This window comes from Hyperolius riggenbachi, chromosome 11 (genome assembly GCF_040937935.1).
Source record: "Hyperolius riggenbachi isolate aHypRig1 chromosome 11, aHypRig1.pri, whole genome shotgun sequence".
NCBI classification, from domain to species: domain Eukaryota; kingdom Metazoa; phylum Chordata; class Amphibia; order Anura; family Hyperoliidae; genus Hyperolius; species Hyperolius riggenbachi.
Genome location: NC_090656.1, coordinates 176,206,785 through 176,350,963, shown reverse-complemented (window position 1 = coordinate 176,350,963; position 144,179 = coordinate 176,206,785). Strand labels below are relative to the sequence as shown.

The 144,179-nt window shown below is 44.5% G+C and overlaps 1 protein-coding gene across 1 annotated transcript; it reads left to right on the top strand.

The window, feature by feature from the left end:
- Positions 1–58,319: 58,319 nt before the first annotated feature.
- Positions 58,320–136,393, top strand: HSD11B2 (hydroxysteroid 11-beta dehydrogenase 2). Its single transcript, XM_068260027.1, has 5 exons — positions 58,320–58,704; positions 102,724–102,936; positions 112,598–112,783; positions 118,709–118,846; positions 131,529–136,393. Exons 1-5 carry the CDS (start codon positions 58,428–58,430, stop codon positions 131,882–131,884), a joined length of 1,170 nt encoding a protein of 389 aa, XP_068116128.1. The 5' UTR covers positions 58,320–58,427; the 3' UTR covers positions 131,885–136,393.
- The last annotated feature ends 7,786 nt before the right edge of the window (positions 136,394–144,179 follow it).

The window sequence follows — 144,179 nt, the reverse complement described above, 5'->3', positions numbered from 1 at the left end:
TAGATCTATATATATATATAGATCTATATATATATATATATATAGATCTATATATATATAGATCTATATATATATAGATCTATATATATAGATCTATATATATAGATCTATATATATATAGATCTATATATATATAGATCTATATATATATATATATAGATCTATATATATATAGATCTATATATATATATAGATCTATATATATATAGATCTATATATATATATATATAGATCTATATATATAAATAGATCTATATATATATATAGATCTATATATATATAGATCTATATATATATAGATCTATATATATATAGATCTATATATATATAGATCTATATATATCGATCTATATATATATAGATCTATATATATATAGATCTATATATATATAGATCTATATATATATATATAGATCTATATATATATAGATCTATATATATATATAGATCTATATATATATAGATCTATATATATATATATAGATCTATATATATAAATCTATATATATATATATATAGATCTATATATATAAATAGATCTATATATATATATAGATCTATATATATATAGATCTATATATATATAGATCTATATATATATATATAGATATATATATATATATATATTACTGGATTGTGATTTTAACCACTTGTCGGCCGCCCCTACCTAGGGGCGGCGGCAAAGTGGAGCCCGCAACGACCGCGCAATACGCCGATCGGCGGCGGCTCGTTGCGGACTAGCTGCCGGGGATCGCACGCTGGATGTGCACACCCGCGACGTCAACCCGCCAGCCAATTAGCAGCGGCGGCGGGTTGTTAACCCCCGATCTTCCGCATGTAAAGCGGATAATACGCTTTGTAATGTATACAAAGCGTATTATACAGGCTGCCTCCTGCCCTGGTGGTCCCAGTGATTGAGGGACCACCAGGGCAGGTTGCAGCCCTCCTAGTAAGTACCCAAGCACACTGATCCTGCCCCCTGATCGCCCACTGCACCCATCAGACCCCCCCTGCCCACCCCTGGGACACCTGTTTGCACCCAATCACCCCCCTAATCACCCATTAATCACTCCCTGTCACTATCTCAACGCTATTTTTTAGATTAGGTCCTAAACTGCCCCCTGGGGGCTCCTGAACACACACCCCCCCCACACCCTTAGATCCTCCCTAGACCCTCCCCCCTGTGTACTGTATACATCTATTCTTCCCTATAATCACCCACTGATCACCTGTCAATCACCCATCAATCACCCCCTGTCACCACCTGTCACTGCCACCCATCAGATCAGACCCTATCCTGCCTTTTGTGGGCACCTGATCACCCACCCACACCCTCAGATTGCGTGCAGACCCACCCTCAAATCACCTCTGAAAGTGCATTGTTTACATCTGTTCTCCCCTCTAATCATCCACTGATCACCCATCAATCACCCCGTCACCACCTGTCACTGCTACCCATCAGATCAGACACTAATCTGCCCCTTGCGGGCACCCAATCACCTGCCCACACCCTAAATTAGCCCCCCAGACCCCCTCTGATCAACTCGCCAGTGCATTGCTTGCATATATTCTCCTCTGTAATCGCCTACTGATCACCTATCAACCACCCCGTCACCCCCTGTCAACACCTGTCACTGCTACCCATCAGATCAGGCCCTAATATGCCCCCTGCGGGCTTCTGATCACCCGGCCAAACCCTCACCCGCCCCACCGCAGTGACAGAAATTTTTTTTCTGATCACTGCTGGTACGACTTAATTGCCATGTCCAGGTCATGATTTGAGAACATTCCTGCACTTCAGTGCCAATACAACCTGTCATCTAAGAAGCCACCCTGCTTATGACCGGTTCCACAAAATTCGGCCCCTCATAGACCACCTGTCATCAAAATTTGCAGATGCTTATACCCCTGAACAGTCATTTTGAGGCATTTGGTTTCCAGACTACTCCTCGTGGTTTTGGGCCCCTAAAATGCCAGGGCAGTATAGGAACCCCACAAGTGACCCCATTTTAGAAAGAAGACACCCCAAGGTATTCCGTTAGGTGTATGACGAGTTCATAGAAGATTTTATTTTTTGTCAAAAGTTAGCGGAAATTGATTTGTATTGTTTTTTTTCACAAAGTGTCATTTTCCACTAACTTGTGACAAAAAATAAAATCTTCTATGAACTCACCATACACCTAACGGAATACCTTGGGGTGTCTTCTTTCTAAAATGGGGTCACTTGTGGGGTTTCTATACTGCCCTGGCATTTTAGGGGCCCTAAACCGTGAGGAGTAGTCTAGAAACCAAATGCCTCAAAATTACCTGTAAATAGGACGTTGGGCCCCATAGCGCACCTAGGCTGCAAAAAAGTGTCACACATGTGATATCGCCGTACTCAGGAGAAGTAGTATAATGTGTTTTGGGGTGTATTTTTACACATACCCATGCTGGGTGGGAGAAATCTCTCTGTAAAGGGACAATTGTGTGTAAAAAAAAATCAAAACATTTTAATTTACAGAGATATTTCTCCCACCCAGCATGGGTATGTGTAAAAATACACCCCAAAACACATTATACTACTTCTCCTGAGTACGGCGATACCACATGTGTGACACTTTTTTGCAACCTAGGTGCGCTAAGAGGCCCAACGTCCTATGAGTACCTTTAGAATTTCACAGGTCATTTTGAGGCATTTGGTTTCTAGACTACTCCTCACGGTTTAGGGCCCCTAAAATGCCAGGGCATTATAGGAACCCCACAAGTGACCCCATTTTAGAAAAAAGACACCCCAAGGTATTCAATTAGGTGTATGGGGAATTCATAGAAGATTTTATTTTTTGTCACAAGTTAGTGGAAAATGACACTTTGTGAAAAAAACAATAAAAATCAATTTCCGCTAACTTGTGAAAAAAAAATGAAATCTTCTATGAACTCCCCATACTACTAACGGAATACCTTGGGGTGTCTTCTTTCTAAAATGGGGTCACTTGTAGGGTTCCTATACTGTCCTGGCATTTTAGGGGCCCTAAACCGTGAGGAGTAGTCTAGAAAATAAATGCCTCAAAATGACCTGTAAAATCCTAAAGGTACTCATAGGACTTTGGGCCCCTTAGCGCAGTTAGGGTGCAAAAAAGTGTCACACATGTGGTATCGCCGTACTCAGGAGAAGTAGTATAATGTGTTTTGGGGTGTATTTTTACACATACCCATGCTGGGTGGGAGAAATATCTCTGTAAATGGACAATTGTGTGTAAAAAAATCAAAAGAAATCTCATTTACAGAGATATTTCTCCAACCCATCATGGGTATGTGTAAAAATACACCCCAAAACACATTATACTATTTCTCCTGAGTAAGGCGATACCACATGTGTGACATTTCTTTTGCAGCCTAGGTGCGCTAAGGGGCCCAAAGTCCTATGAGCACCTTTAGGCTTTACAGGGGTGCTTACAATTTAGCACCCCCCAAAATGCCAGGACAATAAACACACCCCACAAATGACCCCATTTTGGAAACTAGACACTTCAAGGTATTCAGAGAGGGGCATGGTGAGTCCGTGGCAGATTTCATTTTTTTTTGTCACCAGATAGCAGAAATGGAAACTTTTTTTTATTTTTTTTGTCACAAAGTGTCATTTTCCGCTAACTTGTGACAAAAGATAAAATCTTCTATGAACTCACCATGCCTCTTAGTGAATACTTTGGGGTGTCTTCTTTCCAAAATGGGGTCATTTGGGGGGTATTTATACTATCCTGGAATTCTAGCACCTCATGAAACCTGACAGGTGCTCAGAAATGAGAGAGATGCTTCAAAATGGGAAAATTCAATTTTTGCACCATAGTTTGTAAACGCTATAACTTTTACCCAAACCAATAAATATACACTGAATGGGTTTTTTTTAATCAAAAACATGTTTGTCCACATTTTTCGCGCTGCATGTATACAGAAATTTTACTTTATTTGAAAAATGTCAGCACAGAAAGTTAAAAAAAAATCATTTTTTTGCCAAAATTCATGTCTTTTTTGATGAATAGAATAAAAAGTAAAAATCGCAGCACCAATCAAATAGCACCAAAAGAAAGCTGTATTAGTGACAAGAAAAGGAGGTAAAATTCATTTAGATGGTAGCTTGTATGACTGAGCAATAAACCATTTAAGCTGCAGTGGTCTGAATGGAAAAAAGGCTCTGGTCCTTAAGGGTGAAAAGACTGCGGTCCTTAAGTGGTTAAATGGCGATGCATTTCTTTTAGATAATCCTCTTCACGCCATAGGACACAGGTGGTCAGATGGCTAAAGTACAGAAGGTTGAGACAGAGACAAAAACTTTAAACAGGCTGAGGTCATACACTTTGATCAGATGGCTGAGGTACAGACAAGGAGGACACAGAATCAGAGTCAGGGTTTAGCCGGGTCATACACAGAATAACAATCAGAATAATATACAATACTATATATACAGTGGGTTGCAAAAGTATTCAGCCCCCTTGAAGTTTTCCACATTTTGTCACATTACTACCACAAACATGCATCATTTTTCTTGGAATTCCACGTGAAATACCAATACAAAGTGGTGTACATGTGAGAAGTGGATCGAAAATCATACATCACATTCCAAACATTTTTTTTTTTACAAATAAATAACTGCAAAGTGGGGTGTGCGTAATTATTCGTCCCCCTGAGTCAATACTTTGTGGAACCACCTTTTGCTGCAATTACAGCTGCCAGTCTTTTAGGGTATGTGTCTACCAGCTTTGCACATCTAGAGACTGAAATCCTTGCCCATTCTTCTTTGCAAAACAGCTCCAGCTCAGTCAGATTAGATGGACAGCATTTGTGAACTGCAGTTTTCAGAACTTGCCACAGATTCTCGATTGGATTTAGATCTGGACTTTGACTGGGCCATTCTAACACATGGATATGTTTTGTTTTAAACCATTCCATTGTTGCCCTGGCTTTATGTTTAGGGTCATTGTCCTGCTGGAAGGTGAACCTCCGCCCCAGTCTCAAGTCTTTTGCAGTCTCCAAGAGGTTTTCTTCCAAGTTTTCCCTGTATTTGGCTCCATCCATCTTCCCATCAACTCTGACCAGCTTCCCTGTCCCTGCTGAAGAGATTCACCCCTCGAGCATGATGCTGCCACCACCATATTTGACAGTGGGGATGGTGTGTTCAGAGTGATGTGCAGTGTTAGTTTTTCACCACACATAGCGTTTTGCATTTTGGCCAAAAAAAGTTCAATTTTGGTCTCATCTGACCAGAGCACCTTCTTCCACATGGTTGCTGTGTCCCCCACATGGCTTGTGGCAAACTGCAAATGGGACTTCTTATGCTTTCTGTTAACAATGCCTTTCTTCTTGCCACTCTTCCATAAAGGCCAACTTTGTACAGTGCATGACTAATAGTTGTCCTATGGACAGAGTCTCCCACCTGAGCTGTAGATCTCTGCAGCTCGTCCAGAGTCACCATGGGCCTCTTGATTGCATTTCTGATCAGCGCTCTCCCTATTCGGCCTGTGAGTTTAGGTGGATGGCCTTGTCTTGGTAGGTTTACAGTTGTGCCATACTCCTTCCATTTCTGAATGATCGCTTGAAAAGTGCTCCGTGGGATGTTCAAGGCATTGGAAATCTTTTTGTAGCCTAAGCCTGCTTTACATTTCTCAATAACTTGATCCCTGACCTGTCTTGTGTGTTCTTTGGACTTCACGGTGTTGTTACTCCCAATATTCTCTTAGACAACCTCTGAGGCCCACAGGTGCACTCTATTTAGTCATTAGCACTCATCAGGCAATGTCTATAGGCAACTGACTCCACTCAGATCAAAGGGGCCGAATAATTATGCACACACCACTTTGCAGTTATTTATTTGTAAAAAAAAATGTTTGGAATCATGTATGATTTTCGATCCACTTCTCATGTGTACACCACTTTGTGTTGGTCTTTCATGTGGAATTCCAATACAATTGATTCATGTTTGTGGCAGTAATATGACAAAATGTGGAAAACTTCAAAGGGGCCGAATACTTGCAACCCACTGTGTGTGTATATATATATATATATATATATATACACACACACATATATATATATATATTATCTGGTCTAACTAGAGTGCATATATATCGGCAGTGTCTGCATATATATAGCTCTGAAAACTAGCTGACTAGGCACAGTAGCAAGACAAGGTTCAGCACTCAGCGAATATATAGCTATAACGGACAGCGAGTAACTGAATGCCCAGGGCTTATATAGCAGGAATAGAGCACAGACCAAGCCTTCCTTGAAAATCAGACCAATCAGCAACATCCCTGCAGCAAGTGTCAGCTGACCGCAGGAATCAGCTAACATACCTCAGACACGCCTCCTTAACCTATAAAGGCAGCTCTGAGCTGCGTGCGTCCTCCTAGGGAGACTGCCAGAAACAACATGCTGACCCACATCTACAGGGAAGCCAGGGATGCAAACATGCTTCTCACGGCTACAGGGGAGCCGGGGATGCGACTGACCAAAGAGGAAGAGGAAGCTTCACCCAGCTGCTCAACACTATCAGAAGAGCCTCCATAGACAAGACCAGTTAAGTTTGTTACACCCTGTCAGGAATAAACAGCCACAAAGAGGGTGTAGATTTCAATTACCGCGGTCTGGAAGTGTTAACAGATCATGTGACACTTAAGGTGGCCACACACCATACAATAAAATGATCCGATTTTCCAGCAATTCGATAAAAACAATCGTATCTCCCGAAAATATCGAAAGCTTTTTTTTCATTCGACTGAAAAATGCGATCGGATTTCCCATTTTTTTCGATTTAAATCGGTCCGGAATGCCAGATATTTCTCTTCAATTTTTTTAAAGATTGTATGGTGTGTGTTAGATTGTCAATTTATTAATATACACATCCTAGCAATTTTGTCAGAGTTTCCAATCAGTTTTATCATAATTGGGGAAAGATTGAACATACGTGTGTGGTACATCAGTCATATTTTTGAAATGTTACAATCAGTCAGAAAAAATGATTGCAATTCTTAAATTGAACAGATATTTAAAAAAATGTATGGTGTGTGGCCACCTTTAGACTGCACACAGGTGGATTTTATTTCACTATGTTCCTTTTGAAGGTAATTGTTTGCACCAGGATTTTAGTGGTTTATAAAAAAAGGGGGTAAATACATTGGCACAGGCCAATTTTCAGTTTATTATTTTCAGCTAATTATCTCAGTTTATTACATATATTTTTATTGTGTAGATTCATCCCATAAAATAAGATTAGGAGACATTAAAATTACAGGATATAAAGTAACAAATTAGGTACAAAGCCAAGGCTGTGGGGAGGGGGAGGGTGTTTGAATACTTTTGCAAGGCACTGTATCTCCAAAACTATGAACACATTGTACATATCGGTTTCCCAAAGCAATCTTACTGGCGTACAACTGTACAGTGATCTGTGCACAGACGTGCTTCTTTGGCAGCAGCTGTGTCTGTTCTATGGAGAGGAGACGGGAGAATAAGCAGGATGGATCACACTGCTGGGAACCTCAATGGCAATCAGCCAAACAAGATCAGCTTAAAACATTGCTGATGAGGCAGCAGTAGATGTCAGGGGAAATGCCTCTATAGTCAAAGACAATTATTTCAGAAGATGATCTGCTGTCTGTACTTAGTCTATGCATTAAAGCAAACCTGGGCAAACAAAAACAAAAAAATTAGATACTTGCCTAAGAAGTGGGAAGCTTCTGGATCTTTCACTCATGAATAAGTGCAGTAGGGCTGTGCTGCTCGTACACAGTGGGGAGCATGGCCACCCGAACATAGCACACAAGCTCTTTTTGGAAATGTTCAGAGGGTCCAGGCGTGGAAACAGTGGGGGTGAGGACAAGGGGAAACCTCTGAAGGGTCCAGAATCTGCCCTCTTCATAGGTAAGTAGGTAACTTTTCATTCTAGGTACACTTTAAACTGTACCCAATATGAACCTCGGGTCAAAAGTCAAACACTTACCTAAGAAGAGGGAAGTCTCTGAATCCTGTAGAAATTTCCCACACCTTCCTCTGGACCTCCGTTGCTGCTCCCAGACTCCACAAAAAAATCCCACAAGAGCTTATTGGATTGAAGATCCAAGCCGTGGTCTTCTTCACGCACGACCATGCCCATACTGCGCCTACGTGAGTACAGCCATGCCTGCACAGTGAGTCGGGGTTGCTCGTTCTGATGTGCAGGCGCAGAACCTGCCTGCGTGGGTGCTGCTTGGCAGCGCTCATACGTAAAGAGGAGTGTGTCCTCGATCTTCCAGAGAGTCCCGCTGAATGGGGGCACGGGAAAGAAGGGCACAGGGAGCCTACAGGTTCCAGAGGCTTTCATATTCCTAGGTATGGTTTTTTTTTACCCGAGGTTTGCCTCGGGCTCATTTTAAGTTGACCATACGCTATTAGATTTGGGGTAAAGCACATACACTGTTAGATTTGTGGTAAAAGCACAAATCTAATAGTGTACGGTCACCTACAGTAAGTAAACCTGAGGTGAAACCTTGGCAGGTAAAGCATGAAAAGAACCAGCATGTCCAATCTATAAATGATTGATATTTCAATCCAATCTTAATATGAATAAAACATATCTTGTATCAGTAGGATTTCATTCGATTCAATATTTATATTGATTCTAGTGTCTATTCTATTGTAAGATTCTAATAGATTATGGTCACTTTTAGTGAGTCCTTTTTAAAAATAAATAAATTATGAAATAAATGTTTTAATGCTTGTGTGGTTTGGAGGGTTTCCTTGTGCTGACAGTAATCCCATGTGACTTGCAGTACTCCTTGCCATCCACCAGATGTCACACAAAAGTTCTGTATATCAGCATGAGAGACAAAGCTGCACATCACATTTGCCAAAAAAGCTGTATTTTGTCAAAAGCCTAACACACAGACCAATAATAAAATCAGCACTGCAGCTGGATTGGAAACCTCAAGACACTGTTTGTTGGCTCAGTGCAGTATAAAGATATAAATTGTAAGCAGTTAAAATTGCCATTAAGCTTCCAGTAAAAAAAAATATAAATACTCTTAACACAGGTGTAACTAGAAATCACTGGGCCCCCTTGTGAAACTTTAGAAGACCCCCCCTCAAAAAAAAATGAAGGGCAGGCAGGATAATTAAAAAAAAAAACATACAGCATAGGTAGCCAGGTATAGGTGCTCCCAGTATCAGTATAGGTTAGCCAGCTATAGGTGCCTCCAGTATAAGTTAGCCAGGTATAGGTGCCCTAGTATAAGTAGCTTGAAGGGGTGAACAGTGGGCAAACACAGCGGTGGAGAGGGGGGCCTGACTTCCCCCCTAACCTAGGGCCCCAGCCTTCAGTGCTTCCCCATCCAAAAATTGTGGGCAGGGACAGGACTCATGTTCCAGGTTCCATGTGACACAGCTCTGTGTGCCCCTGATCTTCTCAGTCTGCAACACCAACAACAACAAATAACATTTGTAAAGCAGTTTTCTCCTGTAGGACTCAAAGCGCATAAGTATGGCTCAGACCAATAATTGGTTGATTGGTAAATTGTGGCACAGTGTAAGAACTGTAGTCTGGAAATGCCAGGCTAAATAGGTGGCTTTTCAGTCTGGATTTGAATAACTTAAAGGGACACTGTAGGGGGGTCGACGGGAAAATGAGTTGAAGTTACCCAGGGCTTCTAATGGTCCCCCGCAGGCATCCTGTGCCCGTGCAGCCGCTCACCGATGCTCCGGCCCCGCCTCCGGTTCACTTCTGGAATTTCAGACTACCGGCAGGGAACACACCTGACTGTTTTCGTGCGCGTTTTCTGCACAGAAAAACTGAGAACTCATGTTAATCAATGGGCTAGTCCATACTTAATATGTTGGTTCGCGCGCAGAAAAAAAACTGACATTCTGCATCCTGATTCTGCACATTTTGTCAGTTTTCTCTATCAATTACATCAGCTGCTGTGAAAAAACGCGCGCGTTTTCCTGCATAGAAACACACTTGGTATGCAGAAAAAGTATGCAGGAAAACGCGTGCAGAAAACTGAAAGACAAGTGTGTTCCCTGCCTTAAAGTTTGAAAACCACTGCGCCTGCGTTGCCGTGTCCTCGCTTCCCCTGATGTCACCAGGAGCGCACGGCGCAGGCACAGACCATACCGGGCCTGCACAGTATGCTCCTGGTGCCATCAGCGGGAGTGAGGACACGGCAACGCAGGCGCAATGGTTTTCAGACTTTAAAGTCTGAAATTCCAGATGTGAACCAGAGACGGGGCCGGAGCATTGAGGAGTGGCAGCGCGGGCACAAGATGTCTGTGGGGAACCATTAGAAGCCCTGGGTAACTTCAACCCATTTTCCCCTGACCCCCCTACAGTGTCCATTTAAGGGAAGTGGCTGTCTTTACTGGGTGTGGTAGTGAATTCCAAAGGATACGGGCAGCATGACAGAAAGCTATCTCCAAAGGTTTTGAGGTGCACTCTGGAAGTGACCAGGTTTATGGATCCTGCTGATCTGAGGTTGTGAGACTTGTGATGCAGTTTAAACAAGTCCTTGATGTATCCAGGGACCATTGTGTGTAGGGATTTGAATGTCAACAGTCCAATCTTGAAGAGTATTCTCTATTTTACAGGTAGTCAGTGCAGTGAGCAAAGAATCTGTGTAATATGACAGTGGCGAGGCTGGTTTGTTAGCAATCTGGCAGCAGCATTCTATACTACTTGCAGGCGGTACAGGTCCTTGTTTGGGAGGCCTGCATAGAGGGAATTGCAGAAGTTCAGCCGTGATGTGATGAAGGCATGAACTAGGGTTAGGAGATCCTCTGGGGGATTGAGAATTTTAATATTTGCAATGTACCTCAGATGACAGTAGGACGTTTTTACTACACCCGAGATTTGGTTTCTGAAGCTCAATTCATCTATTAGCACACCAAGGCTGCGCACAAGGTCAGAGTTGTTTATGTCTGAATTCCCCATCCTGATTGGTGTTGATTTAAAATAGAGCTGTTTTGATGCCAGACGCTGGCGCCTTGGACAACAAGTGGACAACAGTTTTGTCAGCATTTAGTTTCAACCAGTTGTCATTCAACCACTCTTGTAGCTCAGCTAAGCAAGAATTTATTTTTGGAGTAGGATCAGGGGTATAACAATAGACCCTGCAAGGGGTGCAGCAACAGTGGGGCCCAGAGACAACAGGGGGCCCCATCCTGAGAGACTGACAACTAAGGGAAAGGACAGAAAAAACGTTATGCTCTCTGCACAATTGTCCTAGTGACTGCATCTGCTCAGCCACTGATAATGAATCATACAAAGTTTTGTAGACAAAAATTTGTAGACAGTCTCTATTCAGTGTGCAGGGGGAGGGGGCCCCATCCAAAGTTTTTCGGGGGGGGGGGGCTGTGATTTCTAGTTACGCCCCAAAGTAGGATCTGTTCCACCAGGATTAAAGGACAAGTATAGCTGTGTGTCATCGGCATAGCAGTGGTACATCACGCCATGTTATTGGATACAGTAATGGTGCCAAGTGGTAGCATGTAGATTGCAAACAGCAAAGGAGATAGGATTGAGCCTTGTGGCTATTCAATCTATTGAGCAAGATTTCATGATCAACTGTATTAAAAGCTGCTGAGAGATCCAACAGGATTAGGATGGAGCATTCTCCTCTGTCCCTTGCCATGAGCAGATTGTTGCAGATTTGAATGAGGGCTTTTGCACAGCTGCGATGTTTCTTAAAGCCAGATTGTAGAGGGTCCTGGATGTTGTTTGCTGATAGCTTGGCTTCAAGTTGCGGATAGATAGCCTTTTCAATAACTTTTCCTAAAAAGGTGAAGGTTGGAGACAGGTCTGTAGCTGCTTATTGCGTCTGGATCCATTGAAGGTTTTTTGAAATAGGACTTGATGATTCCTTCTTTTAGAGAGGCAGGAAACCTCCCTGCTTGCAGAGAGCAATTGACTATTTTGTGAAATGCTGGACCAAACAGGTCAGGGCATTTCAGCATGTGCTTAGTTGGTCCAGGGTCCAGGTCTAGACATTGTCTGGCGAAAATGACAGAGGTCTGAGATCTCTTCTTCACTAATGCCTTTAAAATTAGCCCAGGGTGTTAAGTTGTTCTTACAGCTATTAACAAGCATTGAATAAGTCTTAGGTGCTGTAGATGGAATAAGAGAAGGTATAGAGGACACTTTGTCAGAAAAATAGCAGGCAAGTTTCTCACATAGGTCCTTTAAGGGTTTTATACTCAGATTTTGACAGGATGGGTTGCAGAAGCTATCAACTGTGCGGAATAACTGGGATGGCCTGTTGGTGGCCTTTGCTATGTCCTGTAATAGGTGGGAAGATTTATTCTTGGTGATCGCTTTTTGGTAGCTTTCCAGGTAAGAGACCTGGGTGGGTTTATCTTTTAGGGACTGAGATTTTCACCATTGTTTTTCTAATCTGTAATATTTTTTTTTAGTTCCTTTAATGAGCTATCAAACCACCGTGTATGGTGAAGTGGTGTAGAGCGTTTAATGCGTACTGGTGCAATGACGTCAAAGGCAGATAACACAGTGTGGTTATACTTCAGGACCATGGAGTCTAGGTCTGAGCAATGATTTGTCAGACCGCCAAAGTTGAAGATATTCTGAATGTGCTAGGGTGAAACATCTTTCAGAGAACGGTATTTAATGAGTTCTTTCCCTCTGTGTTTTATCGCTGGTATTGTCAGAGAAAAGTGGATGGTGTGGTGGTCTGACCATACAACTGGGTTGATGTCCATGTGTGATATTAAAAGTCCTGAATGGAATAAAAGATCTAGAGTGTGACCTTTCTTGTGGGTGGGGAGTAGTGTTGGGCGAACATCCAGATGTTCGGGTTCGGGGTGGTTCGGCCGAACATGCCCCCGATATTCGGCATGTTCGGGCCGAACCCAATGCAAGTCTATGGGGACCCCGAATATGCCCCTTTGGGGCCCCCTATAGGGTCCCAGCATAAAGGGAGAGCATGCCCTGAGCGCGGGGGGGGGGGGGTCGTAAATGCCTCCCCGCTAAGCTCTCCCTTCTGCTGGTCCCTATAAAATTAAATATAAGTCCCCCGAAAGTACCTGGCAGGCTGGCAGGAGGAAAGGGCAGGAAGAGGGCAGCCGGAGATCATAGGCGCTAGTACCATCTGATACTTCCGCCCTCTCTCTGACGCACTTCCTGTTTACATTTGTAGTCGCGTCAAGAGAGAGCAGAAGTGCCACGATGATGCGTACGAGGGTACGCGCCATCTACATGATGACACGTACCCTCGTACGCGTCATCGCGGTACTTTTGCTCTCTCTTGACGCGACTACAAATGTAAACAGGAAGTGCGTCAGAGAGAGGGCGGAAGTACCAGATGGTACTAGCGCCTATGATCTCCGGTTGCCCTCTTCCTGCCCTCCTCCTGCCAGCCTGCCAGGTACTTTCGGGGGACTTATATTTAAATTTATAGGGTCCAGGAAGGGAGAGCTTAGCGGGGAGGGGGGCATTTCCGACCCCCCCCCCCCCCCCCCCGCGCTCGGGGCATGCTCTCCCTTTATGCTGGGACCCTATAGGGGACTTTGTTCGGCCGGACACAGCTGTGTTCGGCCGAACACAGAAGGCCTGTTTGGGTTCGGGCAGCGTGGCCGAGCACCCTCCCGAACACCATGAGGTGTTCGGGGGGTGCCGAACCGAACCCGAACAGGCCAAAATCCGGGCGAACCCGAACAGTGGCGAACACTGTTCGCCCAACACTAGTGGGGAGGTTGACAGCCTGAGAGAAACCTACAGTAGTTCATTTATGGTTAATAGTAGTTCTCTTCCTAGGTGTAAGGCGTCATCATCTGCCCATGCAATGAAATCTCCCAGGATGCTCCATCAGAATCAGAATCAGAATCATATTTATTTCGCCAAGTGCGGTGGTTGCCGCACCCGGAATTGTTTGTGGTACACATCGGCATGTAGTATAGTACAAGTGCATAGTGCAGGGAGAAAATAAAGAGAGAAGAAATTTACAAAGAGAAAGTCATTGACCATAGTAGTGCAAAAAACAAAACAAAAACAGCAAACATGCAATGAGCAAACATAAAATAAGACTATACAAGCTATTTTGGCCTAGGTGACAGTCATCCTAGGGGGCTACGCTGTGTGCTGTGCACGAGTACAGTTGGAGTTCAGAAGGAGCACTGCTTGAGGGTAGAAGGAGTTTCTGTGCCTGGAAGTTTTGGCGGGAATAGATCTGTAGCGACGGCCTGAGCGCATGCGGTTGAAGAAGTGACTGCCGGGGTGGCGAGGATCATTCGTGATCCTGTTTGCCCTGGTTCTCATCCTGGATTCGTAGAGGAGGTCCAGTGGTGGTAAGGGAGTACCAATAATCTTTTCCGCGGCATTTATGACCCTTTGTAGCTTGTACTTGTCACTAGACGTGGCTCCACCGTACCAAACGATGATGGAGGAGCAAAGGATAGACTCGATGGTTGCCGTGTAGAAACTTGACAACAGCTCCTGCGGCATACCAAACTTCCTTAGTTGTCTTAGGAAGAACAGCCGTTGCTGAGCCTTCTTTTGGCATTTAGTGGTGTTTTCGCTCCATCTCAAGTCATTGGTGATGGTGGTGCCCAGAAAGCGGACACTTGATACTCTTGTGACTTCCGTGCCTTCGATGTAGACCGGATTTAGAGGGGGGAGGCGCTTTCTGAAGTCCACAACCAGTTCGACAGTCTTTGCTGCGTTTAGGACGAGATTGTTGTCCTTACACCAGTTGCAGATACGCTCGACCTCGCTGCGGTAGGCCCGTTCGTCATCACTGTCGATGAGGCCAAGGATGGTAGTGTCATCTGCGAATTTGATGACCTTAACACGGTCGGCAGTAGGGGTACAGCTGTTTGTATACAGGGAGAAAAGGATCGGAGACAGTACGCATCCTTGGGGGGCACCAATATTTGTGGTCCTCACTCGGGAGAGGCAGCTGCCGAGTTTGACTTGTTGCGTCCTGTTAGTGAGGAAGTCCTTGACCCAAGCACACAGCGTAAGATCAATCCCTAGTCGCGCTAGGTTGTCGTGCAGGATGTTCGGGCAGATTGTATTAAAAGCAGAGCTGAAGTCTAGGAAGAGGAGCCTGGCGTAGGTGTTTGGTCTGTCCAGATGTTCCATGATGAATGCCAGGCTGGTGTTGATGGCATCCTCTATGGACCTGTTTGCTCTGTATGCGAATTGAAGTGGATCTAGGAGAGCATCAGTAGAGTCTTTCAGGTGCTTGAGGATTAGTTTTTCGAAAATCTTCATAACAGTTGGAGTAAGGGCCACGGGTCTGTAGTTGTTGAGATCCATTACTCCTGGTTTTTTGGGCACCGGAATGATGGTGGACCTTTTGAGGCAGGAGGGTACTATGCCTACCGACAGGGATTTCTGGAATATAGAGGTCAGTACAGGGGCCAGCTGGCTAGCACAGGTTTTCAGGCACATAGAAGACACTCCATCCGGGCCGGAGGCTTTCCTGGGGTTCAGCTTCCGGAGGTGCTTGTGTACATCAGACACCTGGATTGCGATTGGTGCTGGGAAGACACAGTCTGTTCTGGGAGTGGATGCAAGGGCCTGGGGTACTCCGGGGGTGGTCGCCTGGTTTCCTGAAGGGATGGGTTGGAGTTCAAACCTACAGTAGAATTCGTTGAGTCTTTCGGCTAGATCGAGGCTTGGAGGCGCTTGTTGAGGGGGAGGTTTGAGGTTAGTGGCAGCTCTAAGGCCTCGCCAAACTTCCCGTGTGTTGTTTGACCGGAGGCTGTGGCCCAGCTTGTTCGAGTATTCCTTCTTTGCAGCACTAAGTTCGCGCTTGAGGGTGTATCTGGCTACTTTGAACTCGTCTGGCGTTCCAGACTTGTGTGCTGCCTCTTTGATTTTCCGGAGCCGGCGCAGCTTGCCATTGAACCATGGCTTGTTGTTAGGGTAGTCCCTGAAGGACTTTGTGGGGATGCACAGCTCCTCACAGAAGCTGATGTAGGAGGTGACATTCTCTGTCCATTTCTCCACGCAGGGTGACGCGAGGGCATCCCAGTCAGTGCACTCAAAACAGGCCGTCAGCTGCAGCTTGGCTTCCTCCGTCCACTTTCTGACAGTCCTGAGGACCGGCTTGGATGACTCAAGGTGCCTTCTGTAGGTAGGTATTAGGTGGATTAGGCAGTGGTCAGAGTTACCAAGGGGGGCCTTTCGAATGGGTTTGTACGCGTCCTTGAGGACTGTGTAGCAGTGGTCCAGGGTGTTTCTAGGATGTTCCACTGTTAGGCAGTGGAAATATGTAGAAATTTCCTTAAAGCGGTATAAAACCCTAAAATAATATTCAATAAAAACATGTTTTCCTTCTTTTTATATGCCATACTGTTATCATATTTGCTTTTGTGCATAAGTATTATTATTCATTTAGAAATTACAAGTTCCCAAAGAATAGTTTTTTTGCTCTGAGAGCTACCTTTGCATTTTATTCATAACTGATTTATTCATCTTGAATTTTGAGCAGAAATGCTTTCTGCGTGTCTGTCTGTGTTCAGGACAGTCTGCACAGTCATATAATGTTTCACATTCCTCACTTGATACAATTAAGTAAACACAAGATAACATTATCTCCAGTTCAGATGCGTCCAACTTTCTCTGCAGGGAACTTGTAAGTCCTGTGTTTAACTAATTGAATGCTGTTCTAGTAAAAAAAAATGGTGGTAGTATAAAATATGCTGTAAATAATATTTTAGAGCAAAGAAAAAATGCTGGGTTTCATTCCGCTTTAACCCTTTGGAGACCGGCTGCCTAACCCCTCTTAAAGACCAGGCCATTTTACATGTGTGTGTGGGGGGCGCATTGTGTGTGTGTGTGTGTGGGGGGGGGGGGGTCAGGCAGCCGGATCACTAGTATGGCTAGCTGGGCATGGTGTCTGCAAGTGTGGCCAGGTGTCCCCCATATTGCCAGCAGCCTTTACTCACCTCCCACACTCCAGCAATGTGCAGCTCTAGCCCCTTCCACTCTGGCCGGCATCCTCGCTCCCACTGCCGTTAAGTTCCGGGTCGTAGCTTGATGACATCATCAAGCCAGAACCCGGCACTTAACGCAGAGCGAGCAGGGATGCCGGGCAGAGCAGAGGGGAGCGACGATCGCCGGGGGAACATCAGGAAGGTGAAACACTGCCCTCTTCTTCCCCTCAGACCGCCGCTGTCAACAGTGATCACTACGATCCACCGGCGATCATAGTGATCACATGATCAGGAGCCAATCGCGATGGCTCCTGATCACTGAGGGAGATGTCAGCTGTCATATGACAGCTTAATCTCCCCTATCCACAAAAAATTGAGCCAAAAGATAGCTAACATGGTCATGGATGATGTAATACTATAAAACTACAAAAGAATCCATGACTCTAAAAAGCATCAAAATACAAGTCAGTATTGTGAGATGATCTCAGAGGAAGTACCGGTTGTTACGATACATGTGAGATCAGCCCCCCATCCCAGCGCGGTGTCCGTCTCCCAGTTGCACAGCGGTAAGCAGGTTTATTTACTTTATACCCTTGTAGTGTGTCCTACGTTTATTAGTTACAATTGGAGATGCATACCTCTTTGGACTAGTCTGCTGTTATTGTGTTATATGCTGGAGACACACCATACTTGTTAATACTTATTAGGAACGCTCTGTTCTTGGTATATCATATTACTTATCCGCTGCTGGCTTGGTGTTGATCTTTGTTTTTATCTTTATTTTGTGGTACACTTTGTCTAAATAAATTTACGCCGCATCAGGGTTAGGCAGCCACAAGTGCGGCGTAGGATTTACTACTACGGCAGTCCCCAGTCCCCAAAAGGTTAAGAAAGTCTGAGCCATCACCTGGGGGGCGCTATATATGAGCAGTATTTTGATGTTTTCTTAGTTGAGAGTTGGGTCACCAGGCATTCAAAGGATTGGGTAGGGCCAATGGCTAGGGATCTTATGTTCAAAGAAAATCTGAAGCATAGGGCAACCCCCCCCCTCCTTTACGGTCTTGCCTTTCGTAGTGCAAAATGGAGTAGTTACCTGGCACAGCAGGGAATCATTCAGAAACAGCCTTATCAGTCTGCAGACTGTACACACGCACTACTGTCGGGAGAACGACCGCTGAGCGGGAGGGTCTGACGGACCCATTGTTCTCTTTAGTAGTGCGTGTGTACGCACCTCTACACAGATTTGGATCATAGATTTTTTTTCTTAGCAGAGCTGGCAATCTTATGCTGGTTACACACTATGAGATTTTCTAGCCGATTTACTGTCAGATCGATCATTTCCAACATGTCCGATTTGCTTTCCAATCGATTTCCGAGCATTTTCCAATCGATTTTCGTTTACTTTAATAGGAAATCGATCGGAAAGCAGTAAATCGCCCAGAAAATCTCATAGTGTGCACCCAGCATAAATTAGAAGGCAGGATTACAAAGAAGATCTGGCTGGTCCCTTGTCGCTGGTCATCCATGTTGGTGATTAGTGGTGGTCATGTCTAGGAGAACTCATAGAGAAGCATGTGATCAGTTTGGTCAGCAGATATATATGTAAGTCTTTGATTTGTTAGTCATGATCATGTGCTGAAGCAGGATGTGATCACAGCAAATCAGAGCTTCTACCAGCTGATCAAACAAATCACATGCTTCTCCATGAGTTCTCCTATATATGACCATCACTATTGGTAATGTTAGATAGGGGGAGAAATTTGAATAACTGCCAGACTGCTGTTCTGTCAGTCAAGCTGGTACAAGTTTTTAAAACACAGCTAGCCACCCTTAGCAGCTACCACTCAGCAACAAACCCTATCGAAGGCATGGGTAAGACTTTAATGCAACTTGAACCAATCAGTTGCGAACTTGCGACAACCTATACCCTGCAGCCCATGTGCAGTCACAGTAACATAGTGACCTACTGGTCACTCTATACTAATCAATTACCCTACGTCTACTAATGCCATCACTGACAGGGAATACGCCAGGCACATAGCCTCGGACATCCATCCTAGGCACCTGCCAGTGCACACATGCTCGCATGCAACGCTGGAAAGATACTGCACCATGAGATCCTGAAGAGCAATCCAGACACTCAAGCTGGCTCTCAGAAGAGCTGGCTGCATCGCTGGAGTCCAGAAGTAAGTTCCACACAGTCTCACAGCTTATTCTCTGCTAGTGATCAGTAGACATTTCACACAAAATTATTTCAGTATCAAAGTGTTCCAGTTTGTTCTCTCTCCAACTGGAAAAACAGAGATCTTAAAACCCTGGCAGAGGTCCACAGTGCCACCTGATACCTGGGCTGGAAGCCAGAATTTTCAACTCTGGCTTTCAGCCCAGACAAGTAAGAAAAATGACAAGTAAAAAAAAAATCTGCTGCAGCTGATTCTGCTTTGTATGGCATCTTGAATTAACCAGACCAGCTTGAAGTGTGTTCAGCACTAGCAGGGACAGAGTTAGGAAGCGCCACAATTAATTTAATGAGAGGCTGGAGAAATGGTTGTAATGTCACTCATACTTTCAGAATGACTAAACCCTTTAAAAGATGTAGGGACCTTTTTTAAAAAAAATTGATTACAGGCTAAATTTAAAGAGACTCCGTAACAAAAATTTCATCCGGTTTTCTTCCATCCTACAAGTTCCAAAATCTATTCTAATGTGCTCTGGCTTACTGCAGCACTTTCTACTATCACTATCTCTGTAATAAATCAACTTATCTCTCTCCTGTCAGACTTGTCGGCCTGTGTCTGGAAGGCTGCCAAGTTCTTCAGAGTTGTGGTTTTGTGATGCATCTCCCCCCTCCTGGCCCCTCTATGCACACTGCCTGTGTGTTATTTAAATTAGGGCAGCTTCTCTCTGCTCTCTTATCTTTTACAAGCTGGATAAATCTTCCTCTGAGCTGGCTGGGCTTTCACATACTGAGGAATTACATACAGGCAGAGCTGTCTGCACTCTGCAGGAAGAAACAGCCTGACACTTCAGTGGATGATAGCTGCAGAGGGAAAGAAATACACAAATGATCTCTTGAGATTCAAAAGGAAGGCTGTATACAGCCTGCTTGTGTATGGATGTATTTTCTATGTGTGGACATACTGTACATCAACCTACTTCCTGTTTTGGTGGCCATTTTGTTTGTTTATAAACAAACTTTTAAAAACTGTTTTTAACCACTTTTAGGCCTCGATTCATAAAAGTGCTGTCGGGAAGGTAACGTCGAGCGGGGAAACACCGCTGTCGGTATTTCCGCCTTCAGGGTGGTAATTCATAAAAATTTTGCTAGTTGTGACAGGCGTGCGGAGATATTCCGCTGTAGGCAGGCGTTAGGCTGTCGGGAGACATGCGGAAACAGGAGAAGCAGGCGGAATCCCTCCGTGCGGTGTTCTCTCTGCAGCTGCTTGGGAGGTCTGTCCCATTCACTGCAATGTATTCCGCACGCTTCTCGCCACATCAGAGGTAGCGGTAATACCCGTCCACATACCGCTACCTCTAATCTTTATGAATTGACTACTTGTTACTTTTGCTATGATAATCACCGCGCAAGGCGGTGATTCATCACTCTGCTCGCGAAAGTCGGCTTTTCATGCGGAAAAAGCCTTTATGAATAAAGATTCTGCTGTGTGGTCGGTAAAGTGTGCCGTTTTCAGCATTCCCGCATGCGGGAATGCTTTATGAATCGAGGCCATAATGCGGCGGGGAGCGGTGAAATTGTGACAGAGGGGAATAGGAGATGTCCCCTAACGCACTGGTATGTTTACTTTTGTGTGATTTTAACAATACAGATTCTCTTTAAAGCAGTCCTATACAGCAGGGATGTCAAACTCCAGTTCTCAAGGGCCGAGGTCCTTACACATTTTTTGGCACAGTTCAAATTAATCGGTGGGACTGAATCAGGTAAGGGGTTGTTCATCAAGTAGAACACATTTCTCCATCCATCCTAAACACTGGCATGGATAAGGCCCTCAAGGACTCAACATCAACACCCGTACTATGGAAAATCAATGAAGCCTAAACTGGTCCCAAGCTTTTGCCATACCAGTGCTGGCCTTTCCCCTTCAAGTGAACTTGTATTAAAAATGTGTCCAGCAACATAGAAGCAGAGCACAGAATCTTCCCAGAATGCTTATGTACACAGGCATAACTACGGTATGGGCAGTAATGGCATGTGTCCTGGGTGCCATACCTGCATACTACTTAAAGTTAGGACATTTAAATAAGTTAATAGGGAAGTGCTAAAGGGGGTGTGGCCAGAAAAATAGTAAAAAAAAAAAAAAAAACAGTTACCTCTTTGCACACTCACATGCAAATGTTCAAACAAATACATTCTCAGGAATCAATCATATAGGCACCAATGTTATCCCTACAGCTAAGTTAAAATAATGCATTCCCTTGCGTAGTCACCTACACTGCGCAGATGTACCCAGGTATTCATAGGTGTCCTAACTCTGGCCCTGTAACATGCATAGTGCAGACATGCAAATATTTATTGCATCAAACCTATCTAAACCCTGGTACGCACAATACAATTTCCCATCGGATAGATGGGTCGATAGATAATTGCCAACAGGAGCAACTGTTTTTTGCATGCTACTTGGGGTGGAGATCTGTCCTTATTAAATGGATGGCACAAAATATTGCCATTTACTTTAATAACTAGATAATATCTCCTGTAACGACTGGCACTGTAACAAGAAGGGTATGGAGGCCGCCATATTTATTTCCTTTTAAATAATCATGGTCACCTGGCTATCTTGCTGATCACCTACCTCTAATACTTTTAGCCATAGACCCTGAACAAGCATGCAGCAGGTGTTTTCAGACATTGTTGTCAGATCTGACAAGATTAGCTTCATGCTTGTTTCTGGTGTTATTCAGACACTACTGCAGCCAAATAGATCAGCAGGGCTGCCAGGCTACTGGTATTGCTTAAAAGTAAATAAATATAGTAGCCTCCATATTCTTCTCACTTTAGTTGTCCTTTAAGCTTAGTACACCAGAGAAATCTGCTTCCCCTAAGCTATGTACACAAGTTGGTTTAAGCTTGGCCAAGGTGGCTGCTAAGGACCATTTGAGCTGAGAATCTGGCATGCTGAATCATTAGTGACTTTCTACATTGTCCACCTATTATGCTCTTGTCCTTCTTCTCACACCGCTTGCTGGAAGATGCTACGTCGTGTCCCGCACATTGTCCCTCCTCCCGCATCCATAGAATCTAAGCTAACAACATGTCTATATAGTACTCTACCCCAAACTGTCCCTAGTGTTGGGATCAAATCCCAATCCCTGCTGGTGACAGAACTCATAGTAGGCTTAATTAGCTAATAAACCAGCACACATTTACAACAGACAGCTGCATTACAACAAGGACTATTTGTGTAAACACAACACGCCCAACCTGAGCACTAATTAACAACAATAAATCCTTGTCCACAAACTTCACAAAGAACTGGCAGCCCTATTGTCAGACTCAAAAATAAACTTCCAATACACAATCAAACACAAACCAGGTCAGGAAATATATAGTAGCAGTGGTGTAGCAATAAGGAGGATACTGAGGTTGGGACCACATCAAGGCATCTCAATCTATGGGGCCCAAATGTGGCCCTTCTCCAGTCAGTGAATGAACACTTTATTAGTGATGTAGTGGTAATGATAATCACCTTTATATCTGTTTTGAATAGTGCTAACCATAAACAAACCATTCCCTTTCTTCTTAAACCCCTCCCACACTGTGGCTGTACTTGGAAAAACCTGTGTTGGTGGGCTGTATCATGCGATTATTACACACACTGTATGTCTGATATATATTATTATTATTATTATTATTTAGTAGCTATATAACACTGACATCTTCCGCTGCTCTGTACAGAGAATATTATCTTGTCACTTAACTTTCCTTTAGAGGGCCTCACTGTCTTATCGCTACCATAGTCATATGTCTATGTGTGAGGGGAATTCCTGTTGCTGAGGTAACCAACACACCTGCTGTATTGATAGCAGCAGGCTCTGAGGAGGAATTCAGCAGGGGGGAGGAGCACATCACAAATCATGTCTAGCCTGCACTCTGCAATCATGTCTAGCCTGCAGTTCAACATCTGTAGAACTGCTATCAAGCACTTCTTAATCTGTGCAAGTTTAGGGATGAATTTGCACTTTTCTTAACTGTAGTGCAGCTCTTGAAATTCATGCTAAATTGCCACTATTACCTAGGATTTAAGAATGTTCTTATTATCATGCAGAACTGTTCTCCCTGGTGGTTAGAACGGATTAAGAAGAAAAACTGTCGGTAATGCATTGATAAATCCCCCCCCCCCCCCACCCTCTGTTCTGAAGCATATTAGTTATATGCCACAGTACTAGAATTGGGTGCTTTGAACATTTATTGCAGTTGATAGTACTGAATTTCACAGCAAGATTCAGTGTGTGTGGTGAGGAACATTCAGCTCCTAGTCATGGCAGCTCCTAGAAACTGTCCTGTGAGCTGGGGTCATGTGTGATTTTTTTTTTTTTTTTTGCAAAGATTAAATTAGCAAGTAGAACTATATGGCACGCGCTTCACCCCTCCTCTGGAATGCCCTCCCACAACACATCAGTCACTCGCCAACCTTTGTTGCCTTTAAACGCTCTCTAAAAACACACTTGTTCCGACAAGCATGTGCGCTACCTTAGGCCACTTCCCTTTGTCCTAAGACCAAGTTGCACTCCTACTAGGTGTCCTAAAACACACAGCCTCTAAATATTTGCTGCATACTACCCCTCCTCTTGTTTCCCCCCATTCCCTTTAGATTGTAAGCCCGCAAGGGCAGGGTTCTCTCCCCCTTTTGTGTTTTGGTAACCATTATACATTTTATTCATCATGTTAATTTTATCACTGTCATTACCAATTCTATAATTTGCTTTTGTATCCATCTTTGTATTTTGTCACTTATTATGTATCTTGTATTTTGGTGTATAGCATTGTCTGTATTATTATGTACCCCGTTTGTTTCCCAGTTTATACAGCGCCACGGAATATGTTGGCGCTTTATAAATCAATAATAATAATAATAGTAATAATAATAAGGCAATAAACAGAAGAAAAACAAGTTTTATTGTATGGTAATGCCGCTAAGTGTTGTGGAAAACTTAGAGTGGCCATACATCTATCGAATCCAATTTGATGATTCTATTGATTTGGATGATAATAGCTGCCGCAACATGTCTGCCCGAACGAGATTCAATTGATTTTGGGCAGAAATCAGTCACATTGATCGAGCATGCTGGAAAGCTCAGTGGAATGTGCTTGATTGGGTGCGTGGAGGTAATGGCATTCGATGCAACGACTGACACACCCCTAGCTGGGGTCCCCCCAGGTGTAAAATGTCCCCCATTCAGCGCTTGTGCTGTGTACATTCTCACCTGTCTCCTGGCTAAACTTCTTGTGTCATCTGCTGTTACCCCAGTTACTGAGTCCATGGCGCATGTATCACACATGCACCACGAGGTACAGCGCTTGAGGTAACAGGGAAGGATGCCGGGAGTTACACAAGCGGGGCAGGTGAGAATTTACACAAAACAGGCACCAGGGGGGACGTTTTACACCTGGGAGGGCGGCCAGGCTGGCAGCGGAGGTGGCATCGGCTATGCAAATTCCAGATAGATTTCATGCTAAAATCTATCAGGAATCAATCTACAGTGATTGGACAGGCAAGAGATCTTTCTCTGATCAGAGAGAGATCTGTCCCAAGGTCAATATACCAATACATCACTATATGTATGGGCACCTTTGGCCCCTCTATGTGAATACATAATGATGAACAAGAAGTCTATGCCATCTGAATACTACAGTGCATGGGAATCGAACAGCAGCATGACTGAGGCTCGGTTCTCACCTGCTGCCAGATCACGTGCAGCCAGTGGGAGCAGACAGTGTAGTGTTTACTAAGATGTTCCGTTGTGATCTGACTGGAGCCCAGGGCAGATGAGTTACCCCCATGGGCTATATGGATGGACACATCCGCTTAGCCTGGGATTATCATGAACAGCACAAAATCCATTGGAGTGTGAAGGAATTCTTTACACTGTGTTTCCCAGAAAATATGACAGTGTCTTATATAAATTTTTGCACCAAAAGATGCGCTAGGGCTTATTTTCAAGGAATTTCTTACATTTCTATGAACACATAAGTTCCTGTGCTGTGTGTCCTCCTGCCTTCCCCACTGTGTCACCTCTTCATCTGCTGGATCCACGTCTTGTGTGCCCTTGTGTTCCCCTTGTATGATAAGTGTCCTCCTGGTGTACCCCTCTCTACCCATGTCCTCCTCTATCCTCTGTCCTTCTTTGTCCCCCTGTGTCCTCCTGGTGTCCACAGTGTCCTCAGATGTCCCTCTGTATCCTCCCCTTACCCCCAGCTCCATGCCATGCTGTTCTTCGTGTCCTCCGATATCCCTCTGCATCATCTTCTTTCCCCCAGCACCATGCCACTGTGTCCCAGATCTTCAGCCTATGAGGAAGAAGTATGGCAACTTGTGTTTCTACTGCAGCCGATGGTCTCGCAGGCAGGACCATATCTCCGTTATTAGGCCAATCCCTGCACTGCCCGCAAGGCCATTGACTCCAGTAGAAACACAAGCTACCATACTTTTTCCCCTTACTGCCGCTAGGGCTTACTTTCAGGGTACGGATTTTATTTCAAACATGCTCGAAATTCCTGCTAGGGCTTACTTTCAGGGGATGTCTTAATTTCGGGGAAAGTGGGTATATAATAGGAGCCGTTCAATGTCAGTATTGCCATGAGCGGAGAACGGCCAAAAAATTCCAAACTGAATGTGCAGTGGTAACTAAAGGAGTGGGACCTTGCAATGGAAAATGGGAGGGTATGAAGTGTCTACTGTACAGCTACATGGATGGCCCACCTGTAATTACACCAGTCTCTAGCCTGTGCATTGACGGTTGGACAATTGCTGTACAGCAGCCTTTCTCAACCTTTTTACCCTGGAGGAACCCTGTAAATAACTTTTGGATCTCAAGGAACCCCTGCAAACAATTTTTTGGTCTCGAGGAACCCCTGCATTTATTTTGCAGGAGGCATGGTCTTTAAAAGTATGTGTGGCTGTTTATTTCACTCCCCCCATTACACTGCCACTCCTTATACCGTCTGACCCCTAGATCCGTCCCTGCACACACAAAACTTGACTTTGAGTCCCCATAGATATTATTATTATTAGGTGACCTTTGTACCCCCTATACATTTGTATTATGCTGGGAAAACACGATGAGTTTTTTGGCAGATTTATTTTCCGATCGTTTTTCTGATCGATTTCCATTCACTTCTATGAGTAAATCGATCATAAAAATTATCAGAATCGGATCAGACCTGTCGGAAATGATCTATTGAGCCATCTATCTGCTGAAAGAACTCAGAGTGTATTCCCAGCATTAGGCAGACTGTGCCTCCCTCTCATCTGTGTGCTCCTAAAACAAGGTGACTGGAGTGTATACTGTAGCTAATCTGTCAGCAAGATCACCTGTACTCTGAAGTGAAGCCAATTTTAAAGTTCTGCTAGCCAGGAAGTTGTTCAAACCACAGCATTTTGCCTTTTATAGGACAAGAGCCCTTGAACGTGCCACTTTTAAATGTTATTATTTGTCTAAAGTCTGAAGAAGACTTTATGTCATCACATGATCTTTTTATAGTTTGGTGTTGAGTGTTTACAATTCATGGTACTTTGCTTGATGACTTGATTTGATTTTCTCACAGTTAAAATAGTTCATGCAGTATTGTTGTGTACATAGAACATTACTTGCATACTTAAACTACAACAGTAGTCACGCATGTATCTGACTTTCCCTTAACCACTTAAGGACCGTAGGCTTACACCCCCTAGTGACCAGGCTATTTTTCCTAATTAGGCCACTGCGGCTTTAAGGCCTCGCTGTAGTGCCGTCCAACTCAGCACACAAGTGATCCCCCCCCCTTTTCTGCCCACCAACAGAGCTTTCCGTTGGTGGGCTCTAATCGCTGCTGAGGTGTTTGTTTTTTGTGTTGTAACCTTAGATCGCAGCGCTGTAAGGTGTAAATAGATGGCGGTTCCGCCATTTAAGAGTCCCTAGCAGCGATCGCCACTGGGAGACGGATGATGGAGTGGAGCTCCGTCATTGAAGCGGAGATGAGTACATTGGCACGCGCGATCTGCTGCAAAAACGAGCCCAGGACGGCACGCCGATCGGTGTTAGTCGGTCTTGGGGCTGCCACTCCGCTCACGCCCATTGGCGTGAGGTGGACGTTAAGTAGTTACTCCTTATGGGGAAATTTACTTTGATATAAGAGCGTTTTGGATAACAAGCATGTTTCCAACACAAATTATGCTCACAAACCAAGGTTCCACTGTATTTATCTTGTAGGCACTGTTGTTGTACAGACCTGATGAAGTGGGGTGAGACCTGAGAAGCGCATTGTCCATTATAGTGTTCAAAGTTTTAATCAGTTTTTCTTGCCAATTTGTTCAGGAGAGGTAAAACCAACACTGACTCTCCATTTCAAACACTGAAGTTATTATAATTCTTAGGAGCCAATTATCCAATTACTTTTGATCCCCTGAATTACGGTATTGTATTAAAAAAATACAGAGGGTGCACTGCAAGGTGCAACTCACGCATAAGCCTCAGGGCCTGTTTCCACTAGAACGAATCTCCATGCGTTTTCTGCCTGCAGATTCGCATAACCAATATAAATCAATGGGCCTGTTTCCACTTGTCAGAAATTATGTGCGGTAGACTGTGCAAAAAAAATCTGCACAGCAGAGCCATTAGAATTTGCACACCGCAAGGCTAGTGTGCGATTCACCTGTAATGTATTTAATAGGAAATTCACATGCGTTTCTGCTATGCAAATGTTTTCGCTTAAAATCAATGTAAGGCCCGGTTCACACTTGCATTTTCTGCAAATACTGACCGGTGGCACGGATCCGTTCCGGTCCGTTGTGAGAACATCCGTTTGCCATCCGGATCCGGTCAGTTCACGTTCAGTTTGCATCCGGATTTACTTCCATTCTGCATGTGGATTTGGACCAGTTTCCGTTTTCAAAGAGGGGTCTGGAAGGTCTTGAAAGGCGCTGGGGTCATTTTTGGAGAGAGTGACTGCTGTGTGGACCATGGATCCAGTGGTCTGCGTGCCCCTTGTCCCGCGGGGCTGCGCCTGGATGGTCGGGTCCTCGGAGTATTCCCTGGCCTTCTGAGGAGAGGCTGGGGGCTGTCCGGCGCTGGGCACATGCGTTTCGCTGTCCAGATGGCCGCCTGTACCATAGAAACCCCACAGGAATTGGGGTAGGACGACCGGCTTTCATCCGGAAGTGTGCTGTGCACTTCCGTTTTTCATTGGTTCCTGTTGTGCTGGGTAATTTGTCCGGATTCGTTCCGGCGGCAGTGGACGGAGATCCTGGTCAGGAAAAATGGTGCAGGTTGGAAAAATCTGGATCGCAGACCGGACCGCAATCCGCATCCGGATGCGGAGGAACGGACGAGTTCATATGGATCCATTGATAAACATTGGACCCTTTCTCCTCCGTTCTGTTTCCGCAGTATGCGGTCCGGCTGCGGTCCGCAAAATAACGCCAATGTGAACCGGGCCTAAAAGCACACAGGCACTGACATAGTTAAATTTGCATACTTACAAATACAGATGCGAAGTTTAACGCGTTTTTGCATTAAAATTCGCATTCAAACGCGTATGAATTCGCATCTGCATGCAAATTTGTTTTTGCGTTTTCTGCAACGGATTCACAACGCACTAGTGCAAATGGGCCCTCAAGAATAGAAGGGATAGATTGGACTTTGCTAAACAGTGTCTAAAACAGCCAGCGCTGTTCTGGAAAAACATTTGTTGGACAGATGAAACCAAGATCAACCTCTACCAGAATGATGGCAAGAAAAGAGTATGGAGAAGCCATGGAACAGCTCATTATTCAAAGCATGCCACATCATCTGTAAAACATAGTGGAGGCTGTGTGATGGGTTGGGCATGCATGGCTGCTAGTGACACTGAGACACGTGTTTGATGATGTGATAGGACAGAAGCAGTCAAATGAATTCTGAGGTGTTCAAAGACAGATGTACCCAAAACATACAGCCAAAGCAATTTATTAATGCAAAGCAGTGGAAATTCTTGAATAGCCTAGTCAGTCACCTGATCTTAACCCAATTGAGCACGCATTTCACTGGTTGAAGACTAAATTTCAGACAGAAAGGTCCACAAACACACAGCTGCAGTAAAGGCCTGACAGAGCGTTAAAAAGGAGGAAACCCAGCATCTTGTGATGTCCATGAGTTCAACACTTCAGGCAGTCATTGCCACCAAAGGGTTTTCAACCAAGTATTATAAATGAAGATTTTATTTCCAGTTATTTAATTTACCTAATTAATTTTGAGGCCCTGAAATGAAGAGCCTCAAAAAATACTTTAGTTTCTTCACATTTTTATGCAATCGTTTTGTTCACCACGCTGAATTAAAGCTGAAAGTTTGCACTTCAACTGCATCAGAGTTGTTTCATTTAAAATTAATTGTGGTAATGTACAGATCCAAAATTAGAAAAAAAAAATTTGTCCAAATATTTATGGACCTAACAGCACATCTAAAAAGTTGCAGTGTGTGTAATTATACCGTTACTAGATAAAATGCAATGTACCTAAATTGGCAAAAATGTGGTTCTTAAATGGCTTCAACCCTCTGACCTGTATCTCAATTGTTGAAATTAAGCAGTATATTATTGTAGCTTAAAGATGGAGTGTTTCTTTTTTTTTTTGTTTTGTTATAAGCCTCGATAGTCTTTTCTTTTTTGTAGTTAAAAAAGAAGAATTTATTTTCAATGCAAAATTTTCTTTAATTGCAAATTAATGATAAACCACTTATTAAGTGGTTGCATTGCATTCCGGACTGGGCAAATTGCAAGATACCCGTACAAACAACTACATGACTGGCACAGCATATATGCAGATGTTTGGTTCATGCTAATCAGGGCTGTACATTAATCTGAGAACAACCTGCCAGTAAAAACCTAGATTAGAGTGACGTAAGACTCATTTGTGTCCACATTCTGCACTCCACCCTTATTTGGGTGACCTCATTGCAAAAGTCAGTGAAAGGAACATACCGTTCAGTGTGTATGGTGGTATAACAGGTTTTACTACTTAATGTTGCTTAATAAGTATTGGGATGCCTGGAGTTTAATGACTTCCCATTCTTATTACTTAGGCTTTAATATGGAGTTGGCTCATCCTTTGCAGTTATAACACTTAACTCTTCTGAGAGGGCTTTCCACAAAGTTTAGGAGTGTGTTTCAGAAGAGCATTTGTGAGATCAGGCACTGATGTTGGATGAGAATTCTTGGCTCGTAGTTTCTTTATAATTCTTTCAAGGTGTTTTATTGGGTTGAGGTTAAGGCTCTGTGCAGTCCTGTCAAGTATAGAGTTGGGCCGAACGGTTCGCCTGCGAACGGTTCAATGCGAACTTCAGTGGTTCGCGTCCCGCAGGCGAAGTTTTGCGGAAGTTCGGTTCGCCCCATAATGCACCATGAGGGTCAACTTTGACCCTCTACATCACAGTCAGCAGGCCCAGTGTAGCCAATTAGGCTACACTAGCCCCTGGAGCCACTCCCCCCCCCCCCCTAATAAAAGGCAGGCAGCGGCGGCCATTAAGCTCACTCGTGTGCCTGCGTTAGTGAGAGTAAGGCGAGCTGCTGCAGACTGTCTCTCACAGGGAAAGATTAGTTAGGCTTAGCTTGTTCCCGGCTGCATACCTGTTCTGTTCAGTGAGCCCACCATACCTGTTCTGTTCAGTGAGCCCACTGGATACCTGCATACCTGTTCAGTGAACCTGCCACTGCATACCTGTACTGTATACCCACCACTGCATACCTGTTCAGTGAACCCACCACTGCATACCTGTTCAGTGAACCCACCACTGCATACCTGTTCAGTGAACCCGCCACTGCATACCTGTTCTGTGAACCCACCACTGCATACCTGTTCAGTGAACCCACCACTGCATACCTGTTCAGTGATCCCACCACTGCATACCTGTTCAGTGAACCTGCCACTGCATACCTGTACTGTTCAGTGAACCCGCCACTGCATACATGTTCTGTTCAGTGAACCCGCCACTGCATACCTGTTCTGTTCAGTGAACCTGCCACTGTATACCTGTTCTGTTCAGTGAACCCGCCACTGTATACCTGTTCAGTGAACCTGCCACTGCATACCTGTTCTGTTCAGTGAACCCGCCACTGTATACCTGTTCAGTGAACCTGCCACTGCATACCTGTTCAGTGAACCCACCACTGCATACCTGTTCAGTGAACCCACCACTGCATACCTGTTCAGTGAACCTGCCACTGCATACCTGTTCTGTTCAGTGAACCTGCCACTGTATACCTGTTCTGTTCAGTGAACCCGCCACTGCATACCTGTTCTGTTCAGTGAACCCGCCACTGTATACCTGTTCTGTTCAGTGAACCTGCCACTGTATACCTGTTCTGTTCAGTGAACCCGCCACTGTATACCTGTTCAGTGAACCTGCCACTGCATACCTGTTCTGTTCAGTGAACCCGCCACTGTATACCTGTTCAGTGAACCTGCCACTGCATACCTGTTCATTGAACCCACCACTGCATACCTGTTCAATGAACCCACCACTGCATACCTGTTCAGTGAACCTGCCACTGCATACCTGTTCTGTTCAGTGAACCTGCCACTGTATACCTGTTCTGTTCAGTGAACCCGCCACTGTATACCTGTTCTGTGAACCTGCCACTGCATACCTGTTCTGTTCAGTGAACCCGCCACTGCATACCTGTTCTGTTCAGTGAACCTGCCACTGTATACCTGTTCTGTTCAGTGAACCCGCCACTGCATACCTGTTCTGTTCAGTGAACCCGCCACTGTATACCTGTTCTGTTCAGTGAACCTGCCACTGTATACCTGTTCTGTTCAGTGAACCCGCCACTGTATACCTGTTCAGTGAACCTGCCACTGCATACCTGTTCTGTTCAGTGAACCCGCCACTGTATACCTGTTCAGTGAGCCTGCCACTGCATACCTGTTCAGTGAACCCACCACTGCATACCTGTTCAATGAACCCACCACTGCATACCTGTTCAGTGAACCTGCCACTGCATACCTGTTCTGTTCAGTGAACCTGCCACTGTATACCTGTTCTGTTCAGTGAACCCGCCACTGTATACCTGTTCTGTTCAGTGAACCCGCCACTGTATACCTGTTCTGTGAACCTGCCACTGCATACCTGTTCTGTTCAGTGAACCCGCCACTGTATACCTGTTCAGTGAACCTGCCACTGCATACCTGTTCTGTTCAGTGAACCTGCCACTGTATACCTGTTCTGTTCAGTGAACCCGCCACTGCATACCTGTTCTGTTCAGTGAACCCGCCACTGTATACCTGTTCTGTTCAGTGAACCTGCCACTGTATACCTGTTCTGTTCAGTGAACCCGCCACTGTATACCTGTTCAGTGAACCTGCCACTGCATACCTGTTCTGTTCACCCGCCACTGTATACCTGTTCAGTGAACCTGCCACTGCATACCTGTTCAGTGAACCCACCACTGCATACCTGTTCAATGAACCCACCACTGCATACCTGTTCAGTGAACCTGCCACTGCATACCTGTTCTGTTCAGTGAACCTGCCACTGTATACCTGTTCTGTTCAGTGAACCCGCCACTGTATACCTGTTCTGTTCAGTGAACCTGCCACTGTATACCTGTTCTGTTCAGTGAACCCGCCACTGTATACCTGTTCTGTTCAGTGAACCTGCCACTGCATACCTGTTCTGTTCAGTGAACCCACCACTGCATACCTGTTCTGTTCAGTGAACCTGCCACTGTATACCTGTTCTGTTCAGTGAACCCGCCACTGCATACCTGTTCTGTTCAGTGAACCCGCCACTGTATACCTGTTCTGTTCAGTGAACCTGCCACTGTATACCTGTTCTGTTCAGTGAACCCGCCACTGTATACCTGTTCAGTGAACCTGCCACTGCATACCTGTTCTGTTCAGTGAACCCGCCACTGTATACCTGTTCAGTGAGCCTGCCACTGCATACCTGTTCAGTGAACCCACCACTGCATACCTGTTCAATGAACCCACCACTGCATACCTGTTCAGTGAACCTGCCACTGCATACCTGTTCTGTTCAGTGAACCTGCCACTGTATACCTGTTCTGTTCAGTGAACCCGCCACTGTATACCTGTTCTGTTCAGTGAACCCGCCACTGTATACCTGTTCTGTGAACCTGCCACTGCATACCTGTTCTGTTCAGTGAACCCGCCACTGTATACCTGTTCAGTGAACCTGCCACTGCATACCTGTTCTGTTCAGTGAACCTGCCACTGTATACCTGTTCTGTTCAGTGAACCCGCCACTGCATACCTGTTCTGTTCAGTGAACCCGCCACTGTATACCTGTTCTGTTCAGTGAACCTGCCACTGTATACCTGTTCTGTTCAGTGAACCCGCCACTGTATACCTGTTCAGTGAACCTGCCACTGCATACCTGTTCTGTTCACCCGCCACTGTATACCTGTTCAGTGAACCTGCCACTGCATACCTGTTCAGTGAACCCACCACTGCATACCTGTTCAATGAACCCACCACTGCATACCTGTTCAGTGAACCTGCCACTGCATACCTGTTCTGTTCAGTGAACCTGCCACTGTATACCTGTTCTGTTCAGTGAACCCGCCACTGTATACCTGTTCTGTTCAGTGAACCTGCCACTGTATACCTGTTCTGTTCAGTGAACCCGCCACTGTATACCTGTTCTGTTCAGTGAACCTGCCACTGCATACCTGTTCTGTTCAGTGAACCCACCACTGCATACCTGTTCTGTTCAGTGAACCCGCTGTTTGCGGTGCGTTACACGGTGAGTTTGGTGTGTCAGTGTGAAGCAGTACCTTAATTACACTGCCTGATTGATGTATACACATACAAGATGTTTTAAAGCACTTTAGGCCTGTCATTTAGCATTCAATGTGATTTCTGCCCTTAAAACGCTGCTTTGCGTCAAATCCAGATTTTTCACGGGGACTTTTGGCATGTATCCCACTCCTCCACCTGGGGGTCCAGGTGTTAGACCCCTTGAAACATCTTTTCCATCACTTTTGTGGCCAGCATAATTTTTTTTTTTTAAAGTTCACATCCCCATTGAAGTCTATTGCGGTTCGCGAACTTTTCCGCGAACCGAACCTTACGCGGAAGTTCACGAACCTAAAATCGGAGGTTCGGCCCCACTCTAGTCAAGTACTGTACCTACTCAACCAAACTCACTCATCCATGTCTTTAAGGACCTTCCTTAGTGCACTGGTTCACAGATGTTGGAACTGGAACCGGCCATCACTAAACTGCTCCCATAATGTTGGGACTGGGAGCATTAAATTGTTTAAACTGTCTTAGGGCCCTTTTCCACTAGCAATCGCTAGCGTTCACGCTGAACGCTAGCGATTGCTGAATCGCAATTACCGGCGATTCCCCGACGTTCGCGGCCGCGATTTTGCTATGCTATGCACTGCATAGCAAAATCGCGGCAAATATCGCTCCGCCGCGCGTTCGCGTTCCCGGCAAAAATGAATCGCGGTAGTGGAAATGACCTACCGCGATTCCTATGTTAAAAAGCAAACCGTAGCGATTGTAAAATCGCTAGCGGTTTGCGTTTTTGCGATTCAGCCAGCGCAAACGCGCTGGTGGAAAAGGGCCCTCAGTGTCATGAAATATTCAGAGTTCCTTTCATTGTAATTAAGGGGCCAAGCTCAACCCCTGAAGAACAACCCTACACGGTGATCCCTCAATCAAGTACCATTCTCCAGGCATCTAAGAAACCTAGACTCGTCCATCAGATTGTCACTAGAGTTGGGCCGAACGGTTCGCCTGCGAACGGTTCCATGCGAACTTCCGTGGTTCGCGTTTGCGTCCCGCAGGCGAACTTTTGCGGAAGTTCGGTTCGCCCCATAATGCACCATGAGGGTCAACTTTGACCCTCTACATCACAGTCAGCAGGCCCAGTGTAGCCAATTAGGCTACACTAGCCCCTGGAGCGCCACCCCCCCTTATATAAGGCAGGCAGCGGCGGCCATTACGGTCACTCGTGTGCCACTGCCTGCCTGCATTAGTGAGAGTAGGGCGAGCTGCTGCACTGTCTCTCATAGGGAAAGATTAGTTAGGCTTAGCTTGTCCCTGACTGCATACCTGTTCTGTGAACCCACCACTGCATACCTGTTCTGTGAACCCACCACTGCATACCTGTACTGTGAACCCACCACTGCATACCTGTTCTGTGAACCCACCACTGCATACCTGTTCTGTGAACCCACCACTGCATACCTGTTCTGTGAACCCACCACTGCATACCTGTTCTGTGAACCCACCACTGCATACCTGTTCAGTGAACCTGCCACTGCATAACTGTACTGTTCAGTGAACCCGCCACTGCATACCTGTTCTGTTCAGTGAACCCCGCCACTGTATACCTGTTCTGTTCAGTGAACCCCACCACTGTATACCTGTTCTGTTCAGTGAACCCGCCACTGCATACCTGTTCTGTTCAGTGAACCCGCCACTGTATACCTGTTCTGTTCAGTGAACCCGCCACTGCATACCTGTTCTGTTCAGTGAACCCGCCACTGCATACCTGTTCTGTTCAGTGAACCCGCCACTGCATACCTGTTCTGTTCAGTAAACCCGCCACTGTATACCTGTTCTGTTCAGTGAACCCGCCACTGCATACCTGTTCTGTTCAGTGAACCCGCCACTGCATACCTGTTCTGTTCAGTGAACCCGCCACTGCATACCTGTTCTGTTCAGTAAACCCGCCACTGTATACCTGTTCTGTTCAGTGAACCCGCCACTGTATACCTGTTCTGTTCAGTGAACCCGCCACTGCATACCTGTTCTGTTCAGTGAACCCGCCACTGTATACCTGTTCTGTTCAGTGAACCCGCCACTGCATACCTGTTCTGTTCAGTGAACCCGCCACTGCATACCTGTTCTGTTCAGTGAACCCGCCACTGCATACCTGTTCTGTTCAGTGAACAGTTTGGTGTGTCAGTGTGAAGCAGTACCTTAATTACACTACCTGATTGATGTATACACATGCAAGATGTTTTAAAGCACTTTAGGCCTGTCATTTAGCATTCAATATGATTTCTGCCCTTAAAACGCTGCTTTGCGTCAAATCCAGATTTTTCCCGGGGACTTTTGGCGTGTATCCCACTCCGCCATGCCCCCCTCCAGGTGTTAGACCCCTTGAAACATCTTTTCCATCACTTTTGTGGCCAGCATACTTTTTTATTTTTCAAAGTTCGCATCCCCATTGAAGTCTATTGCGGTTCGCGAACTTTAACGCGAACCGAACCTTCCGCGGAATTTCGCGAACCTAAAATCGGAGGTTCGGCCCAACTCTAATTGTCACACAGAGTAGCCTGATTAGTCATTACAAAGAACACATCTTCACTGTTTAAACTGTTCTTGAGCTAATCTAAAAATCACACTAAGTTGGCAGATCCATAGATATTGACTCTGCAGAAAGCTAGCGACTTCTACACAATGTGCGCTTCAGTATACGCTGACCCTTCTCTGTGATTTTGCACGGCCTACCACATCGTGGCTGAGTTGCCATTTTCCTAAGTTGCTTCCACTTTGTTATAATGCTACCAACAGTTAGCTGTGGAATATTTAGTAGTGAGGACATTTTTATGAATGGACTTATTGCACAGGTGGCATCCTATCATGATACCGTGTTTGAATTCACTAAGCTTTTGAGATTGACCCATTCTTCTACAAATGTTTGTAGAGGTCGTCTGCATGCCTAGGTACTTGACTTTATACATCTGTGACCATGAAAATGTATGACACACCTGAATTAAATCATTTGAAAAGGCCAGCAAAATACTTTTGGCAACACAATGTAGTTTCAGGGCTCCATAGTAAGTTGGGTTGAAAAAATAAATTTGTTCATTGATACTAGATTGCAACAATAACATAATTGAATGAAATCTGAAAAATAAAAAAGGTTACACCTTGCCAAAGCTGCCAAACCAAGTACAAGACCTTCAGTAACTATGTGTGGGCTGGACAATGAGAAGAAAAAAAAAATAAACATTCTTCCAGTATGATTTGTGCTCACAGTAACATTTTGTGCATTTGGTACCGATGATACAGGTTGATAAGTATATGCATAACCTAAGTCCTTTAGGCTTCACACATCAGTCAGTTTGAGTCTACGCAGGTTCCGAGCCAACTTGCATCAAGTCGAAAAACATTAATTTATCATGGACAGGCAGGGACACTGGGGGCCCACCAAAGAAAATTCAACCTGGGGCCCACACATCCCATGATTGCGGTGAAAAAAGGGCGTGACCATGCACCGGAAGGTGGGCGTGGTCATGATGTATTATGGACAGGGCCAAATGTACATGATCTTAGCAGCATTGTAATTCAGAGACACTGCTGCCCAGCAAAACTTTGCATAGATTCCCCTCTTTCAATATATAGTAATGTCCTACTTTGCAGAGGTTGCGACCGCATCGGGGCCCTTGGGCCAAAGGGGCCCCGAAAGGGCCTTCCTTTAACTACAGTATTACCTCTCTATTGGTCCTGTGCTCATAATAATCACTTCTATAGATACTTTGAATAGTGGTAATCATTAACAAGCTATTTCCCATCCCCTTCTTGCACCTCTGACACTGTAGTTGCCATTGGCAGGTTTTGGTGCGTTGTTTCAATTGTTATGTATAGAGTGCCTTGGGGCCCCATTGTAAAACTTGCATCGAGGCCCACAGCTCCTTAGCTACGCCACTGCTCTTAGCATGATTGATTACAGCACTGAGAAGAGAATTTTTGTGCTGCAGGCAGCAATTGGAGCTCCGTCAGACATGGAGTGGGGGGCCCACCAGAGACCTGGAGGGGGGCCCACCGAGGGAAAAAACTGTACTACTGTGGCTACTTGGTGGTCTAGCATGCAGAAGAGACACCATGTGGACCTTGAGGCGGTCCCAAGGCGTTATCCAACTCGATTGGTGGTCTTAGAGCACGGTGAGCGCTTTAAAAGGATGTGGTGAAGGCTATACCTATCCATGATAAATGAATGTTTTTGACTTGATGCAAGTTGGCCCGGAACCTGCTTAGACTCAAACGGCCATATGCAATTAACTTTTTCTCCTGAGTTTTCTCCTAGGTGATATTTTCATAACTTGTCATAAAATGCCTTTTAAGCCACCGGCAAGCAAGAAAATACTAAAAATAAATCTGATAGCACTTTTTCACCAACTTTTGGGTACTTTTTCATTTGTAAAATTCAGAAAAATTAGCTTAAAGAGAAGATGAAAATTATCTCCTAGGAGATAACTCAGGTGAAAAATGTAATTACATATGGGCCAAACTGTGAACTCTGAAGGACTCTCATGTGTGAAGCCTAAAGGACTTGGATTATGCATATACTCACCCAGGGTTGGGACATTTATTGTTGTGAATCTATTGTGTGTCACTTCCTCTTGTTTGTGATCTATATGTGGTATTAGAGGCAGTGAACCAAAATTGTGATATATAGCAGTGCGTGTTTGTGTTGATTTTATTCTTAAGGCAATAAAGGACCATAAATGGAGGCTGGTGGCATGAAGAAGGGTATTGCCAGCAGTGGGCTTCCTATAAACACTAGTTTTTATTTGCGTGCCATCTATAGCACTCCGGAAACAAAAAAAAATGGGATCTCAATGTTGCTACAGACATAAGTAAGCTTGATGTTAAAAAATTGTCATTCAACCAACTCACAAACTCATGCAATTCAGATTTAGATCTTCAATATCTTAGCCAAAGGTCAACATTGACCCACAAGCCATCATCCTCAACAACCACTTTGTGCCCCCAAAAGCCCAAATAGGTGCCAGCATTGGCTGGGGCAAATTCCACCCCATAGACATCTTGTGAAGACCACAGATGGAGGCTGGTGGCTGTAGAATGTACTCTAGCTTATATTACTTATTTCTGTATTAATGACCAGACACTTGAGGTCTTCTCAAAGGGTTAAATAAAAGGGGTTTATTTACATATGTACAAGTTACAGCATATAAAATATATGATGACATAATTGCAAGCTCAGTGTACAGTACTACTAGGAGCATTCTTATGCTAACCTCTCAACCAATACACACCGCATTCACTAGCTGTGCCCCAAATCTATTATCATCTTAAGTCCATAACAGCATGGCAGGAGAGAGAGAGCTTCCCAAGAACTGTCTTTTATCTTGATACAACTGGTATACAGACCCCTCCTCCACGGTAGGTCACAACAGCCCTTGCCTTCAGCAAATTTGTTCAGGTATCAGTTGGATGTGTACGTGCCAGGCCCAGCAGCCATTGTGTTGATAAACTAGATAAACCAGGCTTCTCTCAGCTTGTGTAGTCATCTCCTCAATGGCCGTTTGCGGGGGCTGGGGTCAGCGCCTGTGGATCCAGCCATTGTCTTTGCTGTTTGTTACTTACTCATATGCAGATGTTGTGTGGCTGTAAAAAGTCATTTATGAAACACATGTTTTGCTTAAGGCCCAGGCAAATAGATTCGCTGCAAGTCTCTCATAGCAACATATATGTCCAGACATGCTTCTCCATAAAGGCACACATAAAAAATACGTTGTTTAAACCAATAAAATATAACAGTGGCCATGTATGGTATTGGCAGCTATAGCAATCAGAGAACTAAAAATGGGATCTCATTGTTGCTACAGACATAAATGAGCTTGATGTTAAAGAAATCGTCATTCAGCCATCTGACAAACTCAGACAAACCATCTGACAAAATCCAATCCAGATTTGAATGCTGCCTGCATAGATATCCCGCAAATGTTCCTATAATACCTTCCCGATAAGTCTTAACAGTTGGTGATTAACACAAACTCCAATGATTGGATATTGGATATAGGCAGCACTGAAGGCACACTGGCTCACCCACTAATCCTGGTGTTTCCTTCCCCTTTGTTTCCTACCCACTACCCTCTAGATTGTAAGCTCGCAAGGGCAGGGACCTCTTCCTAGTGTTTCTCATACTGCTGTAATTTTAACATATGTATATGTACCAACTACATATCAACTATGTATGTATCTGTATTTACTCTATTCAATGTCATGACTGTACAGTGTCTTGTATTTCTTATGTATATTTGTTCCCCATTATTTGTTTGTACTATGTACAGCGCTACGGAAGATGTTGGCGCTATATAAATAAAAAATAATAATAATAATAATAATAATGATTCACGAATAAGGCTTTATTCTCACTTGAGCCAGATCAATTGATTGTCTGACGTGGTCCGTTGGAGTCCGGAGGCGAAAGCATTTCCATGTGAATTAGCGCATGGGCTTCTATGGGAAATGCATTTGCTTGTCTAGAGAAAAAATTTGCAAGTTGAGACTTTTGTTCTGCTGACTGCGAGAGATCCATCTGATCCATTGCAAACTGACGTGTGAATGGATCCTATTAATAACATAGGATCTGTTGCCATCTACGTTTTTGCATTGGTTCCGATCTGGAAAAAAAGACAAAATATGTTTGTTTTGCATTCTGATGTGAACTGACCCTAAATGTGTTGTGACTAACTTTTCATCATGGGTAATATTGCTCCAAAGAAGAGGCAACACCATGAAGTCCTACCAGGTAGGAGATCAACCTGTGTAAGGATTCAGTATTGATCCCCACCAGTAAGAACCCAACAGAAACAATACAATCCTGAATGATATAAAGTACATCACGTGTAATCCTACACAAAAGTGGAGAGATCTTGAACAGTAGGCTGCAGTTTACAATCTAAAAATGTACCCAACCTTTCTGTGGGCCTATAAATAGCTGTAATAATATGGCGTCCAAGAGATGAAATAAAGTTGTTAATTTTGCTACTTAACTACTTTAGCATTTTGGATGTAGCTGCCGCTCGCCGACGGGTAATCGCGCACGCTCTCTCATGTGTTCTTGTCGCCGCCCATTAGCCCGAAGATCAATGAATGGGAGCACAGTTCCCATTCATTGATCTAAGTCCCCGTTTGAATGATTGACACCGACTATAAGACGGCTCTGTCATTCACAAAGTCGATACTTACATGTCCACACATTGCTTCCGTTTTGTGTAGTAATACTACGCATATGGAAGTTAGGTGCAAGGACATCTTGTGGCCAAATAGTGCATCTAAAAAAATTCTATTAAATGACATTTTTTACTTTTAAAAATTAACCCCTTACCTCCCACACTCCCCAATAGTTACACCCAAAAAATGTTTTTAAAAATTAAAAAAATAAACAAACAATAAAAAATACATAAATAGTTACCTTAGAGACTGAACTTTAATATGTATGTCAAAAAGGTATATTACTGTTATTTTTTAAATTATGAGCTTGTAATAAGTGATGGATGCAAAACTGAAAAAATGCACCTTTATTTCCAAATAAAATATCGGCGCCATACATTGTGATAGGGACATAATTTAAATGGTGTAATAACCAGGACAAATGGGCAAATAAAATACATGGGTTTTAATTATGGTAGCATGTATTATTTTAAAACTATAATTGCCAAAACTGAGAAATAATTTTTTTTCTTCATTTTCCTGTTAAAATGGATTTATAATAAAATAATACTTAGCAAAATGTACCACCCAAAGAAAGCTTAAATGATGGTGGAAAAAACAAGATATAGATCATTTTGTTGTGATAAATAGTGATAAAGTTATTGGCAAATGATTGGGAGGTGAAAGTTGCTCGGATGCATAAGGTGAAACAACACTGAAGGCTGAAGTGGTTAAAGAAGGAAGGCTTTATTTTAATAAATCCTGTCATCCTCTTCTTTTTGTGTAGTAAAAAATAAAGGTAATTCAATGGCGTACAAAATTTGCTTCATCAGTGGTTGCTAACCAAGCAAATTGCAAGATTACCTTGGGCTTTAGCCATAGACCATTCAAGACAACTACATGACTAGCATACCATATTTTCAGATGTTTAGTCCACACTAAACAGGGCTGGACCTTATCCGGGAACACTCTGACAGTAAAAATCTAGATTAGAGTTAGAGTAATGTAAGAGGCATCAGAGCCCTCATTCTGAATTCCACCCGTACCTGAATGACCTCAGAACAAGAGTCAGAGGAAGGAACATACTGTTCAGTGTGTATGGTGGTGCAGCAGGTTTTACTAGCTACTAGATTGTACTAACAGGCTAAGTGGCTGAAATATTAAAATAAATAAAAGGCTACACCTTGTCACAGCTGCCAAGCAATATATGTGGCCCTGAGTAACTAGATGTGGGTCGGGCAATCGGTGCAGCACAAAAAACACACATGGTAACATTTCCTGTCTTCCAGCATTCCTAAAACTATGGCCCAGAGCTTTCCTTCCATACACTGGAAATGATTGGTTAGCATCTCCATTCTGCAGAAAAGCTCACCGATGTGCCAATGCCACAACCTTGCCAATAAAATGGCCACTATTGCAATGTGTTACTAAGAGTTACTGTGAATCCTGATCTAAAAACGACAGCGTTTTTCTGTTCATCTTATAGTTACAGATGTTTGATATTTTATTTTGTGTGTGTGTGGGGGGGGGGGGGGGCAGAGACAGCATTTTGTTTGGATTACATTATTGCTAAATCCAAAGTGAATCTGAAGGGAATTTTTTTTAAATAAAAAACGAATACTTATCTTAGGAAAGTGAAGGCTCTTGGTCCTAATGAGCCTTCCCATTATTCTCAGGGTCCCTGCTTTCCAGCGCTAGATCCCCGGTTCAAATCTCCTGGCGCAGGAGGCATTCGAAAGACTTTGGGAGCCTGAGTGCCTTGAGTGCTCCCAAAGACGGGCGGCTCCGTCATGCGCATGCCAGAGTGCGTGAGCCAGCATGCTTGTGCATGCACAGTAAGGTGCGGCCCGCTGTCAGGAGCACTTGGGCTCCCAAAGACATCTGAAGTCTCAGAGCAGCCTAGTCAGAGACTTAACGGGGTAGCTAATGGTGGAACACGGGTAACGTAAGAGGAACGGGAAGGCACATTAGGACCCAGAGCCTTCCCTCTCCTTAGGTGAGTATCTGTTTTGTTTTGTTTTAAATTCCCTTCAGACTCCCTTTAAAGATCACTAAGGTTGTAGATATAAAACTTTTAATGTAAGCAATTTAATGTAACCGAAAGTTATGCAAGAATCAGCAGGTGACAGAGTTATTAACTCACCTGCTCGCCTGTAAATCATTATTCATCTGAAAACACCTTCCCTCATCAGCAAAACTGCCATGGTGTTGTTTGCCCAAAGTGACCAATCCACCTGATTTACCAGAGCCTAATTAGGTTTCCACAACATAACCCCTCTGGAGGTACCAGGGCACAAGTCAGCCACTAAGAGCAACCTACTTCATACGCTTCACTTCAGACTTCAATTGTTTCTGGTTTCCATAAAGGTAACTTCAACTCCACTAAATATGCAGAGAAACACCAGAGCCAAGGTATTCACTGGAAGGTGTAGGCTGGCACCATGTGACTGCAAAGACAGACACTCTAATACACATAAAGTGACAGAAAGATGCCCAGTTCTTCCAGGCCCTGTAGGCCTTCTGATCCCTCGCTGTCATTCCGCTTTGTTCCATTCAGTAGCTGTTCCCTCCGGAAGCTGCCTCCTTGATCATGCGCCCATGGCCAGATATAGAATTTGTCATAACTACTTCCTGTGGTAAAATAATCCCCAATTTAACAACTCTGACAATAAAGAATCCCTTCCTAAATAGATGGCAAAACCTTTTTTCCTCCGTACGCAGATTATGGCCTCTTGTCCTTTGTACAAGCCTAGGAACAAAAAGCTCATCTGCCAAGCTTTTGTATTTCCCTCTGATGTATTTATACATGTAAATCAGGTCACCAAATAGCTATCTTTTTTCCAATCTAAATAACTCCAACCTTTCTTGGTAAGTGAGACTTTTCACCTCCCTGATTAATTTAGTTGCCAGTCTTTGTACCTGTTCTAGTATGTTAATGTCTTTCCTGTAGTGTGGTACCCAAAACTGTGTTACATACTGCAGATGTGACCACACAAGTGATTTATACAGAGGAAGTAGTGTACTAGGATCTCGTTATATTATTTCCCGTTTTATGCATTCCAGAATTGTATTTGCTTGAGGCTACGTTCACATCGTGAAACGCGAATGGCCAACTGCGTTTGTATGCGTTGTGTGGCTGATCCCTTTCACTAAAGTGAATGGGTCAGCCAGGCGTTTTGTGAAAAAATGCGTGCCGCATGCGTTCCCGGACCACACTGGTCTGGAACGAATGCAGTGTGAACATCAGACAGTGCAGTCTATGCACTTTCTGGTGTCCTGCATGTCAGCATCCTGCATGTGTTGCCGAAATCTGGACGTCAACGTGTGCAGTGTGAACGGGGCTTAGCTGCTGTTGTTTAAGATTGAATACTGGTGTTTAAACTACCAAACAACATTCCCAAGTCCTTCTCCAAGTCTGTTAGCCATTTATCTTCTATGTCACTTTACCATTGGCATGTCCAAAGTACATACCTTACATTTATCTACATTAAATTGAATCTATAGCTATTTGAGTACAACGCTCTGCACCAGCCAAAACACAGTCCAAAACTCCCACACCGTAGTTCCTTGGCATGAGCTAAATAAAAGAGTCCACTTAAAAGTCCATTGTCTCAGGCCTCCACACAAATAGTAAGTATCATGCTCACCAAATTTGATGGCTGATTAGTTATGATCAGCATAAACAGCATATGGTAAATGGCACCTCACACTTCTTTAGCCTTCTTCCTGTATATACCTCAGAGCATAAAACAATACATAGCGTAATACTGTTTCAGAGCGGGTAATCAACACCTCGACCCATGCAACTGGTCACCCGTGTGTTGATAATATAAGCACCACACTCCCAGTGCATGCAATTGTTATAGCTGCGGGCTCACCGGATGTAGATGCTGACCATATGATAGACCAGCTCTCAGCGCATAAACAGTCAATTCCCCTCCTCTCTCTGGCAGAGTCTTCTCCCTTATTAGACTCAAAACAAAGCCTCTATAGTGTAATATTGTTTATTAAAATTGTTTAAGATCAAGTAATACACTCACATTTCCGAATAGAATCATGCGCATATAATAAAAGCTCCTCCGGACGTCCTCTATGCTGCCAGTCTTGCGTCTCCACTCAGCGCTACACGCTCCCTATTAAATTGAATCTGCCATTTATCTGCCCATATAGCCATGCTGTTGAGATCCTGTTGTAAAATGTCACTATCCGGATTAGTGTTTATAATTCTGCATCATTTTTTATCATCTTCAAAGATGGCAACATTACTCTGTATTCCATCTGCTAGATCATTACTAAATACATTAAAAAGGATTGTACCTAGTACTGACCCTTGCAGGACCTCGCTGTTAACTGTTTCCAGGGCCGGGCCGAGGCATAGGCTGGAGAGGCTCCAGCCTCAGGGCGCAGTGTAGGAGGGGGCGCAGAATTCATTCAGCTGTCATTCCTAATTGTGTTTGAAGCAGAAAGAAATAAGAAAAGGGGATACATGGCAGTGACTGCAAGCCAGATAACTAGATATTGAGGTGTTGGGGAGGTTGTGGGCCCTGTGGCGCCTCTTAGTCTAATAGCAATCAGTGTTTGATGGCTTGGGTGGCAGGGATGGAGGGGCGCACCTTGGTGTCTCAGCCTTGGGTGCTGGAGGACCTTGTCCTGGCTCTGACTGTTTCCCATTATGAATATGACCTATTTACCACCACTCTCTGCCTAGTGCTTTTAATTCCTTTACCAGTTTTATCCACAAACACACATGTTCTCCTAGTCCCTGTATCCTCTGCACCAGGCTATTGTGGGGAACAGTGTCAAAAGCCTTTGCAAAGTCCAAGTACATCTATAGCGTTCCCAAGATCTAAATGTGCATTCACTACTTCATAAAAGCTGGGTATGGTGATGAGACAAGATCCGTCTTTAGTAACCCATGCAGATGAACTGAAATTACATTATTCTGTGCTATAAAATCTTGCATAGCATCTCTTAGAATACCTTCATACAGTGTACACACAACTGATCAATTTCCTTTTCAATAAGGGGAAAATATCAGCTTTACGCTGATAGGGAACTGACTCAATTGAAAGAGAATTATATAAAATAAGGTAAATTGGCCTATCGACAACTGAACTTAGCTCCCTTAAAGAGAATATGTATTGTTAAAATCGCACAAAAGTAAACATACCAGTGCGTTAGGGGACATCTCCTATTACCCTCTGTCACAATTTCGCCACTCCTCGACGCATTAAAAGTGGTTAAAAACTGTTTTTAAAAGTTTGTTTATAAACAAACAAAATGGCCACCAAAACAGGAAGTAGGTTGATGTACAGTATGTCCACACATAGAAAATACATTCATACACAAGCAGGCTGTATACACCCTTCCTTTTGAATCTCAAGAGATAATTTATGTGTTTCTTTCCCCCTGCAGCTATCTGCAGGAAGAAACAGCCTGACACTTCAGTGAAAGAGTGCAGACAGCTCTGCCTGTATGTAATTCCTCAGTATGTGAAAGCCCAGCCAGCTCAGAGGAGGATTTATCCAGCTTGTAAAAGATAAGAGAGAAGAGAGAAGCTGCCCTAATCTAAATAATACACAGGCAGTGTGCAGAGAGGGGCCTGGAGGGGGGAGATGCATCACAGAACCACAACACTGAAGAACTTGGCAGCCTTCCAGACACAGGCTGACAAGTCTGACAAGTCTGACAAGAGAGAGATAAGTTGATTTATTACAGAGATGGTGATAGTAGAACGTGCTGCAGTAAGTCAGAACACATTAGAATAGCTTTTGCAACTTGTAGGATGATAAAAAACAGGATGCAATTTTTGTTACGGAGTCTCTTTAATACTCGGGGTGGATGCCATCTGAGCTGGGTGCCTAATATATCTTGATTTTATTTAAACGTGTCTTTTTACATTCATGTTGAATGAGGTACATTGGGAACAACACAGGGCTGTATCATGGGACAAGGGCATCACCTAGCGCAGTTCGTAAAAACTGCAGAAGTAGCAGTTAGGGCAGCGCATGCACAGTAGCCTGCGACTGGTTCAGCCGGCCAGCTTTCAGAGAGGCACAGATGTGGACAAGACCTAACAAATAGGTCTTAGGCTACGTTCACAGTGGTGCATTGCGGTGCAATGTAATGGCTGCATTGTTATGCAGAATGTTACACTGCAATGCATCACCAATGTGACATTCACAGTGCGGACAGTGTGGTTAAATAGCGTGCAACAACCTGCATGCAGTGCGTTCCAGCATAATGTGCATGTTAACATTGACACCTGAGAAAGGGCTCTGTCTGAAACATATTGTGTGTATGCTAAGCCACAATACAGCTTGTTGCTGCATACAGTCTACTGAGTACCATTCTCTTATTTCGAATTGTGTGCTTAGAGGACAGGAGTGCGTACCAGTTGGGAAATGTACTGGTTCCTACCCAAAGTATAGCTTTTTCTACTACTATAATGCGCGTGCTTTTCATTGACTGTATGCTTCACTGTATGCTATTCCCCCGTTTGTTGCATTACGTTCCTGCTTGTCACTGATCATGCTGGGAGATGTGGCGCCCCCGGTTGCTGATGTATGCCAGGAGATGTGGCGTCCCTAGCCACTCATGCATGCCGGGAGATGTGGCGTCACCAGTCGCTGATGCATGCCGGCAGATGTGGTGTCCCCAGCTGCTGATGCATGATGGGAGATGTGGGGTCCCCAGCTGCTGATGCATGACGGGAGATGTGGCGTCCCCAGCTGCTGATGCATGATGGGAGATGTGGCGTCCCCAGCTGCTGATGCATGACGGGAGATGTGGCGTCCCCAGCTGCTGATGCATGATGGGAGATGCGGCGTCCCCAGCTGCTGATGCATGATGGGAGATGCGGCGTCCCCAGCTGCTGATGCATGATGGGAGATGCGGCGTCCCCAGCTGCTGATGCATGATGGGAGATGCGGCGTCCCCAGCTGCTGATGCATGATGGGCGATATGGCGTCCCCAGCTGCTGATACATGATGGGAGATGTGGCGCCCCTGGTCAATGATGCACGCTGGGAGATGTGGCGTCCCTGGTTGCTGATGCATGCCAGGAGATGTGGCGGTCCAATCCCCTGATGCATGCCGGGAGATGTGGCATCCCTGGTTGCTGATGTATGCCGATAAATGTAGTTATTACATTTCCCAGCTGGGAGATGTAAAGACAGTATTGATTATGTCTCTCCTGGACATCGCAGGCACCTTAAACAGGCATTGAGGCATTGAAAGCCTGGTAGATACCGTGGCTATAGAGCATCCCCGTTGCCCCCCGCCCGAATACACACACAATCTACACACTTTATTTATGAACTTCTCTTAGGAGAAGGTTTGTTTTTAATATTTTTACATTAAAGGTGCTCAGGTCACTTAAAAAGTAATTTGGGCGCCTGATAAAATAATGAGCACCGTGGCCACCCACTATGCAAACTGCGGTGGGTTTGCAGCATGGGGAGCGGCGGATTAGGGTTAATTTTACCGATATTCTAATGGCAGCTATTTCTGGTGCTAAAATTTCCATTTTGCATGTACGCTCCAAAAATAGTAAAGTGCGGAAATATAAAGATACAGACTCTCCGCAGCTCTCTGCAAACAAAGGGGTGACAGCTGGTTTATGATTGGCTGCCATGAATTACGAAACATCCCTTTTCTTTGTTCAATGTTTTAAGGGCAGAAAGTTTGAAACTTTGTAAACAGCCCTGTCAACTGGTAGAAACAGACCAGAGAAAAGTTTACTCTCTGTGCTCTGCAGAGTTTCCTGATCCGCATTTTTCTCTTTTCTTAGAAAGCATTTGTCATCCAAAGCAGAATTAAAACTCCTACTGGCTCATGCTCCTGGGAATGAGGCCTGGCTGAACTCTGGCCAGCAGCTTGTCCGTCGTGGGACAAAGACAACAAAGCAGACAAGCCTGTCCTATGTGTGACACTCTCTTCCTGAAGCGTCCATTTATTGCAAACTTCTGGTTACATAAGAGTTGCTCGGTTGTAGTAGAACTCATGGAGACTAGTAAATAGGTGCCCACCCTGCCCAAGTGTGGTTTTTTTTTATGTATCTTAATTAATCGCCAGAGGGGTCTTATCTAAAAGTTATTACCTAAAAAAGCCTACTTCCATAGGTGGAATACATGTTTCTCTGCAAAGAAAGCCAGATAGGGAATCTTAGTGCTTACACAGTATGGTGTCTCCATAGCAATAGGGCAGCGCTGCGTAATATGTTGGCGCTTTATAAATACAATAAATAAATAATAAATAAATAACTGTGGGCAGGTCTGAGTCGGATCATGTGATAACGCTGCACATCTGTGAAACTGTCTGTACACTTTAACATTTGCACCATTCCACTTTGTCACAGATGGTTCAAAAGCTGAACAGGTAATGCATGAGCAGAAAATATACCAACCGTAGTAGTGTAGTTTTATATGTTGACAGACAAAGACAACTAAAACCAGCTGTATCAGTCATATAAAAGGGAAGATCAAGTTTACAGAGGCCGGTATAAAATCAATCTACACATCAGTCAATCCTGGAGATCAATCCCCCATTTAGTCTATCTGCCCACAAAAACCTATGTATGTTTATTTTGACTTTTAATTTTCATTTCAGGTTTGCTTTAAAGGGAACCCGAGGTGAGAGGGATATGGAGGCTGACATGTTTATTTCCTTTAACCTCCCTGGCGGTGCATTTCTGTCTGAAGTCTGGAGTCAAAAGCGGTAAATTTTTTTCAAGAATTTTAGGCCTCCAATTCTTAAATCATAATTCACCAAAATATGTCAGAATAAAAGCCTGATATACATTCTGCATTTAAATAAAATACTAGAACACACATTTGTTAAATTAAATACATTTATGAATAAACTTAAAAAATTGTGAAACTGTACAAATAAGGCAGGTAGAGAGTATTCAAAATCCAGGCAGAGGTCGGTGCAGGAGGCAGGCAGAGAGTAGTCAAAATCTTGGCAGAGGTCGGTGCAGGCGGCAAAGCAGAGAGTAGTCAAAATCCAGGCAGAGGTCGGTGCAGGCGGCACAGCAGAGAGTAGTCAAAATCCAAGCAGAGGACAGTGCAGGCGGCAGGCAGAGAGTAGTCAAAATCCAGGCAGAGGTGGGTGCAGGCGGCAGGCAGAGAGCAGGGCTGTGGAGTCGGAACAAAAATCTTCCGAAACCACGACTCCAACTCCGACTCCGGGTATCCAAAATTGTTCAGCCTCCGACTCCTTAGTCTAATACTTAACAGGGCTGTGTATTTTGTACAAAAATCATGCGACTCCAACTCCTCAGTTTCTGAAACCACGACTCCAACTCCGACTCTGGGTGCCCAAAATTGCCCCGACTCCAACTCCTTGACTCCGACTCCTACTCCACAGCCCTGGCAGAGAGTAGTCAAAATCCAGGAAGAGGTCGGTGCAGGCGGCAGGCAGAGATTAGTCAAAATCCAGGCAGAGGACGGTGCAGGCGGCAGGCAGAGTGTAGTCAAAATCCAGGCAGAGGTGGGTGCAGGCGGCAGGCAGAGAGCAGGGCTGTGGAGTCGATACAAAAATCTTCCGAAACCACGACTCCAACTCCGACTCCGGGTACCCAAAATTGTTCAGACTCCGACTCCTCGACTCCGACTCCTTAGTCTAATACTTAACAGGGCTGTGTATTTTGTACAAAAATCATGTGACTCCGACTCCTCAGTTTCTGAAACCACGACTCCAACTCCGACTCCGGGTGCCCAAAATTGCCCTGACTCCAACTCCTTGACTCCGACTCCACAGCCCTGGCAGAGAGTAGTCAAAAACCAGGAAGAGGTCGCTGCAGGCGGCAAGCAGAGATTAGTCAAAATCCAGGCAGAGGACGGTGCAGGCGGCAGGCAGAGAGTAGTCAAAATCCAGGCAGAGGTCGGTGCAGGCGGTGCAGGCGAAGCTCATCAAGAGAATGCCAAGAGTGTGCAAAGCAGTAATCAAAGTAAAAGGTGGCTACTTTGAAGAACCTAGAATATGACATATTTTCAGTTGTTTCACACTTTTTGGTTATGTACTATACTTCCACATGTGTTAATTCATAGTTTGGATGCCTTCAGTGTGAATCTACAATGTTCGTAGTCATGAAAATAAAGAAAACTCTTTGAATGAGAAGGTGTGTCCAAACTTTTCTTTTGGTCTGTACTGTGTATATACAGTATATATATATGGATGTATGTATAATTTGTTGCATTTATTTCTTTGATTTACTTCTTCCCTATGCAAATGATGTGTGGCACGGCCGAAGAGAGGTCGCTGATTACCAGGGGTAGGGGGGAGAAGCCTGGCCACTGAGTCCCCGCAATAAGAGCGGGGAGATGAGGATCCCAGTGGCCAATGATGATACAAATAGCGATGGGAGAAGCCTGGATGCCGGGTCCCCGCAATTAGAGCGGATACATGGGGATCCCGGCGGCAAAGGAGGAGGCTCATAGCTGGGGATAGAAGTCTGGGTCCCGCTGCACAGCGCTGATCGCGCGCGGGACCCAGGCAGCCAATAGGAGCGTCTGTTTTGGCCAGCCCGAACTGAGCTCAGGCTTACCGCTCTGAGCTCCTGAAACTGAGCCCGAGCTCAGTTTGGGATTGCCGACAGGGAGGTTAAGATAATGCACATTGCCTGGTTGTACTCAGCCTCTATTAATTTGAGTAATAGACCCTGAACAAGCATGCAGATCAGATGTGTCAACTCATGTTAGGGGGTCTTAAGTTGAGACCAAGTGACGAGACGTAGGTCCAAATGATGAGTTTAATTTACATTGCAATGGAGAATACAGATTGCGATAAGTTCAACAGCAAGCAGCATTTTGAAGTTAAAAGTGTCTGACAGTAGTTTTTAAAGTCACTTCATCATTACATCACAATTTTGGGGGTATTCTGGGAGTCCAATCAGAACATTACAGAGTCCAAGCTCATAAGAGTGTTTCTATCACGTGAAACTAAGTCAGCCTTGACATTTATGAATGTTTTAATGCCTTGTCTGGTTCATGGTAGGTCAGCAGTTTCCAGATGGCCAGTTATTTGGCTTGGCTTTGGACGGGTATGTGAGCGTTAACCTTGCAAACAAATAGGCAACATACATTTTTCTTATAATATTAATATTAATATGAAATACATTTACATTAATCTCCCTGATACCTTCTCTAACAATACATAATCATTATAACTACTCTTAAAGACCCCTGCACCACATCAGATGTATATGATAAATCCTGCAAGATTAGATGCATGCTTGCTTCAGGTGTGTGATTTAGACCCCGCTGACCTGAAAGATCAACAGGACTGCCAGGCAACTGGTCTTGTTTAAAAGGAAATAAATATGACAGCTTCCGTAGGTATCACATCTTGAGTTCTTTTTAATGCCTGGTACACACCATGCAATTTCCCCTCAGATAGATGGCTCGAATTAATAATTTCCAACAGGTCCGATCTGATTTCTGTTCGTTTTTCTGCTCGATTTTCCTATCACTTCTATACAAAATCAGAAGAACGATCAAAAATCAGATCGGACCTGTCAGAAATTATCGATTTGACCTGCCAATCTGGTGTGTACCAGGCATAACATCCTGTCTCTTGTGAGGTGTGATCCAATGGATCAGATATGTTTGCTTAGCACAGGGGTCAGAATGTCACTCTAGAGCAGTGTTTCTCAACATTTTATTGGTATGTACCCCTTTTAAAACCCTGTACTCACCAAGTACCCCCTAGCATAGAAAACATTATCACAAGTACCCCTTAACAAATATATTTTGTAAGATTTAGATTGTAGATTTAGATTGTAAGCCTCTGGCAGGGCAATCTTACTGTCAATCGCCCCTCTTGTGGACTACAACAGTCTCTATTTTGACCTATGACACTGTACTGTTATCAAATCATTTGCATGATCTTGTTTTCGTTGTGAGATTTTTGTGTGTCCTACCTTGTATGTTAACCCAGCTATTGTGTAATATGTTGGCGCTTTATAAATACAATAAATAATAATAATAAATATATATTTAATTGTAGTACATGATAATTATTAAACAATTTCCAAGCATTTATTATTGCCTTTAATTAGCTAAAACACTAATTTGGCGTTTTTTAACTAAGATTTATCATTTTTTTAACACTCTAAATTTGTTGTTCTTGGTCAAGTATATCAAGCCTGAGTACCCCCTGGAACTATCAGAAGTACCCGCTGGGGTACGTGTACCACACGTTGAGAACCTAGGCTCTAGAGTCATATTTGTGAGTGCGGCTCTGCTAGCCTGCCTTTATGCCCTGCCCCCCCCCCCCCAACAACTGTAGTTGCCAGTTGGTACAGCCTATACAATACAATACAATAACATTTCTATAGCACTTTTCTCCCATAGGACTCAAAGCGCTTAGGCTCTCTCAGATTCAGTAATTAGTAGGATGAAGTATTCACACAACAAAAGTTATATTTCTGCAAATGCCAGACTGAACAGGTGGGTTTTCAGTCTGGATTTAAACACGTCCAGGGATGGAGCTGTCCTGATCTGTTGAGGTAAGGAGTTCCAAAACGTAGGGGCAGCATGACAGAAGGCTCTGGGACCAAACGTTTCCAAGTGGACTCTGGGTATGACTAGATTATTAGAACCTGTGGATCTGAGAATGCGGGGATTGCTACGCAGCTGTAACATATCTTTCATGTATCCAGGGCCTAGATTATTCAGGGATTTAAATGTCAGTAGGCCGATCTTGAATAGGACCCTCCATTCTATAGGTAGCCAGTGAAGGGAATGCAGGACTGGCGTTATGTGGCAGTGACGGGGTTGGTTGGTTAGCAGTCTGGCAGCAGTATTCTGTATCAGCTGTAGGCGGTACAAGACCTTTTTTGGAAGGCCAGTGTAGAGAGCATTGCAGTAGTCCAGTCGGGATGTGATGAAGGCGTGGACTAAGGTTGGCAGATCTTCTGGGGGTATGAGGTGCTTGATTTTTGCAATGTTCTTCAGGTGAAAATAGGATGATTTCACCACAGCAGAGATTTGAGTTCTGAAGTTTAAATCCCCATCAATTAGAACTCCCAGGCTACGCACATGATCAGAGCTGCGTAGATCCGTGCCTCCTATTCCCAGTGGTGAAGACTGCAAGTTAAGTTGTTTTGTTATCATGCTCTGCCCTCCAATCAGAAGGACTTCAGTTTTGTCTGCATTTAGTTTCAGCCAGTTGTCATTCATCCATTGCTGTAGTTCACGTAAGTAGGCGTTTATAGTTAGAGTTGGGTCTGTCACACCTGGCTTGAAGGAAAGATATAGTTGGGTGTCGTCTGCATAGTAGTGGTATGTCAGGCCATGTATTTGGATTAGTTTTCCTAACGGTAGCATGTAAATTGTGAAAAGCAGGGGGGAGAGGATTGAGCCCTGGGGCACCCCATATTTAAGTGTTACAGGGGTGGACAGGAAGGGCCCCATAGACACTTTGTGGGTTCTGCCACTCAAGAAGGATTGGAACCACTGAAGTACTATGCCATCAATGCCACAGTATTCCTGTAGCCTGTTTATCAAGATGTCATGGTTAACTGTGTCAAAGGCTGCAGAAAGGTCTAGCAGTATAAGGATCGAGCACTCTCCTCTGTCTCTTGCCATGAGCAGGTGGTTGCATATTTGGATGAGGGCAGTTTCAGTGCTGTGGTGTTTCCTAAAGCCAGACTGGAATGGGTCATAACTGTTATTTTGTAGGATTCTGGCTTCTAGCTGGAGGTATACAGCTTTTTTCAATTAGCTTGCCCAGAAAGGGGAGGTTAGAGACAGGTCTGTAGCTGGTCATTGCATCTGGGTCCAGGGAGGGTTTTTTGAGGAAAGGCCTGATGATTGCTTCCTTCAGTAAAGCAGGAAATATCCCTGATTGTAAGGAACAGTTAACAATTTTGAGGAATACCGGTACGAACAGGTCGGGGAAGTTCAACATGAACTGTGTTGGGCCAGGATCCAGGTCACAGGTAGTTAGGCGGACGTGAAGGAGGATGCTTGATGTGACTTCTTCATCAATTTCTTTGAAGTTTGACCAAGGTGTTACGTTGTCTCTGCTAATGGTCTTCGGCGCTATATTAGGCTCAGATGCTGTAAGTTGGATGGCGGACCTTATAGCGGAGACTTTGTCTGTGAAGAAATGGGCAAATTGGTCACAGAGGTCCTTTGAAGACTCGATATTAAGTTTTTGACATGCTGGGTTGCAGAGTTTTTCCACTGTGCGGAACAGTTGGGCTGGTTTGTTAACTGCATTTGCAATCTCTTGTGATAGAAAGGATGATTTTTTTCCAGTGATTACCTTTCCAGCTTTCCAAGCCCTGCAAAACCCTCTATTCCCTCCCCTGCTGGGCCTCTCCACAGCTGCACTGTGTAACTGTGAGTGCAAAGTCACATGTGTGTAGCCGCCAAAGTGCGACCAATGCTGTACTGCCCTGTGCAGACCTTGCAGTGCACAACCTTGTTCAGAGCCTTCTGGACTCCACCAGTAGAATCAGCAGTGCTACCTGGGCTACTTCTGCCTGTAATTATAGCTCTTAATCTGTTGGATGTGAGCGGGTGGGTCGGGCACTATTAGGGGCCTCAGGCTGCATCATAACTAATACACTGCTGAAAGGTCTAAAGTTGGCCAGTCAACATTATTGAGCTTGCATTGGACTATAAGAACTAGCAGGGATCTACATGGTTTATTTTATAGTTCCTATCCGTTCCTATTATATTGAACCTTCAACGTTTAATAATAAAATATAGGACCTGTATAAAAAACCATGTAGCTCTAAACCAACACCTAAAAACATGGTTCTTCAAAAGAAATTTGGCTCTTGAAAGAAATCTTAATTGATCTGCTGATCTTTGGCTCTTTTGAGGAATTAATTTGCAGACTACTGGCTTAGCACATTCTAGAGATGAACTATTACACACATCAGGAAGTCCAAAAACATGATTCACCAGCCTATCTTCCATTGCTCCATGTCCATGCTCAGGTGCTCTCTGTAGGCGCTTTTGGCAGTTACAGTGGTCACTATGGCCAACTGATTCATGTACAGCACACAGCATCACGGGAAACGAGCTACAATTCCCTCTGCATTTTGACACCCTTCTATTGTGGCCAGCAATAATAATTATTATTTTCTCAGCAAGTCATACTACATTGTTCTTTCTATGGTATCTGATGATGCACACCTATGATCCTGTCGCTGGTTATCATCATAATGCTAAATTTATATAGTATTGACATCCTCTGCAGTGCTTTATAGCGTACATAGTCATGTCACTAAGCCCTGGGGCTCGCTACAGCTATTGTCTGCAATCGCAAAACAGCATTTGCAATTGTGCGGTTTTTGGTTAGATTTCCGGAGCAATCTTGAAGGAATGTGATTTGCTTGTACATTCTCTCGACACAATTACTTTGAAAATGCTGAATGCAGCAGTGGAACCACTGTCATAGAGCTCCACTGCTGCAGCGCTTTGCCGATCACTGGCGATTAGCAAGCACTGGGACAGCCCTCATATTAGGCCCTAACTGTGCATAGAGGAGCTCACAATCTAATCCTTACAGGTTATAGTGTAATGTCCCTGAACTAGTCTAAGGCTGTTATGGTAAGAACCTTCCAATATACAAGTATGGGTTGTGGGAGGAAATCAGAGTGCCCAAGGGAAACCCACGCAAAAACATACAAACTCCATGCAGTGGATACTGCATTTGATTAATCTATTTCCAAGCAGCATCAACACAGAATTACTAGCATCTCACTGACCACCTCTACTGGCCACCGCATACTGAAAACAGCCCATAACCCCTGCTGCCAACATCCTTCATATCCTTGCCCATTTTTCCTGCTTTCAACACATCTGTTAAAAAAAAAAAAAAAAACCTTTATGTGAGCTAGCAGCCCCCCCCCCCCCCCCCCAGTTTTACCACAATTGTTCTGTGGTCCCTCCCCAGGGCCTCTGCAAAGTTTTCAGTGGGTATTCCCCTAATAAGGTTAAGGGGTCACCTGGGGGGCCAGCAGCTGGCTCGGTGCCCTGGAAGAATTTGTCAGAAAAAAGGGTCTCCTAATGTTGCTTACGGGGTGGGGTGTTGTCAGGTGGGTCTCCATTTTAATTTTGCTCAGGGCCCCACTGTATCTAGAAGTGACCCTGACGCACGGCTTGCTTTGGGTTTACAGGACACCGAGTTTGATGAATAAACTAGCGATACATATACAGCGCACACAAAGCGTGGGTCTTGTCAGTGCGTCGGCACCTACTATAGTAATTAGGCCCTGTTCATACTTTCAGCATTTGCAGAACTCATAGAAATTAAAAGAAACGCAAGTCGAAAAATGCATGCATTTGTATGCTTTTTTCTGCTCAAATGCATTTTCTATTGCGTTTCACACACACGTCACACAGGAAACAGAAAAGAATGATAGAAAAAGCAGATGAAAATGAACGCTAAAAATGCAATAGTACGCGTTTTTGATTCGCGTCCATAGACTTTCATTGCATCCTTTCTGTGCATGACACACAGAACTGCGTGCAGCGATGTGGATGAGAAACGTATGCGTCTCATGTGAACGAGGCCATTAGAAAACATTAGTAGCCGTTTCTATGCGCAAAGTCTGCCCGTACGCGTTCTGTAAAAACGGCTAGGGACGCACAGTCTGAATGGGGCCTAACAGGACCTGTGTGCGAATGGTAATATTACCCCGCGGTGTGCGTGAGCGTGGTTTATTTACCGCTAGCTCATCCATCAAGGCCAACATGTGCGGTTACAGCGGCAATGAACCATACTTTCATTGTACTGCAGGCACCACTGTATACTAGCACCACACGTGTAATGCACATCACAACTTTTTGATGCCGCAACCAGCACAGAGTGGAAAGACCCTTCATTTCCCCAGATACACAATCACTTCCAGGCTCCTGAGTTTACATTAATATAGATATTACTGATGAATAGGTGGGATCTCACAGAGAATCAGAAATGCAGCTAATCTTACTCGAACATTATGTTCCTAGGTAGCGTTTCCTGTGAGCTGCACTTTCCCAGTAGCAGTAGCTGCAGCCATTCCTGCCATAGATAACAGCAGAAGCCCATGCACAGGACGCAGGGAAGCTTCTAGGAATAGCTGCTTTGTACACTGGACAGGGAGGACACAGCGCAGCCCCTTCAGCACCAGAAGTTTGAGAAGGCAGAGAAGCCCGGTGAACTCCAGTTAACACGAAATCATTGGAGTACAGATTAGAGCTGGCCCCTCCCACCCTTCTGTACTGGCTGCTCTTTTATAAATAGTAGCCTGCTAGTGTTGTATGTTTGTGCATGTGTGTGTGTTGTATACAGTACTTCTCAGTGCTCTGCGGACCTCTCATTCCATCCTCACTCCTGAGCCCCTGATCCTGTCTCCTCTGTACAGTGCTGTGCCCATTGTCTGCCATGGAGCTGTCCACTTCTCCTTCCCTGTGGGCGTATGGCTCGGTCTGGCTCTTCTTCTCCCTGCTGGTGTATTTTAAGTTTTCCCATTCTGACATGCTGCTCACGCCTGCCCTGCTGGTGTACTTCTTCCTGCTGGTACTGTTTGAATGGTTCTGCCACCTGTACCTCCCTCTCCTTCTAGGAATGGCGCTGCTCAGCTCAGCATGCTGCTACGTTCTGAGCATTGCTTCCCCCAGGAGAATGCTGCCTGTGGCCGGGAGAGCTGTGCTCATCACAGGTAAGAGACTTCCACACAGCTCAGTTACTTCTTTGATTAGGTCAGTGTTTCTCAAACCTGTCCTTGTGACTCCAACAGTGCAGGTTTTGCAGGCAGCCTCCCCTATGCACAGGTGGGGTAGTTAGTGTCCCAGCTAGGTGCATTCCATGTAGCTCAGACAATAATTACCCCACCTGTGTATAGCTGAGGTTGTCTGCAAAACCTGCACTGTTGGAGTCACAAGGACAGGTTTGAGAAACCTTGGATTAGGATATTACAGTGTAATCCAATACTAGAGTGATGCCATACAATGTACATGTTGAAGTCAGGTGAGGATTGTATGTTACTTTAAAACTATTATATCATTTTAGAAAGTGATCAGAATGACACAATTGCAATGTATGGAGCACAGTGTTGTTATAGTAACATTGCACATGGCTTTGTGTGTGTATTTCAACATAACTGGTGTGCCAGGGGTGTGGAAGCTATTGGAGTAGTTTTGTGTGTGGTTTCAGTGATAAACCTTGATGTGCAACTGTACAAAGCTAAGGGTGGAGATTTAGTTATCGCATCCCTCAGAGCCAGTCAGAAGAATATTCCTTAAGGTGACCATGCACTTGCTCGATATTTCCCAGCAGATTTGAGAGTCATCACGATAGAATCTGCCAGAGATTGATGCTGCAACGTGGCCACCTGATCATAATTTCAAACAATTTCCAGATGAAATTGAAACTATCGATTGTGCAGGCTGGAAAGATCTTTCTAGAAAGGGGGAGGTTGGGTGCATGGCAGTAGTAGGCAGTATCAAGTTTGTGATGACCAATGGACCCCCAGCATCTAAAATCGTCCCGCTCTGATCAGACTAATCAGATTTTGGTCAGATAGGGATCTATCTGATGGTCAAATCTAGTGGTCATCTATAAGTGTATGGCTACACTTAGGCCTTGTTCACATTATAAAACGCCAGCACTATCGCAAGCGCTGAGTAATTTATGAAGATATTTTGAAAGTGCTTTTCTAAGCACTTTCAGGGCGATTTGCGCTTAAAAAAGCGCTGTTTTCAGCACTTTTGTGTAGCGATGTTTTTTTCACTTTCTGGCATCAGTCAGGAAGTGAGCTCTTTGCCCCGGAAATAAACAAATACAATTGAAAGCGCTCGGGAAATAGCTTTTCACAGCGCTTTTCAATTTCCCTATCCTTTCTATTGAATTGCTAATGCTTAGAAAATGGTGCAGGAACGGCATTTGCGATTGGATAGAAAGCTCATCATTCATGTGAGAACACTCACAGAGCAACATTGTAGAAGCACTTTGAAGGCAATTTTAAAAATCGACAGCATGTAAAAACGAAATCGCTCCAATTGTGAACAAGCCATTATAGATGATCAGATAGCTTTTAGATCAGATAAGCAATTGATACCTGGCTGATCTGAATTGTTTGCCTGGGTACTGGTACTGAAGAGTACCTAAGAGAAAGCACTGATATTTACCTGGAGCTTCCTCCAGGCCTGTTTCACATTAGACAACGCGTGCAGGAGCCGGTCTCCTGCATGCGTTGAATAGCCTGCGGCGTGTCATCGGGAATCTGCGGTGCGACGCAATCAGCGGCGGTAGCCATTAATTGAACCCGACGGGAAAACACTGGCTTCCGGCGTTTCATTGATTCCGGGTGCTTCGAACCGCAACGCCCCGAAATGCACCGTCGGGTGTGAAAGGTAAAATGATAGTCTAAGGCAGGGGTCTCAAACTCAATTTACCTGGGGGCTGCAGGAGGCAAAGTCAGGATGAGGCTGGGCCGCATAAGGAATTTCACAATCGCGGTGCATCGCAGCCTCTGTCTGCCCCTCTCACTCTTCCTTCACAGAGACGGGCAGGGAGAGGCGGCGATTGACGTCAAGAGGGGCAGAGCTGAAGCTGAAAGCTCTGCCCCTTCCAGGAAATGCCGGCGGATTGCCCCACCGGCGATTTGGGGGCTCTGCTGCCCTCGTTTAGTGGCGGGGATGTGGCGGATTACTTGGGAGCACTGAAGCGAACTATAAAGAAGCTTTTGCCGGCGAGGGCCACAAAATATTGCATCGAGGGCCGCAAATGGCCTGCGGGCCGTGAGTTTGAGACCCCTGGTCTAAGGACTTTCATTTTACCTTGGTTAACGCAAAGAATTCGTGTAGAGAGAGCAAAAGGGGACCCAGGAGTGGCACTCCCTATTGCGTGAGCAGGATTGTGTGAGTGAATAAAAAAGCACTAAATTCTCACCGTACCATCTGTGGTCGCCTCTGTCAATTGCTGGGACGTGTGCTCTGCGGTGTTAAAAGGAAAGAAGCACCAATACAATATGTAACTGTAGAAAAAGAAAGATGAATTCCGGGCACCTTCCGTCCAGTGTTATTTATTGTAGCAAATGATGACAGACATCCATCTAGGTACCACAAACAATGACTACCTCATTCTGATGGTGTTCAAAGGTGATGGTCGGGTGGAGGTGGAGGAGCCAGGGCACAAGGTGGGACAGGCCCACCTTGTGCCCTGGCTCCTCCACCTCCACCCGACCATCACCTTTGAACACCATCAGAATGAGGTAGTCATTGTTTGTGGTACCTAGATGGATGTCTGTCATCATTTGCTACAATAAATAACACTGGACGGAAGGTGCCCGGAATTCATCTTTCTTTTTCTACAGTTACATATTAACGCAAAGAATTACCTTTGCGTTGAAACGCAGGAAAAGGGCTCTGGTGTGAAAGAGCCCTCAGGCTGTTGGCTCCTTTGCCATATACTTGGGCCGCTCTGATCCTCCGCTAGCTGGCCTGGTAACTATGCTCAGTCGTGCCTTGCATGGCAGGGGGGGGGGTTTAAAAAAAAAAATTCTCACAGGTTTCTGTTTAATCCAAATGCTGAATATTGCGGATGTAGAAACTCTGTGTCATGCTGGACTCTGACCATAGTGCCTTCAATCAATAAGGCGCTACCATCAAGTGAGGTTTATTTATCAAGATGGGCATAAAGAAAAGTGGCACAGCAATGTTGCATTTAGCCTGAATATTGCAATAATAGTTTTAGCTGTTGTGTGACATTTCTGAGTAACGTTTCCAGTGTTCTTTGCATCTGTCTTAAAGAGACACTGAAGCGAAAAAAAAATTATGATATTATGATTTGTATGTGTAGTACAGCTAAGAAATAAAACATTAAGATCAGAAACATCAGTCTAATTGTTTCCAGTACAGGAAGATTTAAGAAACTCCAGTTGTTAGCTCTATACAAAAAAGCCATTAAATAGTAACTGTCAGGCAAAAACATGTAATTTTGATCTATGTTCCCCTGTGTTAAACAGTGTGGAAGAAAGCCAAATATCAATACTGAAGTTAAAAAACTCTCTTACTTTATTGTGGGCTGAATAGCAGCCTTCCTTATCTCCAGGCTGTTTAGGAAGCCGCATCAGACTGTAAAAGCCGCAGTCAGTCTGCAAAGCAGTATGGGAAGGTCTTACTTCCTCTCTACTGCCCTCCCTGCACCACCCCTTCATTTCCCCATCCAGCCCTGCTGCAGCCTCATTGGCTGGTCCCTCTCTCCTTCCCTCCCCATCCAGACACCCCGAGTGACAGCTGCAGGCTGCCTGCGGCAACCCCCCCAAATCCTACCCAACCCGACGCGAGTGACACCAGCGATCGGCGGCACCCCCCGCGAGTGACACCCGCGATCGGCGGCAATCCCCCCACCCCCAGCGAGTGACACCCGCGGTCGGCGGCACCGACCCCCCCCCCCCAAGAGTGACACCCGCGATCGGCGGCACCCGCGATCGGCGGCACAACCCCCCCCCCCCCTGCGTGTGAAATCCGCGATCGGCGGCACCCGCGATCGGCGGCACAACCCCCCCCCCCCTGCGTGTGAAATCCGCGATCGGCGGCTCCCCCCCCGCGAGTGAAACCCGCGATCGGCGGCACCCTCCCCCCCCCCCCCCCCCCCACCGCGATTGACACCCGTGATCGGTGGCTCTCCCCCCCACGAGTGACACCCGCGTTGGACGGCACCCCCCCCCCCCCCAAACGACCGTCATTGCAATCGCTCGCAAAACGACCGACATCGCAAGCAAAACCGAAATCGCAAGCAAAACGACTGACTTCGCAATCGCAAGCAAAACGACTGACATCGCAATCGCAAGCAAAACGACCGACATCGCAATCGCAAGCAAAACAATCAACATCGCAATCGCAAGCAAAACGACCAACATCGCAATCGCAAGCAAAACGACCGACATCGCAAGCAAAACGACTGACTTCACAATCGCAAGCAAAACGACCGACATCGCAGTCGCAAGCAAAACGACCGACATCGCAATCGCTCGCAAAACGACCGACATCGCAAGCAAAACGACCGACATCGCAATCGCAAGCAAAACGACCGACATCGCAAGCAAAACGACCGACATCGCAATCGCAAGCAAAACGACCGACATCGCAATCGCTCGCAAAACGACCGACATCGCAAGCAAAACGACCGACATCGCAATCGCAAGCAAAACGACCGACATCGCAGTCGCAAGCAAAACGACCGACATTGCAATCGCAAGCAAAACGACTGACATCGCAAGCAAAACGACTGACATCGCAATTGCAAGCAAAATGACCGACATCGCAATTGCAAGCAAAATGACCGACATCGCAATCGCAAGCAAAACGACCGACATCGCAAGCAAAACGACCGACATTGCAATTGCAAGCAAAACGACCGACATCGCCATTGCAAGCAAAACAACCGACATCGCAATCGCAAGCAAAACGACCGACATCGCAAGCAAAACGACCGACATCGCAAGCAAAACGACCGACATCGCAAGCAAAACGACCGACATTGCAATCGCAAGCAAAACGACTGACATCGCAATCGGCCGCAAAACGACCGACATCGCAATCGCAAGCAAAACGACCGACATTGCAATCGCAAGCAAAACGACCGACATTGCAATCGCAAGCAAAACGACCGACATTGCAATCGCAAGCAAAACGACCGACATTGCAATCGCAAGCAAAACGACTGACATCGCAATCGCTCGCAAAACGCCTGACATCGCAAGCAAAACGACCGACATCGCAACCGCCCGCAAATTGAATGACATCGCAATCATCCGCAACCCCCCCCCCCCTCCGCCACTGACAACGCAATCGCTCGCACAGCTCCCCCCACCCCAACTGACAGCGAGATCGCACGCAACCCAGACATGATCGCTCCCCGCTGAGTGCCTAATACACGCGATGCGTTTTCCCGCTCGATCCGCGGGTCGATTAGATTTCCAACATGCTCGATTCGGTGTTCAATAGTTCCTGCCGTCGATTTGGCATAATTAACATGTTGGAAATAATCAAATCGATCCCGATTGACCCGCGGATCGAGCGGGAAAACGCATCTTGTGTACCGAGCATAAGACCAGAGACTGGTAGGAGTGTATGAGGGCTGGGACTTGGGAGGGCTAATGTATAATTAATCAGTAGGCAGGGTAAGGGAGGATATGACATCACAATTGGCTTTAGACAAGACAGACAAACATGAAACCTGCCATGAGCTGTCAGGAGCATCATTCTCTGCATATACTATATAAAAATTCTGTGAAATCCAAACGTGGACAGTGAAATGCATATGTAATGTAAGTACAGACAGTATTTAGCTACTGATATGTGTTTTTTGTCTCTGAGACCCTATACCTAACAGCTCCTCTTTAACCACTTGCCGACCAGGGCTTCCTGCAATGATCGGTGCTGCTTGGGCTCTCCGGCGGCTCTCCGGCTGTTCACGGAGACACCCTCCGTGAACTGACATGGAAAGGCCGCTCGATCGAGCGGCCGTTTCCATGGTAACCCGCAGACGACCAGTTTACGCCAATCGGCGTTAGCTGGTCGTCAAGAGGTTAAGCTCTACGACTTTCAAAGTCATGGAGAGGGCTGTTTTCTGACTTTTATTATCTCAACTGTTAGTTAATTTTTTACTTTTCCTCTGCCAGAGGAGAGGTCATTAGTTCACAGACTGCTCTGAAAGAATAATTTTGAATGCTGAGTGTTGTGTAATCTGCACATATTAGAGCATGATGCAATGTTAGAAAAAACACTACATACCTGAAAATAAAAATATGAGAATATTTTCTTTGCTGCTAATATTCTAGTAATTATTCATAGTACACAACCAATTCATTATATCATATATTTTTTTCCGCTTCAGTGTCTCTTTAAAAGATACATCCGAGATAATAAAAACAAAATCTACTTACTTGGGGCTTCCCCCAGCCACTGGCAGCCAATCTATCTGTCCCTCGCTGCAGCTCCTGTGCCCAGGGATCCCCTTCCATTGGCGATGCCGGCCTAGCCAGGTCGTGGCCTGCACAGAACATTACAGGCCATGTGAGCATGATCACAAATGATGTGGCCGCTGGCTCGCGCAAGTGCAGAAGATCCCGGTCTGGCGAGGGTATCCCAGGACAATGGAGCCATTTTGGATATCTGGAGTTGGAGTCGGTAGTTTTATAAACTGAGGAGTCGGGAGTTGAATGATTTTTGTACTGACTCCACAGACCTGGTGCTTTCAGTCATGACACACTAGTGCACATTGTGTGTGACACGCATGGTAGCATGAAAGTCTATTGACTTTAATGTTACCATTCAGAGTACAGAAAGCACTCCTCCACGCCTGTCACTTTCAGAAAGGAAAAAAATGGATACTTACCTTGGGAAAGGGAAGCTTCTGGATCCTAAAGTGGCTTCCCCGTCCTATGTCAAGCTGCTTCAGCGTTGGGACCCCTAAAGCGTGGCCTCCCTGTGCTTGCCCATTTGTCCACTCATTTGGAAAAAGCCGAGCCCAATCGAGTCCGTGCTGCTGTGCAGGCGGCTTGGGCAGTAGAACAGGCCCAATCCAGACCTGATTTTTTTGAAGAAAGCCAAGAGGATCTGTGCTAGTGTGCATTCGCAAGCTGTCTAAAAGCGCAGACAAGCTCCTTTTCAGGGGTTCCAGTGCTGGAATGGGTCTGTGGAGGAGGATGAGGGAAGTCTCTTTTGGAATTCAGCGGCTTCTGTATGGGTACTCCGTAGGGGCACTTTTCTTCCCTTCATGTACACTGTGCTAGAGCCGCCAATGTTTGTGCTAAACCAGGGACTGTGTGTGCGGCTGCGGGGACTGTGTGTGCGGCTGCGGGGACTGTGTGTGCGGCTGCAGGGACTGTGTGTGCGGCTGCAGGGACTGTGTGTGCGGCTGCAGGGACTGTGTGTGCGGCTGCAGGGACTGTGTGTGCGGCTGCAGGGACTGTGTGTGCGGCTGCAGGGTCTGGGTTGGTGCGGCTGCAGGGTCTGGGTTGGTGCGGCTGCAGGGTCTGGGTTGGTGCGGCTGCAGGGTCTGGGTTGGTGCGGCTGCAGGGTCTGGGTTGGTGCGGCTGCAGGGTCTGGGTTGGTGCGGCTGCAGGGTCTGGGTTGGTGCGGCTGCAGGGTCTGGGTTGGTGCGGCCGCAGGGTCTGGGTGTGCGGTTGCAGCGTCTAGGTGTGCGGCTGTGTGATAATAAATAATAAACAAACTTGTTTGTAAAGCCAGTCTTCACTTCATATAGGGCACATGCATGTGGCTGGTACGAATGCAATGCATGAACAGGAAAGATGGTGGGTGGGGTGGTCAATGGGCTTGAAAATGAACCAATCAAATTCCACCTTGGCGTGATTCGATTGTATTTTTTTTTTTTTATTTTTTTTTTTGCTGCATAAAATTGCGTACAGAATTTGTGTAATCCTGCATCAACTCAATGGGCCAGTGCACAACAAAAACCTCTTGCAGATCCGCAAAACGCTAGAGGTTTTTGAAGCAGATTTCAGAGAGATTTTCTAAACCTGCCTAGCGTTTTTTGTGGCGTTGTTGTGTAGCAGGTGTCATATTATGTTACAGTAAAGCTGTTACTGAACAGCTTCTGTAACAAAAAGGCCTGGAAATCCGCTCTGATCTAGCGTTTTTTAGAGCGGTTTTTCACTTTCCTATACTCTTTAAGGGCCCGTTCAGACTACAAAGTGCGGACCGCAACGCATGCGGACCGCAACGCGTACGAACGCACGCCATCCGCGTTCGTATGCGTTGCGTGGCTGATCCCATCACTGAAAAGTGAATGGGACAGCCGCGCGTTTTAGTAAAATCTGCGGCTTTAGAGGATGCAGCATGCGTTCCGGACCAGCATGCGTTCCGGACCTGTGCGGTCCGGGAACGCATGCTGTGTGAACATCAGACATTGCACTCTATGCAATGTCTGATGTCCTGCGTGTCGGCCCCCCCGCACGCATTTCCAAAACGCATATGGAAACGCGTGCAGTGTGAACGGGCCCTAACATTGAGGCAGAAACGCCTCCGAAATCTAAAAAATGCTGCAGGACAGGAGTTTGCGTTTGGGGGAAAAACGAGCCGCTCTGCTGTGCACCATCCCATTCACTTTCATTAGCTAAGTGGTTTCCCCCCTGCAAGCGTTTTAAAAAACACTTTAGAACCGCTCTGGTGTGCACCAGCCCAGAAACAATTTGCATCCCTAGTGGTGGGCTGGATGCTGCCCCTTGGCGATCCTGTCACCCTATACCACAGCAGCCTAGTCAGAAATTCAGCCTTGCTTCTTCCAAGAGTAATTCTTTAACAACATTCCGATCCCGGTTACGTCTTCCATCAAATATACAATGCTAAAATAACTGAGAGCCCTTTTAGTATAGCAAGGTGCCAGTAATGGTGGCCATAAATTATTCTGTGAAGTTTTACATACCCATATGAGTTATGTTTAGCCACCACAACAGATGATAGCATTAGCTGTCTGGCTTGGAATAGTAAGGGCAACATTCCAACATCAGCTCAGTAACTCTTACATAACTATTATCTCTCTCTAGAGAATAAAGAACCTTTTGTGTAATATATAGAGAAATTGAAAATAGAAATAAAGTAAACCACAGAAAAAGGCTTGCTAGATCCAAGACTTGTTTTCAGCCAAGAGCTTTTATGTGTCCCACTAGAAAATCAGTGGAGTGAGATCTCTGGCTGTGATAGGAAACCTCTGGAACCGTACTTGCGGGGCCTGCTCTGGGCCTTATTGTGTTTCATTACTGTGGGTCTTGCTTGTGCCAATAGAGGGAATTGATAACCGGTGTGAAATATTTTAAATGTCCATCAATATGATAGGATTAAGATGAGCATGTGGCAATAGAGATTCATGAGTTTTCTGACTCTTTCTAAAGTTGTTGGTTTGCCGCCTGGCTTGCTTACCTTACAACTTGACTTGTTTCTGAGCCACTGACCCAGAATACACATCCAGCCAGCAAAGCCCAGGCCAACGTGCTTTTTCTGTGTCACCGGCTCGCTAAGTAGTGGATGAGCGTAACAACCAGAAAACTACAAACTGCTGCAGAGGCAGTAGCATCGCTGTATTCATAGCCAGCCTTATTTGTGTCTGACAGAATGGAGTACAGACTTTAGACAATGCCATCTTGATAAAGGGTCTCCTACATCTCTTACAGGACAAATGAAATGAGAAGTATATGGAGGCTGCCATTTATTTCCTTTTAAACAATACCAGTTGCCTGGCAGCCCTGCAGATGTATTTGGCTGCAGTAGTGTCTGAATCACACCAGAAATAAGCATGCAGCTAATCTTGTCAGATCTGACAATCTCAGAAACCCCGGATCTACTTCATGCTTGTTCGGGGCTATAGCTAAAAGTATTCAAGGCGGAGGATCAGCAGGATAGTCAGGCAACTGGTATTGCTTAAACACTTAAGTACCAGCGGTCTCTGCCCCCTTAAGGACCAGAGACCGCTGGTACCAGAAACGGCGGGATACCAACAAATCGCCACACATACCCGCCGCAATCTCCGTCAACGCCGCACGTCGGAGACCTGGGCCACCCACTCTGCCATCTCTGTGACGGCAGAGTTCCTGTGAGACGGTTAGGAGCTGCTTTCATTGGCTTCTGACCTTGCCTATCAATGTAAGCCAATGGGAGCGGCTTAAGTTAACCCTTTGGGCGATAATCCCGAGCTGAGCTCGGGGTAAGCCGCCGCAGAGGATTTCTCAGGCCCTGGTGGGCCGATTTGCTTAATTTTTTTTTGTTGCTAGCTGCGTGTATATGTTACGGCCAGAACCCGAAGTTTGGCCACTTCTAGTTCTGGCCGGCCACTTCGGGTTCTGGCCGGCCAATGCGCGAAGTGGCCGCTGCGCTGCGGCCAATGTTAGAAATGGAACGATTCCTCTGACATTAATGTATCTTCTGGCCGCAGCGCAGCGGCCAAACGTAGAACAACTTAGTTCATTTAATGCAATTCAGCCGGCAGCAATGTAACAATTCAAGCCGCCGGCTTTTTCTCTGCATCTCTCTCCTTCTCCCCCCCTCCCGCCTCTCTCGCTCTCTCCTATGGGCAGCCGGGCGGGGACACGAGTGTCCCCCCCCCCGGAGTCGTTCGTCGCGGCAGGGGAATCCTGACGTTCTTGCAGAGCGGGTGCTGGCAGAAGTGATGTCTGCAGCCTCCCCGCTCTGCTTTCCTGGTGCGACTAACTACTCCCGGGGACACGCGTGTCCCCCCGCCTGCTGCCCATAAGAGGAGGCGAGAGAGGCAGAGAAAAAGCCGGCAGCTTGAATTGTTACATTGCCGCCGGCTGAATTGCATTAAATGAACTAAGTTGTTCTACGTTTGGCCGCTGCGCTGCGGCCAGAAGATACATTAATGTCAGAGGAATCATTCCATTTTCAACATTGGCCGCAGCGCAGCAGCCACTTCGCGCATTGGCCGGCCAGAACCCGAAGTGGCCGGCCAGAACTAGAAGTGGCCAAACTTCGGGTTCTGGCCGTAACATATATACCGATCGCTGCCGCTCCGCGCTGATCCGCCACTACCCGCCGCGCCGCCCCCCCCCCCCCCCCCAGACCATGTGCGCAGCCTGGCCAATCAGTGCCAGGCAGTGCTTAGGGGTGGATCGGGACTCCCTCTGACGTCACAACGTCGTTGATGTCATCCCGAAGCCAAACAGGAAATCCCGTTCTGAAAGGGATTTCCTGAGGGGGTGGGGGGATGCCGCTGCACAGCGGCAATCATGTAGCTAGCGCTAGGCTAGCTACATGATTTAAAAAAATAAAAATAAAAAAAGAAGCGCTGCCCCGCCCCCTGGCGATATTATTGTATCGCCCAGGAGGTTAATAGACAGGGTCAGGAGCCAATGAAATCGGCTCCTGACCAGCTCACAGGGCTTTGACGTCTTAGAGAGTGAGCTGCAGCGGGAGGAAGCGGCGAGATCGTCGAGAGCGACGAAAGCAGCGAGAATGCGCTGTGTCAGGGGATTGAAATCTACGCCCTGGCAGCCAGGTGGCCATCAAAACGGCATACATTTCAATCACTAAGGTCCTTAAAGAGGAGCTGTTAGGCATAAGGTCTCAGAGAAAAAAAAACACATAAATCAGTAGCTAAATATTGGCTGTACTTATATTACATATGCATTTCACTGTCCACGTTTGGATTTCACAGAATTTTTATATAGTATTTGCAGAGAATGATGCTCCTGACAGTTCATGGCAGGTTCCATCTTTGGATGTCTTGTCTGAAGCCAATTGTGATGTAATATCCTCCCTTACCCTGCTTCCCGATTGATTATTCTTTAGCCCTCCCAAGTCCCAGCCCTCAGACACTCCCACCAGTCTCTGTTCTAACAGGGGCATATTGTCTGGCACTCAGCGCGGGTGGAGCGATCATGACGGGGGGTTGCGTGCAAACTGCCTGTCATTTGGGGGGGAGGTGGGCGCGGACGTTCACGTTGTCAGTCTGCGGGGGGGGGGGAGTTTGCGGGCGACCGCGCTGTCAGTCTGGGTGGGTGGGGGACTGGTGCGGGCGATCACGCTGTCAGTCGCGTTGGGGGGGATGTGCGTGCGATCGTGCTGTCAGTTGCGGGGGGGGGGGGGGGGTGCGTGCGATCATGCTGTCAGTTGCGGGGGGGGGGTTTGCAGGCGATCGTGCTGTCATTCGTGGGGCGGGGGCGGGGTGCGGGCGATCGTGATGTCATTCGCGGGATGTGCGGGCAATCGTGTCAGTCGCGAAGGGGGGGCGGCGCCTGTTTGCGGGCGATCGACTGATCGTCTTGTCAGTCGCGTGGGGGGGGGGGTGTGCGTGCAATCGTGCTGTCAGTTGCAGGGGGGGGGGGGGGGTTGTGGGCGATAGGGATTTCATTCGTGGGGGAGGGGTAGTGGGGGTTATGGGCGATAGGGATTTCATTCGCCGGGGGGGGGGGGGGGGGTTGCGGGCGATCGTCTTGCTAGTCGCGGTGGGTGGCTTTTTGCGGGCGATCGTACTGTCATTCGCGGGGGGGGGGGGGGGATGTGGGCGATCGTGATGTCATTCGCAGGGGGAGGGGGTGCGGGCGATCGTGATGTCATTCGCGGGGGGGGGGGGGGGGTGGTCGTGTTCAAAAACACTTACTGAACAGCATCTGCAAAATAGTGTGCAAGCGAGTAGAAAGGCTGGTTGCCATTTTTGTATAGACCCTTTAGGGCCCATTCACACTAGAAGCTCTTTTCTGAGAGTTTTGCGATTGCTAAGCTTTTTTTAAAATCGTGGCAAAAATCATGGAAAAATACGAGATTTTGCCAAAGCATATGCTAAAATCGCAATGATTTTTCCGACATTTTAACATCGATTTTAATGAAAGTGAATTGGAGCAATTGTAAAAAAAACCGCTTATCAATCGCTAAACGCGCAGAAAAGCGCTTCTAGTGAGAATGAGCCCTTACAGGGAGTGCCTTTGTAAAGAATAAAGGCAATACTGAGAATCCCCCATGAGGAGGTAGACTTACACTTTTCGCAGTAGTGGTCTTTTAAAGCAAACCTGAAGCGAAAAACGTATGATATAATGAATTGTATGTTCAGTATGGATAATGAGTAAAACATTAATAGCAAGGAAAAGAGTCTCTTTTTATTTCCGTTATAAAGTTTTTTTGGTTTTTTTTTCTTAGAACATTGCATCATTCTGTCATATTTGTAGTTTAGAAACCACACTCTGGCCCACATGCAATTCACCTTTTTCTCCTAGGTCAATGCTTATCAAACCTGTCCTCGTGGCTAACAGTGCATGTTTTGCTGACAACCTCCCCTATGCACAGGCGGGGTGATTAGTGTCCCAGCTAGGTGGATTCCATGTAGCTGAGACACTTATTACCCCCACCTGTGCATAGGTGAAGTGGCCTGCAAAACCTGCACCGTTGGGTAGCAACGAGGACAGATTTGAGAAACACTGTCCTAGGTAATAATTTCAAACTTGTCAATAAGATGCCTTTTAAATCACCAGCAAACAAGAAAATACTTAGGGCTCTTTTACACACAGACGCATTAGAGGGGACGTTAAGGTCGCATAACGTTTCCCTAACGCAACGCATGGTGTTGCTAATGATGGACGCTAAATAGAGCCGCATTACGCGGCTCTTGGTGCGCCGTTAGACTATGGAGACCACGTAATCAGAACACTCCACATCACGTGGTCCCACTAGTGACATCAGCACAGTGCAGTGAATAATAATTAGCCATGTGCCTACTCACAATAGACATTACTGCGCATGTGCACAGTCTAACGCAGCCGAATATGAGTATAACGCACAGCATGCTGCACTTTCATTTAACGTGCTGTGTTATACTCCAACGCAACGTGGGCACTGTGAACAGCCCATTGATTTACTATTGCTGTGAGCTGGGCTGCGTTACAGGCTGCTGTAACGTCAGCCTGTAACGTCCAACTGTGAAAGCAGTCTAAATAGCTTTTTTGTACTGTCCATTGGCGTTGCTAGGGGCTTTGATCCGGGGCATCCAAACCCCCCCCCCCCCCCGAAACTGTTGCCGTGACGGAGCGGCAGGAGGGGGCACTAGGCAGAGCGGGCATAGTGTAGTTAATAACTCACCTTCCGATCCCCGCTGTCACAGTCTCCATCTCCTTCCTACTTCCTCCCCCGGCGTCCGGTGTTTTGGTTACAGTGCCCCCTGTGATGACGTGACCAGTGTCATCAGAGGGGGAGCTGTTACCAATTCGAGGAACGCCAGGACAGGAAGTAGGAAGGAGATGGAGAGTGCGTGTGTGTGTGCCGGGATCGGAAGGTGCTATCTAACCTATACTGGGGCAACCTATCTATCTGACCTACACTGGAGTCCCCTACCTATCTAACCTGTACTGGGGGAACCTCCCTATCTAACCTACACTGGAGGCACCTACCTATCTAACCTATACTGGGGGCACAGCCAAGCAAAGCCCCAGGCCCCCAGCCCAGCAAAGCCTCCTGGTCACAGCCCAGCAAAACGTAAAGCCCCCAGCAAGTCAAAAAATAGTACAAAAATCTCCTAGAAGAAAACTCAGGAGAAAAAGTGAATTGCATATGGGCCTCTGTCTTTTAAGATCTAAAACAAAGCAGAAGTAATGGCCCTTTGGACTGTCAGGAACCGGCCCGCGGCACGCCTGCGTATACGGTTCCCGACTGCGGGTTTGACCAGACTGAGAGGGGAAGCAGCCTTAGTCAAGCTAAAACAAGGCTGGGACCCCTCAGAACACCTCTCGCTGCCACCACTAGCGGTTCGCTAGACACTTCCACTCTGCTGTCGAGTCCTCAGCGCGCACTCCGCGTTTTCGTATTTGGGTCAGCGTTGCGCTTAGGCCAAATACGGGAACGCCACGCACCCACACACACACACAGTTGCAATCTTACACTGTCGTGAAGCAAAGACCCACTAACAGTTCCGAACGATACTGTTAGCCACTCTGCTGTCGCTACTCGCACTGGCGTTGTTCGTACGTTGGGTCAGCTGCGCACTTAGGCCAACGTATGACAAACGCCCCCACACACAATGCAATTACAATTTCATACGGTAGTGTTGCCCAAGCGTACAATTAGGCATGAACTTATACACGGTTACACTTCAGTCTCTTCTAGGCTATGAGTGTTAGTTTAGTACGGCAGAAGTCAAACTTATTAAATAATAATTTAATATTCTAGAAAAACGTAGAACAATGCAGAACTTAATATATACAAAAAGATTACAAAAACGGATATTTGCGTAAAAATAAACGGGGGAAAAAAGAACGTTACCAGCTTAGGTTAGAACGTTGTTTGACGGGAGGACGCCGTTTCGACCAGGAGTCGCGATCCTCCCTAGCTATTCGCTACCTCCGAGAGAAGATCCCGGTGGCTGTCCTGGGCCACCTTAAATAGTCCGAAGTGTCCCCTGGGGCATTTAATGTCCAGCCCCCAGGAACTAATGCAGTTTCCCCGTTTGTGACATCACCGAACGCTTGTCATAATCTTTCTTGTGATATGCAAACTTCAAAGGGGGTTCCTGTCTTAGCTTCTTGAAGTTTGGCAGGACACAATCTCACCCATTGAACTCTGCAGACATCAAAAAGCTTCCTCCACATTATTTCCTTGGTTAAAGTGTATTTTAGCACATCCATGAAAAGATTGAATTTTGGTTACAGGTAGCAGTTTGCCTGTAATCCTGTAGACAGACGCAGACAATCACACCTGGGACAGTAGATCAAAAGTGACTGCTAGTGGCTTAATGAGCTGCTTCCTTGCCTATTGAAGGTGACTGGTCATATTCACTGAAGACCTCTTTAGATGCAAATGTAGGTCTAGTGACCCACCCACACAAATACATGAACAGTCCATGAATCTAGCCTGCATCTCTACACCTTTGACATACCACAGCAGATATAAAAATGGGAAAATGAAAATATATTACTGTATTATCCTTAACAGCATCAGCACCCCAATATATCTCCACATGGACTTCCCTGCAGTAAATCCTTACCTCCAGCTGTCTCTCACTGTCTCTTGGGTGTTTAAGCACTTCAGAAAACAGGACTGAATAGCTAAGAAAAGTTCTTTTGCATAGACAAAAGCTAAAGGTCTTCCTGTACTGGAAAACAATGAGACTTTTTTTCTTTGCTACTAATGTTCTATTTCTTAGCTGTACTACACAAACAATTTATTATCTTACGAGCTGATGGCCCGGTGTATGTATTTGGCTGGTGTTGGCTCCGCCCACGTTTTACTCCATGACCTAGTTTGTGAGCTTTGTGGTCTTTGGCATCAATGATTTGCATTGAAATGAAACAAATCTGATTGGCTGTGGCTCCACCCCTTTTCTGAATTTGAATACCAGTCACCCAATGACCAACTGTACCAGGTTTGAGGCTTGTGCCATTACCAGTGCAAAAATGGCAGCAAATAAATATTACCATTGAAACGCAATAGGTGAATTTTGATTGGCTTTTGTAGGCTCCACCCACTTTTCTGCATATTAATCCCAGTCACCCAGTGACCAACTGTGTAAAGTTTGAGAACTATACCACAGTGTAAGAATGGCTGCAGTTTATATTTTCCTAGTAAAATTTGTATTTGTCTCCGCCCACTTTTTGGTTATGGGGATAAAAAGTATCCTATATGTTATTCCAGGTAATGTACTATGTGTGTACCAAATTTCATTCAAATCCGTTCAGCCATTTTTGCGAACGTTTGGGTGTTTGTTACTCAATCTCGCATTTATAATATTAGTATAAGATAAGTTTATTTTTGCTTCAGGTTTGCTTCAAAGGGAACCTGAAGTGAATAAAATTATTTCAAATAAACACATGACGTAGCTGCAAATGAATATTCCATACTAACCTCACCGTCAGTTCCTCTCAGAATCTCACTCCTCAATCTTTCTCCTCTCCTGCATCCCATTTGTCCACTGTAATCAATGGAATTCTCCGTCCTCCATTTTAAAAATGGCCATTACCCCATAACAGCTTCCTGGTCAGCACGCTGTTAAACTGTAATATCACCCACTTGGGCCATAGGGAAACATGGACATTACCTTGCATATTAGTTGTAACTGACAGCTGCTGATATATAAGTGACAGCAACTGGTGTATTTCAGTTCTGACAAAATATTGTCAGAACTGGAAGGGATCACTGTAAGAAGAAAATGGCGAGCTTCTGAGAGGAACCGACGGTGAGGTTAGTATGTAATATTCATTTGCAGCTACATCATATGTTTATTTTGAATGATTTTACTCGGTTCAGTTTCCCTTTAAACTGGTGGCCAGGCAAAGGCAGATTCTTTCCGTTACCCACAGTTGCCCCGGGCATAGTTAAGACTCATTTGGACAGCACACGTTTTGGTTGTGTTTTGGAGCAGTGCCCAGCAACATCAGCTAATGTTTAGTGTATATGACATCTTATATCTTTTTTTATTGTTGCAGTCGATCCAGTTTTAGGTTAATGCCCTGTAAGTCTTTGATACCGACACGCCTGTATTGAAAATGCACAGCATACCATAACACTTGCAGAGGTTGTTGTCCTACTTGTCTTACTGCCAGAACGTGCAAACTGTGATCTATATATAAAAACTATATTGCATTTCGTGCCATTACACTTGCAGAACAAGTGTAATTCTGGGACACAAAAGGCTAAGGTTGAAATGATTCTGCTAGGACAGTTCTGAATAAAGACTGAATTTATTTAGTAAAACGTATACACGTATTGAAAATGTTTTCATCTGGCCATATACATTAAAGGACACCTGAAGTGGGAGGGATATGGAGGCTTCCATGTTTATTGCCTATTAAACAATACCAGTTGTCTGGCATCCTGCTGATCTTTTAATGCATCAGTAGTGTCTGAATCACACACCTGAAACAAGCATGCGGCAAATCCATTAAAACTTCAGTAAAATATATAATCTGCTTACTTGTTCGAGGGCTATGGCTATTAGAAGCTGAGGATCAGCAGGACAATCAGGCAATGTGCATTGTTTAATAGAAAATAGGGAACTATTCCGTTAGCCTGGCACAACTGAGCTAAGTAATGTACAGATTCATGTATTTTCTGGCCGTCTCGCTGCGGCCAAATGTATCAAAAGTGAGTTAATTTAATTAAATTAAGCTGGCGGCAATGTAACAGATGAAGCCTCCAGCTTCGGCTCTGCCTCCTCTCCTCCCCCTGCCTCTCTCCTATAGAACACTTGCAGCCGGGGGACACGCGTGCCCCCGAGAGTCGTTCGGCGCAAGAAACAAGCAGACATTGCTTCTGCCAGCACCCGCTCTGCAAGAACGAACGGCAGGATTCCCTGCCGTGATGAACGACTCTGGGGGGGGGACACGCATGTCCCCGGCTGTCAGTGTTCTATAGGAGAGAGGCAGGGGGAGGAGAGGAGGCAGAGCCGAAGCCGGCGGCTTCATCTGTTACATTGCCGCCGGCTTAATTAAATTAACTCATTTTTGATACATTTGGCCGCAGCGAGACGGCCAGAAAATACATGAATCGGAACAATACTTAGCTCAGTTGCGCCCGGCTAACAGAATAGTACCGAAAATAGATATGGCAGCCTAAATACTCCTTTCACTTAAGGTGTCCTTTAACAAAATCCCTAAAAACATTGTAATGGTCAGCATACCTGGATGTAAATAATGACAACTTGTAATTCTGGGTACTTAGGATCTTTTACATACCTCTAGGTCATATCAGATCATACACAGAAGTTGTGGTTGTGCGAATACAGTTGCATGCAGGATTCTCAGTCAAGTTTGTTGGTAAACAGACAGTCTGAACCGGCAGCACAGCACCTCGCTCAAATGCTTTTCTGTGAATGTGCATTTAGTGGATTTTGGCATTCTTCACTCCAGCAGGTGGACACGGCAGTGAGGCGCTAAACGATCTTGGAAGCAACCTGTTGCTTCCAGGGTTGCCTTAGAGGACACCCGAAGTGAAAATAAACGAACGAAAAAAACAATTGTATATATTCTCCTAAAAATGACTTTTTAAGATATTCGTTTTATTTTACATTTAAATATACTTTTTAAGTTTACTGTTTTATTGTTTTTGCTCAATGACACACATTATTGAAGTAAGCCAGAGCTAAAATCTATGAACTATTGACCCTTTTTCTCTCTTTCCTGCTCTTAGAAGCCATTTTCTGCGAGGAAAGTGTTTTATAGTTGTAATTTCTTAACAGTGAGAGTCACACTATAGTCTGACCCAGTCCTTACTTACATACCTGATGTTTAACTCTTGCAGGCAGAGAAAGGAAAAAAAGGAACACAGCATAGTTATTTGTGTGATTTACATACACCTGTCTATCTCATCATGTCACATTTAATTTTGGGTATCCTTTAAAGAGTAAGGCTCATACACACATCAGACTATAGTCTTTGGAAAATGAAAGATCACAGACCAATCTTACCACCCTTCATCTAGTATGAGAGCCATACTCTACACAGTCTATTCTATGGAGCTGAACTCCACATCAGAAAGAAATCTTTGCAAGATGCTGCACACACAGATGCTGTACAAACACAAAAGATCAGTATCTGCAAAAGATCTGTTCCTGCCAAAAATCCATTCCTGCAAATTGCAATGATAGTCTATGAGATCTGCAGATCATCATACACACATGATTTAACTGACATTCATCTGCAGATCAAGCAATCATCTGCAGATCTGAAAATCCATCCTGGTGGATCTGATCTGCAGATGAATGTCAGTGTCAATGGCCTTACTGTCAGGCTGCAAAAGCTAATTTAAACCTCTATTCTCCTGTGTTAAACAGTTTAGAAGGAAGCCAAAAAGGCAATACTGAAGTTAAAAATCTCTCTTAGTTTTGATGTGTGCTTATCAGCAAAGCTGTTAGACCCAAGCTCTTAAGAAGCCGAGAGCCGCATACAGCAAAGCATTCTGGGGCCCTCCCCTCGGCTGCTATTGATAAGTTACAGGGCTCCTGTTACAAAAGCAGCAGCTCACAACATTGAAAAAACTCCCGGCAGAGTACACTGCAGGAGTCCGCTATTGTTCCTAGCCACATGGCTAATTAATATTCACTGCACAGTAGTGTTTTACATTACCGATCTTTTGTGTGAGTCTAATCATCAGGAAGCAGGCAGGACATGACGACACATTTGGCTTCATAGGAGACTGACAAACATGGAACCTGCCATAAGCTGTCAGGAGCATCATTCTCTGCAAATACTATATAAAGATTCTGTGAAATCCAAACGTGGACAGTGAAATGCATATGTAATGTAAGTACAGCCAATATTTAGCTACTGATATATGTGTTTATTTTCTCTGACAGCTCCTCTTTAACTACCTAACGACCACGTCACGCCAATGGGCGTGAACACGGCGGCAGCCCCAGGACCGCCTAACGGCAATTGGAGTCAGGTCCTGGAGCCAGCTACTGCAGGAGATTGCGCGCATTTCCTGCTGGGGGGGGGGGGTGTGGAGCTCCGCCCCGCCTTCAGTCTCCGAGCGCCAATTGCCGCTCGGGAGACTGTTAGACGGCAGTATTTACACTTAGTACAGTGCTGCAATTAGCAGCAGCGCTGTACTGGGGACAGCCGTGTGACACGGCTGTCCCCCTGGGGGACAAGAGAGTGATCGTCTCTCATAGGCAGAAGCCTATGACAGCCGATCACCAGGATTGGCTGGCTGGGGGGAGGGAGGGGTTTAAGAAGAAAAATAAACAGCAAAATCTATTAATAAAAAATGTGTAAATATTTGCTACAAAAAGAAATAGTGTGTGTGTGTGTGTGTGTGTGTGTGTGTGTGTGTGTGTGTGTGTGTGTGTGTGTGTGTGTGTGTGTAAATCAGACCCCACCAACAGGATTCTCTGTTGGTGGGGAAAAAAAAGGGGGGGGGGTCACTTGTGTGCTGTGTTGTGCTGCCCTGCAGCTTGGCCTTAAAGCAGCAGTGGCCAATTTTTCCAAAAACAGTCTGGTCTTTAGGGGGTTTAACACTGCAGTCCTCAAGAGGTTAAACAAAGGGAAAAATAGGGATCAAAGGTCAACATTTGCACAAACCATGTTAAACTACAGTAGTGGTGCTACGGCCGGCGGTAAAGGGCATACAAGCGACTTAGTGAACCGGCCCTTAATAAAAAAAAAAAAATTCTCTGCATGCATTCACATAACGACTCATTGACTAACATTTCAGAAACCTCCCACTGTGTTCCAATATTTGTTAAATGACATGAGATCATTGTAGCCAATGTGCTGTGGCAGGCCAGCCGAGCCTCTGATAGCACAGTGTGTAAAAACTGATTCAGCAGGAAATAGTGGAATGGCTCCGGTCCAATCCGCTGTGTTTGTTGATAGTTCTTGGCTTTGCTCCAGGATGTATTCTGTCTAGGAACTGGCTGTGAGAATATAACCACAGCTCGTACACATTCCTAGAACTTGGCTCCATAGTACAGCTGCCTGAAATTCCCAGTGCCAGCAGGGAGCCACAATGCTGCTGCCAGACACAAAGGACTCCGCAGCATTTGTAAATTTTGAAGAGTACAGGTGGTAATATGAACATCCAAAGTAATAATGAGCAGTGACAGAAGGTCACAGAAAAAATTCCAACATGCTGGAAGATTAAAGCTAATTGAAATTCTGTGACGTCAATGATGTTCTAGAGAGCCGACAAAAATGGGAAAGAAGCCCCTTAAAGAGACTCTGTAACAATTTTTTCAGCCTTAGTTCTTCTATCCTATGAGTTCCTATGCCTGTTCTAATGTGCTGGGGCTTACTGCAGCTCTTCCTAATTACACTGTCTCTGTAATAAATCAATGTATCTTTCCTCTGTCCTGTTTGTCGGGCTAAGGCTTTGATTGTGTGGAATGTGCAGGGCTGCTTGTGATTGGTAGAAGCGATACACACCCTCTGTAGGCCCCCTGCATACTCACACACTATGCTTAGCTGAGCCTATTAGAAGCTGGTTAGTTTGTTTGTAAACATTGCCTAATACTGTTAATTACAAGCCAGGATTGCAGCAGAGAGTGGCAGAAACAGCACAGAGGGGCACAGGAGAAAATAAGGAATAGAATGGTATGCTTTTTAGTGTAAGAATATTAGAGTACAGATTCTCTTTAAAGGAAATCTAAACCAAACTTAAAAGAAAAAGTTTCACTTACCAGGGGTTTTTACTAGCCCCCCTTGTAGACGTCCTGTGCCCTCGTAGTCACTGAACGATTCTCCGGTCCCCTGCAGTGGCTAAGTTTCATTTTCCATCAACTGGCCAGTCAATGGCCATTGCGCCTGTGCCCCTTGATCACGCTCCTGTTGCCGGGAGTGCCCAGGTACAGTATGAGATTTCCGAGGATGATCCCAGCGATGGGGGCGTGATCAAGGGCCGCACAGGTGCAGTGGCTATCGACTAGCTAGTCTGTGAAAAATGAAGCTAAGGCGCTGCGGGGTGCTGAGGATCGTTGAGCGATGGCTGGGGCACAGGACTTCTGCAGGGGGCTGGTAAAAGGAAGGCTGTGGAGTCGGGGCAATTTTTGAGTACCTGGAGTCGAATTCGGTGGTTTCATACTGAGAGGTCAGAGTCGGATGATTTTTGTACCGACTCCATAGCCATGTAAGGGCTGTGGAGTAGGGGTCGAAGAGTCGAAGCAAATTTGGGTGCATTGAGTTGGAGTCTGAGTTGGTGGTTTCATAACTGAGGAGGCGGATGATTTTTGTACCGACTCCACAGCCCTGGGTAAAAGCCCCAGGTAAGTGAAACTCATTTTTTTTAAGTTTGGTTTAGGTTCACCTTAATAAAAGTACCACTTAGATTTTTGGGTAAAATATTTACATGATCTTCATTACACATAATCAATAATTCAATACACACACGTAATAATTCAATAGTTTAAAACCACTTAAAACAGTAACCGTAAAACTCATTGCCATTTAAATAAGCACAAATCCCAATCTAATAAATACATATGTTATGTACCTCTACATAGTATTGAATGTGCTTACTCTGGGAGCTCAAAATTGAGCCCCCAGGGGGACGAAAACAGGTTCAGTAATGTGTAAAAAGTGCAGTCAATTAGACCAGATGTATTGTGCAAACAGACTTAAGCTACATACACACGGGGGACAATTGCCCCACGTTGCATGCATACACGCGACCAGGGAGCGATAGCTCCCTGCCGGCAACAGTTGTCCACACGTCTCGCCAGAAAGGCAGAGACGCGGCGGAAGCTGTTTGTGAATGGAGCATCCCCCGGCCGTAGGTCTCCTGTCGCTAGCCCGCATACACATGCGGGACTAGCGACAGTTGCGGCGACAGCTGTAGCCGGCGATTGAACATGTCCATCGCCTGGCGACAGCTCCGGCGGGCGATGGTTCGGGGCGCACACGTCATACACACGGGCGACCTGTCGCCGCAACACGCGTGTGCCACGTGGTTGCGGCGACAGCCGTACCTCGTGTGTATGCGCCATTACATCAAAAACCACATCACAAATGATTTGTGCAAAAACAGCATATACATGAAAACTGCCAACAAACAAAGGTTCCAGTGCTACCCCTAGATAAGTGGGTGAAGTCTAATATCAAGTTGCATAGTATTGGAGCAGCCTATAGAATAAGGTCCTGTACACACTGAAAATCGCAATTGCAAACAATTTTTGTGTGCTTGCGATGCATTTGCGATTTTGCTTAGGCTATTTTTTCCTGGTTTCCTGATTGTTTACCTAAATACGCAATGAAAATCGCATGCATTGCATTTTTCATGTGTTTTTTCAAACACAGAGCTTAAAAAGCACAGCAGTCACTGCGATTGCGTTTTTCCGAAAACTCACTGCACCACTGTGTACACGTCATTGCGATTTTCATGATTTTTCAAAAGACCTTGCGATTTAAAGAGAACCCGAGGCGGTGCAGCAGGGGGCAAGATGGGACACAGAGGCATGTTCCCTGCCTCATGACATGCCTTTGTGTGTCCCCCCATCCCAGGCTGATTTCTGCCCCTCCACCGCCGTGCTATAACCCCCTGAAATTGGCGACAATAATTGTTGGAAAGGTGGAGAGGGATTCCGTGCTCAAAATCTTCCTGCATACTGAGACTGAATCTATCCTTCCTGCAGAAGTGAAAGTGACTGCATGCAGGCCAACAGAGCGGCGGGGATGGCGGTTTTCCTCGGATCCTTAAGATGCACTCGTGTCCCTGAGTGTTTCCAAAGGCGCATGGCTCTGTAGTGCGCGTGCATGAGCAGTATTGAGCCACCAATCTTCACAAGCAATCCCAGAGACGGCAAATTTGAATGTGGAACAGTGCTGAAACCAGGACACCAGAAAAGGAGGGAAGGCTCTATAGCAGGGATGTCAAACTCAAAAACAAAGAGGGCCAGATTTGAACACTTTGACCAAGTCACAGGCCTCCCTCAATATCTAATGGCCACCTCCCTCTCTTATACAGTTCCCTGTTGTCTAATGGCGCCCCTCCCTCTCCTATACAGTTCCATGGTGTTTAGTTGCCCTCCTTACGCCTCTATACAGTTCCTTTGTGTCTAATGCCTCCTCCCTCTCCTATACACCGCATGTCCTGCGCTGTAACAGAATCCTTTGCATTGCAACTGACGAGGTGTGAACTGTGCAAAACTGATGTTGGGTACAGTGCATTGCAACATGTCAGTGTGATAGTACACTTTGTATCGCCCACTTGCTTGCTGTAGTTTGGACATGTAATAAATAAGTGTTGCAAAGGTTGTGCCAGGATATCTCTGCTGTTGACTAATGCAGTGTGATACATACACCAAAACATAGCATGACTGGGTAAAGGATTATCTTTTGAGGTTCTTAGAGGTACAGTTGGCAACATGACTTAAAATACAATACAATAATACAACAACATTTGTAAAGCGCTTTTCTCCCATAGCACTCAAAGTGCATTGATATGTCTCAGATCAATATATAGTTGCAAAGTTGACTGTGGAAATAGGTGTTCATAAATGCCAGACTAAACAGGTGACTTTTCAGTTTGGACTTAAATGCTTCCAGGGATGGAAATGTCCTGATTGGGTGTGGCAGAGAGTTCTAAAGTGTAGGGGCAGCATGACCGACAGCTCTGTCTCCAAAGGTTTTGAGGTGGACTCTTGGGGTGACCAAGTTACAAGATCGTTTGATCTAAGCTTGTAAGGGGTGTGATGCAGTTGCAACAAGTCTTTTGGGTATCCAGGGCCCGGATTGTGCAAGGATTTGAATGGTTTGACTTGATTTTGTATTCTGTACAGTGCTTTAGAAGATAATATATACAAGTAGGACAGGGACAAGAGCAATGCAATTGATCATTTCTAAAAGATTAATCCTAAAATGTAGAGGTTTGTACTGCATTACTGGCTTGGGGTGGAGTCCTCCTCTATATTTTCCCAGGCAGTGACAGACGCTCCATTTATAATTGTTGTCGGAAGGAACTCCTTGTACTGTATAATTGTCTCAGCATTGTAGTTTACTTGTGGTACAGAGTGTTCTGCCAAAGGCAGTTATCTGATGTTATCTAATGTTATGTTTTGTCAGATGTAGTCTGAGGTAATAATGATACATACATTCTGTATATGTATGTCAGGCACAACTGTGATTGTTCTATGTTGTCAAACTCTGGGTATTTAGAACAGACTACAGATGAGATTTATTGCTAAAAAAGTGCCGTCTCTTACGGTGCTTCCAATAAACAAGGTATGTGTGCTGCAAAGCCACAAGATCTTGAAATATTTTGCCTGGCATATATGGAGAGAGGACATTTTTTTTGTCATGTATAGAAAGCTTTAAGATGTTTCTTTTCTACTTCTAGACTAAAACAGTGTTAAGCTTAGTGTTGACGGCAGCAGGTACTCACTACAATTCAGACATCAGTATCTAGTAAGGTTGATCAATGAATTGCTAATTGCAAATGTATGCAATATTTATGAAACTATGCAGATTAAAATTGGAGATGCCAAATGCAACAGCAGTGGCCTTCGATTGGTCCATTATCTAGCAGTTTTAGACACCACTATTAAACTGCCACTAAAATAAGGAGCGTATATTTGCAGTGGTAGTTCGCAGGGAAACTTAGCCTTCACCTTAAGTACACCTGTAACTTTGACATGTGCCCAAACAAGGACACATCTCAACAGGGCATAATGTACAGTAGGATGCGAAAGTTTGGGCAACCTTGATAATTGTCATGATCCTCCTGTATAAATCGATGATTGTTAAAATAAAAAATGACAGTTAAATATAGCATATAGGAGACACACACAGTGCTATTTGAGAAGTGAAATGAAGTTTATTGATTTTACAGAAAGTGTGCAATAATTGATTAACTAAAATTAGGCTGGTGCATAAATTTGGGCACTGTTGTCATTTTGATTCCAAAACCTTTAGAAATTATTGGAACTCAAATTGGCTTGGTAAGCTCAGTGACACCCGACCTACATACACAGGTGAATCCAATTATGAGAGAGTATTTAAGGGGATCAAATTTAGTTTTTCTCCTCCTCTTTTAATTTTCAATGAAGAATAGTACCATGGGGGTCTCAAATGACCTGAAGACAAAGGTTGTTCACCATCATGGTTTAGGGGAAGGATACAGAAAGCTGTTTCAGAGATTTCAGTTGTCTGTTTCCACAGTTAGGAACATATTGAGAAAATGGAAGACCACAGGCTCAGTTCAAGTTAAGGCTTGAAGTGGCAGAGCAAGACAAATCTCAGATCGACAGAAGCGACGAATGGTGAGAACAGTCAGTCAATCCACAGACCAGTACCAAAGACCTGCAACCTCATCAGATGGAGTCACTGTGCATCGTTCAACCATTGGGCGCACTTTATACAAGGAGATGCTCTATGTGAGAGTGGTGCAGAGGAAGCCTTTCCTCCGACCCACAGCACAAACAGAGCCGCTTGAGATATGTTAAAGCACATTTGGACAAGCCAGCTTCATTTTGGAATAAGGTGCTGTGGAGTTATGAAACTAAAATTGAGTTATTTGGGCATAACAAGGGGCATTATGCATGGAGTAAAGAGAACACAACATTCCAAGAAAAACACCTGCTACCTACAGTAAAATATGGTGGAGGTTCCATCATGCTGTGGGGCTGTGTGGCCAGTGCAGGGACTGGGAATCTTGTCAAAGTTGTGGGACACATGGATTCCATTCAGTATCAGCAGATTCTGGAGAACAATGTCCCGGAATCAGTGACAAAGCTGAAGCTGCACTGGGGATGGATCAACAAGACCACGAACACTAAACACTGCTAAAAATGCACTAAGGCATTCATGCAGAGGAACAAGTACAACGTTCTGGAATGGCCATCTCAGTCCCCAGACCTGAATATAATTGGAAATCTGGGGTGTGAGTTAAAGACAGCTGTCAATGATCGGAAGCCATTAAAGGACTTCCGAGGCCAAATGTTTAAAAAAAAACATAAAAAAAGTTATATACCTGTGTAACTTTGTAGGACACGGAGGACGCCGTCCGCGCCCTCCGTGCCGTTCCGCCGGGTCCCCGTCGCTCATAGCCCCCCCGGACGGCTCCCGACCCCATGGCCAGGGTAGTGCTCTCTGCCTGTATCAAGATGGCCGCCAGGCCGCGGCTGCACACTCCGCATTGGCGCTAGTGCGGCTGCGCAGCTCCAGGGCCAGCCCCCCGATCCACGCATCCTGTTGCAGGCTGTAATTTCTGCAAATGGAGGATCTACTAAATATTGATTTCATTTTTTTTATGGTGCCCAAATGTATGCACCTGCCTAATTTTGTTTAAACATTTTATTGCACACTTTCTGTAAATCCATTAAACTTCATTTCACTTCTCAAATATCACTCTGTGTCTCCCATATGATATATTTACCTTACTTTTTTTTATCGTAGCAACCAATGATTTATACAGAAAAATCATGGTGATTAACATTGTTGCCCAAACATTCGCATCCCACTGGATACCTTATAGGTTCACAGATGGCTTCGGAATTGGTGTTGCCATGAGACAAGGTCAATGAGCTGCATTGGATTAATTCCCAGCTCCACAAACATGCAAAAAATGATCAGAAAATTTACATCAATTTGACTTTACTAACATTGCATTGGCCATCTCTTGCTGTCACTGTAAAGAACCAAGTTGCCTGGCTTAGCCCTACTGAAATTACCCCTGCTGGTCCACCCAAGGTGTAGCATCTATTTAACCACTTTACCCCCTACGGTTTTTACCCTAAAGGACCAGAGCAATTTTCACCTGTCAATGCTCCTACCTTTCATTTGCCAATAACTTTTTCAATACTTATCACAACAAAATGATCTATACCTTGCTTTTTCCCCACAGATTAGGCTTTTTGGGGGTGATATTTGTTTTCAGTAATTACTTTACTTTCTATGCATTTTTAAAGGGAAAAACAAGGAAAAAATTGAAAAAAATACACAATTTCTCCAATTCCAGCCCCTTTAGTTTTAAAATAAACAATGCTACCATACACATGTTTTATCTACCTATTTGTCCTGGTTATCAAAAGGTTTTAATTATGTAGTACAAAGTATAGTGACAATATATTATTTGGAAATAGAGGTGTATTTTTTTTTTAGATGTTGTGGTTTTCGTTTTCTCATTGCACACTACCAATGATTACAAGCCCTCATTAGCAAAAATAAGAGTACTACACCCTCATGGCATACATATTTAAAAAACTAAGACTTTAAAGTAAATATTTATGCATTCTCTTTTTAATTCTGTCACTAATTTGTTTTCTGTTTTTAACAAGTGTTTTATTTTGGCACAAAGTATATGAAAATAATATTTATTGCTTCTCATTCAGTTTGCAGCTAAAAAAAAAAAAAATCAACTGTCACAAGCCTCAGATCTCAAACACCCCAAATTCTATTCTTTTGCTTGTCATGATTAAAATGATACCCTATATACATAATCTGATAGCTTTTTGGCCACGCAATACACACTTAACCATAAGCAGCACCAATTGATTTTTCAAGACCATTTTTTGCACCAAAAGAAATAGTCATTCTTTCTTAGAAAAGCCCATGGAGTGTCTGAACAGTCAAGAAAAGCCATAAATGTCACCATTCTGAAAATTAGAGACCCAGGCCTACTCAGATATACATTTATTTTTTTTAACATTTGTACTTATGTGGTTTTGCTGCAATTGTACCATAACTGTAAAAAAATGGTATTTTCTCAGTTGTTTCCACATTGGCAAAAAAAATAATTAAATTACATAGGCCTCATCTGTCAAACACCCCAAATTATATTCTCCCTCTTGTCAGGGCTAAAATCATAACACATATCCCGTATATACTCAAGTATAAGCCAAGTTTTTGAGCCCAAAAAAGTGCCGCAAAAGTGGGGGTCTCGGATTATACTCGAGTCACTAGCCTTTGACTACCCTCCCACTAGATTGCCACCCTCCCCTACTTCAAAAAGAATGCATACAGAATGGATTTTAAGAGCTGTGCTATGCGCCACAGTCATCCGTCTTTCTTCCCGCTACCCTTCTGCCGAGCTGAGCAATATACTCTGCTTTAGGCTGCCCCGGGCCACCAACTCGCCATACGCACAGAAGTGCGGTCACCCCCAAGTCTCTCTTTTCCAGCTACCCTTCCCCAGAGCGGAGCGATATACATTTTTTGCCTGTCCCCGGGCCACCACCTGGCATATTCAGAGACGCGCACAGCAGAGTGTTTACTCACTCATCCACACCGCCTGCTGCAATCTCGTATGTATGACGTCCCGCAGTGGCGCATGTAATGAGAGGCATCACTGCAGGACATCATACGTATGGGACCACGGCAGGCAGCGTGGACGGGTGAGTGAACGCTCTGCGGTGCACGTCTCTGAATATGCCAGGTGGGTGGCCCAGGGACAGCCGAAATCAATGTATATCGCTCTGCTCTGGGTGGGAGTAGCAGGGAAAGAGACTCGGGGGTCACCACGCTTCTGTACATATGCTGGCTGGGTGAGTGGGTGGGTGGTCCGGGGCAGCCTAAAGTACGATATATTCCTCCGCTCTCAGAGAGGGTAGCGGGGAGAGAGGGGTGAACACGGCGCACTGCTCTAAAAATCCATTCTGCACTCATTCTTTCCAAACTAGGGAAGGGTGGCAATCTATAAATGTAAGCCAGAGCATTTGGACATCAGATGTAGATTGTTGTATTGTGACAGTTGCATGTCATGTCTATCCTTCCATACCCTCTACCATACTGCAATGAGCTGGGCTGCTACATTTGAAATCTTTGTTAGCTTAGAGCATTGTGTCAGGGAACTCAGATTTCCATTTTATTTGTATACACACGCCAATTCTGCAAAGGATACGAACACCTCAAACACCTCAAATTAGCAATTGAAGTTTAACCACCTGTCATGTAGCTGCCTGAAGCTGCCACATTCAGAATGCTATGACTGACTGATATCTTGTATTTATGCATTTTATATTAGGCATAGTAGTCTTGAATGATTCTCCCCAAGTCTCTGCAGAGGTGGTGAACGCTCTGCTGTTGTGGCATTTCCTACATCCCAGCTTATACTCGGGTCAACCCTTTTTTTCCTGTTTTTTAAAGGAAAAGTTAGGGGGTCGGCTTATACTCGGGCCAGCTTATACTCTAGTATAGACAGTACATAATCAGTTAGGTTTTTGGGCACATGACAGACTGTAAACTACCAGTAGCGCTAAAGGCACTTTTTTTTCACCAAATGTAACAATGTAATTCTTTCTTATTAAAGGCCCTGGAGTGACAGAACATTTGATACATGTCATTAATGTTACCATTCTAAAAACTAGAATGGGGTGATCCCTTGGGAGCGTCCTGTGCATGCGCAGTACGATATTTTCTCCTACTGCGCATGCGCAATACACTCAAGGCGGTGGGAGCATGAACGTGCTCAGCCAGGACAGTGCAGACGCAGTCGCTGGCGAGTGGCTTTGTCACCAGAATTGAAACTGAGCCCCTGCGGGGACCAGAGGATCGTTCCAGGATGTTGCGGGTACAGGGCGGAGGCCGGGGATCGCCGATCTCGAACAGCGCTGCGGCCCCCGGCAGGGCTGTTCGCATGTAAACAAAGGGGATTTCTTCCCCTTATGTTTACAAGCAGCCTGCTAACCGAGATCGGCGGCTAGCAGGTTATTCACGGAACTCCGCTCCGCGAACGGGCAGGGAACGATCGCGCATGCGCGCGGCCGTTCCCTGGGAAACTGCAGCCCCAGGACTTGACGCCAATTGGCGTTAGACGGTCCTGGGGCTGCCGCCGCGGTCACGCCCATTGGCGTGAGGCGGTCTTCAAGTAGTTAAAGAGGAACTTCAGCCTAAACAAACATACTGTCATTAAGTTACATTTAGTTATGTTAATTAAAATAGGTAATATCTCTTACCCACCCTGTTTTAAAAGAACAGGCAAATGTTTGATTTCATGAGGGTAGCCATCTTTTTGGTTGAAAGGAGGTGACAGGGAGCATGAGACACATTTCCAAATGTCCTGTGTGCTGATCACTTATCCCAGTTGCTAGGCAACGTGAATAACAACATAGGAAATCCCATCATGCTTTGCACAGCATCAGGGGAAAAAAGCCCAGGCAGTTTTCTTTGATGGGTGGAGCTTAGCTAAAAAATGCAGCTAAAAATGATGCTTTGGTAAGAAAAACAAATTTCTGGTGCTGTGAAACTGTTAAAGAAACACCAAGCCTTTTCAGTTCTGCTGAGTAGATTTTTAATCCGGAGGTTCACTTTGAGGTTCCCTTTAGGCAGGGAACACACTAGATGCGTTTGTGCATGTTTTGCCACGGACGTCAAAACGTGCATGATTGTACAATGCACATGCATTCACATGTGCACCCGCACATGCCCTTTAAGGCAGGAACACACTCTCAGGGCTTTTTTTCCCCTGCGATTCCTGGGTCTTTGCTGACCTTTTCGTTTGTGTTTAACGCAAAGGTTTGTCCATAAACGTTTCCACATTTCTGCTTTTGCGGCGGCATGTACCGTACGCGAGTGTGTCGTGTGGAAAAAAGCAGAAAGCTGTGTGATTTAAAAATGTGCAGACGATACGGTTTCCTTTAGGTAGGGAACACACTAGATGCGTTTGTGCGCATTTTCCCATGGACGGCAAAACCCACACGATTCTACAGGCTATTGAAGTCCGTAGCCTCGTGTGGGAAACGTGTGTCGCAACTGTTTGTTCACGTTTTACGTTTTTCCACGCATTGTTAAATTGCACGACTTTCTGCTTTTTGCCGCAACGTGCACATTTGCATAATGTACGTGCTGTCAGAAATGTGGAAACAGTCACAGAAAAACCTACACGTTAAGCACAGATGCAAAAGCGTAAACGCAAAACCCGACAGACTCGGGAATCACAGGGGAAAATGGCACTGCAAGTGTGTGCCCTGTCTTATCTACCTGTCCCTATCTACCTGGGGCTTCCTCCAACCCCTGGCAACCTATCTGTCCCTCCCCGCAGTTCTGCCTCCATTGCAGATGCCTCGTCAGGTCGGTATCCTTTGAGCGCTTGGCCGTGACTTTCGTGATCATGCTCACGTGGCAGCAGTACTGCGCCTGTGCAGAACGCTCCAGGCTATGTGGTACAGCTGATTACAACTTTGCTGAAAACAGAGTATGTCATCTTGAAATTTTGTCAAGCACTGTTTGATTTTGCTTGCTGAGGAGGACACTATGATCTGCATCTAATTGATTGGCGGCTTCTAGTAATTAACCTACTGTTGGACCACCCCTGTGTATTTGCTTTAAATGTGGTGTTCATCTGTAGAAAGAAACCAGGTAAATCGTTTTGACTTTTTGAAGTCGTTCAAAAGCCAGAAAGGTGTGGGCACCACTGCTCTGCGGCCTTGGAAATCAAAACACAGACGACAGAACTAGGAGCTACTAAGTATAGTATGGAAGCCAATATACTGTAATTGGAGCACCTGCTTTACCAAGTCTTCAAACTTGATGCCTCTGTCATGAGGCACCAAGCTTGAACACTTTGTAAAACAGATACTCCAATTATTTTGCCTTAAGAAGTGTTGTTGTTTTGTTTTCCTCAAAACGGGTCGTGATTGGATTCCTTTTTTTAAAATGTGAAAATAAAAGTTGTTTTTGAATACTTGACTTATCAAGTCTGACTATCTGGAGGCAAGTCCACTGCTAACCTCCCTTTTTAATCAGTTTTTACTGTATTTTATCCTATGCTGGTGCCTCTGTTTCTATGATCATTGAACCTACTGTTATCCACCCTTGGTGGAGTGGTGATTCCCCTATTTCTACACCACAGAGAGAAACTTCCTAACCTGAGTGGGGTCATGTGTACTCCCTCCACCTGCCTATACAGTGGTTGCCTTTGTGGAAACCGATGTTTGTATTAGTCCTTTAAAGCCTATATTTAATGCTACCCCATTAACAGTACAAACTACACTATATTGGGCTCTCAGTTTATACTCCCTAACTGGTCTTGTAAATGAATGGTACAAGAGGCACCAAGGATGATATAATAATTAAAAGACTAAAGAAAAATCATAGGACAGGATTCCTTGTGTTTGGAGAATATCTTGATCATGAAGACGTGACGGTAACAGCATAGACTTTATTCACACGTTACATCACACACTGCCAGCTTTGTTAGATGTAGCAACAGAGGTGACGTGTTCACCGGATCAAGCTGGCAGGATCCAGCAAAATGTGTTGTAAAGTTTATATTACTCTTTTCACCACATCTATGTGATAGAATCATTCTCTAGTAGGAGGTAATCCAATCCTTCTGTAATTTTGTTTTTAATTGTTTTATTATTATATAAACGTTTTATAAACAATGTAACAGAGGCACCAGAAGGATAAAAATAGATAAAATGTTTAAAAAAACAGGGAGGTAATAGGTGGACTTACCTCCCTGATGCAGACACAAGTAAAAGTCGAGTTTACGACAATTTAACGATTTTATTTATATACTCCAATATTTCGCAACGCGTTTCGTGGGCTCAACCCACTTCATCAGGCTATAAACAGGAGCAATCACACACTATAGGACAGAAGGAGACAAAGCCACCAAACAGTTCTGTTACAATATGTTCATACAGTTACAAGAAACAGAACTGTTTGGTGGCTTTGTCTCCTTCTGTCCTATAGTGTGTGATTGCTCCTGTTTATAGCCTGATGAAGTGGGTTGAGCCCACGAAACGCGTTGCGAAATATTGGAGTATATAAATAAATCGTTAAATTGTCGTAAACTCGACTTTTACTTGTGTCTGCATCAGGGAGGTAAGTCCACCTATTACCTCCCTGTTTTTTAAACATTTTATCTATTTTTATCCTTCTGGCGCCTCTGTTACATTGTTTATAATATTGTGTCCACCCCGGGTGGAGGGGAATTGGCCCCCTTCTTTCTCATCTACAGAGAGCGACTTCTTACTCCTGAGTGGGGACAGGACAGGTTTAATCTCCCCACCTGCCTTCGCAGTGGTTACCTGACAGGTAACCCTGACTTGTGAGTATTACTCTAACAATTTCACATATTACCTTAACTACCAGTACATACTGCACCATATCGGGCTCTCGGTTTCTCCCCCCCTTTTAATATAAACGTTTTACTTTATTATCTGCTATATAAATACTAAATATATAAAAATTCTCAAGGGTCTGGCAGCCCTTGAGACTCATCATTCCCTATTATCTCTGATGGGTTTTAAGATGGAAGGTAAGATCAGGCAGAAGAGTTACAACTTGAGAACATGTACGGGGAATGTTGACTGGCGGTGATTGGGATCCGATGATCCCCAGGGAGACCTTACAGGTCCAAGGCTACATAGATGCACTGCTAGCCCGAAGGCTAGCAATGTGTTCTGTTGCTATGCGGGCGGGGGCAGAGGGCTGATGGAGCTGCGCTGGTATGTCATGTACGGCTATAGACATTGGGATGTGTGCTACGGAAAACAGCAGCATGACTCTCAGATTTGCACTGGCATGTGATTCTAATAGCATGCCTAGTGTCTAAATGGGGAAAAAAGGGACACTGAGAGCCCAATATAGTGTAGTAAGTTGAGAGGTGGATGAATGAAAAGTATACAGTGGCTTGCAAAAGTATTCGGCCCCCTTGAAATTTTCCACATTTGTCACATTACTGCCACAAACATGAATCAGTTTTATGGGAATTTCACGTGAAAGACCAATACAAAGTGGTGTACACATGAGAAGTGGAACAAAAATCATACATGATTCCAAACATTTTTTACAAATGCATAACTGCAAAGTGGAGTGTGCGTAATTATTCGGCCCCTTTGGTCTGAGTCCAGTCAGTTGCCCATAGACATTGCCTGATGAGTGCTAATGACTAAATAGAGTGCACCTGTGTGTAATCTAATGTCAGTACAAATACAGCTGCTGTGTGACGGCCTCAGAGGTTGTCTAAGAGAATATTGGGAGCAACAACACCATGAAGTCCAAAGAACACACCAGACAGGTAAGGGATAAACTTATTGAGAAATTTAAAGCAGGCTTAGGCTACAAAAAGATTCCCAAAGCCTTGAAAGTCCCATGGAGTGCTGTTCAAGCGATCATTCAGAAATGCAAGGAGTATGGCACAACTGTAAACCTACCAAGACAAGGCCTTCCACCTAAACTCACAGGCCGAACAAGGAGAGCACTGCAGAAATGCAGTCAAGAGCCCTATGGTGACTCTGGACAAGCTGCAGAGATATACAGCTCAGGTTGGGGAATCTGTCCATAGGGCAACTATTAGTCGTGCACTGCACAAAGTTGGCCTTTTATGGAAGGGTGGCAAGAAGAAAGCCATTGTGAACAGAAAAGCATAGGAAATCCCGTTTGCAGTTTGCCACAAGCCATGTGTAGGACACAGCAAACATGTGGAAGAAGGTGCTCTGGTCATATGAGACCAAAATTGAACTTTTTGGCCAAAATGCAAAACGCTATGTGTGACGGAAAACTAACACTGCACATCACTCTGAACACACCATCCCCACTGTCAAATATGGTGGTGGCAGCATCATGCTCTGGGGGTGCTTCTTTTAAGCAGGGACAGGGAAGCTGGTCAGATTTGATGGGAAGATGGATGGAGCCAAATACAGGGCAATCTTGGAAGAAAACCTCTTGGAGTCTGCAAAAGACTTGAGACCTTGGTGGAGGTTCATCTTCCAGCAGGACAACGACCCTAAACATATAGCCAGGGCAACAATGGAATGGTTTAAAACAAAACATATCAGTGTTAGAATGGCCCAGTCAAAGTCCAGATCTAAATCCAATCTGTGGCAAGATCTGAAAACTGCTGTTCACAAACGCTGTTTATCTAATCTGACTGAACTGGAGCTGTTTTGCAAAGAAGAATGGGCAAGGATTTCAGTCTCTAGATCAGTGTTTTTCAACCGCTGTTCCGCGGCACACTAGTGATGTTGCCTGGTGTGCCGTACGGCAGAGGTCCCCAACCACCGGGCCGCGGCAGGTCTGGCCTCTCGCCCCTCCCCTCCCAGCGGCCGCCGCTCCTGTTACCTTATCATGAGCAGGCGGCTGCTTGTCCTATTAGATTCCCCCATAGCCGCTCTCCTCAGTGGCATCTCCTATTACAGCAGTGCGCTCGGCGGCTGCTGTGATGAGCAGGAAGCGGTACAGCGGTTCCCATGTTAACGGCGATGCATATCGCCGCTACAGGAAGCCGCTGTACCGCTTCCTGCTCATCACAGCAGCCGCTGAGCGCGCTGCTGTAATAGGAGATGTCACTGAGGAGACCGGCTACGGGGGAATCTAATCGGACAAGCGGCCGCCCCCTCATGATAAGGTAACAGGAACGGTGGCCACGGAGGGGGGAGGGGCACTACCTATCCATACTAGGAAGCTATACTGGGCACTATACTAGCTATACTGGGACACTACCTACCTATACTGGGTACTATACTAGCTATCTGGGCACTATACTACCTATACTGGGCACTACCTACCTATACTGGGCACTTTACTGGCTATACTGGGGCACTACGTACCCATAGTGGGCACTATACTGGGGCACTACCTATCCATACTGGGACTATACTAGCTATACTGGTCCTTATACTAGCTATACTGGGGCACTATACTAGCTATACTGGAGCACTATACTAGCTATACTGGGGTAACTATACTAGCCATACTGGGCAACTAAACTCCCTATACTGGGGCAACTATGCTAGCTATGCAGCCGCACCCCAGCCGCCCTCCCCCCCCCCCCCCCATAACCCGCTGCGCACGACACTGTCCACTAGGTCGCGCAAACACCCGCGAGAAAGGGAATTCGCCCCCTCCACCAGGGGTGGACAACAATATTGTAGACAGAACAGAGGCGGCAAAAGAATAAAAGCATATATCTAAAATTTTAAAATTCTTAGGGAGGCGGTGATGGACGCACCTCCCCAAAGTAGACAGGATACTGTAGATTTAGATACAAGAAAATGTATTTATATACTCCAACAAACAGTGCAACAGGAGTACACACAGTAAAGTCTTAAAGAAAACCTGTACTGAAAATTAAAAGTCAAAAAAAACATACATAAGTCATACTTACCTGCAGTGTAGTCTACTCCTCAATCTCTTTATCCTCTCCTGTGTCCTGTTTGTCCACTGTGATCAATGGAATTCTCCGTCCTCCATTTTGAAAATGGCCATTACCCCATAACAGCTTCCTGGTCAGCACACAGTTAAACTGTAATATCGCCCACTTGAGCCATGGGGAAACATGGACACATCAGTTCTCCTCTCAGCTGTAACTGACAGCAACTGATCTATAACTGACAGCAACTGATATATTTCAGTTCTGACAAAATGTTGTCAGAACTGGAAGGGATCATTGTCAGAAGAAAATGGTGAGCTTCTGAGGGGACCTGATGGCGAGGTAACTATGTAATGTTCATTTGAAGTTACCTCATGTGTTTATTTTAAATAATTTTACTCAGTACAGGTTCCCTTTAAGGTCACGACAGAGGCGCTTATCGTGACCTTAAGACTGCACTGTGTGTACTCCTGTTCGTTATTGCCTGAAGAAGCGGGAATATACCCGCGAAGCGCTTTGCACTGTTTGTTGGAGTATATAAATACATTTTCTTGTATCTAAATGTACAGTATCCTGTCTACTTTGGGGAGGTGCGTCCATCACCGCCTCCCTAAGAATTTTATAACTTTTAGATATATGCTTTTATTCTTTTGGCGCCTCTGTTCTGTCTACAATAATCTAGTGTCTAAATAGGCAGTGTTTCCCTGTCCAACTCACATGCGTTCTCAGACATTGTGGATACGGGCCCTAAGTAATTGCTACATAAGCAAATCGGAGAAGGTTTTCTGCTTTCCCTAGATACAGCAGAAGATTTTCAGCAATGTTTACACAACTTGGATGTAGCAGTCTTATCAGTTAACCTTTTGAGGACCGCGGTCTTAAACACCCCCCCCCCCCCCCCCCTAGTGACCAGGCCATTTTTTTTACAAAATAGGCCACTGCAGCTTTAAGGGCTCGCTGCAGGGCCATACAACTCAGCACACAAGTGATAGGCTAACCCCACCCACAGCATTAGCCTATAACAGCGGATCGCCTTTGTGCCTGTGGAAGGAACATCCGAGTGACACGGCTGTCCCCAGTACAGCGCTGCCTTAGATCACAGTACTGTACAGTGGTATTAGACGGCGGTTTCAACGTCTAACAGTCGCTATCGGTGATTGCCGCTGGGAGGCTGATGGCGGAGCGAAGCTCCGTCATCCAAGCGGGGATGCGCGCGCGTCGGCGAGCACGATCCCTTGCAATCTTCGCCCCAGCACTTCACGTTAATTTGCGTGGAGTGGTCCTGGGGATGCCGCGCTGCTCACGCCAGCCGGCGTGGAGTAGTCGGTAGGCAGTTAACTTTTTTTTTTAAGATTCTTTATTTTTCAACAATTTTTTTTAAATTACCGAAAGTAAACAGCTGTTTACAGTATTATTATTATTATTTAGTATTTATATAGTGCCGACATCTTACGCAGCGCTGCACAGAGAATATAGTCTTGTCACTAACTGTCCCTCAGAGGAGCTCACAATCTAATCCCTACCATAGTCGTATATCTATATCATCTAGTGTATTTATTGTAGTCTAGGACCAATTTGGGGGGAAGCCAATTAACTTATCTGTATGTTTTTGGGATGTGGGAGGAAACTGGAGTGCCCAGAGGAAACCCACGCAGACACTGGGAAAACATACAAGCTCCTTGCAGATAGTGCCCTGGCTGGGATTCGAACCGGGGACCCATCACTGCAAGGCGAGAGTGCTAACCACTATGCCACCGTGTTGCCCGTTCATCCAACATATAATACAAACGTCTCATATGAAAGAGAGAGAAAATATACAGATTACATGGCCAACCAGCGCCGTGGAGGAACGTCTGTACCTGAAAGAAATCCTGATTATAGGGAAGAAAGCAGTTCCTCAGAACGCCAAGACCATCTAGACCATGGTAGAAGCCATAGAAGATTTCAATTTACATCTTAATAAAAGTCAATATGCTTAGGTTATGAGAAATACAACGAATACTTCAATCAAATGACCAGACCGATGATCATGGGAATAGTGATAGTGGGGAGGACCCAGGGCCCAGAGGGATCATTTCCCTGAGACATACCCCATAAAGATTGCTCTAGTAAAATATCTGGGAACATATAGAAAGGTCCTAATCGGGGCGGACTTTAGGTACTGCAAGCACCCTAGCTAATCAAATACCTTACCCACAGAGGGTAAAAGAGAGACAGAAAGACAGCAAAGAAGAGAAGAAAGAGAGAGAAAAAGGAAAGAATTGAGTGACCTGAAAATGGTGTCCAGGCAAATCAGCACAGAGGCTACCAATGCACAGAAGGAACACAAGTCCTTTCTGTGGTGCTGCGCACTTTAGTTTCTTAGTACTCGCATCAGGTGAAAACAAATTTTACTACCAGAGGTCAAGAGCGGCAGTTAACTTATGAGTGAAGTAGGGGTTTGAGTATTAACCCTTCCAGCCTTAATGAGGAGAGATTATACTGTAGTTCTGTTGATTTTACAGTCACATGAAATAAAACATAATTAGATATTCTAATAATTTATTTGTGGCTGCATTGAACTTTATTAATTTTTTTTTTCTGAAAAAAAATTCATGGTTTGCTGGCAAGCGTTGCCTAATGCATGCAAATCCACAGCAATGGCCAGCGAGCGGTTAATAAAGCCATAATTTGAAATTGTGATAGTTATTCAGATCAACTGCAGCTTCAGGACAGTGTTATTTTTGTTTTGCTTTTTTCTGGTTGAACTTGGACAGATGTCTTTTTTCGACCAAACTATGTATATTTCTGATCTGAATCACCCACAGGTGTGGTATGTTCCACCTATAGCTGCCAAACAAGAGTGTAAGAATATGCAGCTATTTGACCTACTATAGACTAGGAAGAGGATCAGTTGTGAGAAAGTGAATACAGTATGGCCTCATTTGGCCTCGTTTGATCTAATTACTGTTTACTGTGTTAATCTGCTCTACAAGGTCTTACCGCCTACAGATGACACATATTTCATGGAAAAAGCCATAGCTGACTGTCCATCTCCGTCTATTTCGTGTCATTATGCTGGATAAACTGTACACAAGTGCCTTTACCTCATATTCTCCCTGAGAATAATTGCTGACAATTATTTTAAGAAGCAGTTTGCATCATTAGGTTTCTATTCCTGCATTTTTCTATTGCAAACTATGGAAACAAGTTAAAAACGAATGTATCTGAAATGCATATCAAAGTTACATGGAGGACCTTCCCTCACCCACTCACCCCCGTCCCCTTTCCAAAGTCACCTCTTAGCGCCCATTCACACTTAAAGTGGCAAAATGGTAGCACTTAGCGCTACTGTTTTGAGCAGGTAATTTTACTGAGATTAGTGCGGTAAAATCACTGTACACTCTCACTATTCCTGTTTATCACAATCAGCACTTTTTTTTATCACTGTATCGCTATTGCTCTAGAATTGCGGGAAAATACTGCAGGCAGCACGTTTTGCGATTTGCTGCGAAACATCCGCAATCGGCGGCAGTGAGATCACTGCCATACAATTACAATTGTGCTAGCACTTTAAAAAGCGCTCGCGATTTGGCAATTAGCGGTAATTAACCGCTAATCGCCCTAGAGTGGATGGGTCCTAATGGTGCAGATTTTAAAGGATACCCGAGGTGACATGATGATAGACAAGGGTATGTACAGTGCCTAGCACACAAATAACTATGCTGTGTTTTTTGTTTTTTACTTTGCCTGAAAGAGTTACAGGTATGTAAGTGGCTGACTCAGTCCTGACAGCAAGTGACTACAGTGTCACCCTCACTGATGAGAAATTCCAACTATAAAACACTTTCCTAGCAGAAAATTGCTTCTGAGTGCAGGAAAGCAATAAAAAGTGTCAATAGTTAATAGATTTTAGCACTGGCATACTTCAATGAATGTGTCCTTCAGCAAAAACAATAAAACAGTTAAAACTTAAAAAGTAGATTTTAAACATAAAATAAAACTGTGGAATATCTTAAAAAGTCATTTTTAGGAGACGGAAGATAAATACAATTGTTTAATTAGTTTATTTTAGGTACTAATCACATATATCCACACCTTTACACTAACTCCACCTCCTGCACAATAATAGCTATCTCTGACCTAAACTCTCACACTGACTCTAAACTATTTTCACAAAAAGGACCTCTATCAATAGAGTGCCAATGACTAAAAAGACACTTCCAGGACAGGTCCTCTGTGCCAAAATCAGAGAGTTGAAAAAGAAACACTCAATTGCTGAGGCACAGTGGTAGTTATGGATGTAGTTGTATGTTGAAGTCTGACAAACTGGAGATTCCCTCTTGGCTGTGGTACAGGAAGTGGTAGCTAGTGAAGTTGGAAGGGCAATTTGCAAGGTGATTGCTTATTCAGCTTCGCATTGACTTCCTTGAGAGGCTCAAATTCTACTTCATTGTTTTACCCCAACTTCGGTATCTTTACTAAGCATACCACTATACCTTTCAAACAAGCACAGTGGGGCGCTGAAAGAAGGAAGCCCCATATCTACCCCAGGTTTCCTGTTACACCCCCTTTCTTTGTGTGTGACCTTGTGACAGCAACTTGCGCATGTTGCTTTCATAATGTGTGTTACACTATTTGCTTAACTGGTTAAGGGCTCTGCCTCTGACACAGGAGATCTGGTTTCAAATCTCTGCTCTTCCTGATCAGTAAGCAAAACTCCCTAACACTACTACTGCTTTCTGAGCGCGCCCTAGTGGCTGAAGCTCAAGTGCTTGGAGTCCACTAGGAGAAAAGAGCAATATATATGTTATTGGTCTTGATGTCTGTTTCCCTGTTATGTAAAATAAGGGCCCGTATGCAATTCACTGTTTCTCCTAAGTTTTCTCCTAGGAGATAATTTTTCATCTTCTGTTTAAAAGCACTTTGTAATTGAACTTTGTAACTGAAAAAGTGGCAAAAAAAAGTAGGTGATAAAGTATTCTAAAAATGATTTTGAGAATTTTCTTGTTTTTACGTGGTTTTAAAGGCATGTTTGCAAGGTGTGAACATATCACCTAGGAGAAAGTTAGTTGCATACGGGCCAAGATTTGCTTGCTATATTGTTCCAAATGAATGTGAATGGATGTCTGTGTATTTGCCAAGTTCACCACATCCTAAAATGAACACTCTGCCATTGGAATATAGAATACTGGATTCTCTCACAACAGAGGTTGACATGATGTTTAGGATGCAGTCACACTGTGACACCCTGTGCTTCCAATGCATACTGCACACTGCTCACATTATAATGAGCATCATTTTAAAGCCTGGCCAATGTCTAGGCAATGTGCAGATATTCACATGCATTTTCTAGAAAGAATGCAATATACAGTGAGAATAGCATGATCCGTTACAATGCAGAGATGTAAATCTGCCTCTTCAATTGGCAGCGAGTTCACAAGCAGTAATCTTGCCCTATGCAACACGCATAGGGTCAAAGCACCCAAATGGAAGAGAATGGTGCCAGGCAACACTAGGCCAGATATAAACCTTCAGGAACTTTATTAGCAGCCAGCAGCATTTATCTAATGGCAGAGAAGACAGAAATGATGCCAGGAACATGACGAACTAGTACATATTACCAGAATAACCTAAATAGCAAATGGGTCACTAGAAACTGTGGAAACAGTGGTCATATGGCTATGGTAGGCATTATAAACAATGCATTAAGGGAGCTCAGAGCTAGAAATATATCCAACTTTTTTTTAACAATTGCATCAATAATATGCCTCATAAACAAGCAGTATAAACCCCTCACCCATAAAACCAATGCATGTGTGGTCAAAATTGCTAGCTTGTATTAGCCTATAAGTATTCCTAATTAGGAGTGCACTCCAATTGCAAGGCTCAATTTTAAAGGGAACCTAAACTGAGAAGGATAGGGATTTTTCCTTTTAAAATAATACCAGTTGCCTGTCTCGCCTGCTGATCCTGTGTCTCTAATGCTTTTAGCCACAGCCCCTCAACAAGCATGCAGATCAGGTGCTCAGACTGAAGTCAGACTGGATTTGCTGCATGCTTGTTTCAGGTGGGAGATCCAGATACTATTGCAGCAAAGAGATCAGCAGGACTGGCAACTGGTATTGTTTAAAAGGAAATCTCCATATCCCTCTCTGTTAAGGTTCCCTTTAAAAATGCGATCCACAGAAGCAGAAATCCATATTGATTGATTCTAACCTCCCCATGTCACTAGAACACTACTCTTATATAATGCATTTGTACGCACTCATTACTGACACCTATATCTGTCTATCTGCGTCAAACCCCTGCCAGCAACCGCCCACCAGATACTCAAGCCAAAAGCCAAAGCTGATCAACTTGCTTCCTCCCTTGTAGGCATTCAGCAGCATATGTGCCGCATATCGACCTAGCCGCAGGAGGTAGCTGATCCCAGTTGGCATGGTTGGTGGCTGGGGAAAAGTAGGGGGAGGGCGCAGCTGACACAGATGTGTTTAGTAAGCATTAGATTGTGAGACCCTTTGAGGGACAGTTAGGGTTGGGACCCACTAGTAATAGCAACCACTAAGCAAGTTGCACAGAGAGGTGCACTGTATGTAAGAGTTTAAAAATAAATTTCCAAAAGTATTTTAATACTTGTAATTTCCATAAATTGAATAACAATTTCAAGGTCCAGTTAGACTTTAATTTTTCCCACTTGTTTTCTGTGATCATTTTAAATTATATTCTTTGTATAGCTTTTGTTAAACACCCATCCTTTCTTGGTCTCTTCCCAGGCTGTGATTCTGGATTTGGAAAGGCTGCTGCCCAAAGAATGGATGAGATGGGCTTTAAAGTAATTGCGACTGTACTGGATCTTGAAAGTCCAGGAGCCAAGGACCTCCGGAAGAGGTGCTCAGACCGTCTGACCATCATTCAAATGGATCTTACCAAATCTGAGGACATCATGAGAGCCCAGAGAGTGGCGAGGGAGCAAACATGTGATACTGGTATGTGACTAAAATAAAATCTGATAACCTGGGGTTACAGACTGATAGTAATAATCATTATTAAGGGATTGGTAAGAAGAGCTGTAAAGCTTTATCCTCCAGGGGGCACTAATACATTGGGCCTAAAATCGAAGAACCCAAAGTGCTTGGGTGAACTATCAAATACTGGCATAAGGAGATGGAAGACATCTATAAATAGAAGTAAAAACACCAAGTCTGGAGAAGACAACCCTCAAACCTGACATAGCTGGAGCAGTTCTCCTAGGAAGAAAGGCTGCACTACTTGTAGTCAGGGGGACATGGCTCATTGAGACCTACAAGAATCACTGGTTTGCAAGGATTGTGCAAGAAGATATTAGGTTAAAGTAAACATGAATTGAGGAAACTCGCTTCAGGTTAGATACATACCGATGTAGAGGGAAGCCTCTGAATACCATAGAGCCTTTCCAGTCCTGTCCCATCACTCCAGCGCTGTCCTCTAATGAAGTTATGCATCTGGCTGTGCTGTGTTCGGTATTCCTTGGGCAGTCTTTGGAAGTGCTCGCGTACCCGGGAGCATTAGTGCTGCGCATGTGCGAGCCCAGACTTGCAAGAACACACTACGGATGCACTCGTCTTTGGAAGTACTCATTGCAGGTTCACTTGAAGGTTTCCATTATTTTTTCCCATCGCATTTGTTATTATTTGAACATTTTCTGTTGCATCAAAACTAAAATTAATTTTGGTTTAATAAGGAATAACCACCTACTGGTGCCTGTTTCCTTGTCATATTTAAGCAAATTCAGAGAGAATTTTTGGTTCTTTTTTGTGCATTGCACCATTAAAATGTTCCATGTCTCCTGCTCTTCTCTCTGTGCGTATTACATAAATGTATGCACATATACAGTATACAGTAAGATAGATAGATATTAAAAGAAAAAGGGGTGGACAAGAGCTGCATACAGTTCATACACAGCTAATATGGCTGAACGTTCATAATGAGTGGAGATCAATCAGAGACATCTTGCAGTAATAGTCAATAGCAGGCACAATTAGGGATCAACTCCCCCCTTCTTATCCCCACTCACCAGACGATACGGCCGAATTGGGCCCGACTGCGCCTCTGAGGTATTGGCCACCTCACAGCATCCCGAGCAAAGCAGGACACTCCTTGGTGCACTCCAACCGGTTACCATCAAGCATCAGTGAACTCCATCCGTTATATGTAAAAAGTAAGAACCCTGACATTGCGTAAAAAATATGTCGCTTTTATTGTCTAAAAAATGGCAAGTCAGTACAAAGCTGCCAATAGTATAAAACGCAGTGTCATGGATACAGCGGTCAGCCCTTCAAAGCTGCCGCCAGGCTGATGCGGTCAATAAACACTTCTAGTGCGCCGCAATGATTGTATAGCAGCACTACCGTTAGCCGCTCCGCTGATAGACTTGCTAAAGTTCGAGATCTCGCGTGTTCCCGACGTACTGCGTCCGGTGACGTCACACGCTAACACGGCGCTCCGTAGCTCTGTCCAGCGCGTTTCGTTGCTAGGCAACTCATCAGCCCCTGATAGGACCATAGGACTCAAAGCGCTTAGGCTCTCTCAGATTCAGTAATTGGTAGTAGGATGAAGTAATAACAAACATAATTCTGCAAATGCCAAACTGAGCAGGTGGGTCTTCAGTCTGTATTTAAACACGTCCATAGATGTAGCTGTCTTGATCTGCTGAGGTAATTGTGATGAGTCCTCAAGAGGACCACCACCGAAACGCTAAGGGAAGTCAGGGTTGTGCAAAAGTTGTAAAAGGAGATGGGGTCCTAGACTGCAACTGATACAGAGACCGTACGCCATCCCACACAGTGTATGATAAGACAAAGGAGAGTTCTCATGTAGCTTTCTTTGTCCCTCATTTGATGCCCAGAGAGATCCCTTCCATGTAAATGGCGATAAAATCGCTTCTTCTATTCCTACCCAGACAGGTAGATGATCCCCATCATAAATAAGCGGGACCTGAGCAAGTTGCCAAGGGATGAATTGCTTCATCAAGTGGGGAACTGATAGGCCTCCAAGGCTCTAATGCTAGTACATACACTGGGTATTCAAGGCTTCTTGTGTGCCCAAATGAATGAGATCTTTTTCTGGAGTGCAGAGATATCTTTGTTATTGAGAGGTATGGGAAGTACTCTAAAATAATAGGTAAGTCTTGGGAGAAGAGTCATTTTGATCACTGCTATACAGCCAGTCTATGATAGGGAATAGGAATGCCATGTGTACAGATCCCGCATCAATTCAGGTATGACCTGGGCATAGTTCCATTTGTACAAATTAGATATGTTGTTAGTTATGTTGACAACTAGATATCTGAGAAAATGAGGCTTACATTGGAATTCAAAGGGGACAGCTGTCTGCTTCACCTCAGGACTTGGAGTAAATGAATTATTTTTAAACTGCTTAATTTTATGCCTTCCATGCCAGACGATTTATTGTTGCATTCCCCAGACAAATTGTGCGTGCAGGCATGTGTGCAGTATAGGGAAGTGCAACACATACACAACATAACTTGGCTATTAGGATTACATTTTACTTGTGAGACTCACACAGGTAGATTCTCTTTAAAATGGCAGTTTTGTTGTAGTAGAGTACATGTGATTTTGGACGTGTGCAGAGAAAGTAGTATCCCAGCACTCACGTTTCGCTGATGCGTCGGACTAGACCGGTCTATATTGTGTTTAGCTCGCTGCAATGTATAGATAAACATACAGTACGTAGGGTTCTCAAGTCCGATATGTGCACACTTGTCAGTCATGTAGAGTGAGAAAGGAGAGGACTGGCACTGCTGTTCAAAACTTTATTGCACTTACAGTTGCATTAGCTTCATAGAGCTATGAGCGGCTGGGTGGGTGCTAGGTGGAGGATCTCAGCAAATGTCCGTTTCGCGCTGCTGGCACTGGTTCACTGCAGTGAACAAATGCCAGCAGCGCAAAATGGACGTTTACTGAGATCCTCCACCTGGCAACTGTAAGTGCTTTTAAGTATTTCAATAAAGTTTTGAATGGCAGTGCCAGTCCTCCACTTTCTCATTCTGCTTGACTGACACTTTATTTTGGGCCATCTGCACTAAACTCTAAAAAAAAAAGTTGCTACGTCCAGGCCACCAGAATTTAGAGCATCAGGCCCTTTGTCCCTTGACGGCTCAACTGTGTGAATTTGTTGCTCTGGACTAGTCAGAGCAGCACTGCAGTGCAATGTTTTGCTGACAATTAGGATTTTATCATCTACGCAACCACAATCCTTTCCTAATTTTATTTATGTATTTATATAGTGTCGACAGCACTGTACAGAGTATATTGTCTTGTCAGTAACTGTCCCTCAGAGGACAGTTATAATGAATACTTTTCTCTGTGCATGTCCTAGCTGCTGCTTCAGAGGTGCCACCTGTTGAATTGTGATGCTGATACCGTAGTTAAAATTTCGGTGATGTAATATTACCAAAATTTTACCATCTAATTACTGGTGCCTATGGTATACCGAAGCACAAACCGACCTTCTAGCCGTTTGGCTACTAATAGCCGGATAGGTAATGGTTTGGAAGTTTTCCATAGTCGAACTTATGCCTGTGCCAAATGAATCGGTCCATTAATTTGAGCTGTGCCAAAAATGCTGGCCCTAGAGAATTTGACTCCTGTGAGGACACACAGACACACTGCATACTGAACTGGGGGATCTCCATTAATGACAGCAGCAATGGATGCTGTTACTAAAAGAGATCCCCCAGTCAATACCACTCTTCAGTCACACCCTGCCTCCCCCAACTTTCCAGGCAAGACTTGTGATGGAAGGACGCAGAACAACTGTTGATCAGAAGGTCAGCTGGGCACCCACCTGCCTTTCTCTCTACCTATTTACTGTGTTGTATTATTATGGATTAAATGATATCTTATCTCTTGGACTGTCTCTGGTGTATTCTCTGGTTTGTCATCATAGACTGGCCTTTTCATTAAAGCAGAGAGCAGGAAAAAACAGCATAGGTTGTTAGACAGGTCAGATAATCCTATGGTTAGTTGAACCCACTTTTGATAGCATCTAACTGAGATAAGGTTGTGTACTGAGAAGCTTTACCATTCGACATTAGGGCTGGGAGCACACTTGGCAGAGTCACTAGCGTTGCGAAAAACGCATGCGTTTCTGCACATAATGGGCCGCATAAAAAACACATCTGTCTTTTACAATGTGCATTTTTCAAAATGCACAATTTCTTGCATATTTCTCAAAAACACATGTAAACCGCACAAAATGTACTGTATTTCAAAGGAGATGCAGAGGACTAGGTTTTACATGGATTTTTTTGATGCGATTTTTTTATTCAATAAATATGATACTGTAGTTTCAAAAGCGAAACGATTGAAAAAATGCAAACGCATCAAAAGCGTATTAACCACTTAAGGACCGCAGTCTTTTCACCCCTTAAGGACCAGAGCCTTTTTTCCATTCAGACCACTGCAGCTTTAATGGTTTATTGCTCAGTCATACAAGCTACCATCTAAATGAATTTTACCTCCTTTTCTTGTCACTAATACAGCTTTCTTTTGGTGCTATTTGATTGCTGCTGCGATTTTTACTTTTTATTATATTCATCAAAAAAGACATGAATTTTGGCAAAAAAATTATTTTTTTAACTTTCTGTGCTGACATTTTTCAGATATAGTAAAATTTCTGTATACATGCAGCGCGAAAAATGTGGACAAACATGTTTTTGATTAAAAAAAACCCATTCAGTGTATATTTATTGGTTTGGGTAAAAGTTATAGCGTTTACAAACTATGGTGCAAAAATTGAATTTTCCCATTTTGAAGCATCTCTCTCATTTCTGAGCACCTGTCAGGTTTCATGAGGTGCTAGAATTCCAGGATAGTATAAATACCCCCCAAATGACCCCATTTTGGAAAGAAGACACCCAAAGTATTCACTAAGAGGCATGGTGAGTTCATAGAAGATTTTATCTTTTGTCACAAGTTAGCGGAAAATGACACTTTGTGACAAAAAAATAAAAATAAAAAAAAGTTTCCATTTCTGCTAACTGGTGACAAAAAAAAAATGAAATCTGCCACGGACTCACCATGCCCCTCTCTGAATACCTTGAAGTGTCTAGTTTCCAAAATGGGGTCATTTGTGGGGTGTGTTTACTGTCCTGGCATTTTGGGGGATGCTAAATTGTAAGCACCCCTGTAAAGCCTAAAGGTGCTCATAGGACTTTGGGCCCCTTAGCGCACCTAGGCTGCAAAAAAAATGTCACATGTGGTATCGCCTTACTCAGGAGAAATAGTATAATGTGTTTTGGGGTGTATTTTTACACATACCCATGATGGGTGGGAGAAATATCTCTGTAAATGAGATTTCTTTTGATTTTTTTTACACACAATTGTCCATTTACAGAGATATTTCTCCCACCCAGCATGGGTATGTGTAAAAATACACCCCAAAACACATTTTACTACTTCTCCTGAGTACGGCGATACCACATGTGTGACACTTTTTTGCACCCTAACTGCGCTAAGGGGCCCAAAGTCCTATGAGTACCTTTAGGATTTCACAGGTCATTTTGAGGCATTTATTTTCTAGACTACTCCTCACGGTTTAGGGCCCCTAAAATGCCAGGACAGTATAGGAACCCTACAAGTGACCCCATTTTAGAAAGAAGACACCCCAAGGTATTCCATTAGTAGTATGGGGAGTTCATAGAAGATTTCATTTTTTTTTCACAAGTTAGCGGAAATTGATTTTTATTGTTTTTTTCACAAAGTGTCATTTTCCACTAACTTGTGACAAAAAATAAAATCTTCTATGAATTCCCCATACACCTAATTGAATACCTTGGGGTGTCTTCTTTCTAAAATGGGGTCACTTGTGGGGTTCCTATAATGCCCTGGCATTTTAGGGGCCCTAAACCGTGAGGAGTAGTCTAGAAACCAAATGCCTCAAAATGACCTGTGAAATTCTAAAGCTACTCATTGGACGTTGGGCCTCTTAGCGCACCTAGGTTGCAAAAAAGTGTCACGTGGTATCGCCGTACTCAGGAGAAGTAGTATAATGTGTTTTGGGGTGTATTTTTACACATACCCATGCTGGGTGGGAGAAATATCTCTGTAAATTAAAATGTTTTGATTTTTTTTACACACAATTGTCCCTTTACAGAGATATTTCTCCCACCCAGTATGAGTATGTGTAAAAATACACCCCAAAACACATTATACTACTTCTCCTGAGTACGGCGATATCACATGTGTGACACTTTTTTGCAGCCTAGGTGCGCTAAAGGGCCCAACGTCCTATTCACAGGTCATTTTGAGGCATTTGGTTTCTAGACTACTCCTCACGGTTTAGGGCCCCTAAAATTCCAGGGCAGTATAGAAACCCCACAAGTGACCCCATTTTAGAAAGAAGACACCCCAAGGTATTCCATTAGGTGTATGGTGAGTTCATAGAAGATTTTATTTTTTGTCACAAATTAGTGGAAAATGACACTTTGTGAAAAAAAACAATACAAATCAATTTCCGCTAACTTTTGACAAAAAATAAAATCTTCTATGAACTCGTCATACACCTAACGGAATACCTTGGGGTGTCTTCTTTCTAAAATGGGGTCACTTGTGGGGTTCCTATACTGCACTGGCATTTTAGGGGCCCAAAACCACGAGGAGTAGTCTGGAAACCAAATGCTTCAAAATGACTGTTCAGGGGTATAAGCATCAGCAAATTTTGATGACAGGTGGTCTATGAGGGGCCGAATTTTGTGGAACCAGTCATAAGCAGGGTGGCTTCTTAGATAACAGGTTGTATTGGCACTGAAGTGCAGGAATGTTCTCAAATCGTGACCTGGACATGGCAATTAAGTCGTACCAGCAGTGATCAGAAAAAAATTTTCTGTCACTGCGGTGGGGCGGGTGAGGGTTTGGCCGGGTGATCAGAAGCCCGCAGGGGGCATATTAGGGCCTGATCTGATGGGTAGCAGTGACAGGGGGTGACGGGGTGGTTGATAGGTGATCAGTAGGTGATTACAGAGGAGAATATATGCAAGCAATGCACTGGCGAGTTGATCAGAGGGGGTCTGGGGGGCTAATTGAGGGTGTGGGCGGGTGATTGGGTGCCCGCAAGGGGCAGATTAGTGTCTGATCTGATGGGTAGCAGTGACAGGTGGTGACGGGGTGATTGATGGGTGATCAGTGGATGATTAGAGGGGAGAACAGATGTAAACAATGCACTTTCGGAGGTGATCTGAGGGTGGGTCTGCACGCAATCTGAGGGTGTGGGTGCGTGATCAGGTGCCCACAAAAGGCAGGTTAGGGTCTGATCTGATGGGTGGCAGTGACAGGGGGTGATTGATGGGTGATTGACAGGTGATCAGTGGGTGATTATAGGGAAGAATAGATGTATACAGTACACAGGGGGGAGGGTCTAGGGAGGATCTGAGGGTGTGGGATGGGGTGTTCAGGAGCCCCCAGGGGGCAGTTTAGGACCTAATCTAAAAAATAGCGTTGAGATAGTGACAGGGAGTGATTAATGGGTGATTAGGGGGGTGATTGGGTGCAAACAGGTGTCTGAGGGGTGGGCAGGGGGGGTCTGATGGGTACAGTGGGCGATCAGGGGGCAGGATCAGTGTGCTTGGGTACTTACTAGAAGGGCTGCAACCTGCCCTGGTGGTCCCTCAATCACTGGGACCACCAGGGCAGGAGGCAGCCTGTATAATACGCTTTGTATACATTACAAAGCGTATTATCCGCTTTACATGCGGCAGATCGGGGGTTAACAACCCGCCGCCGCTGCTAATTGGCTGGCGGGTTGACGTCGCAGGTGGGCACATCCAGCATGCGATCCCAGGCCAGCCAGTTCGCAACGAGCCGCCGCCGATCGGCGTATTGCGGTCGTTGCGGGCTCCACTTTGCCGCCGCCCCAAGTGGTTAAAATCACAATCCAGTTATATATATATATATATATAGATAGATAGATAGATAGATAGATAGATAGATAGATAGATAGATAGATAGATATAGAGATATAGAGATAGATATATATATAGGTGGTTGGGAGGGGATCAAGGGATACATGGGGGGAAGATCTGGATAAAAAAGTGTTTTTTTTTATACTAAAATCAGACAGCCTGTCAAGGCTGCAGGCTGTGCGTCTCTCCCTGACACACAAGATCCACACAGTGACAGGGAGAGGGAGGCGGAACGGCAACTATGTTGCCTTTCGGAGGGTGATCGCTGTGATTGGCTCACAGCGATCACACGGCAGGGAGCCAATCAGTGACGGCTCCTGCCGATACCCGGCAGCCTTAGCTGTCATAAGACAGCTAAGTGCAGCCGGTTCGGTGCGCACGATCGCGGCGGGGAGCGGCGGCGCCGGTGATAGAGATCTACGCCCTGCCAGGCAGGAGCCCATCAAAACAGGGCGTAGATCTCTATCACCTCGGTCCAGAAATGGTTAAAGATGCTGATTATTTTTCAAGATTTGGAGAAGACACAGTTTGGTTGACCGATGCTGTTTTCTTTAAATGGTTATCTGTCCAGGTTTGATGTTGTTTATAAGGACATATGAGGCTTTATATAAGATAAGAAATTACACAATTGTTATAAAATAGACCAAACGCATTTTTGTTGATTTGATCACAAACTTTCCGTTTCTTTTATGACAAATGTAATTGGCCTGGAATCACTGGGATTGTCACCATAAAAATCAAATTTCAACAGCAACTGGTCTGAGTGTATTAAGTTATAAAGATGCTAATCCTACATTCAAAACCTTTTCTGCTGTTATGGTTTGGAGTTATCACATACTTAATGAGCTCTGGCCCTTTTAGTAGTCAGTGCCAAACAGTTGCATGCTGGGGGTTCTTTTTATCTATAATATATTCCTCCTCTTCCATTTATTACCCTGCCTAACTGCTTATCTGATACCTGATCCCGTACTCCCTTGTTTTTACAAGCAAGGCTGATGTGACTCAGCGATTGGAGGAGAAAAGAAAAAAACAATAAGGGCAGAAATAACATCAGTATATAGCCTCAGCTGTGGGCAAAAGACATGGCCTCCACCAGGAACAGAATTCTCTTCATTTACTATATAAAATTTACAGAATTCAAAACATGGACAGTACAATACACGTGCTATGCAAGTAGATCAAGTATTTATCTACTTAAATATGTGTTGTTTTTCCCTGGCATAGTATGGCTAATCCTACTGCTTTAAACATTCTAACCTTTTTTTTTTTAAAGCGGAGTTAAATACTTCTGGTAACTATTCTGAGGCTTATAATACTGTAAAGTACCCCTGAACTGGAAAATGTACAACCTACTTTTAATTCTGATTTATGTGCGGTGCCGTGACATATGTCACAGCACCATTTGCACCTTCCAGCGCCCCCCACTCTGCTCAGCCATAATCTCCAACGTTAAATATGGGTGGGGAGGAAGTGGCAGCTCCTCTTGTCAGTCTGTCCCTGGGAATGCCCACTTTACTCCCTACTGATGGTTCCAGACATTAGTGTGTAACTACACATAGAGCAGGAGAGCTGTGACTTGTGTGGGCTTAGAGAGATTGGTCTCAGAGCAATCAGTGTACTATCGTTCTGCGAATTTAACCTGATATTTCTGATGTATTAAAGTTACTTTTTTTTGTCTCCATACGTAGGTCTATGGGCACTGGTCAATAACGCGGGATATTGCGCACACTTTGGTGATGCTGAACTTTCACTCATGTCCACCTACAGAAGTTGCATGGAGGTGAACTTTTTTGGGACATTAGAGATAACCAAAGCATTGTTACCAATGTTAAGGAGTGCTAAGGGACGGATTGTGACCATCGGCAGCCCGGCTGGTAGGTACCATTTGATCGTTATTTGCTGCTTTATTTAAAGAAAAAAAATATTCATATATTTGATTTCCTATACCAGGGTTGCCTCACTTTTTCCATGGGAGGCTGCTTTGTGTGGTAGATCTTGCTCATAGAGCTGGTGGCATCTATTAATGTAGACAAGCATTCAGTTTCTATCTGACATACAGGTCTTTCTCAAAAAATTAGCATATTGTGATAGAGTTCATTATTTTCTGTAATGTACTGATAAACATTAGACTTTCATATATTTTAGATTTATTACATATTGATGATTTTGGCATACAGCTCAAACCAAAAATTCCTATCTCAAAAAATTATCATATTTCATCCGACCAATAAAAGAAAAGTGTTTTTAAAACAAAAAAAGTCAACCTTCAAATAATTATGTTCAGTTATGCACTCAATACTTGGTCGGGAATCCTTTTGCAGAAATGGCTGCTTCAATGCGGCGTGGCACGGAGGCAATCAGCCTGTGGCACTGCTCAGGTGTTATGGAGGCCCAGGATGCTTCGATAGTGGCCTTAAGCTCATCCAGAGTGTTGGGTCTTGTGTCTCTCAACTTTCTCTTCACAATATCCCACAGATTCTCTATGGGGTTCAGGTCAGGAGAGTTGGCAGGCCGATTGAGCACAGTAATAACATGGTCAGTAAACCATTTACCAGTGGTTTTGGCACAGTGAGCAAGTGCCAGGTCATGCTGAAAAATGAAATCTTCATCTCCATAAAGCTTTTCAGCAGATGTAAGCATGAAGTGCTCCAAAATCTCCTGATAGCTAGCTGCATTGACCCTGCCCTTGATAAAACACAGTGGACCAACACCAGCAGCTGACATGGCACCCCAGACCATCACTGACTGTGGGTACTTGACACTGGACTTCAGGCATTTAGGCATTTCCCTCTCTAATGTTTATCAGTACATTACAGAAAATAATGAACTTTATCACAATATGCTAATTTTTTGAGAAGGGCCTGTACATCCTGTTTTTAAACTAACCCTCTCATAGACTGAAATGGTAAAAATATTAACAAAAGATTACCTGCACATTGCATAACCTCCAAAAAGATCCAGTTAATAGGACCAAAATTCAGCTTCCTCTAAGAAGGTCCCACTGTACTTTTACTGACTCATATCATGAGCCACCCGAGGACTGTCTTTTTTTTTTTTTTTTTTTTACATAGGCTCCCCTAATATGGTAATAGACAGAGCAGTTGAAAAAAGGCTAATGGCAGGGCTGCACTGCATGTTCTGAAAATAAAGGTGGTAGTAAGGTAAAGGAACAGGAAAAGTCATATAAAATAAGACTGGGTTTGCGTTCCTCAGACCAGGGGTTGGGTAAGTTAAAGTGAATCTGTAGGCTAGTTTAAAACAAAAACAGATACTTAAAGAGAATCTGTATTGTTAAAATCACACAAAAGTAAACATACCAGTGCGTTAAGGGACATCTCCTATTACCCTCTGTCACAATTTCGCCGCTCCCCGCCGCATTAAAAGTGGTTAAAAACAGTTTTAAAAAGTTTGTTTATAAACAAACAAAATGGCCACCAAAACCAGAAGTAGGTTGATGTACAGTATGTCCACACATAGAAAATACATCCATACACAAGCAGGCTGTATACAGCATTCCTTTTGAATCTCAAGAGATCATTTGAGTGTTTCTTTCCCCCTGCATCTCTCATGCACTGAAGTTTCAGGCTGCTTGTTTCTTCCTGCAAACAGCTTTGCCCTTGTCTGTAATTCTTCAGTATGTGAAAGCCCAGCCAGTTTAGAGGAGGATTTATCCAGCTTGTAAAAGATAAGAGAGAAGAGAGAAGCTGCTCTAATCTAAATAACACACAGGCAGTGTGCAGAGAGGGGCCTGGAAGGGGGAGTTCATAGCAGAACCACAACACTGAAGAACTTGGCAGCCTTCCAGACACAGGCTGACAAGTCTGACAGGGGAAAGATACATTGATTTATTACAGAGACTGTGATAGTACAAAGTGCTGCAGTAAGCCAGAACACATTAGAATAGCTTTTAGAACTTGTAGGATGATAAAAAAACAGGATGCAATTTTTGTTACGGAGTCTCTTTAAGGAGAGGGAAGGCTCTGGGTCCTATAGAGCCTTCCCGTTCTGCTGGTGGTCTCATTCCCCCGCAGGCTTCGCGGTTTAAATCTTCCACCATGGGAGACTTTGGCAGTCTTCGGAAGCACTCGGGCTTCCGAAGACAGGCGGCTTAGTACTGCGCTCGCGCGAGTGCTGGAGAGATGGCGCTCGTGCGTGTGCAGTATGGTGCGGCCCATCTTTGGAAGCCCGATTGCTTTCGAAGACTGCCGAAGCCAGCCCAACCCAGAAGAGAGCAGTCGTGGACTGCTAACGAGGGAGCCTGCAGGAAACGCGGAGACCGGGAGGAGAATGGGAGAGCTCTATGGGACTCAGAGCCTTTCCTCTCCTTAGGTAAGTATCTGATTTTTCAGACTCCAGTTAAAGGGACAGGAAGAGTGACATAAAATTGGGCTAGGATTGTGGTCGTTGGGCCAAGGTAGGGTGAGTGTACAGGGACAGAGAGAGTCCATATAAAATGGGACTGGGAAAGCTGTCCTCAGGCCAAGGTTAGGTAAAGGAACAGGGAGAGTCACATAAAATGGGATTGCGTCCCTTAGGCTGCAAAGAGTCACATAAAATGGGACTGGGATTGTGGTCTTTTGAACAAAGCAACTGGACGCTATTCCATCCAACCAAAGTCTTTTTTCCACAGCGAACTGGACCCCATAGTTTAATTTTCATCTGTGGTAATTTTCCTCTTCCTCCTTCCCTCATAAACAACTGTAGGACCTTTGAATTGTTGTACATTTGTTATTCTGGATGAAACAGGTTTTCATACTCTGGTCTTCCCTACTGTCTGGGATCCAGCAAATAGACCAGTTCCTACCCAAAGCTGAGGGGTTGGCTTTTCTGCCAAGCTGCTGTTACTAACCACTGAGCACTCCATCAGCTTCAGCGAGAATTCACAGGGATTTATGGTTTTTCACACCCTCCATTGTGTGTTTGCAAACTATGCACATGTCAGGCTGTATGCCCATATGACTGACCTATAGCCCAGCCTGTAACACCTGCACAAACTCCTACCTAGCACAGAACTACAATACCCTTGCAGGTAGATGTAGCATACAGACTGACAGATAGTATCCACCAAATAGAACCAATAACAATCATACAAGGCACAGTATCACAAGTATAATAGTCACCTGAGGCCTGGAGGATGAGGCAATCCAGATGAGTCAGATGACTGCAAGCAGGAGGAATGGTTATGCAGTTCAGGCACTTAAGAGAAAGCATGGTCCGTACTAGCCAGATGTTAGTCCAGGCAGCATTCTTGCAAGTCCTTATCCAGGCAGGGGTCGATCCAGTCGGCAAACAGACAAGTCCAGGTGCAATAGCAGAGTCGGCAACAAGTAATCCAATAGAGCGTGGTCAGGATACAGGCAGTGTCGGCAACAAATAATCCAATAGAGCGTGGTCAGGATACAGGCAGTGTCGGCACCAGGGAATGAATCTAGAGTAAGCATGGTCAAGATGCAAGGCAGAATCGGCAACAGGGGTCAAATGTTTTGTGAGCGCATACCCAGCAACAAGCCAAAAGCTGCGCAGTCCGCTCCGGCCCACGTGGCGGTGATTGACAGCGCCGCTCGTGCAGGCGCAGTACAGAGCGACCTGGAGGTCGCTCTGACGTCATCGCCGGGGACCGGGTCGGAGCTCTGGCAAATGGCTGCGGGCAGAGCTGCGGCGAGGGAGGTCCTGGGAGCTTGGGGCTGGAGGAAGCCCCCGGTAAGTATCATTTATTTTCTTTATTGTGCCCGGATAACTCCTTTAAATACAAGGCCTAACTAATCAGAAACGAACAGAAATGAAAACCACCAATAGAAGCTCAGCGTATCAGCTGACACGCAACACACACGTGGTTATTGTTTACAGCGGCGGAGCCCGTACTGAGGAGGCGTCTGCTGCCTATCCAATGAGAGCTGAGCACCAGGCTGCACTCCAGTGACGTCAGCGGCCTGCCGAGACCCGGAGGCTTGCGCCTCAGCCCGGGCCTCTGTGTTTCGCTGCCATGAGTGCCCCAATGATCTTACAGCACATTAGTGTGGGCTTACATCATCATCTCTTTTAAACAGCTAACAAAAATGAGGAGAGGTAGGAAACGCCATACAGAGATTTCACTAGGAAGGAAAAATTCAAAAAGGAGAAGGGGAAAAAGACATCCGCCTATTAAGTTAAACTTCACACTGGTAAGTATACACTAATGAAAATAGATATTAATGGGGAGAACACTATTCCCCCCCCCCCCCCCCCATTTCCACCACTGTCATGTGGTTTCCAGGACATGCAGCTGGTACTTCACGATTATGCAATGAATGAGCAGAAGCTTATATAGCCCTCTACAAAATCTGGTTTATCTACAACTTAAACTATTTCACTAGCAATGTACCTGCTGGTAGTGCATATGTGACTACAACCAAAATAACATTTCTGAACAGCAGTTTTACTGGTGGAATCGAGCGTGGTACATTAATATAAGCAGTGGCGTAGCTGGGGTGTTTGACACTCGGTGCGGATAATTTACCGACCCCCCCCCCCCCCCCAAAAAAAAAAAAAAAATAGGTGTGGACATGACATCACATGGGTGGGGGTAACTGTAATGTAACTGTAACAGTAAGGCAGTGGGCTAATATAGGTAGCCAGAATAGATGCCCCCAGTATAGGTTAGTTAGGTAGGTGCCTCCAATATAGGTAGCCAGTATAGTTGCCACCAGTATAGGCTAGGTAGGTGCCCCCGATACAGGTTAGATAGGTAGCTGCCACCCAGTATAGGTTAGATTAGGTAGCTGCCCCCCATTATAGGTTAGATAGGTAGGTGCCCCCCAGTATAGGTTAGATAGGTAGGTGCCCCCCAGTATAGGTTAGATAGGTAGGTGCCCCACAGTATAGGTTAGATAGGTAGCTGCCCCCCAGCATAGGTTAGATGGGTAGCTGCCCCCCTCCGTGCTCCTCCCTACCTGGTTCCAATCGCCGCTCACTAGCCGCCAGTCTCGGCTAAACAGGAATCAGCGTGTAAGCAGAGAGGAGACTGGCGGCTAGTGAGCGGCGATTGGAACCAGGTAGGTGAGTAGCTGTGTATAGCGCTTCCCTGCGCGCTCACTCTGCAGTCTGGAGGGGGGAGCACGGAGGGCAGCCCGGGGAGAGGAAGGGAGGGAGAGGTCGGGCTGCCCTCCCTGTGGCTACGGATCCCCCTCCATTACAACGCATTCCCTCTAGGGAGGCTGGGGTCACCCCACCTGGTGCGGGTCGCACCCCCCTCACAACGCTACTGAATATAAGGATGCTTAAAGTGAACCAGAGACGAAGCAACCTCATGTATTTTACCACATATATCAGTAGGAACATTAGAGAAAACAACTACCCTGCTTTCTGTTTCATTCTTCACTGCTCAGCCTGCTTATTAACAGCCCTGATAAAATCCCAGACTGAGCATTCAGGCTTTGCTCAGGAATCACTATAGCGGTCTTCTCAAGCCCAAGCCTGCCCTGCTATGACTCGGCTATAATGATTCCTGAGCAAAGCCAGACTGAATGCTCAGGATTTTTATCAGGGCTGATAAGCAGGCTGAGCAGTGAAGAATGAAACCGAAAGCAGGGTAGGTGTTTTTTCTAATGTTTCCCCTGATATATATTTATGGTAAAATACACGAGGGTGCTTTGTCTCTGGTTCACTTTAACAAATTTTGATTTTTATATACAGTATGTATTAATAGGAGTTACATCTGTATGCACTTACATCTGTAAGCTTGATGGAGATCCAATGAAAATAATTTGTTAAAAAAAAACTTGTTAAATGTCATTATAAACATATAATCTGCTTTTTGACAGGTGAACATACATTCCCTTTCTTGGCTGCATACGGATCCTCTAAAGCTGCCCTGAGCCGGGTAATGGACACATTTCGTCATGAGCTGATGCCTTGGGGAGTTAAAGTCAGTGTGATACAGCCAGGATCCTACAGAACTGGTTTGTAACAATCAGCATTTCCTATTCTCAAACACAAATGCTCACTGTATCAGTGTTGCCATCTGCCAGTAAATTTGCTCAATAATAAGCTGTCAATAAGGTTTGTAAATGCTACGAATCTCCAAAAATGCACAAATGTGCTCCCCTAAAAAAGAAACCCTGCTAAAAAGTCCTTACAGAGGGCATGAAGGTCCTTTTGGACCTACACCCATAGGAGGGACTTATGCTAAAAGACCACGAGACAGTGACTCCAATATTGTCTGAGGAAGAAGGTTTCACACGCGAAATGCGTTGAACAAGTAGAGTGTACACCAATAAAGATCTTGTTTGCTTGAATATGACAATTTGTGTCATCGATTGAGAGGCTAATGTGTATTCACTCTATGCCTCGCAGTAATCTACGGTAACCGAATCTACAAGACACACAATATATTGGGGTGACCACATTTACATGAAGTTTTCACATGAGCGTGTGCACACAAGTACTTATAGGATCTCCCTAGCTGGATGCCTGCTGTTATTTAATAGTTGAAATACATGGGAGCACCTTTCTTGTACTCATTTTGGGGTAAAACAGATCTGCATAGGGCTAAACCTCAGTAAAACAAATAAAACATCACTTTATAAACATTACAATGAAACATTTTTAAATAGAATTGACCACAAAAATACACAGCGGTGCTTTAATGTTTGTAAGCCTTTTTGAATGTTTAGCATTTCTGCATAACTGATTTAAAGCATAAGTTGTTTAACAGAAGTAAAACTAAACAAGGAGAAATATTTGTTTATTTTGTTTATTGAGAAAAATGAAGAAAAGCTACATAATTGTGTGCTGCAGAACTATGTGAACCTTTACTTCCAATAACTGGACAGCCCTCTTGGGCCGCTATAACTGTGTGGCTTCTGGTAATTGCTGATCAGTCCTAGACATTGGTTTGGAGGAATTTTAATCAATAGCTCCTAAAAGAAAAACTTCTTAGTTTCCTTACATGACCCATCTCACGACCTATAAACAAGATTAAACCAAGACTTTTTGATTTGAACATTCCAGAAACCTAAATTGTGCTTAGGGTCATGGAGTTGCCACGGTAAATAACCTAGTTTATCTTTAAACTTCAATTCACAGAAGTTTATCATGAAAGTTCCCTGCAGATGCTATTTGGAATTTATTGTTCCATAAAAGAATGGAATGCTTTTTTTGTTGAAATGCAGTACCACAAGCCCCAACCATAATATTGACACCACCATGTTTCACAGTTGGGATAAGTTTTCATGCGGGAATTCAGTGGTTGCTTTTGACCAGGTTTTCATTCAAGCTAAAGTGTTTTATTTTATCTCATCTGTCCACAAAACACTCCCATAGCCTTCTTGGTTACCAGCTGTTGCTGGTCAGCTATATTCCTTTTGGATAACAGTGGCTGTATTCTTGTAAGTCTGCCATGCATGTCAATGTTCAATATTTTTTCCATGGTGCACTCATGAAAAAGGTACATTTACCATCTGAAGAGCAGCTTTTAATTCTTTACATATAACTGGAAAATCTCTGATCTCTCGGACTATAACACGCTCTGTTCTTGATTTGATTTGATGTGCTGTTTGTTGGTCAGTCACTCCTGGGCAGGGTAACAGCGTTGTTAAATTAACTACATTTGTACATGATCTGTCTGACATTAGACAGTTGAAGTCTCAACTCCTTTAAGGATTTTTCTATTTTTTCCAGTCTGGCAATCTGGTTACCAAGAATAATTATTTCTAGAGGGTCCTCAGAATTCTCCATGACACAATTCCACAAAGCAGGGTTGGTCAGATCAAATTTAGCTAGCAAAAACATGAATTCCAGTTCTTTAAACAAGGCAGGCACTCCCACAATGACACTCGGTTATCACCCCTTTGAACGAAGCTCCGAACCCCAATTTTGACGTAAACTGATAATCCTGGAAATCAAACATTTTACTCTACTTTTGCCATTATTTAGGTTTATGACTTGTATAAGAAACAGTTTTCTTTAAAAATAATTAATTTCAAAACAGACTCTCAAACTTTAAAACACCTCTGTGGGTTTCTTGAAAATTACAGGCTTATAGTCACCAGTAAACATAGATAGTGCCCAGCTATTCTATCTAGCTTTTCTTCTTGTGTATCGCAAGCTGTAGTGAGATTTGCCCTCAGAATTGGAAGCGGTTTCTCTGCAGGTAATAGCTAGTTCTAATTGGGGTGTTATACAGACGGATGGGAACCCTATTAATTTAAAGATACAATCAAGATTACTGTAAAAGACTTACCTTCCAGCTACAAACGCAAAGATTTACAGAAAACAGCGATTTACTTTAAATATCCGTTACTGATGCTTCTCCTGGAACTCTTTACTCTACCCATGCGTGGATCATATGATACGCACTTTGGCACATTGTAAAAGGTAATCATAGAAAATGAGAGATCACAGTAGAAAGCTTTGAACTAACGGCACAGGATGAAATCCTGACCAAGCCTCGAACATTTGTATGTATCTTTATTGTTAAATGTCACGAGCACAAAGATAAGCAGGCAACATACACAGAATAATGTAATCTAAGCACGTGAAGTGAAAAAAAAAGTGTCTGCATAGATGGATTATTTACATTATCATAACACATACAAATCATTATATCATAATTTTTTTTCTGCTTCAATGGCTTTTTAACCACTTGAGGACCGCAGTGTTAAACCCCCCTAAAGACCAGGCCTTTTTATTGTTAATTGGCCACTGCAGCTTTAACCACCCTGGTGTTCTATTAAGATCGCCAGGGCGGCTGCGGGAGGGTTTTTTTTTTATTAAAAAAAACTATTTCATGCAGCCAACTGAAAGTTGGCTGCATGAAAGCCCACTAGAGGGCGCTCCGGATGCGTTCTTCTGATCGCCTCCGGCGACCAGAAGTAACAAGGAAGGCTGCAATGAGCAGCCTTCCTTGTTTCGCTTACCTCGTCGCCATGGCGACGAGCGGAGTGACGTCATGGACGTCAGCCGACGTCCTGACGTCAGCCGCCTCCGATCCAGCCCTTAGCACTGGCCGGAACTGTTTGTGCCGGCTACGCTGGGCTCAGGCGGCTGGGGGGACCCTCCTTCGCCGCTGTACGCGGCGCCTCGCCGCGCTGCGGTGGCGATCAGGTAGCACATGCGGCTGGCAAAGTGCCGGCTGCGTGTGCTGCTTTTTATTCCATGCAAATCGGCCCAGTAGGGCCTGAGCGGCAGCCTCCGGCGGTAATGGACGAGCTAAGCTCGTCCATACCGCCCGGCTGGTTAAGGCCAAGCTGCAGGGGCGCACAACACTGCACACAAATGATTCCCCCCCCCCCCATTCCCATTCATTGATCTCTGGGCTAATGGGGTGCGGCACAGGAGAGCGCAGCAGCAGCCTTTTGTACATGACCGCAACGTCCAAAAGGCTAAAATAGTTAAATCGCATTTTAACCACTCGCCGACCGCCCACTGTAGATTGGCGGTGACAAACTGGCAGCCCCAGGATCACGTAACGCAGATTGGCCTCGCGTCCTGGGTCTCTTTCGGGCCGGGGATCGCGCGCGCATCCGCCGGCAATAGGCTCCCCCCACCCGCGACGACAACCCGCCGGCCGTTCGGAAGCGCCGGCGGGTTGTTATCCCCACGATCGTCGCATACAAAGTGTATAATACACTTTTTAATGTATACAAAGTGTATTATACAGGCTGCCTCCTGCCCTGGTGGTCCCAGTGTCCGAGGGACCACCAGGGCAGGCTGCAGCCACCCTAGTTTGCACCAAACACACTGATCCTGCCCCCCCTTCCCTCTGATCGCCCACAGCACCCCTCAGACCCCCCCCCCCTGCCCACCACCCAGACCACTGTTTGCACCCAATCACTCCCCTAATCACCCATCAATCACTCCCTGTCACTATCTGTCAACGCTATTTTTTTATTAGGTCCCTAACTGCACCCTGGGGGCTCCTGATCACCCCCCCCCCCCCGTGTACTGTATGCATTTATCCCCCTGTAATAACCCACTGATCACCTGTCAATCACCCATCAATCAGCCCCTAACCTGCCCCGTGCGGGCAATCTGATCACCCACCCACACCATCAGATCGCCCGCAAACCCGCTGTCAGATCACCTCCCAAGTGCATTGTTTACATCTATTCTCTCCTCTAAACACCCACTAATTACCCATCAATCACGCATCAATTACCCCCTATCACCACCTGTCACTGTTACCCATCAGATTAGACTCTAATCTGCCCTTTGCGGGCACCCAATTAACCGCCCACACGCTCAGATTGCCCTCAGATCCCCCTTATCAATTCACCAGTGCATTATTTACATCTGTTCTTCCCTGTAGTAACCCACTGATCACCTGTCAATCTCCCATCAGTCACCCCCTGTCACTGCCACCCATCAATCAGCCCCTAACCTGCCCCTTGCGGGCAATCTGATCACCCACCCACACCATCAGATTGCCTGCAAACCCGCCGTCAGATCACCTCCCAAGTGCATTGTTTACGTCTGTTCTCTTCTCTAAACACCCACTAATTACCCATTGATCACAACCTGTCACTGCTACCCATCAGATCAGACCCCTATCTGCCCCTAGGGCACCCAATCACCCACCCACACCCTCAGAACGCTCTCAGACCCCAGCCCTGATCACCTCACCAGTGCATTGCTTGCATCTATTCCCCCCTCTAATTACACCTTGAGACACTCATCAATCACCTCCTGTCACCCCCTAACACACCTACCCATCAGATCAGGCCCTAATTTGCCCCGTGTGGGCTCCTGATCACTCGGCCAAACCCTCAGATCCCCCTCAGACCCCCTTCAGATCATCTCCCCAGTGCATTGATTGCATCTATTTTCCCCTCTAATCACCCCCTGAGACACCCATCAATCACCTCCTGTCACCCCCCTAGCACTCCTATCCATCAGATCAGGCCCAATACAACCTGTCATCTAAGAGGCCACCCTGCTTATGACCGGTTCCACAAAATTCGCCCCCTCATAGACCACCTGTCATCATCAGGTCATTTTGAGGCATTTGGTTTCTAGACTACTCCTCACGGTTTTGGGCCCCTAAAATGCCAGGGCAGTAAAAAAACCCACAGGTAACCCCATTTTCGAAAAAAGACACCCCAAGGTATTCCGTTAGGTGTATGACGAGTTCATAGAAGATTTTATTTTTTGTCAAAAGTTAGCGGAAAATTGATTTTTATTTTTTTTCATGGTGTCATTTTCCACTAACTTGTGACAAAAAATAAAATCTTCTATGAACTCACCATACACCTAACAGAATACCTTGGGGTGTCTTCTTTCTAAAATGGGGTCACTTGTGGGGTTCCTACACTGCCCTGGCATTTTAGGGGCCCTAAACCGTGAGTAGTCTAGAAACCAAATGCCTCAAAATGACCCGTGAATGCCCCTTAGCGCACCTAGGCTGCAAAAAAGTGTCACATGTGGTAACGCCGTACTCAGTAGTGTTTTGGGGTGTATTTTTACACATACCCATGCTGGGTGGGAGAAATATCTCTGTAAATGACAATTTTTTTGATTTTTTTTTTTTTTTTTTTTTTACACACAATTGTCCATTAGCAGAGATATTTCTCCTACCTAGCATGGGTATGTGTGAAAATACACCCCAAAACACATTATACTACTTCTCTTGAGTACGGCGATACCACATGTGTGACACTTTTTTGCAGTCTAGGTGCGCTAAGGGGCCCAACGTCCTACTCACATTTTGAGGCATTTGCTTTCCAGACTACTCCTCACTTTTAGGGCCCCTAAAATGCCAGGGCAGTGTAAGAACCCCACAAGTGACCCCATTTTAGAAAGAAGACACCCCAAGGTATTCCGTTAGTAGTGTGGTGAGTTCATAGTTTTTATTTTTTTTGTCCAAGTTAGTGGAAAATGACACTTTGTGAAAAAAAAAAAACAATTTCTGCTAACTTGTGACAAAAAATAAAATCTTCTATGAACTCACCATACTACTAATGGAATACCTTGGGGTGTCTTCTTTCTAAAATGGGGTCACTTGTGAGGTTCCTATACTGCCCTGGCATTTTAGGGGCCCTAAACCGTGAGGAGTAGTCTAGAAACCAAATGCCTCAAAATGACCTGTGAAATCCTAAAGGTACTCATAGGATGTTGGGCCCTTTAGCGCAGTTAGGGTGCAAAAAAGTGCCACACATGTGGTATCGCCATACTCAGGAGAAGTAGTATAATGTGTTTTGTTGTGTATTTTTACACATACCCATGCTGGGTGGGAAAAATATCTCTGTAAATAGACAATTGTGTGTAAAAAAAAAAAAAAAAAAAAAAAAGCAAAATTGTCCTTTGCAGAGATATTTCTCCCACCCAGCATAGGTACCGTATTTTTCGGAATATAAGACACACTTTTTCTTCCCCAAAAATGAGGGGGAAATGTGGGTGCGTCTTATATTCCAAAGATGCGGTAAATGTGGCCCCGGAATATACTTACCGGATCCTGTTGCCGCGATCCTCTCCTCCTCGTCTGGCTCTCTTCATCCCAGGACGTCTTGTCATTCATTGTGAACGTTTTTAGAGCCCCAGCTGCCCGCGCTCCTCTTCACTGCAGTTTTCGTATAGACTACAGCCTTTCGATATACATGTGCTGCCGCCGCCATCCTTCCTAGTTACGGCGTCCTCCCCCGATGTCCTCCCTAGTTACAGCGTGCTCCCCGACGTCCTCCCTAGTTACAGCGTCTTCCCCTGACGTCCTTCCTAGTTACAGTGCCTCCGACGTCCCGCACACATATGCGCCGCAGATCAACCAGCAGAGGGCACTGTAACTAGGGAGGACTTCGGGGAAGGACGCTGTAACTATCGAGGACGTCGGGGAAGGACGCTGTAACTAGGGAGGACGTCGGGTGAGGACGCCGTAACTAGGAAAGATGGCGGTGGCAGCACATGTATATAGCAAGGCTGCAGTCTATGCTAAGACTGCAGCAAAGAGGACCCCGGGCAGCTGGGGCTCTGAAGACGTTCACAATGCATGACAAGACGTTCTGGGATGAAGAGAGGAGACTGCAGCTGAAGAGGAGTGCCGCAGCTTGGACCCTGAAGACCTGCATCCTAAATGATGGGCGCCCACTGATGAAGAAAGCCAGATGGGGGAGGAGAGGATCGTGGCGATAGGATCAGGTGAGATGTTTCATCAGGGTTTAGCTAGTGTAGTGTATTTGGTGGTGGCAGAAGGGGTTGGTTAGTGTAGTGTAGTGTAGTAGGTGGTTACAGCAGCATGGGTTAGTTAGTGAAGTGTAGTGTAGTGGGGGCAGCAGGGGTAAGTGAAGTGAAGTGTGGTGTGGTATAGATGGGCAGTGTAGCTTAGGCCAGTGTGGTGTAGATGGGCAGTGTAGTTTAGGGAGAAAAGGTCCATAAGACGCCCCTGCACCATAGACGCACCTAGGATTAGTTTTTTTTTTTTTCTCTGATTTTTGCCCCCTAAACCTAGGTGCGTCTTATATGCCGGAGCGTCTTATACTCCGAAAAATACGGGTATATGTAAAAATACACCACAAAACACATTATACTACTTCTGAGTACGGCAGTACCACATGTACTCCTCACGGTTTAGGGCCCCTAAAATGCCAGGGCAGTTTAGGAACCCTACAAGTGACCCCATTTTAGAAAGAAGAAACTCCAAGGTATTCCGTTAGGGGTATGGTGAGTTCAAAGAAGATTTTATTTTTTGTCACAAGTTAGCGGAAATTGACACTTTGTGAAAAAAAAAAACAATAAAAATCAATTTCCGCTAAGTGTCAATTTCCGCTAACTTGTGACCCAAAAAAAAATCTCCTATGAACTCCCCATACTCCTAACAAAATACCTTGTGGTGTTGTCTTTCTAAAATGGGGTCACTTGTGGGGTTCCTAAACTGCCCTGGCATTTTAGGGGCCCTAAACCGTGAGGCGTAGTCTTGAAACCAAATGTCTCAAAACGACCTGTGAAATCCTAAAGGTACTCATTGGACTTTGGGCCCCTTAGCGCAGTTAGGGTGCAAAAAAGTGCCACACATGTGGGATCGCTGTACTCGGGAGAAGTAGTATAATGTGTTTTGGGGTGTATTTTTACACATACCCATGCTGGGTGGGAGAAATCTCTCTGTAAATGGACAATTGTGTGTAAAAAAAAAAAAAAATCAAAACATTGTCATTTACAGAGATATTTCTCCCACCCAGCATGGGTATGTGTAAAAATACACCCCAAAACACATTATACTACTTCTCCTGAGTACGGCAATACCACATATGTGGCACTTTTTTGCAGCCTAACTGCGCTAAGGGGCCCAAAGTCCAATGTGCACCTTTAGGCTTTACAGGGGTGCTTACAATTTAGCACCCCCCAAAATGCCAGGACAGTAAACACCCCACAAATGACCCCATTTTGGAAAGTAGACACTTCAAGGTATTCAGAGAGGGGCATGGTGAGTCCGTGGCAGATTTCATTTTTTTTTTTTTTTGTCACAAGTTAGCAGAAATGGAAACTTTTTTTTTTGTGTGTCTCAAAGTGTCATTTTCCGCTAACTTGTGTCAAAAAATAAAATCTTCTATGAACTCCCCATGCCTCTCAGTGAATACTTTGGGATGTCTTCTTTCCAAAATAGGGTCATTTGGGGGGTATTTATACTATCCTGGAATTTTAGCACCTCATGAAACATGACAGGTGCACAGAAAAGTCGGAGATGCTTCAAAATGGGAAAATTCACTTTTTGCACCATAGTTTGTAAACGCTATAACTTTTACCCAAACCAATAAATATACACTGAATTTTTATTTTTTTTTAATCAAAGACATGTAGCACAATAAATTTGGACAAAAATGTATACAGAAATTTTACTTTATTTGACAAATGTTATCACAGAAAATTAAAAAAATCATTTTTGATGAATATAATAAAAACTAAACATTGCAGCAGCAATCAAAAATAGCACCAAAAGAAAGCTGTATTAGTGACAAGAAAAGGAGGTAAAATTCATTTAGGTGGTAGGTTGTATGACTGAGCAATAAACCGTTAAAGCTGCAGTGGTCTGAATGGAAAAAAAGGCTCTGGTCCTTAAGGGGTTTTATGACTGCAGTCCTTAAGTGGTTAAGACCGGAAGAGGCAGTATTGCTGGTATTTTCCCCCCTCTTGGCCACCTCATAAGGGGAGGTAATGGGCAGGGAAGAGGAAAGAATGTGAGGGTGATTGGAGGGAACATCATTCAAGCCTGCCTCTTCCTGTCTGAAAATGTGACTTTAGCCAAAAGTCAAATGTTTGGAGTGATAATGGGGACTGGGGAGAGTGAGGAGAGGAACAGACAACACACAGAGGTATGTGGATTCAGCATAAACCTACCTCCGTGATCACCTTAGGTAGCTTTGCCTTGGGTAAGGTGTCCTATAAGTAAAGGTACTAATTTCCAGGCCCGTGTTTTGCCAGAGCTTGTGTCTGTGGGAGTTGATAAGCTGATAGCTGCTGTCTGTGAATGGCTGCCCTGTGTTTACCAAGGTATAAACAGAAACTTAGAGCCAGGCATTCCTGTTTATGAAATAGCCAACAGATGGAAAGCCATCAGTGCGGTCAGATTGTGGCAGCAATCAAAATAGCAATAGCTATTTTTTCCCCTATTTATTTAGAACTGATGCAGAAGTTTACAGAGTACATCAAAACATGCACAGTTCTCAAGTGCCTAAGGTGGATGAAGCTACTCAACACACAGCACAAAGCATGTGTAGCATTTGCTGCTATTATGTCATTTGGCACAACTGTATTTGGTTGGTTCATTTTCTGTGTACGTTTCTATTGCGAATTACCGACAAATCTTTGCAAATGCTGTATATCTTCATTGGCCAAGTGAAGCCCCCCATGAATCCACCATAAAGAGATAAACACTAAACAGCAATGGTGTGTATAACAGGGTAGCAAGGAGGAAGCCACTGTTCTTATCCAAAATATTGCTGAGTCTGACAATCCACAGTTTACTAAAGATCATGTGGACAAACCAGAAGCAGTGATGATCTCCGGAATGCTAACAGATCAAATCCGAATGACTTTTATTCTGATGTCATCCTCCTATTTAATGCACCTGAGCATGCGGGGGGTTAAACTTACCCAGCAAGCATCTTATTATTACACTGCTCTGCAATGTAGGGAGAAGGTGTGTGTGTGTGGGGGGGGGGGGGAGATTTGCATCCCAGAAGTGGGCCCCATGGTAGTTTTGCTGGGGTGTCCCATTGGTTGTTTCTGCAACCCAGTTTGAACTGATACTGTAACCCTGTCACCTGTGTGCTGCTGTTCTTTTACTACTTAGTTATGCACATTTGAACCTCTCAGGACCATCTAAAATGGCAAGGAGGGCTGCTTTCGGCCTGAGGGCCTTGATTTTGACACCTGTGCAATAGACAAATCTGCAGTGATTCCCTGGTTGAGTCAGGAGCATAATTTTGTACAAGTACTTTTTCTTCTTCTATTTTCTCTTTTACATTTGCAGTTCATCTGTATTTTTTCCCTGACAGCCAGAACTAAGCAGATGATATAACATCCAGACAGCCTAATTGGTTTGACAGACCAGAAGGGTATAATGTGGCCTAGAACAGGGTGGATTGTACCTTGTCCACCTAGCTTCCATTCATTAAACCTACCAATGGTAAAACATGCAGTTTGTACTCGGCAAAGTTTTTCATTATGGGAGACACGACTGACATTTAACCACTGTCAGTCTGACAGCATAAAAGGACAATTTCATGCTTTTGGAATTTCTCTTTTATCAGTTAAAAACATCTGATAGAACCGTTCAGTTTATTTTTTTCCCCTCTAATACTGTGCTTGTTCACTTAAGAGCAGCAAGCGTGTGCTGATATTAGGAGAATGAACCTGGGACTGGCTAGACTTGCAGTGCACACAAGGACAATCATTTAAGCTTAACACAATTTCCATTTGTTTTGAAATTCAGTAATGTTTCCTGTATTGATGAAACACTGCTAGCTATTCATAAACAAGAAGGACAGATCTATAAAGTACAAATAGCCATTTCAAAGCTAGTACACGGGAGATCAGTATGCCCAGAACAGGTCAACAAAGCCTGGACAGAGTCAGGGAGACTCGCCTATTGCAGCTAGCCTAGGTTTGCTTTGCTGAATGAACCGCAGTGATGGTGCAGAGACAAGTGAGGGTAAATCAGGCATACCTACACCAAGTCTGGATTAGAGCACAAAGGAGTGGTACAGATCTCTACTGAAAATAGTTTTTTTTTGTCCAGTGAGTTTTGTACAGAGTGGAGACTTTTGTTCTTTTTGTTTGTTTTCTTTGCGGTCGGATATTGACAATTTTACAAAGAATGTGACACAAGCCAGCATTTTTCTGGCTATTGCTACATTATGTCCCCAGGCCACACTGATAACATGATAATGCTTATTGGTCTGACTGTGGACCTTCTAGTAAGAAACAGACTCAGAGTGGCACTTGATGGCACTTGAAGTAAGCGATATGGAGGCTGCCATACTTGATTCCTTTAAAACAATACAAAGACTGCTGTCTGTCAAGCAATTACCAATTGTCCTGAGACTTTGGAGTAGTGAAATTATAAACAAAGCCACCACCTGCTTCATGTTGTATTGGGTCTGGAAACACAGGTCATGCAAGTGGCTGGATCATATTCACATTTAACTGATCTTAGGGGATCTTCTGGAGAATGATGAAGCCTTGTTGTAGTGAACATGCTACAATGGCACAGCTCTGGGAATACAAATACAGCCCTATACTTAACAAAAATAGATAAAACTCTGAGAGCCTTAAGCCTTATACTTCATTTCATTTTTAACCCTACAGCAGCAGTGTTCTCCCCAGGCTCTTTTAGCCGGGTGCGCTACCCGGCTAGTTTTGGTGAGCACCCGGCTGTCATCAGCTCACCTCTTCCTATGGTGTAAGCAGAGTTGCGCAACGATGTAACCGGCCCTGCATTCTCTCATATTGCCCCACCCGGCTACTTTTCATGCCACCCGGCTGGAAAATATTTCTGGGGAGAACACTGAGCAGTGAACCTGACATGAGAGTGATGCGGAGGCTCCTATATTTATTTTCTTTTAAAGTGTCCCCAAACTATTGCATAGCACAGACTGAAAGGTTTTGCACATAAAGTTGCTTAATATTCACTGCTGCTGTGTTATTTATTTAGCCAGATCAAACTGTCTTATCGGTAGCTGTCTCCTCAAACATAGTGAATTCAGCAAAGTGAATCCAAGTTAAAGCTTCAGGTTTTTATTTTTTCGGGTTTCCATAAATTGTAATGAAAAAGGTTTGTATGCTGTGGCTAATCCTTCAGAGCAGAAAGGAGGTTCCACTTGAAACAATACCAGCTGACTGGCAGTCCTGCCGATCCTCTGGCATCAGGACTGTCTTAACCCTGAAACGTGCATATGACTAATCCAGTCTTTGAGTCAGAGCACCTGATCTGCGTGCTTGTTCGGGGTCTGTGTCTAAAAGTGTTTGAGACACAGGTACATGGGGGACAACCATGTAATTTGCATTGTTTAAAAGGAAATAAATATTGCAGCCTCCGTATCACTGTCACCTCGGGTTCCTAAAGGATGCCAGTAAATATGCCTCACTACATATGTAATACTAACTTCTTATATACTTGCATTGTAAATTGTGACTGTCCTGTGTCCTTGTCTCCAGGTGCACACGATGATAAAAGCCATTGGGAGAATCAGCACAAGAAACTACTGGCCAACCTACCTACAGATTTGCTGCAAGAATATGGTGAGGAATACATCTGTGAAACAAAAAGCCTGTTCCTGGAATATGGGAAAACAGCCCACACTGACCTCAGCCCTGTGATAGACAGCGTCATTGATGCCATCCTGTCTGAGAACCCCAAAGTGAAATACTATGCTGGGAAGTCACTATGGCTCCTTTACTTCATTGGGATCTATCTACCGCACAGCATCAGCGACAGCTTCTTCAAAAGCTTATTCCTGAAAAGTAAGAACACGCCCAGAGCCCTGAGGAAACAGAAGCAGAACAGCGAATAATCGCCTCCATCTTCAAAACTGAACCAAAATGAACTCTGGGAACCACATTACATTCATACCAATCCACAGATGAATGGAGATGTGCATTTTCTCTCCACCAAGATGATTCATTAATCTCATCTGAGGAATGATTGTTTAACGGTATAATCATACAGATACCGTACGACATATTTGTGTAAAGTGCCTTCTTAAACATATAAGGGAAATCGCAGCACCCGCTCACTTACAGAGTGTAAGAAAACTTCTATGGAAAGTCCCACTCAGTCTTAGTTATTAAAGCCCTAGATAAGGCATATGCTTTATCAGTGCATTTTTTGTGTGGAAAATCTCACAATTTTCTTGCAGAAAGTTTAGTGCACTCCATGCAAACCATTTTTGCATTATTCATTTTTTTAATGACCTTGCTAGTTGAGTTTGCAATGCTAGTGTCAGATACTGCTTGGCTGCACTGAAAATCTGTTATATTTTGTCCAAACTGCTCCCTATATCAAAGGCTGGATTTATACTTTTTCCGCCCCCAGGCCAACTTTTTTGCACCTTTCATGTGCAGCCCCCTTTTTTAAATCTAACATTCATGTACAGCAGCCTCCTTCAATGCAGGTCTCTTGGGCAGCAGCTCCCTATTTCCATGTGTTGCTGCTCATTTGCAACCTTTGCATTGATAAGATTTCTTATCAGTGAGGGTCACACTGTAGTCACTTCCTGTCTGAGTCAGGACTGAGTCAGCCACTTACATACCTGATATTTAACTCTTTCAGACAGAAATAAAAAAAAAAAAGTAACAGCATAGTTATTTGTGTGCTTGGCACTGTACATACACATGTCTATCTCATCATGTCACTTCGGGTATCCTTTAAGAACCCTTCCTAATTGGACAACTCCTCTGTACAAAAAAGGCCTTGTTCTGCTGTAATACAGTTAAATAAGATTTCTCCATAGAGAACAATACTTATTGTTGACCAAATCTGAGGAGTTTACCCATGTGACAGCAATGTGACATTTCTTCTGCTCATTAACTAACAGCAAGTGGCAGAGCAAGTGGGGCTTGAACAAACTAATGGTGTGTACACACTTGAAAGATAAATGAAAGATATCAGACCAATTTTACCACCTTCCATGTAGTATGAGAGCCATACTCTACACACAGTCTATTCTATGGAGCTGAACTCCCCATCAGGTAGAAATCTTTGCAAGATGCTGCTTACAAAGGCCGCTGTACACATTCAAAAGATCTGTTCCTGCAAAAGATTTCAGTTTAAATACAACTATATTTACTATTTGTATCTATTATTCCAAGACACTAATGCATAAAATAAATATTATAAAGCACGCCATTTCCCTATGGCAGTTTGGACACATTTCCTGCCTGCCAAGTAATGACTATGCCAATTATTACTTTTAACACTGAGCACAGAGCAACATTATTTGATTTCCTGTAAGGTACCGTATTTAGTGTGTCACCACACTGGGGGGAGGTGATGCAAGACTAATGGCCATGCACACATAGTGGATTTTATGCAGTAATATACAAAGATTATATTACAGAAAAAGGAAGTATGCGGTATCAGAGAGTTCTAGATGTAACCGTAGGACTGGAAATGCAGGCAAATCTCCTCTATCCTGAATATGAAGTACAGTCTTATGGCGTGACACATTCCACCTGCACCCAAACAATTTAAGAGAGATTGACATCCTTATCGGTATTTTTTCTGTACTGCTTTTTCCCCATTTCCAATTTTTTTAATTAAATAATGTGTATGTTTGATTATAATGATGATCAATGATATGCAAATACGTCTGAGCTTATGCAAATGTATGTAGATTTGTATGCAAATATATGCAGTCTGAAAATGGACCAATCAATTTAAACCTAGGTGGGACTTGATTGGTCTATTTTCAATAGTCCTAACTTCACTCACAAGTATTTGCATATCACTGATTATCCCTAATAATGAGTAGACCGTAAGCATTTTTATTGCCAAAGTTGACCTTGTATAACACCCGACAGAGGGCGCTGTTTTCTGCACGCTATTGTCACATGCAAGCTTAAAGGTAACCAGAGGAGAGAGACCTATGGTGGCTGCCATATTTATTTTCTGTTAAACTATAACAGTTGCCTGGCAGTCCTGCTCATGGTCAGTAGCGTCTGAATCTCACACCTGAAACAAGCTCAGGGTCTATGGCTAAACATATGAAGGTGGATCAGCAGGTCAGCCAGGCATTGTGAATCGTTTAAAATATGTCAGCTTCCATATCTCTCCCCTTGGGTTCCCTTTAAGAACATTGTGCAGTAATTACACAGGATACATGGTAATGACTTGGTATCGAGTTTTGTGGCTAGTTGAATTCCAGGGATTGGTCATTCAGTACATATTGCACCAGCAAAACCTCAACATGTTTATGGGGAACAAGAAAAATGGCCTTTACATTTTACTAGTTTTTTTCTTAGTTTGTAAAGTCAAACAAGATTTTTTTTGTTTTCTAGAATGTGCGTCTTTTACATTTCAAAGAGTTAAAGGTTGGTTAACATTGCAAGAATTTAGCAAACCACAAACTGGCACATTTCATTAGTCAAAATGATAATAAGCAAAGTAAAACGATCAAAAATTAAAGTGAAATCACATCTTTTGGTCGATATGAAGGGTAAATTTGTATGGAAAGACCATGCCAACCTCAATAAGTCATAATTTATGATTATTTAAGTGAAAAATGCTTGCTCTTGCCTAGCGTGGATTAACTACAAATTTGGCTTCTAATGTCGCAAGTATCTTGCTAGGCGAAATTGGGGCAAATTCCCTGTGAGGCGGAAGTTAAACATTTTGCTTGCTCATCCTACTTAGTATAGGAGGTGATCTAATATCTGACAATATCAGAGGAAACTGCATTAAGGTGGCCATACACTGGCCAACAGATACCATAGATTGCTCTCCAATCATTATCTGCTCGAATCCCTCCACACACTACACACAAGGGCTCATATATGCAATTCACGTTTTCTCCTGAGTTTTCTCCTAGGTGATATTTTTACAACTTGTCATAAAATGTCTTTTAAGTCACCAGCAAGCAAGAAAATACTCAAATTAAAATTGATAGTGCTTTTTCACTAACTTTTGGGTACATTTCAATTCTAAAATGATGAAAATTTAGTTTAAAGAGTAGATGAAAATGATCTCCTAGGAGACCACTTGGGTGAAAAAATGAATTGCATATGGGCCAAGGGTGTTTAATAGATTTCAGCATAAAAATCTGTGCCTGCCTGCTTGTGTCATACATCTTGTCTACAGAAGATGTCCTTGTTGGGGGAGGAGAGCTATAAATGGCAGCTATTTTATCAGGTAAATGAAAGAAACTTATTTTAACCCGACCACAGTATAATCTTGTTAGAGTAAACTCTGATATAGTAAAACTTCTGGTATAGTAAACTAAATGTCTAGCCTCTGCTAAGCGCCAATATAAGTTTATGGGAGTAACGCCTAGTATAGCAAACCTAGATATAATAGAACTTCTGTTATAGTAAACCTTTTTTTTGTGTGTGGGGGGGGGGGAGGGCTCCTGGTATTCTGTTTCCGGCTGTAGTGGAAAGTGGGTGTCAGTCAGTGACCCATGAGCGGTGGTTGGTTGTCAGGCTGTTATCTGCAGGCTACTCTTAGCCAGTACATTGGCTATAGGCCACAGGCTGCATCTACTGGTGAGACCTATGCTTCCCGTGTAAACAAACTGCTGCCCGATTACTGAGGGAATTGCCTTTCGTCTGTGACTTGCTTGTGCATGGCTGCAACACTACAGCATCATCCAGTCTGCACAGAAATGAGGACAGAGAAGCACACTATAAATACTATAAGCTGCATTAACTGGTGAGACCTATGCTTCCTGTGAAAGCTGTTTCATGATTATTGCATACAAATCCCTGCATATTGAGCACCTTGCATTTTGATCTAGCTTAGACACTGTCTATGCTCGCTTGCTAAAGCACTGGAAAAAAAAATGACTCCCAATTATTGACTGAATTAAAATAAGTTACTACAGTCTACTTTGTGTGCTTAAGTATGACAATCTCAGATATAGTAAACATCTGATATAATAAAGCACTTTGCCCAGTCCCTTGAAGTTTACTATAAAGGGATCCTACTGTAGTTACTACAGATGTATATCCATTGTTTCACTTTCAAGAAGCAGAAATATCAGTACACATAACTGGGTATTTAAATTGGACATTTACTGAATGCAATTTAATAAATTAACACTGAAATTACTGATACTACCAAAAACTTCTCTCATTATTCTAGTCTGTTTTAACCTTGTAATCACTGAACATTGAATTCTAGAAAATGTTTTGTAATCGTACTTGTGTGGGGCACATGATCACTTTGCTATATCACTTCTTGTGCTTTAAAAAAAGAAAAAAAAATCTCATTATTTTTCTAAGCCATTGCAATTTGTTTTCCTGTAAGATTCTTGTCTTGTTTTCAGAAAATGAAAGTTTATATTTTTAAATAAAAGCACATTAAATCATGTGACGAAAACTTGTAAGTGTGGATATCATTCTTTTATGACGTCTGGGATTTATTGGCTTTTATCTCAAAGATTCCACCTAAAACTGATGGCTTGACAATGGGGTTCTTAAGATGCCCAATAACAATCCTGAACAATTGACTATGCAATCCAATTGTTTGGAATCGATTGTTCGGGTCTACCAATGGAAATGAAAACAATAAGCAATCTGAATCAGACTAAAAGAATTGTTCTGAAATTCAGATTGCCAGAACAATTGATGGAACAATCGTTTGTCATCCATCGGCAATATTAGCGGTACCTGACCTGTTCAATCGTACGTTCGATCGTTCAAGAAATTGTACTGTAAATTGGCACCTTTATATTTGATCTGGAAATATCTCACTGTTGGAATTGCCAGATCTAAAGGTAGTGGAGAAAATGTGTTTTCCCCATGCAGATAAAAACAGACAGCAGTGAAGCGCTGCAGGCATTTTCTCTATCAATTACATTAGCTTCTGTGATAAAACGTGCATGTTTTCACACATAAAGACGCATATGCTGTATAGAAAACGCATACAGAAAACTTACTGACAGGTGTGCTCACAGCCTCAGGTTATTACACTCACTCTGTCCATCTCTGATGGAGCAGCACTGGCTCCGCAGTCTTTTCCAGCATCACTACAGTACACAACACTTGGGGAGGGGTAGAGAGGTTGGAGGCTGGATGCTGTACACAAGAGTCTGCTGCACACTGAATAGGGGCTGTCTACAAATCTTTGTCTGCAAAACTTTGTATGATTTCTTATCCGTGGCTGAGCAGATGCAGTCATTAAAACAATTGTGCAGAGAGCAGAAAGCTTTTTCTCTCCAGGCCCTTAGTTGTCAGTCTCTCAGGACAGGGAAAATAAACTCCTCCCTCCACAGGGCCCCTGCAGCTTCTGGGCCCCCCTGCAGCTGGATCCCTTGCAGGGTCTATTGTTACACCCCTGGTTCGGAAAATTTAATTAGGTTCCTACCAATAAACTCATAACTTTGTGTTTACCTAAAATGAAAGGGAAATGTGAGCCCCTGGGATCAAATGAACTACTCTTAAAGGATAATTGACCTCCCACCTTCCTCAAACAAGTCACTCGTGGGTCTAAATATTATGGAATAATTTAAATAGTTTGCTAAATAAAAAAAAGGTGGAAAATAACTACAGAGGAAGTAAATTTAACTGCAGAGGAGGTAACTTAAAGGGATACTGTAGGGGGGACGGGGGAAAAGGAGTTGAACTTACCCGGGGCTTCTAATGGTCCCCCGCAGACATCCTGTGTTGGCGCAGCCACTCACCGATGCTCCGGCCCCGCCTCCAGTTCACTTCTGGAATTTCTGACTTTAAAGTCAGAAAACCACTGCGCCTGCGTTGCCATGTCCTCACTCCCGCTGATTTCACCAGGAGTGTACTGCGCAGACACAGACCATACTGGGCCTGCGCTGTGCGCTCTTGGTGACATCAGCGGGATCAAGGACACGGCAACGCAGGCGCAGTGGTTTTCTGACTTTAAAGTCAGAAATTCCAGAAGTGAACTGGAGGCGGGGCCAGAGCATCGGTGAGTGGCTGCGCCAACACAGGATGTCTGCGGGGGACAGTTAGAAGCCCCGGGTAGGTTCAACTCATTTTCCACCGACCCCCCCCCTACAGTATCCCTTTAAGGAATCAAGAGATAAGATAACACTCTCACTGTGTGGCGGTAAGTTTTTCTCTTGCCTTATTATCTCCAGCATGATCTTAGTGAATTGAGGCCATTGGGCTCAATTCTGGTAGCTATGTGAGGTAAATATTTTTTTGTAGGTAAAATACCTCATGAGGTATTTTCCTCTTCTTTTATCAATTCTGAAAGATGTTTCTCCATTTCCAAACATGAGGTAAAACATGAGGTAAATGCATAGAGTGAGGTAAAACATGAGGTATTTCAGTGGTAAGCATGCAGCAAATAATAGTCTTTAATTGTCTTCCATAAGTTAGGGTAGTCTTTGGAAGAATTTTTTTTTTTTTTTTTGGAGGAGGGAAGGTGTATTTGATTATGTAGCAACCTATGAAAAGTAAATTTATAGGCATCCATTATTAAAAAAAAAAAAAAAAATCCAGCTCATTTACCTTTAGAGGCTGGGGGGGAGGAGCACTTTTAGAGGCTGGGGGGAGGAGCACTTTTAGAGGCTGGGGGAGGAGTCAGCACTTTTAGAGACTGGGGGTGTGAGTACTTTTACTTTGAGAGGCTGGGGGTCTGGAGGGGGGGTTACAGCACTTTTAATTTTAGGTGCTGGGGGGGGGGGGGGCTCGGAGCACTTTTAACCAAAGGAGGAGGGGTATGAGAAATCGGTGTTTGCTGCAGTTTCACTTAATTTTTTTTAAAATAGAGGCTGTGGGTTGGAGCATTTTTACTTTTTTTTTTTTCCAACCAGAGGTTGGGGAATGGCAATGTTGAGGGGTGGGGTGGCAGATGAAGGATTGTACAGGGTTTGGAACACTTTTTCTTTTTTAAAACAAAATGGAAGCTGGGGGGGGGGGTTCATTGGTCAGATCACTTTTACTTATTTCAGCAAAATATGGGGGCCCTAAACACAGAACAAGCTGAAACTGCTCCATGTTATGTGACAGATATCACAATTCTGTCACAGCACTGCATTTATCATGTGGTAGAGGTAGGTCTAATTATGTGAGGTAGAAGACATGCAAACACGCACCTTATTTCTCTTCAGAATTCAAGTGTGAGGTATTTCACTACTAAATACCACACATTTTTAGTAGAAAATTACCACATGAATTACCTCATGAAATTACATGAGGTAAAACTTTACTTAAACTACCAGAATTCAAAAGTTGATTTCCCTCATGAGGTAAACCAAATTCCATGAGGTAATTATTTACTAAACGCTACCAGAATTGAGCCCATTGTCTCTAGTTGATTATGTATCCCTCTTGATGCTGTATATTCCTAATTCCATGCTGTATAAACTGACCGCAACCACACCTTGGCATCCCACATTTGAAAGAGCATTTGAGGTGTTGCTGGGATCTGGGACGCTTCCCCACCTCACACGTGGGTTTGAATCTGATGTCCTTCCCATTGCCGCCTAAACTGGGTACCCGGTACTACGGGACGCCGCAGTGAAGGTATATGCACCCCGATGCTGGAACTGACCTGAGAAGGTAATATCTGTTACCGCTGTTGAGCGGACCAATGAAGAACCATATCATTTGAAGCACTGTGGTCGCCGCTGCGGAGTAGAATTGTTGTACAGCTTGGGCTGTCATTGAAGACTATCCACTGCTCAGTATATATGGGACACTGTCACAAGTGTGTACATTGTTGCCTTCTTGGTTAGACATGAGAGGTTGTGTTATCCATTGAAGGAAGTACTTAGAAGCGGAATTCAGGAGGCAATTTTTGGAAACGTTTTGGACTATTTTTTCAATCCCAAGCATCCACACTAGTGCAATCCTTGAAAGATCAGCCGATCTTGATTGTCTGATTGGTGGTGTTATGAGTGTGTGAGTTTGGGGGAGCGCTCTCGATGAGACCTCAGGCAGAATTTTATGAGGGGAGGGTTCTGAACAGGGGATACCAATTTTCAAGATTGACTTTCTGATCAATAAAGTTTATATGTTTATAGTTCTTGAGTGGCGGTCACTCTCTTTTTGTGTGGTCCATTGTTATATCGTGTACCTGCCTTCCTCAACAAAATTGTTGGGTGAACTAATACTCTAAAGGACTTGTGCACCGGATTTAAATTTTTTAAAATTTTGCCCCAAATAATTCTCCTTCCTCCTTGCTATTTTTTTAGTTGTCACCACCCCAAATTGACCCATAAAATACCCAGGAGCCAGTTCTGCAGGGTAAGGAGAAACTGCACTGACGAGGATGACTATTTGCAGCAGGCCCATATGTTGGAGAAAAAAAAATCTGGACAAGTCATACAAAAAGGAACATGTACATAAAACATTGAAGGAATTCAGAACAAAATAATAGGGCACAAGAAAAATGGTAGAACAAGAAACACTATCATCAAGACCAGCGTTTGTTACAAATTTCTCTAATAAATTGCTACAAGTAGAAAACATCAAGATTGGCCCATCATCCAACAAGATCCACTTTTCAGGAACGACATCCCAAAAACAGCTCAAATATTTTTTAGGAAAACCAAGTCTGTTAAAAACACCATAGCACCCAGCAACATTGGAGTACGAGTCAAACCCTTCACAGTATCTAGAAGCATACAAGCACTGGGAAGATAAGAGAAAGGGAGCGGGAAGACACCGTGAGCCTAATCTGGTGTATTATCTCACGTGTGATTAGTCGATGTAAAGGATAATTGCGTTTTGCGGTGTAAACCGCTTCATCAGGTCGAGTATTGTGCCTATGTACGAGATTCCCCAGGTTACAGGCACCCGACTCTGGGGAATCTTCTATATAGGCACAATACTCGACCTGATGAAGCGGTTTACACCGCGACACACGTTGTCATTTTAAAGCGCCCTAATAAAGTATCTTTTTTATTTTTTTACGAGATTGGGAGTGACTACTCATTAAGGTAGGATCATTCCTTATCTCTTTATATTTATTTTATTTGTATTATTTATTTTGCCATTTGGTATGTATGTATATATATATATATATATATACATATATATATATATATATATATATACGTACATACACACCCCTTACTGGTAGCTACTATTATCATTTTCATTGCTCACTGGTTTACAAATCATTCCTCGAGTACCCTCTAGGGCGCCTCCTACCCCCCTAGAAGCATACAAGACTCTTTCAGATGTGGGGTGCCAAGGTGTGGTTGCTCTCATTTTTTTACAGCATGGAATTAGGAATAGACAGAATCCAGATGGCTACACGATCAACTTGCCCCAAATTTTACATAGGGAGGACTACAAGACCACTGAGGAAAACACTGGAAGAAAATAAATGTAATCTTGTCAATAAATCGGAAAAACGGTGTACGAATGCCATCAAGCTGATGCAAGTTGTTTGTGCATTTTGGGACTGGAGAGCAAAATGCTTCCAATCCCATTGGGCAAATATATAAAAGACTGTGTGAACGCAAAGTATATTGGATCGTCCGGTTGAACACTACATTCACCTGAGGAAGGCCCAGTAATGCCGAAACCGGTAGTGACGTGACTGTACTGATGCCATTGAGGACATGCCCCCCACATCCATCAGAGCACCTCCATTGCAACCCCAGGTCTTGGCCAGACCATGGGAAAGGAGAGTGCCCACCCAGGCGGTCTCATTCACGCTGTTTATTGATCTTAGTAAGTGCACATGTTTTGTGCGACTATCCAATAAAAAAAAAGTTAATACGCTAGATTATCATTTATTGTATTTATAAAGCGCCAATATATTACGCAGCGCTGGAAATAAATAGGGATACATACAATGTAAACAAGGGGTGACAGACAGAGAAGTAGCGTACAAGATATAGCCAAAGGCTTATAAGCTAAAGGGTAGGGAGGGATACATAAGATAGAGCTGTGGAACAGGTGCTCAGCTAAGACAGTTAAAGTGTGGTAGATGGAGTAGGCCATTTTAAAGAAGTGTTTTGAGGGCTTGCTTGAAGAAGAAGGGGGGTGATAGGAGGGAATTCCATAGGTTGGGGGTGGCTCTTGAGAAGTCCTAAAAGCATGCATGGGAGTGAGGAATGCGTGGGGCAGTCAGGCAGAAATCATTGGAAGACCGTAGGTGGTGGGCAGGTATATATCTGTGGACGAGCTCAGACATGTAGATTGGGCAGGTCTTGTGCACAGATTTGTAGGCCTGGCAGGAGCACTATAGGAGCGCTTTCTCTCCTTTTTTACTTTGTTAGAATTTTCCTGGAACCACCCAGTGTGAAAGCTGCTCCATAGTGCAAAAACAACCAAAGTCTGGAATTTAACCACTGCTTAGCCATATATTAAGAGTACTTGTTGTTTACTGAAAGGGTTAAGAATCAGTGTTTACTGTATAGAGAGCTGCATGGGCAGAGCTTTCCTGCAGTCTGTTCATAGTTGCTGATCAGTATGAATTAAGTTTATCTGCCTAAACCACGGGTGTCAAACTCATGGCCTGCGGGTCGAATGTGGCCCTTCTTGCCATTTTATGTGGCTCTTGAAAATTTCAAATGTGCATCATTGTAAGCAGTGAAAGAACAACTGTACACTGCCTTCCCTTCCAGAGAATGAAAGTGTTTCTGCTTAAACGGGATCCTCCTGCAAAATGAGCATATTTACTTGCTCCAGCGATGCGCCAAGTCTATTCTGCTCTTTCTGGCAGCTGCACGTGCTGTACCTCCTTACCTTCAGATAGTATAGCACATGACATTCGTTTAGAGCCAGAGGTATGCAGCATAGAGCATGTGTCCATCAGGAAGATTAACCACTTGACCGCCCACTGCACATGGGCGGCCGGAAAGTGGATCCCGCAAGGACCGCCGCATGTACCACTTAGCCGCATGTACCACTTAGCAGCGCCGGCGGGCGGAGGAAGGAAGAAATCCGCCGATCCATTTGTATAATAGGCTTTGTAATGTATACAAAGCCTATTATACAGGCTGCCTCCTGCCCTGGTGGTCCCATTGTCCGAGGGACCACCAGGGCAGGCTGCAGCCACCCTAGTCTGCACCCAAGCACACTGATTTCCCCCCCCCCTGCCCCCAGATCGCCCACAGCACCCCTCAGACCCCTCCCTGTCCACCCCCCAGACCCCTGTTTGCACCTAATCACCCATCAATCACTCCCTGTCACTATCTGTCGACACTATTTTTTTTTATTCCCTAAACTGCCCCCTGCTCCCTCCTGATCACCCCCCAACCCCTCAGATTCTCCCCAGACCCCCCCTGTGTACTGTATGCCTCTATCCCCCCTGATCACCTGTCAATCACCCATCAATCACCCCCTGTCACTGCCACCCATCAATCAGCCCCTAACCTGCCCCTTGCGGGCAATCTGATCACCCACCCACACCAATAGATCGCCCGCAGATCCGACGTCAGATCACCTCCCAAATGCATTGCTTACATCTGTTCTCTAACCTAAACACCCACTAATTACCCATCAATCACCCCCTATCACCACCTGTCACTGTTACCCATCAGATCAGACCCTAATCTGCCCCTTGCGGGCACCCAATCACCCGCCTACACGCTCAGATTGCCCTCAGAGCCCCCCTTATCAATTCGCCAGTGCATTATTTACATCTTCCCTGTAATAACCCACTGATCACCTGTCAATCACCCATCAATCACCCCCTGTCACTGCCACCCATCAATCACCCCCTGTCACTGCCAGCCATCAATCAGCCCCTAACCTGCCCCTTGCGGGCAATCTGATCACCCACCCACACCAATAGATCGCCAGCAGATCCGACGTCAGATCACCTCCCAAGTGCAGTGTTTACATCTGTTCTCTACCCTAAACACCCACTAATTACCCATCAATCACCCCCTGTCACTGCTACCAGATTAGACCCCTATCTGCCCCTAGGGCACTCAATCACCCGCCCACACCCTCAGAACGCCCTCAGACCCCAGCCCTGATCACCTCGTCAGTGCATTGCTTGCATCTATTCCCCCCTCTAATCACACCTTGAGACACCCATCAATCACCTCCTGTCACCCCCTAGCACACCTACCCATCAGATCAGGCCCTAATTTGCCCTGTGTGGGCTCCTGATCACTCGGCTAAACCCTCAGACCCCCCTCAGACCCCCTTCTGATCACCTCCCCAGTGCATTGATTGCATCTATTTTCCCCTCTAACCACC

Coding starts and splice junctions, on each gene's coding strand:
- HSD11B2 (XM_068260027.1), top strand. CDS start 58,428: ATGGAGCTGTCCACTTCTCCTTCCCTGTGGGCGTATGGCTCGGTCTGG. Junction 58,705..102,723: donor GAGAGCTGTGCTCATCACAG/GTAAGAGACTTC, acceptor GTCTCTTCCCAG/GCTGTGATTCTGGATTTGGA. Junction 102,937..112,597: donor GGAGCAAACATGTGATACTG/GTATGTGACTAA, acceptor CTCCATACGTAG/GTCTATGGGCACTGGTCAAT.